General features: G+C 37.9%; 13 protein-coding genes across 18 annotated transcripts; 8 read left to right on the top strand and 5 right to left on the bottom strand.

Annotated features, from left to right (window-relative positions):
- Positions 1–7,580: 7,580 nt before the first annotated feature.
- Positions 7,581–8,528, top strand: LOC107517346 (olfactory receptor 52R1). Its single transcript, XM_016157928.2, has one exon. It carries the CDS (start codon positions 7,581–7,583, stop codon positions 8,526–8,528), a length of 948 nt encoding a protein of 315 aa, XP_016013414.1.
- A 12,866-nt stretch (positions 8,529–21,394) lies between these two features.
- LOC107517345 (olfactory receptor 51F1) lies at positions 21,395–22,354 on the top strand. The gene has a single exon (XM_016157926.2). The coding sequence runs from the start codon at positions 21,395–21,397 to the stop codon at positions 22,352–22,354; it is 960 nt and encodes a 319-aa protein (XP_016013412.2).
- A 9,945-nt stretch (positions 22,355–32,299) lies between these two features.
- Positions 32,300–33,244, top strand: LOC107517312 (olfactory receptor 51F2-like). Its single transcript, XM_016157890.2, has one exon. The coding sequence runs from the start codon at positions 32,300–32,302 to the stop codon at positions 33,242–33,244; it is 945 nt and encodes a 314-aa protein (XP_016013376.2).
- Positions 33,245–40,308: 7,064 nt separating this feature from the next.
- Positions 40,309–41,660, top strand: LOC107517313 (olfactory receptor 51F2-like). Its single transcript, XM_036221574.1, is given in 4 exon segments — positions 40,309–40,370; positions 40,698–40,858; positions 40,861–41,171; positions 41,226–41,660. Coding segments are annotated over 4 exon segments (969 nt in total).
- An 806-nt stretch (positions 41,661–42,466) lies between these two features.
- LOC107517314 (olfactory receptor 51F2-like) lies at positions 42,467–45,312 on the bottom strand. 2 transcript variants are annotated; one of them, XM_036221161.1, is made up of 2 exons: positions 44,392–45,312; positions 42,467–42,484 (listed from the first exon to the last, which is right to left on the bottom strand). In XM_036221161.1, the coding sequence occupies exons 1-2, from the start codon at positions 45,310–45,312 to the stop codon at positions 42,467–42,469; spliced, it is 939 nt and encodes a 312-aa protein (XP_036077054.1). The 2 variants fall into 2 exon arrangements, with proteins under 2 accessions (XP_036077054.1, XP_016013377.2); XM_016157891.2 differs by lacking the exon at positions 42,467–42,484 and having other exon boundaries at positions 44,365–45,312.
- Positions 45,313–50,719: 5,407 nt separating this feature from the next.
- LOC107517316 (olfactory receptor 51F2-like) lies at positions 50,720–51,664 on the bottom strand. The gene has a single exon (XM_016157894.2). It carries the CDS (start codon positions 51,662–51,664, stop codon positions 50,720–50,722), a length of 945 nt encoding a protein of 314 aa, XP_016013380.1.
- A 7,906-nt stretch (positions 51,665–59,570) lies between these two features.
- On the top strand, positions 59,571–74,379 carry LOC107517333 (olfactory receptor 51E2). The gene is made up of 2 exons (XM_016157911.2): positions 59,571–59,761; positions 73,263–74,379. Exon 2 carries the CDS (start codon positions 73,313–73,315, stop codon positions 74,273–74,275), a length of 963 nt encoding a protein of 320 aa, XP_016013397.1. The 5' UTR covers positions 59,571–59,761; positions 73,263–73,312; the 3' UTR covers positions 74,276–74,379.
- On the top strand, positions 65,474–66,418 carry LOC107517317 (olfactory receptor 51F2-like). Its single transcript, XM_016157895.2, has one exon. It carries the CDS (start codon positions 65,474–65,476, stop codon positions 66,416–66,418), a length of 945 nt encoding a protein of 314 aa, XP_016013381.2.
- Positions 74,380–87,712: 13,333 nt separating the features above from the next.
- Positions 87,713–88,675, top strand: LOC107517318 (olfactory receptor 51I2-like). The gene has a single exon (XM_016157896.2). It carries the CDS (start codon positions 87,713–87,715, stop codon positions 88,673–88,675), a length of 963 nt encoding a protein of 320 aa, XP_016013382.1.
- Positions 88,676–97,593: 8,918 nt separating this feature from the next.
- Positions 97,594–98,847, bottom strand: LOC107517336 (olfactory receptor 51E1). The gene has a single exon (XM_036221402.1). It carries the CDS (start codon positions 98,740–98,742, stop codon positions 97,732–97,734), a length of 1,011 nt encoding a protein of 336 aa, XP_036077295.1. The 5' UTR covers positions 98,743–98,847; the 3' UTR covers positions 97,594–97,731.
- A 12,865-nt stretch (positions 98,848–111,712) lies between these two features.
- On the bottom strand, positions 111,713–115,204 carry LOC107517343 (olfactory receptor 51D1). The gene is made up of 3 exons (XM_016157924.2): positions 115,098–115,204; positions 114,671–114,802; positions 111,713–113,043 (listed from the first exon to the last, which is right to left on the bottom strand). Exon 3 carries the CDS (start codon positions 112,997–112,999, stop codon positions 112,055–112,057), a length of 945 nt encoding a protein of 314 aa, XP_016013410.2. The 5' UTR covers positions 113,000–113,043; positions 114,671–114,802; positions 115,098–115,204; the 3' UTR covers positions 111,713–112,054.
- A 5,222-nt stretch (positions 115,205–120,426) lies between these two features.
- Positions 120,427–130,057, top strand: TRIM68 (tripartite motif containing 68). 5 transcript variants are annotated; one of them, XM_036221274.1, is made up of 9 exons: positions 120,450–120,647; positions 121,603–121,678; positions 122,600–122,686; positions 122,816–123,288; positions 124,960–125,055; positions 126,142–126,399; positions 126,714–126,736; positions 127,299–127,399; positions 127,600–130,057. In XM_036221274.1, exons 4-9 carry the CDS (start codon positions 122,863–122,865, stop codon positions 128,148–128,150), a joined length of 1,455 nt encoding a protein of 484 aa, XP_036077167.1. In that variant the 5' UTR covers positions 120,450–120,647; positions 121,603–121,678; positions 122,600–122,686; positions 122,816–122,862; the 3' UTR covers positions 128,151–130,057. The 5 variants fall into 5 exon arrangements, with proteins under 5 accessions (XP_016013483.2, XP_016013481.2, XP_036077167.1 ...); XM_016157995.2 differs by lacking the exon at positions 121,603–121,678 and having other exon boundaries at positions 120,441–120,529; XM_016157993.2 differs by lacking the exon at positions 121,603–121,678.
- Positions 130,058–132,019: 1,962 nt separating this feature from the next.
- On the bottom strand, positions 132,020–133,060 carry LOC107517374 (olfactory receptor 52I1-like). The gene has a single exon (XM_016157998.2). It carries the CDS (start codon positions 133,058–133,060, stop codon positions 132,020–132,022), a length of 1,041 nt encoding a protein of 346 aa, XP_016013484.2.
- Positions 133,061–144,179: the final 11,119 nt, after the last annotated feature.

Genomic DNA, 144,179 nt, shown 5'->3' with positions numbered 1-144,179 from the left:
GGAAAGGGTGGAAAATTATATTTCAAGTAAATAGCATTGAGAGAAAAAGCGGGAGTTGCGGTACTAATATATGATGAAATAGACTTCAAAATTAAAAAAATAAAGAAAGATACAGAGGGACACTTCATAATGAAGGGAATCATGCATCAAGAAGACATAACACTTCTTCTTAATATCTATGTTCCCAGTCAGGGAACCCCGAAATACGTAAATCAATTACTAACAGAACTAAAGGGAGAGATCAAAACACTATCATAGTAGGGGACCCAAATACCCTACTGTCGGATATGAACAGATCATCCAGACAGAAAATCAATAAGGAAATAACATTTTTTAATGAAGCATTAGACCAGTTGGACATAATTGACATTTACAGAGCCTTCCATCCTAAAACAGCTGCTTATACATTCTTCTCTAGTGCACACTGAGCATTCTCAAGAATTGACCATGTACTGGGACACAGAGATAGCCTCAACAAATATAAGAGGGTTGAAATCATACCAACCATATTCCCTGATCATAATGCTTTGAAACTAGAGATCAACTGCAAAAAGAAATCAGGAAGAACCACAAATACATGGCGGTTAAACAAAATGCTACTGAAGAATAACTGGATCAGGACAGAGACAAAAAGAGAAATCAAGAGTTACATAGAAAAGAATGATAATGATAGTACAACATATTGAAACTTTTGGGACAATGCGATCATAAGAGGAAAGTTCATATCATTACAAGCTTATCTCCAAATAAACAACCTAATACTTCATCTTAAAAAACTAGAAAAGGAAGAAAAAATGAGGCCTAAAGTCAGAAAAAATACTCAAAATTAGAGCAGAAATAAATAAAATTGAATTAAAAAAAAACAATAGAAAAAATAAATACAACAAAAAGCTAGTTCTTTGAGAAGGTTAAATAAAATTGGCAAACCCATGGATAGACACACTAAAGAAAAACGAGAAAAGACATAAACAAAATCGGGAATGAAAGAAAGGATATTACAACTGACATTACAGAAATACAAAAGATCATGCAAGAATACTATGAAAAAGTATATAATATCAAATTTAATAACCTAGAAGAAATGGACCTGCACTTAGAAAAATACAATCTTCCTAGACTGAATCAAGAATACCTGGAAAATCTAAATAGACCGATCAGCAATGCAGAAATTGAAACAATCATCAAAACCTACCAAAATGTAAAAATCTAAGACCAAATGGCTTCACCAATGAATTCTACCAAACATTCAAAGAAGATTTAATATCTATTCTGCTCAAACTCTTCCAAAAAATAGAAGAAGAGGCAATTTTTCCCAACTCAGTTTTATGTGGCCGATATTACTCTGATACCAAAACCTGGTATGGAAAACACGCAAAAAACTACAGACCAGTATCTCTCATGAATACAGGTGCAAAAATCCTAAATAAGATACTAGCAAACTGAATACAACAACATTTTTAAAAGATTATACACCACAATCAAGTAGGCTTCTTCCCAGGAGCACAGGGGTGGTTCAACATATGCGAATCAGTTAATGTGACACACCATATAAACAAATTAAAAAATAATAATCATATGATCATATCAGTAGCTGCAGAAAAATCCTTCTACAAGATTCAGCATCTATTTATGATCAAAATCAATATAGAAGGAAAGTACCTTAACATAATAAAGGCCATCTATGACAAACCCTCAGCCAACACTATAGTTAATGGTGAAAAACTACAAACCTTCCCTCTAAGATCAGGAACAAGGCAAGGGTGTCCACCAGAAGCTCTCCTAGCTTCTGGTGGTTTGCCAAAAACTTTGGCTTCTAGACGAATCATCTTGATTTCTGTTTTCCTATCCACATGATATTTTCCCTTTTTATAGGTCTTTGTGCATAAATCTTCCCCTTTTAAAAGGACTCCATATTTATGTGGGGCACACCCTACTCCAGTGTAATTTCATCTTAACTAATTACATCTTCAACACCCTATTTTCAAATAAAGTTGTATTCTGAGGTACTGGAGGTTAAAACTTCAACATATGAATTTAGTAAGAATGCAATTCAACACCTAATGCCTCTCTGAATCCTGTGGAGGTACTAGATTTTTTTGGGTTTTTTTTTTGAAATACACAAATGATGAGGGGTCTTTAAAAGGTCAGTCAAGGAAAGATTAAATTTTCTATTATACATCTCTTTCAGCAAGCCATAGCCAACTAAACTTGAAAAGTAGTGTGTTTGGCCTAATAAGTGACTTCCACAAATGTCATGTCTGCTTGGAGCCACCATGGCATTTGGAACTGTGGAAGAGTCAAGGGATGAAGAAACCCAGGTCTTATTCCTAGGTGTCACTTTCTGTTTAGAGAGAAAATGTTCTCTGGGGGAAGAGAAGAAGAAGAAGGAGAAGGAGGAGGAGAAGGAAGAGGAGGAGGAGGAGGAGGAGGAGAAAAGAGAAGAGAAGAGAAGAGAAGAGAAGAGAAGAGAAGAGAAGAGAAGAGAAGAGAAGAGAAGAGAAGAGAAGAGAAGAGAAGAGAAGAGAAGAGAAGAGAAGAGAAAAAAGAAAAGAAAAGAAAAGAAGAAAAAGAATCTGACAATTTCTTCTACTTTCATTATACTAAGTGATTCATGTATGACAATGAAAAGAAATAGATGAAGAAAAACAATTTGTAACCTGAAATAAATGCAAAATTATAACGTCAGCCTAATCTCCAAAATAATAAACCCTTGAATATTTTCTGTAAACCTGGATTCCCTAACAAAAACAGTTGTATCCCCGATTTTTGTTATGCTGAAGTGTGAACATATACCATAACCTTTGTAAATATGATGATCACAATATACCATAAACACATTAATGTAAACCTGATAACCTTGGTAATTTTTTGTGTGATTTGTTCCCCTATAACTATATGTATGGTTTTGTATTTTGTGAGGCATTGCTTCCAAAGTCTGACTGATTTGCATTCTTTGCAAATAAATTTTTGGATTCTGTTTTAAAATGCTTCATTTGCCATTTTATACATCAGGAGATAGTGAGAAAAAATTAATAAGAGATTACCAGCAGAATCCTATAGAGGGGCTGAGAGAGAGGAAGCTCTATGTACGCTTTAACTATTCAGACTGAGGGAGAAGGGCCTTCTAGCCTCACAAATTCTCAAAAATAACTTTAGCAAGACCCAAGGCATCTGGAAGTCCTGCAGATAATCACTCACTCAGAAGTGGGAAGTCTCAGAACCATAGTTAACTTGGAAAACACTAAAGCACCAGTAGATCGAGTACCCTTATCAAACCTACACATCTTACATATACATACTCATTTGTATACACAATAATGTATAATCTCACATTATCAGATTTGTAGATTAGCAAACACCTTCACAAAGCATGTATATTCAGTGGCCATGCACTCACAAAACCACTAGCACACTATCAAACTAAGTATGTATACTTGAATGATCATTCATTCACACACATGTCCAGTCCCTTATATGCACATTTATTTTCTCAGATATACACATCAACATGCATGATATATCAATACATTTTCACATTGCACAAAATATCCCTTTCATTATAAATATATATACTCTAACAAAAATTACCCATATACAGATAAGCTCACACTCATGTAATCTCAACTACACATCTTCTTATACATGCATTAAAATCCTCTGCTTTTGTACTTGTACATATAGAGGAAAGAAGAAAGTTAGGGGTTAATGCTTTCAGCTTTAATCTCCAGTCTCAGAGGAAACCAGTGTAAGTATGAAGCAGTGAGGTTTAGGAGGAGAGAAAGAACTAATGCTTGGGGGAAAGGGAAGGTCAGACTTTAATAGACCTTTAAATAAGCCGTAATGTGAGGTCTTTACTGAAAACTGAATCCCAGGAGCCAATTAGAGCTGCTTATGATCTTTCCCAGAGATAAAAAAGAGTGAGTAATTCCCCATGCTCCAGTCATCTCTGCCCTTCACAGAGAGCAACAGGACTCACAGAGATTTCAAGAAGCTGGAAGGCAAGGTGTGTGCTGTGCAGAATGGCCTGACTCACTGGGGGTTCCAGGTCCAGAGAGCTATGACCGCTGAGCTTCCTTCTGAGAGGGGAAGAAGATTCACTGCTCATACTGTGTCTTCCAGGGAAATGCGAGAAAAATGGAAAGGCCACCTGCATATACAACGTCTCTATGAAGGAGGTTAGGTTTGAACCCCACCCTGCTCCAACGTCGTTGTTCTATGCTTTACTTGTAGGTACCCCCAAAGTGAGAAAATAGAACCTAAATATCCCTGAAGCTATATCTTAGCAAGATCTCAGCCCATTTTATCTTTTATCCCTTCAGGCTTGAGCAACATGATTGAACTGATGGACATAACTATTTCCACATAATGAGTGGAGTAATTGAGGCCCCCACAGGGTCAGTGGGTACTATAGCTGGATTGAACCCATACTCACAGATAAAAGCTGAGCTCCACCAGTGTGAGAACATAGTTCTGGTAACTCTATTTCCTGTACCAAAAGCTATGCCAGGTTCTCACAAGTTCGATTTTATTTGGGGGAACAGAAAAAATTGAATCTGAAGTTCAATGTGTTATTACTAGCTGTAATACTTGAAAAAGATGACTTAATTTCATCTTTCAGTATGCACTATGCTTACAAGAGTTCTAGCCAATGGAGGATGGAGATGGGGGAATATCTAAAATCAGGATAAGGAGGAAGGAATATTAGGCAAGAAGAGAAATCATATCACTATTCCTTTTTCTACTCATTAGGCAATGCATATTTATCTCTCGACCTAGATGCAAGCTGATAACCTGTGCTTTCCCTCAGGAATACTACTGAAAACCTCACGCTGAACAAAAATGATCGAAGATTGGTTAAGTCCCCAGGACTTTTAGCCTTGACTCTGCATATGTTGAGTTCATAAGTCTGAGAGAAAAAAATAAGAAAATTGCTGATAGTGAGGGCTCCAAATTCCATGGGACAGTAGCAAAAGAGAAAAGAGAAAAACCCATTAAGGGCTCCCATCTCCCACTTCAGATTTGGGTCCCAGGTCAGATTACCTCTTCCACTGTCCACCCAGGAAAGAAAATCTGAGAGCAAAAAAAAAAATCTGAGACAGAAGAATGGCATGAGAAAGCTGAGAGGCATCTCTTATGGGGAAGCTCTGGTCTGTGAGGAGGCCATTGGAGGGTCTGGGGTAAAGGTAAAGCAGAGGAGAGAAACCGGTTTTTATAAGAGGTTGCACAGTATGAGTAGCTAAATCTTAGTTGAGCAGAGTCACCACCGCAAGAAAGGTATGTAGAACGGGTGAGTTTTCTATTAAGGTTCATGGGCAGAAACTAATAAAGATGTCATTTTCGAGAAAGCAGCCTATACCCAGAAGACCAATCTGGAGCCAATTCTATAGCCATTCCAGTGAAGCAGCAGAGGTTCTGGGTTCAAATGAAGATTTGTCTATAATTCAGTATATAATTTTGCAAGTACCTTTTATATCTGCTTTTTTCATGATAGGGCAACAAGTTCTACTTTATTCAACCTAGGTGGGTGTTCCAATAAGTCATTATATAGCAGAAGCAGTAGCATATACCACCAAAAGTACTGGGCATGGAGTTGTGCACTTGGCACTAATTTATTATATGACCTTGAGCAAATCATGTAACTACTCTGAGTTCTACTTTTCTCATTGTAAAATAAGAATTTGGAGGCTTTTTAAAAGTTAGAAATGAAAAAATGTAAAAGCTTATAGTGTTATATACACAAAAATAGCAATGTCTTCCATAACTAATGAAAGGGATTATTATGTACTTTTAGAATTTTTATCTTCAGCCAGCATCTTCACTAGTGCCCAGTGAGGAAATGAGGATGGTCTAAGTATGCTTTTCCAGGTGTCCCTGAGCCTCAGCGACTATGTCCTCACAAGTAGAAGGCAGCATGCAGGAGGAGAAAGGAAGGAAGGATGAAGACTGGTTCAGACAGAATATATGACTGTTTTGGAGGACTAAGCCAAGCAGAAGGAGATAAAACAGAGTCCTAGACCAGATAATGTTTGTTTTTCTAAATTTTCAGCATACCCTAGATAGTATTTGTTTTTAGCAAACTTATAGCTATTATCTAGTAGGATGGTAAAGTTTCCAACTTAGAGCAAGCCTCGTAAAGCCTGAGCCCCGTTTCTCTCACAATGTTGTGAATCTATGGAAATTCAGAAAGAGACTAGGTCTATCTGGGATCATGAAGAAATCTTTTTTAAGAGCCATTGGGTGTGGTCGAATGAAACAGTGTTAGTCCTCAGAAGTGATTTGTTAAGAGGGATTTGAAAAACACTCTTTTTGCCTATGTTATGGAGGAAAGAATTAATGCTTTTAGACAAAGACTAGGGTCAACCAAGTTGAAATAATGAAAAGCTGTTGGGTAAGAACCAGCTACGCTTTTGCGTCACTGACTCTGAGGTAGGGAGTGATCAGCAGAGGAATCAGAAGGTAGGGTTAATCCATGTAATGCAATACAGGCATAAAATGACATTCACGAAGTCATTCACTGGACACTAGGGCAACCTCTAGTATGGACATAACAGTTCTGCAGTCATGGTGTCAAAATAAAGCTTAGGGGGCTCTATCATAATGTTTTAAGATATGATTAATTAGTTATTTAAGTTCACTGCCACTGAATAATGGTCTTTGTTATTTGCTTCGGCAAATGTTTTTAAACTCCTGTTCAGAGGTGCTAGGGATTGTATGTTGTGCAGGGCTCACCTCATGAAAATTTATCATACAGGACAGGAGTTAGAAAACTCCTAAAGGCCAAATCCAGCTTTCAGCTTGTTTTTGTAAACAAAGTTTTATTGGAATATAGCCACATTCACACACTGTGAATGCTTTCATTATACAATGGCTCAGCTGACCAGTTGCAAGGGAGACTGTATGGCCCACCAAGCCTAAAATATTTATGATCTAATCTTTTACGGAAAAAAAAAAAAAGTTTGCTGCCTCCTAATCTAGAAAGAGTCATACACTAAAGATAATAAGTTTAATTAACAGGTGCACAATTGGTCAGTGAGTTATTTTTGAGCCCTAATCCTCATGGTAACTGTCATAAGTCAGAACTAACTCAACATCTCTATATACATTCTTATGGACCTTTAAACAAGGTGTTTTCCAACTGGCTTCCTACCCTGAAAAGTTGCCAAAGTGGCTTAAACAGAGAGATGAAAAGAACCTAAGGGAAAAGTTAAACAAATCAGTTGTTAGTTCTAAAGAATAAAAGGTTAAGAACTACTATGACATTATTTGTTGAGACAGTTTTTCCTTAGCAAATCATACTTTCAAAAAAATACTGTTTTTTATTTTAAAAAGTATAGTTATAGCTAGTATGTTCTGACTCCATTTCTAGTGGCATAAATATGAATAAAGAGTAGCATCACTTTACTTGCAAATTTTTACTTATTAAAACAGTTTAAATTACTCTAGTTTATCATTAAACCTACTTGCTTAAGTATTTAATTGCTTCTTCCAAAAGATTATAAATAATAATAAGGATTTATTTGATTGTTATCACCTGCAGAGAATAATCTATTCTTGCCAATGAAGAACACAGTAACCATCCCATGATGTTGACTTCAGGGAACAGCTCTTCTCAGCCTATGTCCTTCATCCTGCTTGGGATCCCAGGACTCGAGAATTCCCAGTTTTGGATTGCTTTTCCATTTTGTGCCATGTATGTCATTGCTATAGTAGGCAATATTACTGTTCTTCACATAATTAGAACTGACCACACCCTGCATGAGCCCATGTACCTCTTTCTGGCCATGCTGGCTATCACTGACCTGGTCCTGTCCTCTTCCACCCAACCTAAAATGCTGGCTATTTTCTGGTTTCATGCTCACAAGATTGAATACCATGCCTGCCTCATCCAGGTGTTCTTCATCCATGCCTTTTCTTCTGTGGAGTCTGGAGTGCTCATGACTATGGCCTTGGACCGTTATGTGGCTATCTGCTTCCCACTCCGCCACTCTAGTGTCCTGACCCCATCTGTAGTGGGGACACTGGGGGCAGTTGTGATGATGAGAGGGCTGCTATGGGTGAGCCCCTTCTGCTTTATGGTCTCCAGGATGCCCTTCTGCCCAAACCACGTCATTCCCCAGTCATACTGTGAGCACATGGCTGTGCTGAAGTTGGTGTGTGCTGATACTAGAATAAATCGTGCATACGGCCTCTTTGTGGCCTTCTCTGTAGTTGGCTTTGATATGATTGTCATTAGTATATCTTATATGATGATCATGAAAACTGTGCTGGGGTTGCCCTCTGGTGAAGCCCGACTCAAGGCTTTTGGCACATGTGCTTCCCATATCTGTGTCATCTTGGCTTTTTATATCCCAGCCCTCTTTACTTTCCTCACCCACCGTTTTGGGCATCATGTGCCCAGAGTGGTACACATCATGTTAGCTAATCTCTACCTACTAGTGCCTCCCATGCTCAACCCCATCATCTATGGAGTTAGAACCAAACAAATCAGGGACAGAGTTATTCAAGGGTGTTGTGGAAAAGACTCCTGAGTCAAGGGGCACAGAATGACAGCCACTCCAATTGTCTCACTGATCTGGGACATAAGTGCAAAAAGTTTGCCAGGCCATCACATATTGTCACTAAGTCATCTCTGTGAACAACTAATCCAAAGGTCAACAACCCCCCAGAAGCAAAAGGAACAATTTTCAAGACAGCTAGGGCAAGAGCTCTTAGAGAGATGTAATTAATAATAAATGCTGAATTGACCTATGTTCTTCATCACAAGAAAACAGTAAAAAATATGTTGACCTATCGAATTAGTGACCACAGACCACTAAGGTGAAAATTATTTTTGCATTTTTTGTATAAGTTGGTATACTTTGTTAAAAAAGAGTTTAGAAATTTCCATCAAAACAGCAGAAAATATATATATATATATTTTCCCTATCTTGGAATCTTTATAGAAATGTAATTTTAGAAAAAAAATATACAAAGGCATGCATAGATTTGTTATTTACAAAAACAAAATCAAGAAAATTTTCAAATATTGACCTATAAGAAACCAGATGAAACAATTTACCATGTATCGTTTAACTACTATATTTTCAGAGTATCCAAGGATGTGAAGACTTATCAAGATATAATATTAAAGGAAAAAAAAATAGCAATTGTCCTTAAAACTGATGCCAATTCTAAAAGGGAATACAAATGCATAGAAAAAGATTCTGGAACTATATCCAAATACTAATAATAGCTACTCAGAGCAGTGATTTTTTTGTGATATTTAATTTTGTTTTTGCATATTTATGTAATTTTAAAAGTTATTTTCAAAGAAGGAAGTTTAATTTTAGGGGGAAAAAAAGTAATTGAAACAACACAAATGTATAGAAGAGGTTAATTTTGTTCCATAGCCTAAGGGAGTAGAGTAGGTAATCTAAGAGGACAGGGGACTCAGAATAGAGTAAGTTCCAGAAAAGCTTGAAAATCTAGACATAAAATTTCCAGAATTACTTTTGAGACTGCTAACAATGTGAATTAGGTATACTGAGTGTGTTCTCTCTTTATAAAACTTGCTTATCTTTTAATGACAATGAGTTTTAGAATAAAGAAGTTTTGAAAAAGAATTGAGAAGTTTCCCTTCTGGAGATAACTATATCGTAAAATTAAAGGTAGTAAAAAAAAAAAAAAAAAGTCACTAGAAATTTCAACATTAATATTCAAATTCCTTTTAAATTAAAATGTTAAGCTATTTTAGAAAACTAAGTTTTCTTTATTTTTTCTTATTTTTTTCAACTTTATTGAGGTATACTTAACATACAAAAAGTTGCACATATTTAATATATACATTTTGATGAGTTTGGATGTTCACATACACCTATAATAGCACCTCAAACAAGGTAATAAACCTACCCATCATAATCATTGCATTTGTACTTTAATCTTCATTTACTGCTCTCTTGTCAAAGCCAAAAGCAAAGAAGGTTCTTAAAAATATGAAGAAGCTTCATAAAAGCATAGCATAATTATTCACTATCCTATCCCCAAACCTAGCTCTCTGCAAAAAACAAACAAATGAACAAACAAAAAACTCACTACTTACATGAACAAATGATTGAATTTTCATGTGTACCTAATACCATCATCCCAACAATTTCACTACTGCCCACAAGATGACATTTTACAGGTCCATTTTTGCCTCATTCCTCCGAAAATGGATACCAGTCTTCTCAGTCCTAAGGGATCCTTCTATTATTCCCATGGAAATTTAAAAGGATGTCGTTTGTCAAATAAGATAAGTTTGTTATGAAAATAACTATTTTTTCTCACTCACTTCTTTTTATTAACAAATATAAAATATTTGGGACATTTTATATTTTTATTCAAGAAATATCTAGCATTCTGTAAGAAAATGAGAATAGAGTGAAGGACAAGAGAAATTGGCAATCAGAACATCTAATAAGAGTAAGACTACCAAAATAAGCACAATGAATACCTACAATTCTAGCATCAATATTTAAAAAAAAAAATTATTACTTAAGCTATGCAGTTCTATCACAATTAGAAGCATGTTTAAGTATTCTGAATCAGTGAAAATAGATGATTGCTTTCATTATAACCTGAAGAACCTGCGGATCCAGGGTATCAGCTTTGTAACTAAATTCAAGCTTGTTTATAGTTGTTTGCAGAAACTATCAAGTGAGCACTTTGAGTGAGAGACTCAATTTCCCATTAGTAAGAGAGGCAGAGTAGTCACAGTGGCTCTTTCCTCCTGAGTAACATACATCTCCAATGTAACATAGTAACAGAGGCCAGACAGAACTTAACGAAAACAGTCCCTGGCAGGTCAGCTTCTCCAGTTTTTTAAATATTACTCAGAGCTGAGCCGTGCTCTCAGGGCTCAATTCTAGAATAATTTCAAAGGGGGAAATGCTTTGTTTTATGGTCTACTCTGCAGAGTCAAGCAGTGTTATTAGTATAATGACATTTCTTATTCAAATTTGATAAGCATTTTCCCCCCATTTATTATATGCCAGTACTGTACTTGGCACTTTGGTTCTAGAGATTAAAAGTTCCTAGCTCACCCTAACAATCCTTCCTCATGCTCTCACAGTACCTGGTACAATCCGTCATCATCACACCACTCCTTAATACCCTAATGATATCATCATGTGTTTAATGTTGATTCTTAGCCTGCTAATCCTGAAGTCACTGACTAATCCTGTTCTATCTTCTAAGCCTATTTCTCCCAGGCCCAGGGGGAAGGACAGAAAGGCCCAAAGAGGTACTTTGCAGGTCAGCGCCTTCACCCCATCTCCTGGAGTCTGTTTTTGGGTCCTGATTCTCAATTGTCTATCTTAGGTATGGGCCATCATGGAAAAGATTTTAAATTCTCTAGCTTCTGAAAGTCTTCCAGATATCAATCATGATATTTCTTATAGGCCTTTGCATCACTGCAGGTGCATATGTACAAGTAACTGCAATTATCCATCTACTATTTGTAGATAAGGAAATACAAGTAAAATAATCTAAGTAACATTCTTGGATGTTTCTGAGCCAGACTGTAGAGCAAAATCAGAAAGTAGGGGGAAAATAAATGAACAAAAACAGATATCCTAGGTAGGAAAAAATCAATTATAGGTCTTAAAGAGACTTATAAATAAAGAGTTGTGGATTGTGTAACTCTGAAAAGAAATTCATGTGGTAATCAATATTAATGATGTCCCTGGAGTCGTGCAAAACTATGCCCTAGAGAGTGATTTAAAATGAAATTTGTACCAATTTCTGTTTCTTGAATATGCCAGCCCCATTTTAAACCTGATTTAAATGAGGATCAAGGTCAGGAGGGAGGAGACAGAGACAGGATACCTCCCCAGCAGGTGCCCCATTTTAATTGGCTTCCAGCTCAGTGGATGTTATAAACCAGATTTATGGCAACAGTTCTCCTACTACCAGAAACAGAGCAGTAATGTGTGCACAATCATTCCAATAGGAAGCTAGAAAAGACATCAGGAAGGGAAGAGCTGTTGAGAGAAGAGTAAATGTTCTCAAAAAGGAATGAAGAAGGCTATCATGTGGGGATATAGACTCTGGACCAAGTGGGGTGGTGTCTTGACTTACCAACAAAACTTATTTTTGAAGCTGTTGTTTTTGAATCCACATGGGGAAGGGAATCATTCATTCATTGATTTTTCAATAGTTACTTTTCTATGTGTCTTCTCTCTTACTAATCCTCAACAGCTATGTCTTTTTTGCCTTACTGAGAATTTTTGAAGACAGCCACCAAATCATTCTGACATTTAGCAGCCTGGAATAGAGTAAGTGATTAAATACTTGTTACATAAACAACTAAGCAAATGATGAATACAGTTATTCTAAAAAGACCTCATGTAGGACTTTAAAAAAGAAGTAAAGGATTTTATGCGTTATCTGAGAGCTCTCATTTTCACCAGACACGCAAGTACATGAATCTAAACTGCATGATTGGTCTAGTGACTCATTTGTAATAGCAATGTTTCAAGAAGCAGCTATTGAAGAAACTAACCCTGATTTACATCCCTTTTGCCAAGGTTCCCAGCAATTAGGTCCAAGATTTTCCCCAGAAGTAGAAAAGGACTGAAAGAAGCATGAGACAGAGCAAGGAGACATGGAAGCTTGTCCCAGTTCAGGCCTTTCCTTGGGGTATGACTGGGGAAGTTAGTATTCTTCTCTGGACCAGCTTTTCTTATCCTCAGCTCTCAGAATAAAACAACAATCATGGCTTAGACCTGCCTACTTCCCAAGAAACAGTAAAAGTTTTATGCCTAAATGAGGATGTTTGGGTATTTATGAATTCCTCCATTGGCAGGGAGACTTGAAGGAAGGAAAAGCATCAGAAAAGATATCATTGAGGAGGTGATGATTAATAAGTATCTTAAATAGAGTAGTTTTAATTCACAAGATAGATAAAAATGGGAAGGAAAGGCAAAGCTGAGGAACCAGCATTTGCAAAGACAATGAACTATGAAAAATCCAGGAACAACAAAGGGCTAGAGAGAGAATGGCACTGCCAAGCAAAATAGTGGCTTGATCTTTCCTAGAAACTTAAGGTTTAGGAGAGAGAGCTTCCATTGTGTGTTTGAACCACAGAACCCTGGGCAAATTCAAAGTGGGGACTTGTCTTATTGAGAGTCTTAGAAAGAAATTGGATTCTGAGGGAAAAAATTAAACCTTTACAGGTAGAACTGACCCCAGACAAAGGAGGCAAAGTTATGGGAACATCCTCAGGATTCTGTAAAGAATTAGAGTGCAAGGAAGAGGAATGGCAAGATTCTGATAGAGTTAGCTCTTCCATTCTGTGTGTGTGTGTGTGTGTGTGTCTCTCTCTCTCCCATTTTCTTGAGTTTTAAATTTATTTCAATTCAATGTGTATAAAAAAGAAAAGCATTCAGATACACCCACAGGCATAATAAAGTAATTTATTTCTTTATACACAATTAACTTTTATTTGAAATAAAAGGACAAGGGTTAATGTAGCATTTACTGTGACTCATTTCCATTTAAAGATTTAATGTTTGAAATGTTGATTCTTCATTCTAGAAATGCGGGCCAGTGATTTATGAACACTGCCATCAGGAGAAACTGAACATAGCCCAATTTTTTTAGATTTAATTCAATAAAAATATTATTAACATATAAAAAGTAGTTTTCTGCTCAGACAATTTTCTAACCACTCAGCTCTCATAATTTCCAGTCTTCTCAAGAATAATATGTGTTTATTACTTGGTTAGTCTCTTCAGAGTGTAGGTTCCTCTTCCACTAATAGTTGTCCTCTGATACCACTTTTGGGGGTTAGGCCCCCACCCATGCCTTCTGTCTTTCCTAGGTGGGAAGATTCTCAATTCTAGATCTGTTTCCTGTTCTATATAAGCTAAGCTGTGAAAATTGTAAGAAACAGCCTCTCTCTTTGACGTGGCCTGCATTGACTACTATGAACCACGTATTTCTTCAAAGCCCTGCTGGTTTTCATTGTGGAGATCCTCTTATTTCCACCTAACCTAAGATGTTGTTCATTGCATTAGTTTCAATCCCATAAGAGCAACTATTATAACTGCCTCTACAATGCCAGGTCTGCTTCATCCATCCTTTCTCTTCTGCCAGGGTCCTGTGCTATCTGAGTACTAGATGCGTACATCTGCTTTCTGACTCACCATGTCATTTTGTTATAATAATTGGCAGCCAAGCTGAGAACAGCTGTGATAACAGAAAGTGTGCTGTGAGTGAGCCTCTTTTTTTCACGTTCTCCTAGTTGCCCCTCTGCCTCAACCAAATCATCCCCTAGACCTACTGTGAGCATGTGGCTATGCTAAAACTGGCATATGCTGACACTAGACTATATCTATGGTCTCTCATGGCCTTCTCTGTGGTTGGATTTGATATATTGTCTTTACAACACCATATGTTATGATATTGCATGTTGTGTAGTAGCTACGCTACAGAGAAGCCTAGCCCAAGGTATTTGGCACATGTGTCTCACATTTGCATCATCCTATTTCTGTATATCTCAGTGCTCTACTTCTTATTCCATTGCTTTAGCTTCCATATAGCCAGAATGATTCCAATCACTATTTTATTTTACAATTGATTGCCTCTTAAATATAGGTGTACATTTTAATTTTTCATACTGTGTGCCCATTTATTTTAATACCCAATTAGGTTCTTTATGTATTCCATATGATAAATTAATTGTTATGCTAAAGATGCAGACTTCTTATATATTTCTCCACACTGAGTGTAGCTATAAGTCTGTCTGGCACATAATAAATACTCAATAAATATTACATTGGATCAACTGAAGATATCCAGTGTGAATTTCTCTTCTTTAAAAGGTACATTTTAATTCAGCAAAAGTTTCTCATAAAATCAATTTGTATGCTGATAATATCTATAATAAACTAACATATGTAGCTCTATTTTGGATCCAAGGACTTTAACATAGTTAAAAATTAGTTATTAGCTTCTTCTGGAAATACCACTTTTAAGATCTTATTTGAAGATAGGTCTTTACAAGGTAATAAAGTTTAAATGAGGTCATTTGTGTGAGCCCTAGTCCGAAATGATTGATTTCCTTTAGAAAAGGGGGAAATTTGGACACAAATACATGGACACAAGGAGAACATGTGAAGATAAAGACATAGATGGGAGTAATGAATTTACAGAGAGGACAAAAAGAACACTTTCTAACTTATTTTGTTGTAAGGCCACAAAACCTTGAAGAAGTATAGTGAAATAAGGCAAATTAAATTAGATCTCTCTAACATAGAGAAAAAGTCTCAAAAAATATTAACAAAGTTACACAACAAGAATATTTATCATTTAATGTCTTTTACCACATTAATAGGATAAAGAGAAAAAAAAACTATGTGATTCTTCAGTGAATAAAAAAAAAACACAACAAATATTCATGTTAACTTAATAAACTGAAACAGAAACTTATTCAAAAATCCTGATTAATATTGAAATGCTGAAAATATTCATTCTGAGTTTGGGCACAGGTACCTACCACCGCCACTTTTACTTACTTTTGTATCAGAGACCATAACAAGTGTAATGAGGCAAGAAAAGTAAAACACTGCAGCATTATAAAGGAAAATAAAATAAATAAACCAAATTATTCACAGATGACATGATTGTGCATTTACATAATCATAAAGAACAAATAGGCATAGCCTTAGATAAAATAATTGACATGAATAAGTAGTTTTAGTAATTATTATCATTAAGCGAGATGACTAAATACAAGAACAATATTAAAATATTAACTGTATTTCTATAAATCAACAATAATTAATTAGAAATTATAGTTCTAACATCATACAGCTTGGAATAAATCAAATGCAATATATGAAAGGTATCAATAGAAAAAATATTAAGCATTGATTGGAGAAATTAAAGAATATCTAAAAAAAAGATAAGTTCTTTGAAAGTGATTAATAGATCTTATTTGACCCCATTCAAAATCTTAGATAGTTCTCCTGAAAAAGTTATTCTAAAATTTATGCGGAAAGATGAAGGATCTAGAATTGCCAAAGCACTGTTATATAAGAATAAAATTGAAGAGCTTATAATACCAGGCATCAAAGCATGATATAAAGGCAGTGAAGAGTCTGACAAACAAAATAGGATATAACAGAAAATCTAGAAACAAACCCACAAAAAGTTAGTTGCTCTATACCAAAAATAATTTTACAATGCAATTGCAAAATTGCAATTTTTACTTCCATAACTGGTGCCAGATCTATTGGATGACCATATGGAAATGAAAGGCATGAATGAGTGATGAGGAGGTAAGGAACACAACTCAAGAGAAAATAGGCAAAAGATTTGGAAAGATCGGGCTTTAGTTAATAACCACTAAAACAAGTAATCTTCTGTTCTGAAAATAAGTTATAGTCAGTATACATCTATTTGTTTTTGTCCCCATTCTCTCTCATTGAGTCATCTGTATTGTATCATCTGTATTCTATAAAATTAAACTAACTTCCCCCCCCCAAAAAAAAAACACTTAGAAAGGCATTTCCTAAGAGGAAATAGTCAAACACCATAAAATATATCAAAAACTGTTCCCCTTGATTAATCATAAAGAAAATAAAAATTGAAACTTCAGTAAGGTACCAGTAAATAGCCACTAGGAAGGGTAAAACAAAACAAACATACAAGCAAACAAAACCAGAAATGTGAATTAACTAGAACTGGCATTTCCTGTTAGTGGGAGTGAAAACGACTGTATTAGCTTTGGAAAACTTCTTAGACCTATCTAATAAAGCTGGACAAAAGCAAGCCCAGTGATTTAGTTCTCAGTCCTCTAACCTCTGGAAATGCACACATGTTTTCTAAATATGAAGGAAAATTATGTTCATAGCAGAATTATTAGCAATAGAAAATAAAACTGGAAAAACAACACAATGGAGACATTAACTGAGGTCAGTTATTAGGTGGAACATCATACAACAATGAAAATGAAAGAACTATACTTACACATAAGTGTGTAGATGAATTTCATGATGTAAAAAGAAAAAAAGCCAAACATAAAAGAATCAATTAAAATAAGCATTATTCCATTAATTTAAAATTCAAAGCAGAAAAATTTTACCTATTTTGTTAGATGTCAGGATAGTGACTGCCTTAGAAGAAAGAGGAAGAAAAACTGAAAAATTGAAAGAGGTGGCTTCTGGATGGGTAGTGGTTAAGTCAGTGTGTTCTAATGTGAAAATCCAAGCTGTACAATTGTGAGTTATACACCGTTATGTATGTTATTCTTCAGTAAAAGGTTTACTTAAAATATTTAAAGACAAGATTTTATATTGACATCTATGTTACTAAGCCATCAGAAATCTCCTGGCCATAAAGCTTTCTATCGCAGCAAAAATTGTAGGATCTTTAGACATATCTGAGATTAAATTTTACCTCTAATATTCATTATCAACATAAAATTTGACAGGCTTTTTAAGTTTTCTGATTCTAATTTCTTAACATATAAAGTGAAGATATCATTTACTTGTAGGCAACTATGGGAATCAAAGAGATAATAAAATTTCATAATTATGGGAATCAATGAGACAATTAAATCTCGTAGGTATTCAGAAAATGAAATTACTATTTCCTACCATCATTTCATGTCTGAGAAAACCGAGATCCGGAGAGGTTAATCAAATTTTTCAAGATTTACAAGTAAATATCAGAAAACTTAGAGAAGTCCCTAGAATTCCATCCTAGCACTTTTACATTTAAAAAGCAATTCTCATTCCTTATTTTAAGTTAGATCGAATGAGACTCAAGTTCAATAGTACAAAGATAATCAATTGGTCTGGCATGAGCACAGTAAATTTTCCAAAGCTTCCCAGTTGATGTTAATGTACAGTCAGGATTGATAATAACTGCACTATAATAAACTTGTTCTATATTGCCAGATTAATGCAATTATTATAAAATTTAGACCATTGAGCATTTTTCATTTGCAATCAAATAATAGTATTCTTATTTCTAATAGTTTAACATGCATCTGTTTTTCTATTTAAATTAGAGATGCTTCTCGACTTACAATGGGGTTACATCCCTATAAACCCACCATATGTTGAAAACATCATTAGTCGAAAGTGCATTTAATACACCTATTAAATATCATAACTTAGCCTAGTCTACCTTAAACATGCTCAGAACACTTACTTAGCCTACAGTTGACCAAAATTATCTCACACAAAGCCTATTTTATAATAAAGTATTAAAAATTTCATGCAAATTATGTGTTTATGGCTTGCTGCCTTCAAGCTGGACAATGACCTTGAGTTTCATATCAAAAGTAATTGCCTTCCTCTTCTTTTAACCAAAAGAAGTTAGTTCATTTTTGTTGTTGAAGTATCAGTCCAGACACTAGATAGAAATTCCACATAGAGTTATAAAACAGTGAATTGAACTTTTTTCTGCCATTGAATACTGTCAAAAAAGAAGCAATAGAAAAACAGCCAAATGTAAATTATAGAAAAATAGTTAAATGGGGAACAATTTACTTATTTAATTGATACCTAGGCAAACACGGACTCTCTACAAATGCAAGGCTTCTCTAAAAAAGGAAAACATAATGTTTAGGTGTGTATCTTGGATTTTCCTACGAATTCTAGAATTTCTAGGTCTATAAAGTAATCTATACCCATTACTCAAACATCTACATAGACAAGGATAGCCAAAATCTCTCAACAGCCTGGGATGTTAAACTTATTACCATAGGAAAATAGCAAGTACCAGAGCAAGAACACATGCACATGAGAACCCATCATTCATTCACAGTGACCTCAGCCACTTGCAAAAGGGGGCCTATTCAATATATCAGGAGCTAACTTATTTCTTGGGGAAAAGCTACTGATTAACTAGAAAAAGGTGGATTTGAGAGTGGATGTATCCCCCCTGGAAGTCAATGTGGTAGTGAAGAAACAGGGACTTTCAGACTGGGCTGAATATTTTTTTTCTCTCTTCATTGTCACCATAACTACTTCAGTGAACCTTGGTTTGCTTTGCTATCTTCCCAACATACAGATAATCCAATGACAAAAACATGTACCTCTCTATTCTCCAGTGACAGACAATGTCTAAACACCTATTTATGTGGATAATTTGGTTGCTTGGCTTTACATTTAAGGTCCCTGTGGACCACTTTTCACTTAAGTTAGTAACTAAACCCCTCTGTGACTATACAGCATTTTCCTGTATTTATAGATAGAGAGAAGGATTTCTATTTTTCTCTGTCTATGGTCCCAGAGAGATTCACATTTTACCAATGGTCCCATAGCTCACTCTCATTTTACTATAAAGTGCATGGTTCCAGAACTGTAACCTGTTCTTTTTCTGCTGGCAAAGAAGTAAACGGAAGCTGGTAAGGTGGTAGAGAAAGGTATTCATTGTGTTAGTGTTGTACTTTGCTATTTACAAATATTTATACGGGCTTACAGAAAAGTCATATAACATTAGCATCCACCCTGTCCTCAAAGATCAAGGTAACACACAGATATCCAACCCCTACTAGTTTATAGTTGGATATTGTAATATGAAATAAACCCTGGGAACTGAAGATTAAAAAGAAACTGTAAAAGACTACCATAAAAGCAATAGTAACATGTGTACTTATTACAGGGTGTTTACTCTCAGGATGTGAACTTCACCAAGTATTTTTAAAAGCTTCATTGAAAAATATTAATATTACAATAACTTATATTGTTATTATTTTACTTTAAATCTTCCTAGAATTGATTTTAATGGCATAAATATACTATCTTTATAATTTTGAGTAAACAAGACTTTAAAACATTTATAACATTTTTGTGTGTATTGGTTTAAATAACCCTCTTATTCCCTGCAATGTCTACTGAAAACCTTGACCTTATCTTCAAACCAGCATTCATCACTGTATATTACCTCCTAATCATTCACAAGGGAAAAAGGTAGGCACTGGGTAAAAAGGAAAAAAAATCCGACATATTCTACGCCATGGATGACTCTTGAAGACATTGCACTAAGAGAAATAAACCATCACAAGAGGACAAATACTATACAAGTTCCACATATATGAGATATTTAGAGTTTTCAAAATCATAGAAAGGGAAAGTAGAATAGTGATGGCCAAGGGCTGAGGGTAAGGAAGAATGAAAGGGGGTTATTGTATAAATTGAGTATAGAGTTTCAATTTTACAAGATGAAAAGATTTATGGAGGTGGATAGAGGCAATCTTTGTACAACCTTACAAATGTTTTTAAAACACTCAACAACACATCTAAAAATAGTTGATGATAAATCTTATGTTTGGTATATTTGGCCACAATAAACATGTCAGCATCCACCAATCTACCCACTTGCCACCTACTCACTATTGTCAATCACACTTTACATTTAATTACCTACTACCTTCTTAAGGAATTGTCTATACCAATGAATCCCCATCATTCTATATTTTAATCTCTTATTATTTACTATATCTTTAACCTCAGTTTATAAATACATTTCCCTAAGCCTTTACAATCTTGCAAAAATCTTTCATCCACCTTATAGTCTTCTTTAGTCATGACCTATTTTCCTCCTTGTCTTCACTGACAAGTTTTTAAAACTAATAGACACTATTCCTCCACTACTTATTTTTCCATTCATTCCACAAGCCACTGTAGCAGGTTCTCACCTTTCAACACTGTACTTCAACTATTTTTTTCTAAGCAACTAATGTGTTCTCAGAGGCATTTAGTTTTAATACTTAGGAGATTTGACCACTCAAGCAATTCAACACAGTTGTTCGTGTATAACACCCAGTTACAATGGGTGGTGATTCTTGTTTCTAATGCTTCCTATAAAGCTGCCTCACTTCACCTTGCTTTAGTGTTTATAAACATTTCCAATAACTTCTACAGAGTTCCATCTTTATGGGTTTTCTCTTGGAAATCTAATCTCTGAAGTTGTTCACCTACCTTGTTGAATTAAATGATAACTTCCAAATGTATATTATCAGCAAATCTGGAGATTTTTCCTGGAGATAGCCCCATGAGCACTACAGATCCATAGATATCTTTAAGTGGACCTCTATTAGTCCTTTTATACACAACATATTGAATATGAATGCATTGGTATTTTTAGGTCTTTAATTATTTAATCTTGTGAGTTAATGAAGCTTTAAATTGTCAATAGAGAAAAGAATTTTCTTTCATATGTATAACATTATATGAAAATATTTACCTTGAATTTAAGAATATATATATATATGTATATATATATTAGAGATGGACTTCATTTTTTCAATGATAGATTTTTTTAGATAACTCTCCTAACCAAAAAAAAACTTATTTAGATATTTTTATGTGACCACTTAATTTATTATTTCTATAGGATGTGAGCATTGTGAGGACAAATGCTACAAACCCAGGACAACATGGAGATCTTAAGTAATTTGTCATTTACATTTCCTATTTTCTCATTGACTGGTATTCCTGGCCTAGACTCTGTCCATAGCTGGATTTCCATTCCCTTCTGCTGTCTTTATGTCATTGCCCTCTCTGGGAACAGCATGATCCTTTTTGCTATTATTACCCAACAGAGTCTCCATGAGCCCATGTACTATTTCCTCTCCATGCTGTCAGCCACGGACTTGGGCTTAACTGTTTCTACAATGACAACAACATTAGCTGTCCTCTGGTTTGATGCACGAGAAATCAGTCTAGATACCTGCATTACCCAGATGTTTTTCCTTCATGGATTTACCTCCATAGAATCTGGGGTACTGGTGGCTATGGCCTTTGACCGCTATGTGGCTATCTGTTACCCTCTAAGGTACACTACCATTCTCACTAATTCCAGAATCATTCAGATGGGCCTCATAATAATAATGCGCGCTGTAGTATTAGTAGTGCCACTACTTTTGCTCCTTAAACTCCTCCATTTCTGTAGAGCAAATGTTCTTTCCCATTCCTACTGTTACCATCCAGATGTGATTAAATTAGCATGTTCGGATACTCAGCCCAACAGCATCTGCGGATTAATTGATCTCAGCCTGACCACAGGAGTAGATACACCATGCATTGTTCTGTCCTATATCTTGATAATTCGCTCTGTGCTCACCATTGCCTCCTCTGAAGAACGGTACAAAGTCTTTAGCACCTGCATCTCCCACATTGGAGCAGTGGCTATTTTCTATATCCCCATGATGAGCTTGTCCTTGGTGCATCGTTATGGTCAATCAGCCCCCAAAGTGGTTCAATCGATGATGGCCAATATTTACCTGATTCTGCCCCCTGTGCTCAACCCCATCATCTATAGTGTAAAAACAAAACAGATTCGCAAGGCTATACTCAAGCATCTCTTTACAAAATAAATAGTAACTTTCACTGTAGAAGAGCAACCCTGGTAGATGACCGCCTATCAGATATTTTCTCATTTTGTTCATTTATTCAACCAATATTTAGTAGGCATTTTCATGTTTTCAGTTGTAAAATATTTGTATATATACCCAAGAATTTATGGTTCAATAAGGGAATCACAAAAAAAGAATAATAAAATAATAAAAATAATAGTCATAGTAATTAATACCTGTTGACTTTTAATACTAACTACTTTTAAAATACATTTCATTTATTCTTCAAAATAGCTCAATGAAATGATTAATTATAGAAATGAAGAAACTGAGGTCAAGGGTATGTAAGTCTTCAAAGTTCAGACATTTAACATGGATCAAGGTTGAGATTTGAATCCAGCCTTTCTGTGTCTTAGACACCATGCTCTTCACACTTTGCCAAAAGCATCTGAGAAAAACATTATGAGATCGAAAATAAGAACTAGATCTTTATGTCCATGTCATGCCTTATAAAAATTGTGTTGTCATTCTTAGAATATACTTTAGCCTATTCTCTTAATTCCAAATTAATAGTACAAAAGGAGGAATAGATATGTAATGGCATGTAAGCCATATGTCTAGGCTATTACATATACATGTTACTTAGTATAATTCTCAAGGGAAAAAAAAATTGTGTTTGGCTTAATATGCAGAGCGGGCTGGAGGTAAATACATTTAATTAACATTATAATAAGTTTCAGTAGCTCAAGGGTGCACCATTAAAAATACACTTATAGGAGAATTTTGAGAATCTGAGTGGCTCATCCTATAGGTCACGGGTAGAAATAAAAGACAGTAATAACAACAAAAAAAATAGCTGTGTGCATGTGAAGCCATACCATTGTTTTCTTTATATTTTTTCATACGATATGTACATCCCGTTTCTTTCATTTATGTATATCTGTTATATTCTCTGTTTTCTCTCTGTCCTCAGTTGATCTATCCAGTACACTGCCATTTTTTCAATTTATGGAAAAAATGAACCAAAATGTTTCCTTCAGAAGGATGGACTTAAGTGAAATCTCTCAACCTTGAAGTAAAATGCCTGCTTATCTTTTTCATTAGCCAAGTTTCTAACTAGACTTGTATTTTTACCATTCCTCTGAAGCAACAGGTTAACTTCAAGTTGAATCATTCCACTTCCCAATCTAAAATATCACATTCTCTCTCTTTTGCTTTTAATTTACATTGTATTCATAGTTTCATTCCTTTTTATGAACCACTCTTTAAATAATCAAATAAAGTGGCTGAGGAAACTGAGTGCTTGTGGGATGCATAGATGATATAAGGCCAGAAGGCCTACTGTAGGGTGATTCCACAAGAGGCCCAGAGGACACTACTTACTAAGGTTGTTAGGAATAAGCTGTAGAAATGATACCAGCATCACTAAGAAGTTGAGAAGTGGCTCTCCTGTGCCAGCAAAGGATGACAGTAGGAGATGTGGTCACCAAGTCAGGAACATTAATATTCATATATATGATGAGGCCTTGACATAATAGAAGCCAGATAGTTGTGGTTAGTCAGCAATAACCAAGGGGCTGCAATTATCTTAAGAACCAACAAGGTCCAAAGGGCAGATAGATGAGAGAGTTTAACATGAAAGTAGTTGTGGAGACGATCAACTGAGAATGACATCCTTGAGGTAAAATAGACAAGCAGCCAATAAGGAAGGGGCTACATAACTTTTATTACAAAAGAAGGCAGTGGATGAGAAGGAGGCTGGAAGAACTGTTATACATTGATGTAAGCCTGACCTTGAGTTAGAGGCGGAAGGAAAAAATCTTGGTAGAAGAAATCATCTTGGATTCTAGTTGTTGCAGTGGTTTGTTACATGTGGATTGTGAGTTTATTTGCCCTTGTGTGAACTAGATTTGAATTATATTACATGTGTGTAAAATGGCTCCACTAATGTTGAACCTTGGAAATGTAACCAGCTTGTTTTGCTGAACTGAAGTTGTTTACCCCAAGAGTGAAATTGTTTTGACCAAGAGTGATAACCAGATATCCGTGCACCTGGCTGATAAGACACTGAAGACGTCACCGTTACACATAAAATCTCCAGGACTTTCTGCCTGAATCGGAGCACTCTCTCTGTCTCACAAGAGTGAAGAGTGTATTTCTCCATCCCTTGATTCACTTCTTGGCCTAAGATCTGCCCATCCAAACGAGAGGCCTCTTTGCCGATTGACGGTTGATCAACTGGCAACTGACCCAGCATTGATACGGCGCCGTTCCTGCTCATCGTGTGTCTGTCTCAGCCGGCATTGCCAGGTGGTCTGCTAGGACTGAAAGCCAACAGGATCTGGTATGAATAAACCCTAGCATGCTTGCAATCTTATTCATTTGTGTGTCTGCATCCTTACTTAGTTGATGTTTCGCTGGGCTCTTCATATTCAAGTATATTAAGCAAAGTGCTGTCGTGGGTTCAAACTGGCTCAAGGGCCTTAAGGAACAGGTGAAGCCACCTGTGCATAAGTCCGAAAAAGATCTTGACTTGGACACTAGTACAATTCAAAACACAGTTAATCAAGGCCTTTGTGTACCCTCAAGTCAAAGTCACCTGTCAGAGTTCTGTGCCCTCTAGGAATAGGCCTGTGTTAGTTAGTTCTCCCACCACACTCAGTGATTGTCTGGAAGCAGCTTGTGAGAAATGTGGCCTCTGTGGAATGTGATGATGAGTTTAAGAGCTCAGCACCTAAGATTGGTATTCTCTATAACCTAAGATATGACGGGCACATTTTAATAACCAGCACATCTCAAATTAAGAGATAAATAGGTATGGCAATACAGGAGGACCCAAACAATCAAAACTTGAGACAGAGAAGCTAGAGCAGTGAGGCTGCTCAGAAGTTTAACAGTCTGCCATTTCTCATTCTTCATGTGCCTCTCTTAAAGTTTCAAATACTCAGGAAATAAAGTATCAGGGTGAAGGATATATGGAAAATTTATTATTCTTTTTGCAGCTTTTTATAACTCAGAAATTATTTCGAAATATAATATTAAAAGTTCTCATGAGAAAGTATCTTATTGGCCTTGTTTGGGTCAGGTATCTAAGTCCCCAGTATTGTCCAATCAGGTTCATGTGTATGAGCCAGGTTGTATTGGGCCCACCTCTGTATTTGGAGCTATTATCAGAAAGAGGAACTTTTCTTTCTTTCTTTCTTTCTTTCTTTCTTTCTTTCTTTCTTTCTTTCTTTCTTTCTTTCTTTCTTTCTCTCTCTCTCTCTCTCTCTCTCTCTCTCTCTCTCTCTCTCTTTCTTTCTTTCTTTCTTTCTTTCATTTTGGCCACAGAAATACCCAACACCACTCTAACACCCACTCTTTTTTCAACAGAGTGTATTAAGAGCATTCGATTAGTGACAAATATCTTTAAGGCAAAGGTCATGAGTTTGGGGATTGACTAAGCAGAAGAATATTTTCAACTTTAAATTTTCCCTTTCAGCAAAACCACTCAAGGCAAAAGTACCAAGGATTACAAAATCATTGATTAGATAAGTAACAGAATAGTTATATAAAATTACACAGAATAAACACATACATTAACATGTCAGGCCAGCACAGACAGAATCAGACATTATGAAGCAAAGATTAAAATGTTATCCAGATCAAAAACTTTCTCTGTTAGGCATAGAAATAACAAAATATCCCTCATGTATAATTTAGGTTCTTCATAAAATTTTTGTATTTATTATATTACTTATTCTGACAATTACTGTTTTATAAATTTAATTTAATACTAATATTTTGCTACTAATAAGGAATAGTGCTATATATCACTAAACTTTAAGAAAACTCATAATTCTTACTCTGAGAAAATTTATAAGAGTTAAACAAAATATGCAGGAATAATTATAAAATGTCTATAGTTATAGTAACTTAAATCTGTTTCTGATTCATTGCTAAACAGAAAAGAAATCCATTATTCAAAACTAATTTTACAGAATTATACATTTATGTGTTCATTATTTATTCATTCAATGAATATTTATCAACACTTACTACCTGTAAAAATAAATAAAACATGGTCCCTAAGGACATGTACTCTCATGAAGTATTTGCGTCTTTCTGCGGAAACAATCCACATGCCCCACCAATACCTCAAAGTCAGCAAGTTCAATTATTTTTTCTTTTACAAACAATCCAATCCTTCCGTTGATGAGTGAAATCATTTCTTATAATGAAGGATGTAAAGCGATTAAAAGATTTTGTTCTTTGAAAACACTTAACCAAGTGTTCCTCTGAACCCTGGCATTATGCCTTTCTGAGATCCTGAATTGCTTTGGATAAATACCCAGAGGTAAAATTGTTGGAACATATTGTAGTTTTGTTTTTAATTTTTGAAAAATCTTCATTTTTTTTTTTTTTAGTGGCCGTAACAATTAAATTCCCACCATCAGTGTACTGGTTCCCTCTTCTCCACATGCTTACCAATATTTATCTTTATTTATATATTTTTTGTATAGTAGACATCTTAACAAGTGTGAAATGATATCTCATTGTGGTTTTGATGTTCATGTCTCTGATTTTGAGTACCTTTTCATGTACCTGTTGGCCTGTAGTTAACAATACTGTGTATATACTTAAAGTTGCTCAGAGGGTAGATATTATGCTATGTTTTTAACCACAAAAGAAATAATTATAACGAAGGGGGTGGGAGGAAACTTTAGGAGGTGATGGATATGTTCATAGGCTTGATGGTGACAATGGTTTCATGGTTGTAGACTTATTTCCAAATTCAAGTTATGTACACTAAATATAGTTTTTTAAATGTCAATCATACCACAATAAAGTATTTCGAAAAATATTTCTATGCAAGTTCTACTGAATAAATTTGCTAAATTAATCAGCAATCTTTATTCCTTCTGTAAAACTAATGCTAATAGCCAGTTGCACACTCATAGCTCATTCTCCAATTATCAAGCACTCAATGCCCCCAATAAATGAACTGTAGGCTATTTTTTCTCAATAATTATGAGTATTACAATGGAAATTATATACAGTATATTAAAGATATGTTTTATAAAATGAATATAATATAGAATTCCAATTTGTGAAACTATATTAGAAGTCCCTAATTCTACATTAAACAAATATAATCACACATATAAGTTTTAGGCTGAAAGAAAATGCTCAATGTAGGTTAAAATTATTTTTATGGACCACTTTCTTACACCATATACAAGACTCAAAATGGATTAAAGACTTAAATGTAAGACCCGACACCATAAAACTTCTAGAAGAAAACATAGGCAATAATCTCTCTGATATCGCTACTGGTAATTTATTTTTGGACATACCTCCTCAGGTAAGGGAAACAAAACAAAAAATAAACAAATGGGACTATGTCAAAATAAAAAGTTTTTGCACAGCAAAAAACAACCGATTGAATGGGAGAAGATATTTGCTTTTGGTACACCTGATAAGAGGTTAATATCTAAAGAACATAAAGAACTCACACAACTAAACAACAACAAAAAACAAACAGTTCAATTAAAAAATGACCAGAAAACCTGAACAGATATTTCTCCAAAGAGGAAATACAGATGGCCCATAGACATATGAAAAGATGCTCAAAGTCACTAATCATCAGAGAAATGCAAATCAAAACCACAGGATATCACCTCACACCTGTCAGAATGGCTACCATCAATAAATCAAAGAAAAACAAAATTTTGTTAGGAAGTGGAGAAAAGGGAACCCTCATACCTTGTTGGTGGCATTACAAATTGGTACAGCTGCTATGGAAAACAGTCTAGAGGGTTCTCAAAAAATTAAAAATGGATATACCTTTTGATCTAGCAATTGCACTTCTGAGTATTTTTCCAAAATAAAAACAAACCAATAATTCGTAAAGATCTATGCACTCCTATGTTCATGGCAGCACAATCTATAATAGCCAAGAAATGGAAATGACCTAAATGTTCATCAATAAACAATTGGATAAAGAAGTTATGGTTCATATATCAATGTAATATTAATCATCCATTTAAAAAAATAAAATCCTACCATTCACAATAACATGGAGCTCCTTGATTTTGTAATTCTATTTTACTGCTTGCTTTTGAATTGTAGGAATCCATTTGCTCAAATTAACAAACATTTAATGCATACGTATTGTGTACCTGGCACTATGCTATCACCTGGAGATACTTTCAAAGCATCTGTCATTTTACTTAGCTGTACATAAAAATCTATGTAATCAATTATTTATAAGAAACACCTAGCAGAAATAAAAATTAAAAAGAAATTCTGGGTCCTCATCTTAAATGCTGTATCCATGTTAAAAGTAATGATTCAATTTTATTTTTTTAATTAAACTATGTCAACACTGTGTTACTATGCTACTGTTTATTTTTCTTTGATACTTTTCCATTTGTCTGAGCATCAACATTAACTGGTGCCACCAAATCACCCCAGGGCAGAGAGGAGAAGCAGGGCAGAATGGCACAGAAATCCCCCAAGGGTATATTTATCTCAATTAGGTAAATGACTACACTGTCAACACCCCTTATAAAAATTGTGTGACCTTCATTTACCCCACTCTAAAATAGGGTAAGAGAAATCTCTCCTCCCTGTCTAAAGGCCAAGTCAAGCAGCAGTTTGCAAATTGGAAATGGCATTGTCTTTAGAATAAAATGTGTCTGATGACTTTAAGCTCTATCATGAGTAATTTAGCTTAGATAAGAACAAGGAAGAATTTTTTGGAAGTGAAGTTAATGACAATAATTCACCCATCTTCTGGCATACCTTCTTCAACATTTCTATCTGTGTCCTAATTCTTCACATCTTGGAAGGTAAGATTCTCCCACTTAACCCTGATCTCCAAACCCTCCAAACTACTGATTATACTTAACACTGTTTTGTTCACATCCATGGGCCTGATTCGTAGGCCTGATTCCTATTAATAAATCCCAAATTTTGTTTTCATCTGTTTAGTTAATCACAGCAAACACTTTGCTAATTGGTATTTCCTGACACATGTAATAATCAAACCCCAAAACATAATCACTGGCACATCTTCACTACTGTTTAACCTACATTTCTAATTGGTTTACATGTTTACCAAACCACATTTATCCCGCTCAGTGTCTTAAGTCTACAGCAACCTGATATATTTCTTTTTAATTTTTTCTGAATACCAGAAGCAGTGTGGCACAGTAAAAGACCATACTTTCAGAGTCATACAGGCCTGGATTCACACACTGGCTCCAATATATCTATCAATGGAAATCTTCAGTAGGTTCTTCGCTCTGAACCTAGATGATCTCACCTGAAAACTGGGAATGTTAGTCAGAGCCTACTAATAGACCTATTAAATTAAAGTAACATGTAGAAATATCTAGCAAAGTCCCTGGCTCGATACTAATTTTTCTTCTTTATAAAAATATTAAAATATCCTCTCAACTATCTTACAGCCTTTCACCTAGTTCATATTTCAGTCTCCGGGCCCCAGACATCGAGACTTTAGTGCCTCAGGTCAGCACATTCATAACATACAGCCACGGCTTTGCCTCCATGTAGGTGGTTTACTTTGTGACATTCCACGGAAACTGTTCCTAAATTCAGAAAAATATGATTAAAAACTTTATCAAATAATTCTGAGAATGAATACATCAATTAAATTTAATGTAATTAATTGAATCCATGGCATTTTCAGAGAGATAGCATTTTGTCTTTCTGGAGATATTGTGTTGGTATCCATTGTTTTTGACAAATCATCACATAATGTTAACTGATTTTCCTCTGCAGCAGGATATGATTCCAGACCTCTCTTTATATAAAAGATGACTAGTAATCTAGAAAATCGGACTTCGTATTCTTCTTCCTAAAAGAATGGAGGTGTTTTACCCTTTTCTTGATCACTCATACTTCTAAAAAACTATATAACAATAAAGTTCCTTTTCCTTTTTTCCTGAGACCTCAGGCACATGTTTCAACTCATGTCTAATTACATACTCATGCATTTTATTGATAGAAATCGAGTTAACTAGAGTGAGGTTGACTGGGAGGTGGAGATCACAAAACAGATATCAGTCCCAGTCATTCTGGTCTTGCCTGATACCAAGTGTATGCTAATCCACTAGGTCTTGAATCCTCCCCTTTTGTCCATTCTGGAAAACACAGTGATTCTGAGAAACAAACTCTGGGCAGGCTGGTGAAGTTGTACTTATGTTTTTTTCAGAGTAGAAATATTACTTTTTAGAGATGCTTGAGAATGTCCTTGGATTAGATAAAGAATGCATTGGAAAATGTCAAAGTAACTATATGTGGAAAACATAAGTAGCATTTATCTCTCAGTAACCATAGGATATACCAATCTGCCGTACACTTTTTCAGTACAATAAGGAAAAAGGCCAATTCATAAATTTAAGGAATTTAGCACAATGTCTCATATATAATATATTAATCTGTCTATAACATCTATTGCCTTGAAAATAAAAGGTTATTTTGAGGGTTAAATGCATCAAATAATTACTTAGTACTTAATTATTTAAATAATTAACCAATTATTGAAAGATTTATATATGCACATGTTATGCAAACTAGCAGCAGTGGCTGTTCTTACCCTTACTAATAATTTCCGAGATATTAAATTTTTAATTCAAAGAAAAGTCTTAAGTATGTGAACAAATAATGAGAAAGGAACCTTTTTACCCAATCACTCTCCATCATATGAGTGCAGTTTTCCTGTAGACCAACAATCCTTACTTATTTGTTTTAATTTGTATTCCTTTGGCTGATGATGAAATTAAATATTCTTTCTGTATGACTAGCAGTTCTTCTTTGGAGAATTCCATTTTAATGTTTTTTACATAGATATATATACACACACATACGTGTGTGGGTGTATATATATATATATATTTTTACTATTTTACTATATATATATTTTACTATTCTACAGTAAGCACATTATCCAATTGAATATTATATACACTTCAAATATATCCCCAAGTATGTAATTATGCTTTTAATTCTGTGGAATTAATGGATTTTTTTAACCATTAAACAATTCTTTGCATTTTTATCAAATCGATTATATCAATCTTTGCCTATACATTTTATATCTTTGGTGTTATCATTAGAAAATTCTTTCTGACTCAAAGATTGTATAAATATTTACCTGCACTTAATGTAAAATGTATGTGGTTTATTTATAATTAAATATTTACCCATCAGGAAATAATTTAAATATATTTTATCCAACTCCTTTTATTATTCAATAACTCATTCTATTACTACTAGTTTATGAGGCTTTACATTTAACCAAATGTTTGCCTAGTACTCTTCCTGTACTTTTAATTCTGTACCAAGAGTTCATTGTTTCTAAAAGGTACTAAATTATTGTAATTATATCTAGAGTGGATTCTTAGGTATATGTATTTCCTGAAAAGAGATGTTACTATGCTAAGTTAAAGTAAATTTTCACCTAGAATCTGAGTTTAAGAGTTTTAAGATTCCAAGGAAAAATTAATCAATTATTGTCTTAGGCACAATCATGGTTAAATAGAATATTTCAGGAAAGGTGAATAAAATCTAAATCAATTAGCTGAAACATATTAAATATCTACTATGAGCAAAGAATTCTACTAAGCAAAGTTTAGCCAAAAATAACCCCTTATTCTCTTGGGACCATATTAATAAGTACAAGTTTATAATTCATTTTAAGGTTAAAATATAATCAAAAATATTGATGAGAGTACAAGATAGTAAGTGATAAACACCAAATATATTTAGCTGAGTAAATTGAGCTTAATATATATTATATTGAAATATCTTAGTGATGAATCTCACAAATATAATATTGAGCTATCTTCTAAAGTTTTGTGAACTAAACGTATATTAAACTTCACCTAAAAGTAATTTTAAAATTCTAAATTTAGGAAGTCACAATCTTACAAGAGAATTCTGCTCCTTCAGACCATAATGCCATTCGACCGCAACTCTACTTTCCCTACTTTCTTTTTGACGGGGGTCCCTGGACTTGAATGGGCACATGCCTGGATCTCCATCCCCTTCTGCTGCCTCTATTTAACTGCCCTTTCTGGAAATACCTTGATCTTGTTTGTAGTCTTCACTGAACCAAGCCTCCATGAGCCCATGTACTATTTCCTCTCCATGTTGTCCACCACCGACATTGGCTTATGCATCTCTACACTTGTGACAGTACTGGGAATATTCTGGGTCAATGCCCGGGAAATCAACTTCAATGCTTGCTTATTGCAGATGTTCTTCATTCACCTCTTCACTTTCATGGAATCTTCAGTGCTCCTGGCTATGGCCTTTGATCGTTTTGTGGCCATTTCTAACCCCTTGAGATATGCTGCCATTTTAACTCATGCAAGGATTGTACAGATTGGTTTAGCTGTCATTACCAGGGGGACTGTCATTCTGACACCACTAGTCCTACTTCTTAAGCGTCTATCATTCTGCCACAGTCATGTGCTCCATCACTCCTATTGCTTCCACCCTGATGTGATGAAGCTCTCATGTTCAGATACAAAGATAAATAGTGCATTTGGACTAACTGCAATTATTTCTACTGCTGGGGTGGACTCTGTCTTTATCCTGCTTTCCTATGTCTTAATTATTCGTTCAGTTCTCAACATTGCATCCCCAGAGGAGAGGAGAAAGGCCTTCAGCACCTGTATTTCTCATATTACTGCTGTGGCCATATTCTACATCCCTTTGATCAGCCTGTCTTTTGTTCACAGATTTGGAAAACGTGCTCCACCCTATGTGCCCACACTCATTGCTAATGTCTACTTGCTCATTCCCCCAGTGATGAATCCCATTATCTATAGTGTGAAAACAAAGCAGATTCAAAAAGCTATGCTCAAACGTGTATGTTCCAAGGGAATTCATATTTAACAATTACTGCTCCCATAAAGGCCTATTTCAAAGTCAGTAAAATTTTATCACAAATTAGAGTTATAAACCCATGCATTTTTAAAGTTGGATGGAACTGGATGTAATCCAATTCAAACATCTCCACAATGTAGTCAATCCTACCTAAGGCAATCATCTTTTTTACACCAAAATACTAATTCAGATTTTCACTACCTTTCAGTTATCCTATTCCTATAGATGACTAATTAACCTCTCATATCTATGCTGTTTCTGCCCCAAACCACCCATCATTCACTTTGGTTTTTCTTTGTTTTGTTTTGTTTTTACTCAATTTATTAGAATGACACTGGTTAATAAAATTATATGATTTGAGAGTACAGTTTAATAATACATTATATATATATATTGCATTATGTGTTCACCATCCGAAGTTAAATTTCTTTCTATCACCATATATTTGACCTCCTTTATTATATCTACTTCCTCCCACCCCCTTTTCCCTATGGTAACCACTAAACTATTTGTGTCTATGAGTTTTTGTTTTCTGTCTTGTTCATTTGTTGCTTTCAATTTCATATCTCACATATAAGTAAAATTATATGGTTCTCTACTCTTTCTGACTTATTTGACTTAGGATAATAATCTCAAGATCCATTCATGTTGTCACAAATGACAATATTTCATCTTATGGCTGAGAAATATTCCATTGTGTGTGTGTGTGTGTGTGTGTGTGTGTGTGTGTGTGTGTTTATTACTTCTTCTTTATCCAATCATATATCGAAGGTCACTTTGGTTGTTTCTATGTCTTGGCCACCGTGAATAATGCTACTATGAATATGGAGTTGCATATATCTTTATGGATACACGTTTCAAAATTTGAGGGTAAATACCCAGAAGAGGGATTGCTGGGTCATATGATAATTCTTTTCTTAATTTTTGAGGAAACTCCATACTATTTTCCATAGTGGCTGTACCAATTTACATTCCCATCAGCAGTATATGAAGGTTCATTTTCCTTCATTACTTCTCTAATATTTGTTACTGCTTGTCCTGTTGATAATAGCCTTTCCAATGAGTGTGAGGTGATAGCTCATGGTTTTGATTTGCTTTTCCCTAATTACTAGTGAAGTTGAGCATTTTTTCAGATGTCTGTTGGCCATTAGTGTGTCTTCCTGAGAGAAATATCTACTCATGTCTTCTGCTTATTTTTTAATTGGATCATTTGGGATTTTTTTTTTGTTTTGAGTTGTATGAGTTCTTCATGTATTTTGGATATTAGCCCCTTATTGGAGGTGTCATTAACAAATATGTCTCCCATTCAGTTGGTTGCTTCTTTGTCTTGTCGAAGATTTCTTTTGCTGTGCAGAAATTTCTGAGGTTGATATAGTCCCTTTCATCTATTTTTGCTTTTACTTCCCTTGCCTTTGATGTTAAATTCGTAAAATCCTCTCTAAATCCAAGGTTCATGAGTTTAATACCTATGTTTTCTCCAATGCAATTTATTGTTTCAGGTGTTATATTTAGATCTTTGATTAATTTTTGGGTAAGGCCAGAGGTATCACACTGACTGACTTAAAATTATACTACAAAGTGACGAAAAAAGCATGGTATTGGCAGAAAAAATAGACACACAGACCAATGGAACAGAATTGAGAGCCCAGAAATAAACCCAAATATATATGGGCAAATAAATTTTGACAAAAGAACCAAAAATATACAGTGGAGAAAAGAAAACATCTTCAATAAACAGTGTTTGGAAAGCCACATGCAAACAAATAAAACTAGACCATCTTCGCTTTGAATTAATTTTACAAATATCCAGCTCAAATGAAATTTAAAAACAAATTAATAAACATCTCTTTCATGTTTCTTTTTTATACACCACCTCAATGAAACAACTTTTGTCTATAATAAAGTCCTTCACAATTTGGGTTCAACTATCCTTTAAAGTTTACTCTATCTCTTTTTCTTTTGAGTCCTCTACAGTCTAGGAAAACCAGTCTGCTAACTTCTCTGTTATGTATATGAACTTTTCTAATGGTGGGCTTTACTGTTGATTCCAGTTCAACCTTGAAATCCACTCCTCCACCTTGAAAGTCTACTTTTATGTCAAGGCTCATCCTTAAATATCTTCTTCATTAAATTTGTCATTATTGCTCCAATGATATCTGATCTCTCCTTCCCATAATTTGCTTCTCATAGAGTTTTCTCTGTAGCCCTTTTGTTTTTATGTATTTTTTATCATATGTTTTACATACATATTATTATTACTTCCACAAAGCAGTAAATTCCCTATAAAAAGAAAAATTTTCATTTTTTTGAAGCCACTACAATACTTAGAAGAATACCTTTCATAGAGCAGATATTCAATAATAGTTGTTGAATTGAACTAAACAAAACAGGCTATCAAATAGTCCACCTGAATTATTTCAGTGATAAGTCATTGAATTCAATGTTTGGCATATATATATATATATAACATAAGAAATTTCTCTTCTTCCTGATTCACTTTTCTTCCCATGTTATATCTAGCAATTGATCATAGCTCTGATTTTCCAAACCATGTAAGTAAAGGGCAATTTTGGAACCTAAGTTCTCAGTCTCAGGAACTCATTTTAGTTTGCATAAGGCCAAATTTGACATGAACGATTCAAGTTATTTTGTGTGAATAAAAGGTTTCTCAAAACTAACTGCTATGGTGTATATTTTTTTTAAATTCCCAGATGCCCAAGACAAAACTAATGAGCCATCTTCAAATGCTCACTCACCCTTTGCTCTTGCATCCAATGAATCTGTATTTCTTTTCTATTCTAACACCAAAACATCTCTTCATCTCTGCTTTTGGTTTTAATCTAGGACACCAAAATCTTTAAACTAAATCATAGTTTTCTTACAGGTTTATAGGTCTCTAACCTTTTCCCTTCCCTTCTTCTGTTTTCCATAAAATAATCAGAAAACCAACTTTTTAAATTAAATTTTAGTTATATGAGAAATAATAAATATGTGCTCATTAATAAAAGATTTTATAGAAAAAGCCAAAGTCTTACTTGATACATTCCCTCAAGTTTAGTCTTTCTACATTCTCCATAGCAAACCACTGGATAAGTTTGATTTTTTTATCCTACCTTTTTAATGCATTTTTTTCCACAGGTAGAGAGAAAATAAAATGTAAAGAAAAATGTAGCAATTGTATTTCAGATAGTAAGAAAACGTCTTGGGATACTTTGCCTGTTGTTTCAAAAACTACATAAACCAAGAGAAGCTCTTTATTCAGAATTCCTGTATCTTTCACTTTTCCCATATTTCCTATTCAACACCTTTCTAGCTAGGTAGTAGCCCCCATGTGTTTCCAAACTCCATTTTCTAGTTCTTGCTAGGCATCTATAGTATCTATTTGGTAAGCTTCTTCAGGATTGCTACTTCGTATAGACATAGAAATGCTGTGAAATGCTTTCTCTCAAAACTTCCCCAGTCTCAACAAACATCAGCCATAGTCACTAAATGTTCTACCACAGTTTAGCTCATTGTCCAGTCAATTCCCTAGATTTTGGTAGTATGATTTATCCCAGCCTACTTCACACACTCATTTTTTTACAGAGAATAAGACAATGGTGCACTTTACCATATGAGACATTGCTGAGTCAGAGTATTGTGGCCATAAGGGTAGAACTAACAAAACCAAGGACAAATTATACTCTCATTCATCTTCCAACACAACATATATTTACCATTTACTGTAAACCAGGCATTAGGACAGATATTGAGACCTTAAACATGAAAAACATTAGCTTCTTGCTTTAAGTTAGCTTATTGAGGAATATAATTTGCAAAGACATGGTGTCATTGAAAGTTTATTATAGACATACCCTCTTTCAAGAAAACTTAATGAAAGACACAAACATTGGATAATTCAAATTACAAAGAACTTTAAAAAGTAACTCTATTTTACTATAACCATGGTATAAAATCACAAACCACCTGACATGGAAGTATATAGGAGGAAGCAAAACTAAAATAATAGAAGTCACTTAAAAATGAGAATTTAAAATATAGTATATTGTTTGAATTAATAATCAAGTCAATAGTAATATAATATTCACTACATAAAATTTTAATTTACATTCAGTCTTTCTCTCTGCAGAATTACTATCTAAAATCCCATAGTATATTTGATGATTTCAATTGTCTCCTTCCCAAAACAGTTATGAAAACTATATTCATACACTTTTTATATGTGCTCAATATTCATATTTTTCTGGTATATATTTCAATATTAACCATAGCAACCAAAAAGAAAACAACTTCATCAATTGCAGTACGTAAAACCATATGAGAAACCAAGTAGATTTAGGCCTGCAGAGTGACTCTGAAGCACAAAGGCAACAGAATCAAATACAAATAGCCAGAAAGATCCCTTAGGAATGGGTTTTTCTTGGGAACAACCCTCTTGAGAACGAATTCCTCATAGATACTGTCCACTCTGGGAGCTGAATGGGACATCAGAGCCCTCTCTTTCCCATACTTTTCACTTGATGTAAGTACAAGGACATCAGAGAGACAAGATATGCATTAATGTTAGAAAGTTTATGTGAGCCCATTTTTCAGCCAAAGATTTTGCCTCGCCAGAGGAAGTATTTCTAAGGAAAATTATAAGATAATAACCATGTAAACACAAGGTGCTGTGGAATTGCCTTTGGTTTAAGAATTTACGGTGAAGATCCTAGTAATTTATTACTGCTTTGGCACAGCTTATAAATAAAGAATAGAGATTATTTTCAATGTACTGGATATTTTTTTTTTCCTGAAAGATGTATAAACAGTAAAATTCTGAAAAAAAGTTCTAGGGTATGTGGTTAATTTGAAATATGTCGGGTATTCCCTAGATAAGATAAAATATCTAAAATTTATTATGCATGGTGCTAGACATGGAGAGTCCAACTAGAGACCCAAAAACTAAATTTTACCCATCAATATAGAATTCTGCCATAAAAAGAAAAACAATATACTTTCTTTAAGTGAAAACATAAAATATGAGATACATGGGGTTATATGTTGAGCTCTAAAGAAATAAGTAATTTATCTGAAACTAATAGTGATTTATTAGTAGTAGGACATGAGGTTTTAGTTCTTTTTTCTTGCAGTGGGGATAATGTTGATCCATTCAGATTAACATACTGCAACCCTCTTAAAAATATGAAACATTCAAGTAAGCTGATAACAAAAAGATGCATTTGAAGTCAATTAACATGGGTTAAATATGTCAGCAGTGGTTACAAAACTGAGCAGAGTTAATCAAAGTAACCAATAAAATCCATGATTGCAGCAGGTCTCATTATACATTATGCACTATTAGTTTAACGAGTAATCTTAATATTTTAACATGCAAGGTAATGATGGCTTACCATTTCCCTTGAATATTGACAAGAACAAAAATGAATTTGTATACACACAAACATGAAGATTTAAATTGACTTTCCTAATTTATTAAACACTCCATGGGTATACATGTGAAGACCACCGTGCTGTGCTTAAATTACATTATATTTCTCATTATGTAAAACTGTTACATGTAAACAGAAAACTATTTAAAGATATTTAATGTTGCTTATTAATTTTGAATGATGATGGGAAACTGAGTGAGAAATTGATTTTCTTTTACTTAATGTATTTTTCAATCAAATAATAGCAAAGTCACTGGGACACAAATCAGTTTATAATCAGCAAAGTAACTACTTCGTAATCATTTTAACATCATTTGAAATTTTCTGCATAAGGGCACTTTCCATAATTTTTCTTATATTTAGGATATTAAGTAATTTCCACAAGTCTGTTTCTGTAACTACTTTTTAAATTGCAATTGTGTAGAATAAGAAAACAATAGTAGAGATCATATGATTCAATCATTTTTTAAACAAACATTAAATGCCAAGACCAAAGACACAAGGATCTTTTGTGCTAAACCCAAACTGAGCTGTAAGGTATGTTGGGATCTCAGTAGCCTATGAGAGCAGGAATAAAAGTTGAGACAAGACAGCAATAGTTGCTAGGGATTAAACAAAAAGTAGTCAACAATACAACAGTCACAAGAGGTTTTACAAACTAATATTTTGAGCCAGAATGTTTTAATCACTAAGGAGGTAAACTTGTGTAGATATAACACAGCTGCAGGAGTATATTCTCCAAATCAAGTAGTTGGAGGCATCATGGTTCCAAATGTCCATGAATGACAAATGGGATTCTAGCCAATGCCTGAAACTATGAAGAAAGCATTCAGTTTTTGAGACTCAAAGAGAAGAAAATTTAGAATATTCAGAGCACTATCACATTGACCTAGTGAAGAGCTTAGTAAGACTTTCCAGTAAATAAGGGACTAGATCACAAGATTTAGGTCAATGTGAAAAAGGAGAAAGGAAGAAGAAAACTTGGTTAGGACTTCACCTACATAACAAGTCTCATGTCAGACATAGCCTAATGGTAGAATGGAAAGCTTAACTGTGTTATTTATCTTGATGAAGAAATTCTCTGTAAATGTTTTGTTCTGAAGCTATACATAAATAATGATAGCAATAATTGCAAAAACATGAGGCTGGAGAGGAAAGTATCTAATACCAGGCTCCGTATACCCAGGTCACTCTTAGCCCGGAAATTTTAGTACAGTTGCCTCCTAAAGGACTAATTGTTGAAGGTGATGTTACAGAGAATTTTCTTTAACAGTTATGGATCAACACAACTACAGGAACAACAGATAAGAAAATTAAAAATCAAGATCATAAATGTAACTCTAGATTTGAAACAGCCCTAGCCAAACAGGGGTAAGATCCTTTGACCAAGAAATAATGAAGAGAATATTGGATCTAGAACTTGTATAAAATTATTTTCTTAAATAAAATTATTTTCTGAAAAGGCTATATAACTTTAAAATGTATCATAAATTTCCATGATAATGTACTAGTAGTAACACGAATATTCAAACTTGCACGTTTTTTATTAAATAATATATCTTACTTTTAAAAACTAATATTACTTTGAGGTCTTCATTAAAGTCTTGGTATTTTCAGATTATCTTGATCCAATTCTCCCTCTATATGGGGAGTACAACAGCAGAAGGAAAGAAAATGCTTAGGGTCAAAGTGGAAGATGACAAAAAGTACCCCCTGAGATTTAAAAAAAAAAAAAAAAAAAAGGTTCTCTGTTGTGAATCAGGAAACAAAAATCATGGAGGGGAAACTCAATATAAGAAAAAGAAAAGAAAGAAAAACCAGAGCGCAAAAAGAAGATAAGGTTTTAAGGATAATCCTCAATTTGATTTATCTAACTACGGTTAATAAAAATCATAATAAAATTGCTAAATGGTGTTTTCATTTCTCATTCTAGGACATTTTATTTCAACTGAATTGTTATTCCACAATAATTATGTTAACTTTTCCTAATATCACTTCCCCATCTCTGATATTGTTCCTGATGGGAATGCCAGACTAGAAGCTGCCTATGCCAGGATCTCCATCCCCTTCTGCTCTCTCTCTATAACTTCCCTCTCTTGGAATGATAGAATCTTATTTGTCATCATCACTGAGTCAAGTCTCCATGAACCTATGTACTATTTCCTCTCTATGCTCTCACCCACTGACCTGGGGCTTGTGTATTAACACTAGGCACTACACTGGGCATATTCTGGTTCAATACAAGACAGATCAGTTTCCATGCCTGCGTTGCCCAGACATTTTTCATTCAACTCTTTACTGTCATGGAGTCCTCAATGCTCCTGGCAATGGCTTTTGACCACTTCATTGCCATATGTAAACCACTGAGATATACTACTATCCTGACTGATTCCAGAATTGTTAAAATGTGGTTTGCCATTCTTGTCAAGGGGGTAGTGATCCTACTGCCTCTGGTTCTGTTTCTTAAATGACTGTCCTTTTGCCAATACCATGTGGTTGTTGTCCTAATGAATAAGAGATTTTTCATTTTTCATTTTTTACCATCATTCTTCATTTTTCACCATCATTCGTACTGTTTCCATCCTGATATTATCCAGCTCTCATGTTCTGACAATAAGAACAAAAGTGTTTTGGGACTTACTGCCTTCATAGCTACTGCAGGAGTGGACTCCATCTTTATTCTCCTCTCCTACATCCTGATTATTAAGACCATTCTGAGCATTGCTTCCCCAGAAAAGCAGCATAAGGCCCTTAGCACTTGTATCTCCCACATAGGTGCTGTTGCCATCTTCTATATCCCTTTCATTAAACTGTGCTTTGTCCATAGGTTTGGGGAAAAGGCACCTCTTTATGTACATACTCTTATGGCCAATGTGTATTTACTTATTCCACCAGTGATGAATCCCATTACTTATAGTGTAAAAACCAAGCAGTTCTCTTTCCTAAGGGGTCTGAGGTCTGACTCTAACACCTATGCAATAAAATCTACTCCTTAGTTATCCCTTCTAAGACCTAGTATTTAATAAATATGATCTCTTCTATTAGTGACCTGGAAAAAAAAATAGGTGCGATGTGGTGGGTAAGGGATGTCGTTTGGCTGAAATTTATTATTTTTATTTTCAATCTACATTTTTTATTTTCAATTTCCACTAATCCACTTTTCAGCAATGCACAATGAAAGATCCTAATAATATGGAAATGTTAGTAAAGTTTTGAAAGCATGAAAGACAGTGGCTAAAATGAACACCAAACTTCCAAAACCACCCTTAAAATAATTCATGTCTTTCTGTCCTGTTTTGTTTTCTTAAAGTATATAGAATAGTTTTGTTTAATCTTAGATTGAATTATATCTTGTTATCTAAAATTCTTACATATAATTTAATTAGCATTGATTCGTTCTTTTATTTACTGAGTATCTACTATTACTAGATATCGCACAATATGATAGAGTGGTAGAGACAAACAAGATATTGTCATAACTAGTGAAATATGTAGATAAGTAAGTAACCAATCAAAATCCGAAGTACTGTGTGATGTGTTACAACATATGTATATAAGCAGAAGGAGTAATAAGAATATGTAAGAAGAATGTTTAATCCAACCTGAGAAGATCAGGAAACCATCGCAATGTGTGATTTTAACTATAAAGAATTGGAGAGATCAACTTTCAGAATGACAGCATGAGATCTGTGAACATGATGCCCAGGGAAACAAACATAAACAATGAAAATTATATATAAATGTAGGTATAAACATTTAAATGCTCTAGAAATTAGCCTGAGGGCATGTAGCAAATGAAAAATTATTTATTCAAGAAAACCTTTCAATCACTGTAAGAACAGAGGGAGTTTGTGGCACTTAGATGCCACCCACTTTTGCCTCCACAGTTCAGCATACTGATAGCTCTCCTCCAGGTGGTATAGCCAAGCCCTGGGCACAAGACTTCCTTCTCCACTTCCACACCCCATCCCCATCCCCACCCACTCTCCACGTAAGGCGATGGTATCTCTCAGGAAGGTCAGACCGCAGTATTTCTCATTCCTCGTGCTCCAGCTCCAACTGTGGATGCTAGCCTAAATTCCAAGTAAGTGCAGTCAAAAAGTCAGAGGCTCTCTTCATCCACCCAAGCTCAATCGTATGGCAGAAGCCCTAATCGTAGTCAAAGAATACTGGGGCCCCACAGCCTTTCTCCAGCTCTGTCATGAGATAGAGCAGCAAATTGAAAAGCTAAAAAGACTGCATGCTGTCTTGTCTAGCACCATGCACATCAAACAAGGGTTTAACCTCAAGAGAAATGGACCACAATGAAATTAAATTATAAATCAATAACAAAAATTTGGAAATTCACAAATATTTTAAAATTAAACAATAGATTAATTAATAATCAATGGGCTGAAAGAAAAATCACAAAAGGAATTAGAAAATACCTTGAGACGAATGAAAACCAAGATACAAGACATCGAAATCCTGAGGTGAAGCTACGGAGTGCTTAGAGGAAACTTTATAGCAGTAAATGCCTATACTGAAAAAGGAAATATCTAAAATTGACTACCTAAACTTCCACTTTAAGATACTTGGTGGGGAGGATGGAAAAAAGAAAATAATAATGATTAGGTTAGTGGAAATTAATGAAATAGAGAATTGAAGAACATTAGCTAAGATCAACAAAACCAAGTTATTTTTTCGATAACACTAAATTAATAATTTTAAAACATCCAAAGAAGAAAACCACGTATCTAGATAGATTTACTAGATCTAGGTCTAAATGGATAGATTCACCAGGTCTAGATAGATAAATTAACCAAATCTAAATCAAATAATAATATCAATTCTCTACAAAAGAATTGATAAGAGAGAACACATCTTACCTCATTCTATGAAGCCACTTTGCCTTAATGTCAAAACCAGAACACAGCATCACAGAAAGAATATTAAAAACCAATATATCTTATGAATACAGATGTAAATATCCTCAATAAAATACTATTAGAACAAAACCAGCAACATAAAAAGGATTACATATAATGACTAAGTAGGATTCATCCTAAAAATTAAGATTGATTTAACATTGAGAGAAAAAATATTTTTTGATGTACAGAATATATGTACTTTATTATATATATGATATTTATAATTATGAAAACAATAAAGAATAAAAACTATATGATCATTTCAATGTACGAATAGGTGCAGAAAAAGATTTTGACACAATTCAATATTTATGATAAAAATGCTCAAAAATTAGGAAGAAAAAATGAATTTCCTCAACTGATAATAGACTTTTAAAAGTCCATAGGTAATATTATACTTAAGGATGAGAGACTGAATGATCACCCCTAATATGATAAACAAAACAAGGATGTTCACTTTCACCAATTATTCAATATTGTATTGGAGGTTCTAGCCAGGTCAATTGGAAAAGACAATGAAATAAAACCTATGCAGATTTACTTCTGTCTCTCTAACCCCAATTTGTGCCTCATTTTAGGCCACAAAGAAACTTGTCTATCTGAAGAAAATGGTGATAGAAAATTTCCAACCTAATTTTTTTTCTCATAACCCATAGTCTTCTAACTTAAAGCTAACATGGTCTTTTGGGATGCTCTCATCCCAATCATGAGACTCAATACTTAAACTCAAAAAGTGGTATTTTATTAAATTATAAAATGATCTGTACTAGAAAAATATTGAAAAACCCATCTAGTCCTTTGTTGCACTAGGAAGAACTTTCAGCACAGCCGTGCGTATCTGTTTGGTCTTCACACTGTAGATTATGGGGTTCATCACAGGGGGGAGTAGCAGGTAGGCATTGGCAATCAGAGTATGTACATAGGGTGGGGCCCGTTTCCCAAATCTGTGAACAAAGGACAGACTGATCAATGGGATATAGAATACAGCAACAGCCCCAACATGGGAGATACATGTGCTAAAAGCTTTCTTCCTCTCTTCTGGGGACGCAATGCTGAAGACAGTCTTAATAATCAAAAGATAAGAAAGAATGATAAAAATTGAGTCCACTCCAGCAGTGGTAATCAAAGCTGTCAAGCCAACTGCACTATTAATCCTGGTGTCTGTGCATGAAAGCTTCATCACATCAGGGTGGAAACAGTAGGAGTGATGGAGCACGTGACTATGGCAGAATGAGAGACGCTTAAGAAGCACCTGTATAGGTATTTGTATTACAGTCCCTCTGGTGATGGCTGCAGCTCCAATTTGTGCTATTTTAAGATCAGTTAAGATAGAGGCATATCTAAGAGGATTAGAAATGGCCACAAAACGATCAAAGGCCATGGCCAACAGCACTGAAGACTCCATGACAGTGAAAAGTTGAATGAAAAACATCTGTGATGAGCAGGCATTAAAGCTGATCTCCCTGGCATTGAACCAGAATATACCCAACATGGTGACCAGAGTGGATACAGACAAGCCGAGGTCAGTGGTGGACAGCATGGAGAGGAAATAATACATGGGTTCGTGGAGGCTGCGCTGAGTGACAACGACAAAGAGAATCAGGCTGTTTCCTGAAAGAGCAGTTATATAGAGAAAGCAGAAGGGAATGGAGATCCAGGCGTGGAAGGCTTCCAGTCCAGGAACACCAGTCAGCAGGAAAATGATAGAAGAGGATGTGGTATTCTGGAAAGTCGACATGTTAAACTCAAACCGCAGAATCTTAAGCTGAGTGTCCTGCAATGAAAAATGCCTTATTTATTTTGTATTTAACATGAAGTTAATTATTTTACCTGGTAAACAATTTTAAAAATTCAATATCTATATTATTTAAAGACTTCATGTAGAATAGTGTAAAAAAGAAAACCAGACCACATCTAATAAAAGAGGAAAAAATAAAAAATGAACACTTGCATGGGAATACAATATTTTTACTCAAATTAATGGAACAAATGACCCATCTACTTAAGTTCACATGGATGTTAAGTAACATGGCTGAGATTTGAGTTCACCACTGCCTAACTTCACATGTAGACAGTCCATATATATTTGCTGTAATGTTTCCAAAAAGTCATTTGAATTCTCAGACAAATAGAAAACAGTATATGTAGTGGATCTTATCCAGTAAAAAAATTATATTAGCTTCTGGAGGCACAAAAAGAAAACCTCACTTCAATCATGAGCAACTAAGAAATTACAAATAGAACTGTTTGAGTACATAGGGTCTACAATGTGAATATTATTCATCGTTTGATGTTCAGAATTTTTGCTTTGCATGACAAGTCAATTTTCTAGGATTGAATATTCCAAATTTTGTTGTGTCCAAGCATGGGCTATTGCATTTAGAAACTAAGTTATCTCATGACAAGCTACTAAACTGAGTTGGCTGAAGTTTCCTAATATATATAGTCATCCAGTGTGGAATTATCTTATCAACATCAAAGGTAAGGAATATGAAATTTTTCTAAACACTGAAAAGAGAATAAATACATAGATGTTTTTCAGCTCTAGGAAATAGCCTCAAAAATTTTCTCTTTTTAAAAAATTTCTATTCTGTTTTCTTTGCACCAGAACAACAGTATATATATATTCTAACTTCCTTCTTATTATTCCTGCCACTCTCTTGCAAGCATCTCCTTCTCTTGACAAACAAGTTATTGAAGATTGGTTTATCCCCATTACCCTCTTTAATGGTTCGCACCTATAGTTGAAATCTGGCTTCTCTTTGAACTGAAAAATACTCTGTTGCATTACTTGTTTATTGTTGCATAAAAACTAGCACAGATTCATGTCTTAAAACAAAACACATTCATTATCTCACATTTCAGTAAATCCTATGTCTGAGCAAAGCATAAATAGGATCCCTTCTCAATATCTCACAAGGTTAAAATTAATGTTTCTGCTAAGACTGTGTCCTCATCTGGAGCTCGGGGTCCTCATCCAAACTCATTCAGGCCATTGGCAGAATTGAGTTCCTTGTGGTGTGGAATATCATTGTCTGGGCCTCGGGGTTGTTCTTAGCTCCTAGAGACTATCCTCAGTCTCAGACATGTAGATCTGCCACAACAAGATATCTTGCATCTTCTAATCTAGCAGCAGAATCTCTCTGCTGTTTCTTGTTTCTTGTAAAGGCTCACATGATTAGGTCAGGCCTACCCAGAATAATCACTTTTTGATTAACTCAAAGTCAAGTAACAGAGACCTTATTAACATCTGCGAACTTCCTTTGCCATACAATGTTACATTATAACAGGAGAGTTATTCAATCACATTCATAGGTCTGTTCATACTCAAGGGGTGGGTTTTATACTGGACGAGTACATAGAGGGCAGGAATCTTGATGGCCCTTTCTGTGTACACAGCTGTCTAGGACATCCAACCTCCAAACTTAAATAGGTTCAACTTCTGAAATGGCCTTTGATTGACCACCCTTACTTTTCAGTTCCATCATCTCCATCTTACATAAAACTCTCATTAGTTTTTGCAGGAACTATGGCAATATGCTCATAAGTAATTTTTCTGCCCTGAGTTTAAGTGTTTCCATGCTTTCTCCATGTTGATGCCAGTGTGATCTCAAAAATATATCTTCACATTGCTCCTCCTACAGAGGTCTTCATCGTCTTCTTCACAAAGCTGCAACTCTTTGTCTCATTATTATAGCCCTCAAGGATCTTCTCAATCTGACCAAAACCTACTCTTTGCTGCTCTCTGCCTTCTTCCCAACCCTAAGAATCTTTTCATATTGTCAGTCTTGGCTTTTCCTATGTCACAAAACTACTAAATGTAGCAGGTCCTTTCACACTGATGTGCTTTCTTTAATCACATACTTCCCACTCTTCTTTGAATGAGACTAAATTTTTCAGACTCATTATTTTGTTCCATTGATCCATTTATAAATTCTACATTAAATAATTTACTTCTGGAAGCATTGTGTGACATCACCTTCTCCATGTCAAGTCAGAAGGAATTGCTTCTTCCTCTGTGGGCACATCTGTTTTTATTGTGTGATTATAAATTATTTTTAAAAAATGATTCTCCAACAAAAATAAGCCACTGGCAGGTGAATAATTGCTTATTCATTATTATATTCCAAATGCTTGCATGTGAGACAATAATATACACTTGTTATAAATTAAATTTAAGAGTTGCAAACCAAGTTTCTGAAAATATATCATGACTTAAACACATTCTTGTTTTGCCTGTTTAAATTACACCATATTTCATGAAATTACACATATGATTATTGGAATTATCTTACTGAGTTCTCCCTCATTCTCACAGAGTAATACCTATATGTGTTTGTGCCTCTCTCTTTGTGTATGCATGTTATATTTGTTATACCTATGCTTGGGTCCTTTGATGGAAGACTATTGTTTAAAATATTTATGTGCCTTCTCCCTTATTTATTGATTGTAATTCTCTCCTTCTTATAAGACAATACTCCAAACCCACTGTAAGAGCATGCTGCCAGATCAATGGGGGGCTACCATGATATCTCTCCTCTGATTACAGAGAGTCAGCAACATGGTTATAGGGTCAGACGAAACTAGGTTCAAATGCTGGATCTCTCACTAAGTACTTGAGGTTCTTCAAAGAACAGCTTTACATCAGACTGTACTTCTCTGAAAGTAATAGTTCTTTTGTAAAAATCTAATATGCTGACTATTACAATGTAATAATGGTAAGTGAAAATGAGAAAGAGGATGACAGTGGTGGTAGGAGGTGGCAGTACACCAGCTGAACTTAGGCAGTAGTTTTGAAAGATAACTCAACCAAAACTTACATCTAACCAATTGCATGGGCACCAACAACCGGCTCCAAGTAGCAAAATATATGGCCCATGGATCAACCGAACCCCATCAGTTAGAAGAAAATGTCCCCAGAAATAGATTGTATGAGGAAGCTTTCTACAATTTTCCTTAGACACCCATAAGAGTTTTTGGCAAGATTTTAATAAAATCTTCTTAAAGAAAACCTATATATGTAGCCTGATTTTTTCCTCAATGAAGTAGTTTTACTTACGATGAATGGAGATGTGGTCTTCCCTGCCTTATTTGCCAGGAAAGGGCCTGAGGAGCTAAGGAGGTTTTCTGTTCAGAAGTAAAGGACATATATAAAGAGCCACAACTCAGGCTCCTGGAGTCTCTAATTAGGAAACTATAAGTGTACTTTTTTATGTCCCCAGAGTATGAAGTTTCCCGAGGTTTCATTCTCCATCACAATTTCCTTCCCTTCTGCCTCATTACATTTATTTGCAGGCACTGACATTATATCTTAATAAAATTATAATTCCTTGATCTTACCTCTTGATAAAATTTTGTTAAAAGCAAATTTGTGAGCATTAAATTTCAAACAAGAATGCCTGCTCTATGCATGATTTCACATCTGATCCCCACACCACTTCCTTACCCAGCTGATAAATGTATTTTCCTCCAAGATCATTTGGATAATTTTGTTCTTTTTTAGAAATCTCTTTGCTTCTGCCAAAGAAGAAGAAGAAAGGAGGAGGAGGAGGAAGAGGAGGAGGAGGAGGAGGAGGAGGAGGAGGAGGAGGAGGAGGAGGAGGAGGAGGAGAAGAAGCAGGAGCAGCAGCAGCAGCAGCAGAAGCAGCAGAAGCAGCAGAAGAAGCAGAAGCAGCAGCAGCAACTTTATTTATTTTTTCACAAAACATTTTAAGTATCTGTCACGCCAGAGTTTTGCACTGGAGATACAGAGAATAGAACAAAGTCACTTCCTTTCGAATGCTCAAATCCCAGTAAAGAAATAGACATAAGACTTGGTAATTACAACAAGACACATTTATGATGAGAACACAGAAGAGCATGCATTCATCCTGCAGAAAGGTCAGCACCAGATCTGTCAGGAGACAAGGGAGTACAAAACAGAGAAAGAACAGGGGTAACTAATAACTTATTCAGTAAGCCTGGAACCCTGAGTTCAAGCTGGGGAGCAAGTAGGAAGTGATGAAGCTAAATAGGGAGGCAACATTCATGTCATAGAAGTACTGGCAGCCTAAAACATTTTAACCTAAATAACACAATAAAATTTGCTCAGTGTGGGATTCTTCTTTCCTCAAAAAGCATATTTCTACAGCTCCTTGTGGAGCAACTAAGGAAGTTAGTCACCTTATTGATGCTCTATAATATATTGGTGTTCCATGCTTGGTGTCACTATCAACCTGAATAGCAAGAATATGAAATTTTCCCTCTAAGCCACAATATATTCGTTATGCAGAAATATCGACTTAGGAAATATTCATAAACACATCTTAGCAGCCACCTCATCACCTACTCTTCCAAATTCTACATCAGATTAACCAGACTTATTTTCAACATCGATTCAGATAGTCTTGACCAAGCATTGTTTCAAAAGTTCTATTTTTTTAAAAAAAGCAAAATTTGTAAATATATATCGAGCTCTGACAGTTTACTATTATTATTATTATTGTTATTATTATTATTCATAATCCAAGTGCCTGACTTAAGCTTTGATTGACAAGCCACTCACTTCATAGAGGTGTTCACTTCAAAAATGGCTATCTAAGGAGGGTATCAAAAGGACATTGCCAGCCACAAAGCTAGATAAAGAACCAGATTTCCTATTCCCCCAAAAAAGACCTGAAGGACTCCTTTTGAATTAAGAAATTATTTTTCTATTCACATTTTTTATCTTTTATTGTATTTGTTTATGTTTCTCAGCCATTTGAGGAAAAATAATAATCAATACCAATTAACTATAAGAATTACTGAAACTTAGACTTTCCTACTGGTTTAAATGATATCAGACAGCCCTTGAATAGCTACATGCTCCAGAGGTGATAAGACTGTCTAGACCCCAAAGCATGAATTTGTTTTTCCATGCTCGTAGACATATTTTAACTATAGCTCTATTCCGTGTTCAGTGAGGTATCTGTGGAAGCACCAGAATTACACAAGACACTGTCCCTGCTCTCACAGAATTTACTACATAAGTAGTAAGTTACTAGATCATCAAAATAGAGTGAAAGCATGTATTAACATGCTTTTTGAAGATACAGTTGTAACTCACACAGGTCAATGATTAAATATGAGTCAGAGACTCTATAAAGATATGATATTCTCAAAATCTCCTAAACTAGCTTAGAAAGGAATACTTTGATCACAGCCTTGCGAATTTGCTTGGTCTTCACACTGTAGATTATGGGATTCATTACAGGAGGGATGAGCAGATAAACATTGGCAATGAGAGTGTGCACAAGGGGAGAGGCATGCTTCCCAAATCTATGCACCAGTGACAAGCTGATCATGGGGATATAGAAGATGGCAACAGCACTTATGTGTGAGACACAAGTACCAAAGGCCTTTTTCCGCTCCTCTGGGGAGGCAATGCTGAGCACAGAGTGGATGATTAGAACATAAGACAGGAGGATCAAGACAGAGTCCAAGCCAGCAGTAGAGATGACAATGGCTAAGCCAAATGCACTATTGATCTTGGTGTCTGTGCATGAAAGCTTCATTACATCAGGATGGAAACAATATGAATGGTGTAGAACATGACTACGGCAGAAAGAGAGACGTTTAAGGAGCAGGAGCAAAGGTACTAGAGCTGTTGTTCCCCTAATAACAATTGCAAAGCCCACTTTGATGATCCTTGAATTGGTTAAGATTGTAGCATATCTCAGTGCATTACATATGGCAATGAAGCGGTCAAAGGCCATCGCCAAAAGTACTGAGGACTCCATGAATGTGAAACTATGGATAAAGAACATTTGGCCAATGCAGGCATCAAAGCTGATTTCTCGAGCATTGAACCAGAAGATACCCAGCATGGTAACCAATGTAGAAAGACAAAGCCCCAGGTCCATGAAGGATAGCATGGAGAGAAAATAATACATGGGTTCATGGAGGCTTGACTCAGTGATAATGACAAATAAGATCATGCCATTCCCAGAGATGGCAATAGCATAGAGACAACAGAATGGGATGGAGATCCAGGCATGGTAAGTTTCAAAGCCAGGAATGCCAGTGAGAAAGAAGACTTCAGGATGGAAAGTGCTCCGATTGAAGGATGGCATGATGAGTGACAGAAGTAGATTATTTCCCTAGGGGAGAAAAAAAAGCACATCTTGTAAAATTAGGGATGAAAATGTTTTTTCTCTCTTCTACACATCATATAATTTAGGATTACTAGTGAACCTTGTCCTGTTCTTCAATAACAGTGAATACCCAGTTATTCTTATATTTGGAGTTGATCTAGGGTGAACTAGAGAAAGAGACAGAGCACTAAATTGTATGAGGACACCTGGGTTTCAGCAGGACTCCCACATGTTAGATCTAGGCTTCAGTATATTTCCATATTGATATATAAAAGAGGAGCTTAGAATAGATGATGTTAACAATTTTTCAGTTCTAATTTTGTGTTTATGGACAGTAGGATATTTCTGGGTAACCACACGACAACACAAAAGACAAGTTATCTTGCTTTTCTTCGCTTCTGAGTTTCACAAGCAAAAATCCTTAAGAGATTTATTGAAATTTATAAGTCCTTGTGTACCAAATTTATAAAAACTTGTGTACTACAAAGTGCCAGTGTGTACAATGGACATAATTAGAATTTGACCTGGCACTCCAAGAAAGTATGTATATGACTCTGGGAAAGAAAATATCTAAGTGTAAGTTAACATGGTAAGTTTCATTTCAACCCCTGAACGAACAGACAGTGGCCTCAACTTAAGTGAGAATAATTTGTTACAGCAGGTGTGACCAAGAAGGTATTTCTCTGGCTATTTTGGAGAAAAAAGAGAAAAATGTTCAATATAGGAAGTCCCTTGAGGACTCACTAAAAATGTTAACGGCTGGAAAACTTGAATCGATGCAATGCAAAACAAAATAAAATCCAGGAGTATGGAATGAGCACTTGGAAATCAGTTGGAAGACAAGCCTCACTTTTTCACCTGGACATACATGCAGGAACCTGTGACACCCATCCTGATAAAAAGTTTTACGAATTGTCAAACTGATATCTAGATTAAAGTCACAGGAATGATAATAATATCTTGTAAAAATAAAATCTAAGAGAAAAGAGGTCTGAGGAAATAGCCCTGAGGAATAGCAGTATTTAGGAAAAGGCAGAAGAAGCATCTACCATTGAGACTGCAGAGGCCATAGCCACTGAGGTAAAAATAGCCGCCTGGAAAACGCAAGGACCTCATTGTTTTTTCTCAGAGTTGTAATATAAGAGCCAGGAAAAATGCCTGGTATAATGGCATCTAAGAGAATCAGTAGAATAAATGAATGAATTACATCTAGTCATAGTTATAGACCTTAGACATTTAATATCAGACGTATATTTTGATTTCTGATATACGACTCTCTCAAATTAGATGTTCATGTAACCATTTGACATATATTAAAATAGGAGACGATAAACTAATAGTTTTCTTATTAATTTGGTATTTAGCACTGATACTAAAACTTGGCTTAAATTTAGACTATATATCAAAAACAAATTTTTCTGTATGAAGTGGTAAGAACCTTTAAAGTATATCTTCTTTACTTTAAAGCTAGAGAAGGAGGCTCTCAAGTTAATGCTCTTTTTATTATAATGAATAAATTAAGATACCCCAGTGGGTTATCAAAGTGTCCAAGGTAGCTTTTGCTTTAATAACAATGGTGATAATGTATTAAACACCTCTTATGTACCAAACAATTAAGTTCATTATATCTCTTTCTCTGAATCCTTCTTTCAACTGCTCTGCACGCTTCTCTTGTTATGTTTTTTAACTCATATAATAAAAGAGAACATAAAACAACTTCTAACTGCAGAGGATTCTGTTAGTAAAGTGATAGGCAGGAATAACTTTCTTTTCTTTTTTTTTAAATTCTATGATTCTTAAACTACTCTTGGGTGTTCTTGCACTAAAACTAATGAGGAAATATTAAATAACTATTCTTGGAAAGATATATTTAAATGTCTTTACCTCCCACCGAGAAGTATTCCAAGACAGGGCTATAACTCAAACATCCTTGTAATCAGACTACCAAAAACATATAAATAAACTGCCCCAACTGCCAAAATTCACATCCATTACTATCACAATAACATGCATTGGGTATTATTAGCTCCTTTTTACAGAAAAGAAAACTGAGGCTAAGATTAGAAAACCAAGGCTCAGAAGAATCATGTCATTTTCTCACATTTATCCAAAATGACAATGGCAGATCCAAGAATTGAACTCTGTTCTCTCTGACTTTCAACCATATGCTCTGCCACTCCATATTCAAAAAGAACTTCAACTTTTTTTAAATGTGGAATTAACACATACTCATGATTTCATGATTATAGTCTATATTTTAAAAATTATTTTGAACAATACATCAATTATTTTTAAATTGACATATAAATATATAATATGTGAATCTGTTAAATATACACCATTTAATTAACCAATTTCTTCAGAACTGTTGGTTTTATAAACTCTCTGAAGATTATACAGTCCCTGGTATATTCAGAAAAGACCTCAATGCACTAAAATACTGACCTTATGTGAAAAAGAAATCTTGAGTTGGGAAAGGAAGTTCATGTGATTCTGTCTTCTGCTCTTTGAAAAGTTATCTCAGGCAGCAGCAGAGTCTTTTAAAAGAGAGACAGGAGATGCCCAGCTAGCTCAGTCAGTAGAGCATGAGACTCTTAAAGGAAAGAAAGAGTAGGATTAATATTATCTGAATATGACAAACTTATAGGCAGAAAGGTCCGTCTGTGCTAAGGCTGAGGAAACAGTCCCTAATTGGTCTTGCCCCCTTAAACCATCTCTGAAGAGATTCTCTTTTGCCAGGAGAACTCATAAGGAGTTATCAGAAATGTGAGAACTATCAGATCGAAAAAAAGAGAGCTTTTATAAGGAGCTCATAATCTGCCTGGCTAGAAATATTTACCCAGCAGAAACACAAATTCCTAGGAGAGAACTCTATACAGCTCTGTTCTTCTAACCGTTTGTGCCCCAAATGACAAACTATGAAGGGCAACTTTTTTTCGGTCTAGCTTCACTCTTCTTTCTCCAAAGGAGAGTCCCAGAGATTAACTACAATTCCAGTTCTCATTCAAGATCAATTTGACCCCTGAACAGTTGTAAATCAAACCTTTGCATTGGGCAAAAGTAAGGGAGAAGTGTTCATGAATGTCCCATGAGTTTGCTCACCAGTCATTTGCCGTTATAACAGCAATCATAAGACACAGAACCCAGGCAGGAAAGGCATTACTGAGTAATTATATTCACTGAAGATAGTGCAACAGTCTCTGGTTCAGAGTCAAAGAACTTTCCTGGGCATTCTGAATATCTTGGTAGTTGTTACCAACTTGTGCACAGACACAAAAAAATGATAACTTAAAAGGAAGTGACTCAGCAAACAAGCACATAAAAACATGCTCCACACCATGTGTTATCAGGTAAATGCAAATTAAAACAACAATGAGATACCATTACACACTTTTTAGAATGGCCCAAATCCAGAATAGACAACACCAAATGCTGTCAAGGATGTGGAGCAATGGGAACTCTCATTCATTGCTGATAGGAATGCAAAATGATATAGCCATTTGTAAGACAGTTTGGTAGTTTCTTACAAAATTAAACATACTCTTACCAATTGCACTCCTTACTATATACCGAAAAGAGCTGAAAACTAATGTCTACACAAAAATTAGACATGGATGTTTATGGCAGGTTTATTCAAAATTGCCAAAACTTAAAGGCAACAAAGATGTCCTTCAGTAGGTGAATGGATAAATAACTATGATATAACCAAACAGTGAAATATTTTCAGTTCCAAAAAAAAAAGTGAACAGCTATGAAAAGACATAAAATCTAAATATGTATTACTAAGTGAATGAAGTCAGTCAGAAAAGGCAAAATACCATATGATTCCAACTACATGATATTCAGGAAAAGGGAAACTATGGAGACAGTAAAAAAAAAAATCAGTGGTTTCAGGAGCTGCGGGGCATAGAAATTAATAGAGGGAGTACTATGATGTTTAAGGCAATGAAAACACTCTGGTATTATAATGGTAGATACATATTGTTATACATTTGCCCGCATATCCATATAATGCATAAGACCAAGAGTGAACCTAAAAGTAAACTATGGACTTTGAGTAATGATGATGCATCAATGTAAGTTCATCAATTGTAACAAATGAACCCCTCCGGTGCAGAATGTTGACAATGGGCGAGGCTATTGCATGTGTCAGGGTAGGGGGTATGTGGTGAATCTGTATACTTTCCACTCTATTTTCTGTGAATCTATAACATCTCTAAAAAATAAAGTCTATTAAAAAAAATGGAAGCGACTAAAGAAGACTACGAAATGTTGTGAGTCTCTTTTGTGTCCCTTGAAAGTTTACCAAGGCACACCAGGCTCCTCTGATAACTTGCCTAAAACTAAAACCCATGTATTTATTTCTGTGATGGAGACTAACCATGTTGGACAGATAGTTGCTGATAAAACTGTGGAAACTCATAAATGGCTTTTAGCCTTTGTCCATTAATAAAGCTTTCAACAATTAGTGGTGAACTGAGAGGGTTGGTAAGTGTTAAGAATAATAACTAATTAAACATACTTTTTGGCATAAAAATCCTGTACCCAGAAAACATTATCTTACGAAGTTCTGCTACATGGAAAAAGTGGATGAGGTTACCATTTCCATTAGTGTTGCTACTGAGCAGAGACCTTAATCGTGCTGTTTAATTTTTTTTTCTTCCATTACAAGATTCTAGATCCCTGGGAAAGTCTGGAAAGACACATTCCATCCTGGGAAATTCATCAAGAATCTAATGAAATATACTATCATTTCTAAGTATCTTCTGGACTAATAGAAATATAATATTCCCCCAGAAAGCACTTCAGCAGATGAAGGAGACATTTTCACAGCCTGTGATAAGTTTTCCATGAACTGTGTGAGACTCTGGAGGGAAAATGCACAATTCAAATGGAAGCTTCTAAGATGCAGAAGCAAAAGGCAATGTCCAGGCTGTTACAGGGATATGAATGTGAAAATCTTGCAGGCCATACGAAGGGCTGCAATCTGAAGAGTGCTGGTCTATGAAGAGTGCTGCAGGAGATGGTACAGTTAGCAAAATCTGAGGCTCTTTTCCAGAGCAAGCCCAGGGGATTCAATTCCCATCAAAATCCCATCAGCATGTTTTAAAGAAATAGAACGAAAAATCATCAAATTTGTATGGAAGTACAAAAGACTACAAATCTGCAGATCCATCCTGAGAAAAAAGAACAAGCCTGGAAGTATCACTCTGCCTGACTTGAAATTATACTACAAAACAACAATAATCAAAATGGCATTGCATTGGCAGAAAAACAGATGCACAGACCAGTGGAACAGAATTAAGAATCCAGAAGTAAACCCCTGATTATATGGGCAAATAATTTTTGACAAAGGAGTCAAAAACATACAATGTAGAAAGAAAAGCCTCAAATGGCACTGGGAAAACTGGAAAGCCACCTGCAAAAAAAAGAAACTGGATGGTTGTCTATCATCACACACCCAAATTAACCCAAAGTGGATTAAGGACCTGAATATAAGACCTGAAACAATAAATTGCATAGAAGAAAACACAGAAACTAAATTGAAGGACCTCAGACTTAAAGAGGATTTCATAAATTTGAACTCAGAGGCAAGAGAAGTAAAAGCAAAAATAAATAAATGGGACTACATCAAACTAAAAAGCTCTGCTCAGCAAAAGAAATCATCAACAAGATAAAGCAACAACCGTCTAAATAGGAAAATATATTTGCAAGCAATGCCTTTGATAAGGGCCTAATATCCAAAATATAGAAAGAACTCATACAACTCAATAACAAACAGAAAAACAAAATTTCCAATTAAAAATGAGCAGAGGGCCTGAAAAAACACTTCTCCCTAGAGGACATACAAATGGCCAACGAATATATGAAAAGATGCTCAACATTGCTAGCTTAGAGACATGCAAATCGAAATCACAATTAGATACCATCCATACCTGTTAGAATAGCTGTAATTAACAGGATAACTAATAAGAAATGCTGGAGAGGATGTGGAGAAAAAGGAACCCTCATACACTGCTGGTGGGACTACAAATGATACGCCACTATGGAAAACAGTATGGAGGTTCCTCAAAAAAACTAAGAATTGATCTACCACATGTTCCAGCAATCCCTGTACTGGGTATTTACCCCAAAGACTTAAAAACCCATATCCTAAAATATATTTGCACACCGTTGTTCATAGCAGCATTATTCACAGTTGCCAGGACATGGAAGCAACCAAAGTGTCCTATGATAGATAATTGGCTAAAGAAAGTGTGTACATATACCAATGGAACATTACTTAGCCATAAGAAGAGATGAAATACTGCCGTTTGCGACAACATGGATGGACCTCAAGATAACCATGCTAAATGAATTAAGCCAAACAGAAAAAAATTGAAAATCACATGATATCACTTATATATGGGATATAAACCTAAAAGCAACAAATGAACATGTGGACATCTTCAGGGGTCATTATTTTACCTACCACAAACATTTGACATAATATCTTGGACATAAAATGTATAATAAAATATTATTGTTTTGTTGTTGTTATTGTTTTTGTTACATGATAAATAATAAAATATTTCAGGCCCAGACAGTTTTCATGGTGAAAGAGATTGGGTGGTGGGGCAAGATAAGAATGGAAGCAGGGAGAATAGGTAGAAAACTGCTGAAATTATCCTGGTGGGGGATAATTGTGAGTTGGATAAGGGAGGCATTTTTGGAGGTGGTGAAGAGTGATTAAATTCTGGTATTGTTTTCAAAGATACTGACAGGATTTGGAGGTTTGTATATAGCATGTAAGTGACAGAAATCAAGACCCTTATGATTAAGAATGGTCCAGAAATGTGGGAATATCTGAGGACCTAAAGGGGCCATAAGTAGAGAAGGTGAACAGTCTACAGCAATCTGTGAGTACTATTTACTAAAGACTAAAGAGAACAATAGTCACCCTACATCAGATGACATTACTGGCCACATCCCTCATCCACCTACCTAAATTGTGTGGTACAATATAAAATCCTCAACATTTGAACACAAGTGAGGAAAATCCCAAATTTTGTGGTTAATTTTCCTCCACTTAGTGGGCTGAGATTTCAAAATAAAAAAATAGGTTGAATTATGAAAAAGTAAATAAAACCTTATTTCTGTACACCTAAGTTGTGGGCTGAGATTTTTACCTGCTATATTCATCAAGCATTTGGTTCATGCCTTTATGATCACTTTATCATTAGTTACTAGCATTGGTAATTATTGGTTAACCTGTCTGTTTTCTACATTAAACTGAAAGATCCTAGACAGTAAGAACTATGTTGTATTCTTTTTTAAAAATAATCTTCAGCACTTAGCATGATATTTGGAAAATAGGACAGTCTTATGCAATATTTACCAGATATATATATATGGATAAATTAATTACATTTTTCCAAGTTGTAGAGAGAGAATGCTGAGAAGCACAGATAAGGTAATGAAACATGACTGCTGTGAATAACAATAGATGCTAAGAAGTTATGGGGTAGAGTGTAATTTATACTTATAAAGGGAAAACCCTTTTAGCAACATATGAAATTTTATTTTAAAAAAATCCTCTTCAGAGCGGTTGCTAATGGACATTGGGTTTCTTATCGAGGAGATGAAAATCTTCTAAAATTAGACTGTGATGATAGCTGTCATATAACTGTGAATTTACTAAAATTTATTGAACTGTACACTTTAAAAGGGTGATTTTATGGTATGTGAATTATATCTCAAAATTTTTTTTACAAAAAGCCCTCCCTAAAAGGGCACGAGGGAGAAAAAAAAAATTACTTTAGCCCATAAAGTACATAGCCGCAATAAGTAATTGCATAATGGAACAGATATAAAAAGACTATATGAGGCAAATGAAGTCTTCTGGGAACCTCCAGACGCTGCAGACACAGTCAGTGAGTTACAGCACCACCAGGAATTGGCCTCTCAGCTCTATGACTGTCTCTGGCAAGGCTGAAATAAATCTCCTGGTCAGCTCAGATCTCCCATGGAATCTAAAGCCTCCTCAGCCTTTTGAGTCAGCCTGAGAGGGACAGACAAAACCACTGTATGGGCTTTGTAAGTAAAATAGTTTTGTTCAATGAAAACACTCTACTCAGAATGAGCTAAGCTTTCTTACTCACAGGGAAGAATTTCCTTACATTGTACAAAATTCGATTAGTGAGGTAGTAGACTTCGGTGGATGGTGATTCGAATTTGTAGAATTATTTATTCCCAAGATAGCTGTAGAAAATAGGCACATTGTTCTGCCTGGTGTGGGCTGGATAGCTGAGTTTCATTAGTCAAATGACTTAATCAGTGTGCTAATATGTTTATCATAGTGGTTGGTTGCCTGAGAAAACAAAAGAGGTTGCCAGGGGCTGAAAATCCATTTCTAAGCTCAATTATTCTTACTTAAAATGAAAAAAAAAAAAAACAAATTTTGATCACTTTTTGTGTCACAGGCACTGTTATTAGGCACAATGCATATTCTATCACATAGATGAAGCAAGTAGATCAAAGAAAACTTATATTGCTTGTAGATGATACGATAGTTTTTGAGAGCATGAGCGTTGGAATCAAAAAGAAGTAGGTTCAGAATCCCAACTCTGGCATTCACTAATTGTGTGTAACCCTGAATATGTTTCATAAACTCTCTGACACTTGGTTTCTTTATCAGAAAAAAAAAAAAAAAAGAATTTAAACTGAATTTAATAATACTTGCCACATGGTGTTTACTAAGAATTAAAAGAGAATGTTTATAAAGTGCTTAGCCTAGTAATGTTCATGAAACAATTTCCAATAAATGGTAGCCATTGTTACAAATAAAATTTTTCATTATTATTGTACAGATTTCAAAACCAATTAGTATTTGAACAAGGATCTCAACCCAGATCAGTCACACACTATAGCCATGTCACTGACAATGGCTTGGACAATAGCAATAATGCCATAGGGTCTAATTCGGCAGTTAAAGACATAACCACAAGCTACAGCTCATAACAGTGAAATAAAAGAAGAGCATCATTGTGATCTCAGTGGACAGAAGAGACTATAGTTTATTTCTCACAAGAGAAAATTAAGGTTGCGCATGGATTAGAGAGGATGGATTAAAAAGATCCGAGGGTGATAGCAATGTAAAAGAGTAGCTTAGGGGAATTATAGTGCCTCCTCCTAATAATATCAATTAGTCTTTCTTTATTCTTATATGAACAATGACATTTTTTCGATGCAAGAAAACACAATACAGCTTCAAGTACTTAGCCTTCACATGTAGGCCCCAGTTTTTGACATTTCAGAAGCAGAATTAATAAAAAAGTTAAAGAATATTTATATATAGAGGGAGAAGAATGTGTGCCTATGTTTGTGTGCATGAGGGAGGCAATTCTAGTTAGATGATATGCTAGAGTTTGACATAATTTACTAATAAATAAAGCATAGGAGAGAGAGCCAGGTTTGGACTAGGGGAAGGAACGTACTCTGTTTGGTTCATATTGAGGTTGAGGTAACTAAGGGATTATGAGTGAAGATATCCGTTAGGGGGAGATAAAAATTTTATTCACTTTTTATTCACTAGTACTAAGTTTTAATTTGTTCTTCAAACTACTGCCATTTATTTTTCTAAATTGTCCAGTTGATCTCCTCACTCTAGTTTCATGATTTGTTACTGCCTTCATGTTTAAGCCCAGAAATCTTGCCACAACCTTATAAATCCTGTCAACTTTTAAAACATAAAATTAAGGAGAGGCCATCATCAGATTTCAGATTTGAAAGTCATCTAGATAAAAATGCTATTTAAAGCAATGGGAATAATTAAGATATTCCGAGAATACATGGCAAGCAAGAAAAGAGATTTCTTGCAAGAAAACCAAACTCCTAAAGAAGACCACAGTTAATAGTCAGAGAACAAAAATATTGTGTGGTAAATGGGGGGAAACCTACAGAATAACTACTATTGAAGGTAATGAAGAACTAAGTTTCAAAGGGGGAGATGGTCAACATTGAAAAAAAATGAGATGAGAGAGAGAGATGCAAATCTGAAAATAAATTTTGGGACTTGGTATTTAGAAAAGTCATTGATGACATCAGTTGAAGAATTTCCTGTGAGTCATTGGAGAAAGATTCCAAATTGTTACTGAAAGTGAAGGAAAAAAACAAAAGTAGTTTGTCCAAAGAACACTTTTTTGTCACAAAATACATGGCAGAAAATGGAGGGCAGAACAGGGTTAATGTGTTACCACTCTCACTAGCTAAGCATAACAAGCATAACAACCAGTTATGAGAAATGGTCAATGTATCTTGGTTGACTTGATGTGTGTTGAAAATACCTACATAAATGTGGGAAGCTTTCATTAATGAATTGGGGTAAAATTTGAATGTTGTAGAATGCACAAAGAGAGCTGATGGTATAAAATAAGATACTAAAGAAGGCAAAGAATTTTGTTGGAGTTGTATTAGAAGAGATGGAGAATGATTTGTTTGCTTATTCATAAAATACTTGAATATGCCAGACTCTTGATGTTCTGCAACTAAAATCTAAGGTTTTTCGTCCTTTCCACAGAATGCGAGATTTTCATGTCCTGACCCCTGTTGATTTCTTCAGCTTCACATTTAAAGCTCTAACATATCAATTTTCTTGTAGTTGCTAAAAAAAAAAAACAAAACTGTATTTTGTTATTATTTTATTCAGTATCAGCTTGTGTCTTTATGTCACAAGGATGATTTTCATCCTTGTGAACTCACATGCATTCATCAAAACTTTACATTATTATATTTCATCTACTCTGTTAAGATTTTCTGAAATTAATGTTTCTTGGTACACACACAGACACATTCTTGTATATGCACACTCAGAATCTGTCACTCCACACTATTTCTGTCTTACCATTTAGAATTATCTTATCTTTGTGCACTCTACAACTAGCAGTATTTCTTTGTTTCCGACTCCTTTGATATGTGCCTAAAACTGTGCCTGGCATGTAGTAGGTGTTCCAAATTGGTAATTTTTTATTTTCATAAGACTCACGGGTCTCTTATCAAAGATAAGTTTTCGGCCTTATAAGAACAAAGTTGTGGCAAACTCTCTGGTTTTCTGAGGCACAAAACCACTGTTATTTTACTTGCTTTATATCTTTAGTGCTGACATAATACACAGTGAGCTCCCAGTTTAATACTGAAACAAACTAAGTATTTTTGATGGATGATCAAGAGCTTAGGAGGAGTTACTGGCTATGAAAGTGAATAAAGTCTCCCCTGTGTCTGAGCACTGTGGATGAGAAGATGGGGCAGGAAGGTGGCTGCAGAGCAATGGGAAGAAAGGAATTTGAGGGAGTTCTCTTCTGTCGGGCTCAGCACAGATCAGTTCAACCTATATTTTATGTATTTCTTCTGATCTCTCATCTGGAAAAAGAAGGGAAAAAAATGACAAGAATGTAAATGAGCAATGAATAAATTGTTTGGATTAATTAATAATGTAAGGGAAGCCATGAATAAGTTAGGACGAAAGAGAATTTGTTCAGATAGCAATTTATTCTTTTAAAAACTGATATTTTATTTAAAAATTTCCTAGAATGCAATGAGAAAAATTTCAATTACAACCCGATCATTGCATATCCTCATGATAATCATCATGAAAATCATCATGACAGTCACCAGAATTAATCAACATATATGAGGCCCTCTGCACTCTCATAATTATTTTAATTATTCATCATTATATATTAGGTATTAAAGTTATTTATAAAAAGCACTATTTGTTTTCCCTCACTTGATTACAAGCTAAGAGGGATTTTGTTTATGTTGTGCCTAGCTTCTGACATAGCACCATGCGCAAAGTAGGTGCTCAGTAAATATCTCTGAGTGTGTAAGGCAAGATCAAAGGAAGAGGTATTATAAGTTCATTCTGGTGTGATGCTTTTCATATATGCCATTTTAAAAGCCTAGGAATATTTCATCTAAACTTACACAAAATGTTAAAGTCTTTGAAGCACTAATTGTCCTGAATAGCTTCACCAAATATCCCCACAACTTTTGTACACAGAATTGAAATGTTCTCTTTTTGATAATTACCTCTCAGTAACCCCAGGAAGTTAACTTCAAAAACTGAGTCCCAAGTTCTGTGAATTAATAGCAAATAAATGGGTCAAAGATTTGTGGAGATTGAGAGGCAAACCTACTATTTTAAATTATAAATATCATTCATTTAATAAATACATTTTTAGTGTATCCTTCTGATCAATATGTATTTTTGAAAACTATAGTTTCTAAAAATATTTTTCAGAAACCAATCTATTTATGAAAAGTGCTAATAGGACATGTTAACCTTTTAAACTTTCATAATTAATTGTGAAATGCATGCCAGTTGGGTAAGACTTCATTTCTGTATAATGCCTGCTGTATTCATGACACTCGATAAAGTGTTATTGGAAGTAATGTCAAAAAATTTTCCCTTTATTAATAAATGTTCCCTTTTCATTAACTCTTATTTCCATTACAATATTTGATAATAAACCTCTGACAGTAATTTCATTGGTTCCCTGAGGATACTCTCACTAAACTTTAGGCTCTAAAGTTATAGTTTATATATTTTGGTTAACTCCTGTAACTTAACACTTTTTTTTTCTCTAATTTTACATTTAAACATTTCCCCATTTTAAACTAATATTTCTTAAGAGCATCCTTGAGGTGGTGCTTTATCTGGATGAACTTGTGTGGCCTAGGAACACTTAGTTCCCCTGAGGAACAGTGACCTTACCACTGGCTACTTCTCACTGTTGGAGGACCCTCCAGCCACAACTCTAGTCTGTTTTTTCCCAGACCCCTCTGCCAACACATACGTAGCCACCTGCTTAGTTCGAAATTCTCTACTCAGTGAAAAAAGAAAAGTGCTGTTTGCCATAAAGTTATATCTTTCCTTCCAAAGCAAAACATTAATATTGTATTAGGTATCTTTTGAAAAGTATGTCTTAACAAAGTGAAGAAAATCTGTTCTGGAGAACAAGTCTTTAGGCAGATTGAAGAAGGAAATATATTAGAACATGGAAGCACATTATGTCAAGTAGGGGCAGAGGCCTCTGTCCCGATGGTAGTAGGTCTGTGTTCTAACTCTCCATCTCTCTCAAACGCGACACCAGATGCTGCCCTCTAAGTGTCACTGTAAAGGTTAGATACTGTAGACATCTTCTCATGACTGACTGGGACCTAAACCATTTATTATTTCATATGTTACTTTTATTATAAGTATCTTTCTCAATATGTTCCAACTTCCCTAAGAGTCTTTGCTTTTCTATACTATGGCCAATGTAATACTGTTGTTCCATAGCCCCAATCTAGTTTTCTCTGAGGCCAACTATACAAAAAAAAAAAAAAAAAACCCTAACCTGTTACCTCTTTATTACAATTAAAACATTCCAGAAAGAATGAAATATGATTTGCTAATCTTGGGTAGTGTCTTTACTTAGTCTAGTCACCTCTGACTAGAGGAGTGAAAGGAAAGGTCGCATGGTATAAACATAGTGACCAACAAAGGTCCCGAGAGAACAAAAATTGTGGACTGAGACAAATAAAATAAAAAATAAAAATAAAAATAAAGTTTAAACGGTACTTGCTACAGCAATTGAAATCTTACTTTTATTAATTTAAATGAGCCATTCGTATTAATGTACTATACAGATATTCATCTTTGGTTGGTTTGGGGTTCAATAAAATTATTCATAACTGGATTAATTTTTAAAATATAGTTTTTTCATTGTTACAGAGTTTCACCTTCGAATTCCGTACTTTTAGTCCAGCATGTCCAATTCCCAGAATACCACATCCTCTTCCATCGTTTTCCTGCTAACTGGTGTTCCTGGACTGGAAGCCTTCCACACTTGGATCTCCATTCCCTTCTGCTTTCTCTATATAACCGCCCTCTCAGGAAACAGCGTGATTCTCTTTGCCATTGTCACTCAGCGCAGCCTCCACGAACCCATGTATTATTTTCTCTCCATGCTGTCCACCACTGACCTTGGCTTGTCTATATCCACCCTGGTTACCATGTTGGGTATATTCTGGTTCAACACCAGGGAGATCAGCTTTAATGCCTGCTTGTCACAAATGTTTTTTATTAAACTTTTCACTGTCATGGAATCCTCAGTATTGTTGGCCATGGCCTTTGATCGTTTTGTAGCCATTTCTAATCCTCTCAGGTATGCCACCATTTTAACTGACTCCAGAATAGCTCAAATTGCAGTGGCAATTGTCATCAGGGGAACACTAATGCTGACACCAATGGTAGCCCTTCTTAAAAGACTGTCTTTCTGCCGTAGCCACGTGCTCCATCACTCCTACTGTTTCCACCCTGATGTGATGAAGCTCTCATGCACAGACACCAGGATCAATAATGCAGTTGGGATGACAGCTATGATCTCCACTGTTGGTGTGGACTCAATCCTCATTCTCTTTTCTTATGTTTTGATCATTATGACTGTCCTCAGCATTGCATCCCCAGAAGAGAGGACAAAAGCTTTTAGTACATGTATCTCACACGTTGGGGCTGTTGCTATTTTCTATATTCCATTGATTAGTTTATCCTTTGTTCACAGATTTTGGAAACGGGCCCCACCCTATGCACATACTATGATTGCTAATACTTACCTGCTGATCCCCCCTGTGATGAACCCCATCATCTATAGTGTGAAGACCAAACAGATACGTAGGGCTGTGATAAAAATTCTCCATTCCAAAGACACATAGAATCATAAAATTCTAGAGACAGTCTACACCAGGTTATGTTATTAAAAAAAGGAACTGATGTTCACTGAAGCTAAGTGAACAAAAATTTTAAATTAAGGCTGGATTACATTTGGATATCTACATTTCATAGATATTTAGATTATCTACAAATTTGACTTCTTTATTTTACAAATGAGAAGACAGAGATATGAGAAGGGCAGGGATGAACAGCCTAAAGTCCTAAGTCTAGAATTTCTCCCCGCCATTATTGTTCACTCTAAACTGCTGTTCACCCTGCGAACAGTCTTCCTCTTCTTACTTCATCCACTTCACATCAGTTAGAGGTACATATAACGTAAAAAGTCACTTCTTTATGAGAATTAGGCAGTATTTCCTAACTGTAATATTAATTTTAATTAAAATTTTTATTTCTTTTGACTAGTCATGGTTGTAGTTATTTTTTACATATATTAACATATTTTATATCTAAACAACATTATAAGGTGGTTATTTTTAATATCAATGACAAATTGAAGCACAAAATGTTAAGTAGGTTGCTTAAACAGCTAGTGAGTGACAGAACCATATCTCACATCTAAGCATACTGACTCCAGAGTCCTTTATACTCTTAACTTTAATGTTATATTGCTGCCTATAATGTGAACTATATATATATATATATATATATATAATTATATATTTATATAACTGGTATATATGTGTATGTGTGTGTATGTGTGTATATATACACATATATGTATATATATCAGTATGTATAATTTGTAATGGGAGACATAAAGCAGCAAAAATAAAATAAAAATCATAACTCTGTTGTTTAGAAATTTTCAACCAAATTATGGAAGATCCCAAAACAAAATCTTCAAACCTCAGAAATGTATTTCTACCAGATGCTTTTTCTCCACTAAGCATATTCCAGAATATCTCTCCACCCTTCGTCAACTTTCTCTCCCAGCAGAAACTGAAAAGTGACTACAGGTTGCAAATGAATTATAATTTGTGTAATTAGAAATGTTTTAGTTTGTGGCACATATTTTATGTAATGGCCTAATCCAGCAAGTTAATTATTTTTTTCAACCTGGGTATATCCATTAATTCTCAAATTTTTAAAGTATATATTTCAATGACACATTAGTATCATTCAGTAAAGGTGAGCCTTATAACTGGTATCAGATCCAGAAAGGAAGTATAAGCAGTCATTCATATCTACAGGGAAGTTATTAAGTGACTACATTACTAGCTATGCAATAATAAGAATGATGTCAAAATCCTCAGCATGTTTTACAACAATATTTTCAGTCTTAATTATTATTAGTCTTCATCTCCCTGATCTTTGTATGCTGTAATGTTCCGGGACTTTGTTCTCATATCTGTTTTTTCTTTGTTATAGTTCCATTTTCGGTCATCTCCTCTAGCTTCATGGCTTCATACCACCTATATACTAATAAATCAAAATTAATATTTGTATTCGATTCCTGTCTAACTGCCTATGTATCCATATCTCCACTTGAATGTCTCATAATCATGTTAGACTGATCATGTCAGAAACCACATTCTAATATTCACATCAAGGAAAAACATGCTCGACTACAGTTTCCCATAACTCAGAATCTACCTTTCAAGTTGCTGAGAAAGAACAACTGGTTGGAGTTAGTCATTACACCTCTCACTCCCAGATAGTCTAAATAGTCCAGATATTGACATCTGGAATACAACTACTTTCTACCAACTCTACTGCAACCACTATGATCGAAGCCATCATCATCTTGGATCTGAAATATAATACCCTCCTGGTGGATCTTTCTTCATCCATTTTTCCTTTACAGTCTATTATTCCCCTAGTAGTTAGAGTGATTATTTCAATACACATGACAGATCATGTCACTTCCTCTGTTCAACATGTTCCGGGGGCCTATTTTACTCGGAGATAATCCACAGTCATTACATCTCATACTTGGCTCTTCTCCATCATCTCAACTTTATTTCCTACTTCCTTCTCCTTTATTCACTCTACTACCCCAACATCAGCCTCAAGTATTTCCTTAAACTCATCAAGTACATCAGCCGTCACACTTTTTGTTCTCCATACCTGAAATGTTCTTCCCCTAGATACCCATATGATTCACAGCCTCACTTCATGCAGGTCCCTTCTTAAGTGTCACCTTATGACCAGGCCCTTGACATAAAAACCTCTCCCTCAATTCCTGTCTGCAGTCACTGTCTTCCCTACGCACGTCGTTTTTAGTTTCTAACACTTTCACCCGCCAACATATTACATATCTGTTTATTTCTTTTCTTGTTTTCCCATTACAAGGTAAGGTCTTTGAGAATAAGGACATTGCTTTATTTTTGCTGTCTTCCAGATCTTAAAACTAGGCCTGCCACATAGTAAAAATAATAAAATCTCTGATGACCTGGCTCGATTTACCTCTCAAACTTTATTACTTCCCTTTTATACAGTGCTCCAGGCACAACAAACAACTTGCATTCCTTTAATCCTGATTACTCTATCTCACTTTCAAGCCTTTGACAAGCTGTTCCTCTCTCCTGACTTAGAAGTAATTTTCCTTCAGAGATTTTTTTCTGACTTCTCAAGTCAGTCTGGTGTCCTCTCCAGGCACTCCTGCATCTCCCTGTACTTCTTCCTCATGCATGACACCCCTCTTCAAATTTACCGTAACCATTTCCCCACAACAGACTTCATGCCCACCTCTCAAGGCCAGGCACTGCGTCTTATTCACTGCTGGAACTAAGTAAAAAAGTTCAGGTGATGTGGACTTACGGACTATGTTTATTTGTTTGTGTATTTATTTCAACATATATCACAAGACGATGTGTCAAGAAAGGAAGGAGAGAAAGAGAAAGTGCAACATGAACTAGAGAAGCATGGGGGTAATCAGAGTTTTAAAAATGGAGAGAAGAAAGGATTTCAAGAATCAGATGACCAAGACGTTTACACTACTTCTACCAATGTTTCTACCCCACCTTATTCCACATACACTACCATGTGAACAGGCCCACTGCCCAACAATCCTTGAAACTTATAAGCTTTCATATCTAGGGAGTGGGTACTTCGGATACCTCAGGGATGAGTGGTTTGCAGAGCAAATGTAATGTTCTGACTAAGGTAGACAAGCTCATAATGAATTGGAGTCTCCTAAAAGCCCAAGCAGTAGTAGAGACATGATCACTGCTATAGCTACTTGAATTCAGAGTCCAAGCGAAAGCCCTTAAATGTCCTGTAAGTCCTATAAGGCCCTATGTGATTCACCTCCCCAATACCTGTCTCCCTACCACTCTCCTCTTTATTGCTCTGCTCACACACATTGTCCTCCTTGTTGTTCTAAACTATCAGATATACTCCCTTCTCAGAAACTTCATTTGTAGTTTCTGTATCTTCTTCCTGAAATGGCCTTCCTTAAATATCTTCATAGATTCACTTCTCACTCTTTCAAGCTTCTCCTTGAATATGTGAGGCCTTCCCTGGAAACTATTTAAAATTTCAACTGCCTCCTTAATATTTATCTATTCCCATCTTCCCTTTATTTTGTCTCAAGAATACTTAACATCCTATTTGGTTTTTCATTTTAACTTCATTTATTGCCTGTCCTCTTCGATAAAATGTATACTTTATGAGGGTGGGAATTTTTGTTTTTGTTTTTATCTATCTTTCTTATTTTGTAAGCCCTTGATAAATATTTGTTGAATGTGAATAGTCAGAATACCTAGTTCTCCAACCAGTATTATTACTGATTTACTATATGACCTAAGGCGAAGAGCCTTTATCTCATCTATTCTTACTGTAACATAGGTGTGATTAAGAGTGGCTTCCTACTTTTTTTTACCCATCTTGGTTTTGAAAGAGGATGTTAACTCCTAGAGCCCAAGGACATAACGATATAGGTACGTTAGCTGGAGTGCTTTGGTAAAGTGGCTAATGAGGAAAAGTATTGACTGTGGCTGACTATGGGAGTTTAAGTTCCTTGGAAGAGTAAGATAAATTGTCAAGAGAGTCCTATATGTGTACATGTGGGAGTGACAGCAGAGCCAGTGAGCCCTTTGTGATTGCCTATCCCCCCAGGCAGTAACAGTTGGAAACCTGTGGGAGTGACACACAAGAGGACATGGTGTTATTGTCCCCTGTCTGCCAAGCCTCTGGGACTCCAGTCTATGTTCCCACAACCTGTTTCTATGGGCATCCTGGGCAGCATTATAAATAAACCTGTGCCTGAAAGGGCAAGCCAACCCCAGCTCCTCCCATTCAGTAGGACTGCGCTATTTTCAAGTGAGTGCACCTTCACCTGGGGTCAGGTAGCCCAAACTCCTGCCATCCTAAGGGACCTTGAAGACCCCACAAACTGCCTTATGCTGGGCAAGGGGAAGCCCTTGAGTGCCACCCACATCTGCAGGAGCTAAGAAGAAATGTCCCAGAGCATTATCCAACAGTCCAGAAAGGCAAGTGAGTATAAATACAACAGGCACATTCTGACCCAAAGGGAAGTGGAGACTGGGCCTAGCCAGGGGTTACTTTAGGCAGAGGGTCAGGCAATGCAGAAAGAAGACATGAGGTCTTTTGGGGTAGGTAAGTGGGAGACAAGATGATGACCCAAAATCTTAGACTGCCACCAGCAAAGCAGAAAAGATTCCCCTCAGAGAGAGAGGTCAGGACAGTATCTGACTCTGTGACCAACAGCAACCCTTATATCTGTCAGTACTTCATGCAGTAGCATGGGCAGGGGCCTTGAGAAAGGGGAAATATGTTACTGTGCTTCCCTTGCTCCCCTCCATGTCTGACCTCTTCTTCAGCCGGGCTCTATTTCTCTTGGACACAAAGGTCCAGTGATCTGGCCTCCCTCCAGGTAGTTTCCTTAGCATTACCTCATACTTTTCAGCCTGATTTGTTCAGATTTCTGAATCTCCCTCACCAAGCTATTTATGGTACATACATAGATGTTGGATGGCTACAATACATAAGCTATCTTTCATCTCATTGTAGGATGCAATTATCTGCCTCTGAAAATGGCTTTTTATTCTCTGACAGCAGCCAGGGTCCAAAGTTTTGAACTGTATTTGTCAAGGAGGTAGCTGTTCTGTCTTTGCATAAGTTCTAAGGATGGAGAAGAGCAAATAGTGGTCAGAGATGTGGATTTTGTAATCGTTAAACCCTGGATCTGTTCTTCTTCACTTATCCATGATAGGGATAATTCAAGTCCAATCTTTTAGTTCTCACCTGATTATACTATATGTTAAGACTGCTGGTCTCCAAACTCTTTCCACTGAGGTTAAATGAAAGAGCATCTCCCACTTGCAGTAAGAACCCAGATTAGGAGACAGGAAGAATCCTGGGGAGGTGAACGGGTTAATCTGAACACCACTGATGAAGACTCCTGTAGAGTTTATTCCCAAGATTCAGCAGATCTTCTTGAAGCCAATGCCTTTGTTCTTCAGGGATAATTAGTTCCAAAGACAAAGGCACTAGGAGCCTAGCAGGGAAAGTGTTTGATGAGGTCAAAGCCCAAGTTTAGGGGTTCAGGGAGTGGTAGGAGCAGAGCAACACTGGATTTCCAAAGTGAAATGTCTCCACTAATATGGATGACTTGTTGGCAGTTTCCAGGAAATCCAAGCTCTAGGAGTATCATGAGTACTAGGAGTACCCAAGTTCTCCTTTGGGGTGATGAGAGTGCCTTGAAGCTGTATGTAGGTATGTAAGAACCTATCAATCAAGAGCAGGAAGAGCCCTTACAGGGACCATGTCAGGCAGCTAGGATCTGCTGGAGACCACACACTCTGCCAGCATCTTTATCTCCAGAGAAGTCCTTAGATGGGCTACTTCCCTGCATTTGATGATCCCAGATGAGTTTCCTATTTTTCCTTAATAAATTGACTTTTAATTTTTTTTCTTAGTTTTATTCTTTTAATATATTTTTAATTGCTGTTGTGTTTCTTCCAAGCCCCTGCCCCAACCACAGACACACACTGACCTTAGACCTTGGCACACCTGTTCACTTGTAATCCTGAATATTTGAGTGCACACACACACACACACACACACACACACACACACACACCTTTATCCCCAGTGGCTTGGTATTCCCTTTATTCCCTTTTCTATCTGTTTGACTTCTACTCTTTTACAATAGATTGAACAGAAGAGTCATATTTTTCATGCTTTCCCCCTTCCCATGCATTAAATGTATACCTTATGCTAACATTTATCCTGAAACTTTAATAATTTGGTTACTTGTCTGTCTTCCATCCTAAGCAGGGCATCTGAAGAGCAAAAGATGATCCTTTAACCTCTGTATTAGCACCCTCTAGTGAATAACCTTGCACATTGTTGGTCACATAAGTAAATACTTTGCAATAAATGAATAATTAAAGGAAAGAAGAGGAGAGCAGAGGAGAGGAGAGGAGAGGAAAGGAGAGGAGAGGAGAGGAAAGGAGAGGAGAGGAGAGGAGAGGAGAGGAGAGGAGAGGAGAGGAGAAAAGAAGAGGACACAGTCTTAACTGGGAGGCGTCCCCAATAGCATATCTCTTAACACCTATCTGAGAAAAAGACCACCTGGTATCCATACAATGAAGGTATGGGCCAGAAGAAGTATGAGAGAACTTGGGAAAAATACATTTTGGGATAAGCATTGTTCTTCCCAGATTCCCTTTTAAAAGTGTGAATGGACCCTGAGAGTAGTAATTGATAAATAAATTTGAGCTGTCACTTTATCCTTTAGAAGAGGGCTTCAGAGGTTATGCGAGAGCCTAAATGGCTTAGAAGAAGGAGTAGGGTAGGGGAAGAAAAGCTAAGGTTTTCCAGGACTGACCTCTCTGACTGTGCTCCATGTCCTAGCAGGCTGCCAGTGTGACCTCACCTTCTCCAGTGCCCCTTTCTTGGTGCCAGCTATGAGTTCCTGCAACTTCACACATGCCACCTTTGTGCTTATTGGTATTCCAGGACTTGAAGAAGCCCATTTCTGGATCGGCTTCCCCCTGCTTTCAATATATGCCATGGCAGTGTTTGGAAACTGCATTGTGGTCTTTATCATAAGGACAGAACACACCCTACACACTCCCATGTACCTCTTTCTCTGTATGCTGGCAGCCATCGACCTGGCTTTGTCCACATCCACCATGCCCAAGATCCTTGCCCTCTTCTGGTTCGATTCCCGGGAGATTACCTTTGATGCCTGCATTACCCAGATGTTCTTTATTCATGCTCTCTCAGCCATCGAGTCCACCATCCTGCTAGCCATGGCCTTTGACCGTTATATAGCCATCTGCCACCCATTGCGCCATGCTGCTGTGCTCAACAATACAGTAACGGCCCAGATTGGTATGGTAGCGGTGGTCCGTGGGTCCCTCTTCTTTATCCCACTGCCTCTGCTCATCAAGCGGCTGTCCTTCTGCCACTCCAAAGTGCTCTCACACTCCTACTGTGTACACCAGGATGTGATGAAGTTAGCCCACACAGATACATTACCCAATGTCGTCTATGGTCTTACTGCCATTCTGCTGATCATGGGCGTGGATGTCATGTTCATCTCTTTGTCCTATATTCTGATTATACGAACAGTTCTACAACTGCCTTCCAAGTCAGAGCGGGCCAAAGCCTTCGGAAACTGTGTATCACACATCAGTGTGGTATTGGCCTTCTATGTGCCTCTCATTGGTCTCTCAGTGGTGCACCGTTTTGGAAACAGCCTCAATCCCATTGTGCACGTTCTCATGGGTGATGTCTACCTACTGCTGCCTCCAGTGATCAATCCCATCATCTACGGTGCCAAAACCAAACAGATCAGGACTCGGGTGCTAGCTATGTTCAAAGTCAACTGTGACAAGGACCTTCAGGCTGTGGGAGGCAAGTGACCCTTAACACTCCACTTTCCCTTATCCTTAATGACTTGATATAATGATTCTCTAATGATAGCTTAATTGTAATTGCCTGTAAACATATTAGCGCTTTTCTCTGGTTTGAGCTCCAAATTTTGCCTCTGCTCAAAGTGAAATTCGGGGAGATATCATCATTCCCTTCCATAGGTCAAAATGTTATTGTTATCCTTGCTATATAAAAAGTCTAAATTAGAAAATCCGCTACTACTCCAATAAGTAGTATAGGAACATAAAGAAGAATAACAAAAAATAAAATTGGATTTGAAACAAGGGAAAAATTATTCTCTCTGACTAGTAATCCAAAAAATCTGTATCAAAACAATAATTAGGCAGCATTTTTGCCTATCGAATTAGCAGTTTTTATTAATTAAAATTAACAATGGAGAAGGAGATTGTGTTGAAACATATATTCTTGAACATAATAACTGTTATATTGGCAATATGCAGCAAGAATTTTTTTAAAGGTATATGCTTCAATGTTGAAGTCTCACTTTTGAAAATGTATCCTAACAAAATATTCCTAAATGAAACATGCTTATAATGTTAAGAAAAACAATAAAGAAAAATGATTGAAACTAACTTTAAAAACAATCTATGCCTTAAAGAAAATATGATCAAATTACTAGTGACTTGTTTTGTTCCTACTTTAGAAATTTCTTCATTATGGTGGTCTTGTTTACTTAACATGTACAACTTTTAAAATGGGGAAAGTGAAACTGATAATTTATATAAACCAGGGCTTGTCACAGACCTCACTGCTGATTCATTATGCATTACCAGGGAATTTATCTAAGCCCTAAATAATAATGCCAATAAAATATATCTTGAATGCTTTCAATGTTTTTGGCTCTAAGATAAGTGCTTTAAAGGTTTTATCCAATCTTCACTACAACTTTATAAGGTAGGTATCATTTTTGTCCCTCATTACAAGTGAGAGAAATGATGCTTAGGTTAACAAGGTAACTAAGTCACATAGTTTGTGGGCACTGTGCCAAGATTTGAAATTAAATTTGATAACCAAATACAATTATTTAATTTCTATGTTATATTGCTTCCTGTTTAACGTCTGCCATTTATTTCCTCAGCCTGTGCAAATCCTGTTTTCTCTCTGCTGTTTGCCTTATAAAATGAATGACCACATTTGTGTTGAGAGAGAATCCTGCCCTTGTTGTAGGCAACAAATCCAGATTATTCTTCATTTTTTACAGTCACCTTTCATGTTCTCTAGCCTTCTTCTTTACAGATAAAGGGAGAATATTTTTGTCTGTTTATTTCTTACACCTTCTCGATTATGTCTCCCTTTTTTAGTTTATTCTGAATTTTAACTTAGGTGTAATATATAATAAAATTTTATTTTAATTTTGCTCAATGTTATGCCTATTGCATTTATATTTCAGAATCCTATAAACTCAGACTTGGAGATGTGAGAGGTTCCCTGATCTTCTTTCCCACCAGGTGTTATTTGTATAACTGTGAAGGTACTGAATGCATCTTTTCTCAAGGTCTTATGAGAAGCTAAAATCTGACAATAGTCACTGAGCCTATGTTTTCCCTCAGGAGTTTCATTGAACACATCTTGAGTGGGAAAATTGGGTGAATAAACCATGGGGGAGACTCCAACCTGTGGGCTCTCTTTTAAGAAGAGAAAACCTCAGACATCTGACCTCTTTCCTAGAGAAAGACCCTCCAATCATATATATCTGCAAGCATCAAATCATGATTCCCTACTCAGAGCAGTAAAGTCGCCGCCAAAGTCATGCAGTTAACTAATGCAGAGGGACCAGAGCTGAGGGAAAGAGACAGGACAGAGGAAAAGGGTGACTTCTCTAAAGAAACAAAAGGATGGATGTCCATGCTCTATAAAACTGGAGATTCAGATACTGGGCTTCAATACAGATGATGCGGTCAGGGGCCTCATTTTATGAGGCTGTACACCCTTATATCTCTTCCTACAACTCCATCCTTGTCTATCTTCCAGTGCATTACCCTACCGCAATCACACCCTCCTAGCTACTTCTATGTGCCTAAGAGCATGGTCAGAGTGATAATTTTAAAAAGTGTGCATCTCTTGCTCCCAAATCCCTCATCATATTCCACCAGAGCCCAATTTATTAACAGTGTATTGCTGTCTCCTCTACCTTTCATTCTACCCTAAGATTTTTATGTTAAAAAAGTCATCTGAAGACTTTTGTACCAATATGGATAGCAGCACTATTCACAATAGCCAAAAAGGTGGGAATAACCCAAGTGTTCCTCTGCAGATGAATTCATAAACAAAATGTGGCATATACATACAATGTAATATTTTTTCATCCATGAAAAGGAACGAAATTCTGATACAGTCTACAACATGGATGAACCCTGACAACATTTATGTTAAGTGAAATAAGCTCGATGCAAAAAGACAAATATTGTAATTTAGATACTTATGCAAGTATCTAAATTACACAAATTCAGAGACAAAAGTAGAACAGACGTTACCAGGGGATGGGAGAAGGGAGGATGAGGAGTTATCGTTTATTGGGAACAGAATTTCATTTTGGAATCATGAAAAGATTCCAGAAATGGGTAGTGACGATGGTTACATGCACTCAAAACTTTGTTAAAATGGTAAAATTTATGTTATATATGTTTTACCACAATAATCACCAAAGAATGTAAAATATCTCATTATTAATTTTGTATCAAAACATATTGAAATGATTATATTTTGGATATGTTGTGTTGAAGAAAATGTATTGTTAAGGTTTTTAAAAAGTAACCCAAAGAGGATGATATTTAATTCCCTGTATTAAGGGGAGGACAGAGCCTTGCGATGGGATTTGGGAGCTCTAAGCTACGGTTCCTTTTCTGCCACTAGTTTGGTGATCTTATCTAATTCTCATAATCTCTTTGAACTAACTCTATAAAACATAGTGATTAAACTACATACTCTCTAAATTTCATTCTTATTCTAAATATTATGTGCTCTGAGCATTAAGAAGCCATAAACAGAGAAAACTACTGGAAAGATGGCAGACAAGATAAGGTAGAGTTTGCCTCTTCCCAGGTCCACATTGAAATTACAATCAAATTATAAAATAATCAATGTGGAGAATCACCTGCAGTCCAGCTGATTGTAACACATACATCTGATAATATAAAGAAGGAGCCACATCGAAGCCAGTAGGAGGGGCAAAGTCACAAATTGGGCTGGACCTGCACCCCCCCATTTAGTGGAGGATCACCAGGAGGGAGAGCAAGACTACAGAAGCTTCCCTGAAGGAGAGAGGAGTCTTGGTCTCATTTGGGGGCTCTCCAGCCCAGGGTCTCAGCCCAGGGAAGAGGAGATTCCAATAACTCCAACCGTAAAAACCAGAAAGGATTCCCGGCATCCAAATGAGAAGGAAGGAGACTAAAACCTTAGATGCCCCTTTCAAGGGAGTATGCACAGGCTTTCTTACCTGTGGACACTCACCCAGGCACTGGCAGCAGGTCAGACAGAGGCTTGCACAGAATTCATACTGAGAAAGTCTGCATTACCTCGTGCCAGAACAAGGGCCGGAAGGTCACCCACCATTGTGCCTTAGTCTGGCCCCCCTACTAGGCATACTATAAACCACACCAGCTTGACCATACAGACCCCTCCCACAGAGCAATTAGGAAGCAATAGCCTGAGGAGATCAGCCCACCCCACCCAACCTGCAGATTGCCTGGGACTTTTGTTGCTAGATGGCTGCCATGCCCTGCACTTCAGGGCCAAACATTCACAGCTGGCAGCCAGTGCTGTGAGTGCACATTTTGAGATGGTTTCAGGCAGGTAACTGCTGCCAACACAAACTTGGGCAGATCTCAGTGATCTGTGGGCCAGTTCCAGTTAGCAGCTGGTCTTGCTGTGATTTGGGACTTCTACGGGAACGCACCAAAGGTTACCGAAGTTGCAGCAAGACTGAGGTTGTATTGATCTGACTGCCATTGTCTCCCTGAAACCCAGCCCCACCTTACCCACAAATTGTCCCAGGTGGCCCATTGACAGTGAACCAACATGGCCCTGCTTCTCCCCACCCCAGATCTTCCAATCAACATAGGCAAAAAACTTTAGCTAACTCTGGGCAGACACTGCAAGGAAATCAATTGCAAGTAGACCCCTGCTGACTATAAGAGTTGCAATATTGCATCTGGGGAGTGCAGGGGTCTAGGGCACTACCCCAGATGGCAATTGGTCTCACTGTAATCTGTGACTACAGCAGGAACACCTGGGCACAGAAGTTGCAGCAAAACTGAATCTGTATTGGTCTGATGGAACTTGTCTCCCTGAGATCCTGTTTCACCCAAGCCACAAAGTGCCTGCAACCCAGAGACAGCCTCCCCTGCCCTGCTTTCTCTGGGGTTGTGCATTTGCTCAAGCAACAGACCATGGCTAGTGCAGTGAGCGCATTTTGGGGAAAACAGTTGTGGGCAGACTACTGTTGCCTGTACGAGCTACAATATCTCTTGAGGGTATTGCTTGGGTCTGTAGTACTGCCCCAGACAGCAGCTTGTCTCCATGTGATCTGTGACTACTGTGGAAATATGCAGAAAACTGAGGCTATTTGCCTGACAGTCCTTGACTCCCTAAGCTCCTACCCCATCCAAAACGCAAAGTGCCTACACACATTGATAGGCAGCTGTCCCTACCCTGGGATAGTGCATTCAAGTCCAAAGTGGGCAGCAGCTGACACTGCTATGATTGGAAACATGCAGGGAGCCACAGAGACAGCACTGCAGGGGCAGGGGGAAATTTACTCAATAGACCCAGAAGATTCCCAGGGTCTCTGCACCATCCAACATGTATATTGCCCAGAGACTCTTCAAGTTTCAAAAGCTTATGGGCAGTGCCAGGCCTGGAGGAGCACGGGTCCCTGTGCCAAATGGCCTTAGGTCAGGGACGGGGAATAACTCATTGACTATAGCATTGTCTTGGTAGTGATACTTATATCAGATAAAATAGACTTTAAAACAAAAGCTATACTAAGAGACAAAGAAAGGCATTATTTAATGATAAAGAGATCTAAAAATCAAGAGGACATAATCCTAGTAAATATACGCACACCCAACATAGGACCTACATACATAAAGCAATTATTGACTGACATAAAAGGAGAAATTAATAGTAATGCACTCATAATAGGAGACTTTAACACCCCATTGACATCAATGGACAGATCTTCTAGGCAAAGAATCAACAAAGAAACAATGAGCCTAAAAGACACACTAGACCAGATGAATTTAATAGATATTTTCAGAGCATTTTACTCCAAAGCAGCAAAATATACATTCTCCTCAAGTGCACATGAAATACTTTCCAGGATAGACCATGTGTTAGGACACAAATCAAGTCTCAACAAATTTAAGAAGACTGAAATCATATCAACCATCTTCTCCGATCACAATAGTATGAAACTAGAAATCAACTACAAGAAAAAAAAAAAAAACAGGAAAATACACAAACACATGGAGTCTAAATAACATGCTACTGAACAACGAATCAGTTATTAATGAGATGATCAAGGAAGAAATCAAAAGATATCTAGAAACAAATGAAAATGAAAACACAACAACTCAAAATCTAGGGGACACAGTGAAAGTAGTTCAAAGAGGGAAATTCATAGCAATAAGACCTACCTCAAAACAAAACAAAACAAAACAAAACAAAACAAGGAAAAGCTCAAATAAGCAATCTAACTTTACACTTAAAAGAACTAGGAAAAACAACAGCTAACAAAACACAAAGTGAATAGAAGGAAAGAAGTAATAAAGATTAGAGCAGAAATAAATGAAATAGAGTCTAGAAAAACAATACAAAGGATTAATGAAATCAAAAACTAGTTCTTTGAAAGGATAAACAAATTTGACAGACCCTTTGCCAGACTTATCAAGAAAAAAATAGAGAAGACTCAAATAAATAAAATCAGAAATAAAAGAGGAGAAATAACTATGGACTCCACAGAAATACAAAAGATCATAAGAAAATACTATAAGCAATTATATGCCAACAAAATGGACAATCTGGAAGAAATGAACATGTTCCTAGAAACATACAATCTCCCAAGACTGAGTCAAGAAGAAACAGAAAGTCTGAACTGACCAATTACCACCAATGGAATAGAATCAGTAATCAAAACCTCTCAAAAAACAAAAGTCCTGGACCAGATGGCTTAATAGGCAAATTTTACCAAACATTCAAAGAAGAATTATCACCTATTCTTCTCAAACTATTAGAAAAAATTCAAGAAGAGGGAAGGCTCCCTAACTCCTTTTATGAGGCTACCATTACCTTGATTCCAAAACCAGACAGACATTACAAAAAAAAAAAAAAGGAAACTATAGGCCAATATATCTTATGAACATTGATGCAAAAATCCTCAACAAAATATTAGCAAACTGAACTCGGCAATACATTAAAAATATCATATACTATGATCAAGTTGGATTTATTCCTAGGATACAAGGTTGGTACAATATCCACAAATCAATTAATGTGATATACCACATCAATAAATACAAAGATAAAAATCATATGATCATATCAATAGATTCAGGAAAAACGTTCTACAAAACCCAGCATCCATTTATGATAAAAACTCTCAGCAAAGTGAGAATAGAGGAAACATACTTAAACATAATGAAGGTCATATATGACAAACCTACAGCTAACATCATACTCAGTGGGGAAAGGCTAAAAGCGTTTTCCTTAAGATTAGGAACAAGACAAGGATACCCACTCTCACCACTACTCTTTAACATTGTATTGGAAATATTAGCCACAGCAAATAGACAAGAAAGAGAGAAAAAAAAAATATCCAAATTGGAAAGAAGGAAGGAAGGAAGGAAGGAAGGAAGGAAGGAAGGAAGGAAGGAAGGAAGGAAGGAAGGAAGGAAGATAAAGAAAGAGAGAGAGAAAGAGAGAGAGAAAGAAAGAAAGAAGAAGAAAGAAAGAAAGAAGAAAGAAAGAAAGAAAGAAAGAAAGAAAGAAAGAAAGAAAGAAAGAAAGAAAGAAAGAAAGAAAGAAACCCAGCCAGCCATAACATTAGCAGAGGGCCTGCTAGGCTGAAACCCTCCAGGGACTCTTTGAGAACTGCTTTTTGACCCACAGAAGAAAGCCAGCTCCCTTCCCTGAGGCCACACTTGCTGTTTGCCCAAACATGTTATCAACTTATCTCACACCTCCTGAATCTGCCATTTGTTTTTTGTGATCTTTCCAAAAACCAAACCTGGGCTCAAAGATTGGGGATTTCTCACCCCAAGATGTATTCACAGATCTCTAAAAGGAAGCCCAGTCCAACAGAAAGACCCAATAGCTCTGTGCCTTGTCAATTCAATTTACCCTCTGCAAGACTTGTTTTCCTCATCTGTTTATGAGAGAAGATAATTGTATCTACCCTTCAGTGTTTCTGTGAGAATTATGTACCATCATCCATGCACAATGCTTAGCACAGTATTTAGGACATATTATGAAGTCAATAAATACTCATTATTATTATTTTCACAGAGGAGGTAGGTAATAATCTCTGCCTCACAAGGATATCAAGGGGGGAAACAACGTGGGTTTCTGTGACAAGCTAGCTACACAGATTTAAAAAAAAAAAAAAAAAAAAAAAAAAAAAAAAAGCCACTCATCTAGTCTCATTAGCCTGAGAGCTTGGAGCTTAAGAACATTTTTTTCTCTCCCTTTCTCACACCAGTACCAGGTCTGATGTTGAGAGGTGAACAAAAAGGAAAGGAGTGTGGTGGATGGGGGAGGCAGGATTTAAATGGGATTTAGATGAGATTGAAATGACTGTTCTTACGCACTAAAGGAGGGAGGCCAATGGAAAGGGCATGGTTTCAAAGTTGTCCCAGGAAAATGTGATTGCATTCTAGGTGACAAACTAAAGGGTGGTTATGGCCATTACTCATTCCTTTTTCACATGGGCCTTGGTCCTGGAAGAGTGTTTGCCTCTGATTTCTATTAATCGGGAAGGGCTTCTAGCAAGAAGCCCTCTGGATACTTGGGGAGCTGAGTTAACTCACAGAGGTGGTCCCAGGCAAACCCTGCCATGAGAGGCCTCCGGTCTCAGGCAACTGCTCACTGCAGTGAGCATATTTTTCCCAGTGAAAAAACGTCTCCAGGGACAGAGGATTGTAAAAATACTGCCCTGTTCCCAGCCATGTTTATGTTGGCCTGATCAGTGGAGGGCACCAGTTTAGGTAGCCAATTCCCCTTGAGAGCCGAAGAGCCTGAGGTTGCCCCATAAGTAAGACAACTTCCAGCCCCCAATAATTTAATTTAGTCTCTGAGAAACACATCATTTATTCTTAACTGAATTGACAAGAAATAAGAACAGAACGTAAGTCAGTCTCTATTTGGGAAGAGAGATTTCTTCAGGCTTTTTATTATTGGAAGGAAGATTTACTCTCAGTACATATTTATGACCAGAGATTATCAGCATCACATATTTGAGATTCTTTCCAACAATGATCACCACCAGTTCTCCCGGCTGGTGCCAAAATTTATGCCCAATGTTTATTTCTTTGATGTCATTTAACAAACATTTAAGAATCATTTACAATGTTCCAGGTCCTGTAAGAGGTGAAGAGAATACAAAAATAAACAATAGTGGATATTCTAGTGGGTGTCAGATACCATCCAAAAGACAAGAGATAATAAGTATTCATGAGGATGTGGAGAAAAGGAAACACTTGCTGAGAATGTAATTGGTGCAGCCACTAAGGAGCACAGTATGGAGACTCTTCAAAAATTAAACATAGAACCACCATATGATCCAGCAATCCCAATTTTTTCTAGGTATATGATCCAAGGAGGTGAAATCATTATCTCAAAGAGATATCTGTACTCTCATATTCATTGCAACATTGTTCACAAGAGCCAAGATACGGAAACAACCCAAGCGTCTGTTGATAAATGAATGAAGAAAGAAAATATGACACATGTAATATATGACTATAATATACATTATGTATTATAGTTCCTACCATAAATATATAAATATATAATAGGAACTATTCTGCCTTTACAAAAGAAGGAAATCCTGTCATTTTTAATAAGATGGATGAGCCTAGAAGGCATTATGCTAAGTGAAATATGCCAGAGAAAGACAAATATTTCATGGTTTCACTTATAAGTGGAATGAAGAAGGAAAATAAGTTGAGCTCATGGAAATGGACATTAGAATGGTGCTTGCCAGAGGCTGGGGTGGGGAAATAGAAAAAGATTGGTAAAAAAAAAAAAAAAAAAATACAAACCTCTGTTAGACGATGAGTAAGTTCTGAGGATCTACTGTATAAATGGTGACCTTAGTTAATAATACTACATTGTATAATTGAAATTTGCTGAGATTAAAACTTAAGTATCCTGAGCAAAAATAAGTAAAAGTAAATATGTGAGGTAATAGATGTGTTATTGACTCCATGATGAGAATCCTGTCACATCGTATATGCATATTAAATCATCACATTGTATACTTTAAATGTATTATAATTTTATTTGTTAATTATACCTCAGTACATACATAAATTAGCTCAAAATTGATCATTGACCTACGTTTTAAAAAATATTTTAAATGTAAACATAAATTTATAAAACTTTAGAAAAATATGGAAGAAAATCTTCAAGATTTAGGGCAAAGTTGTCTTAATTTGACACCAAAACATGATTTATTTAAGGAAAAAATCATAAATTAAGCTTCATTAAGATTAAAAGCTGCCACTATGTAAAATATTTAGTTAAAAGGATTAAAAGTCAACCTACAAAGTGGGAAAATATATGTGCAAATTTCATATCCAACAAAGGTCTAGTATCTAGAATATATAAAGGACTCTGAAAATTCAAATAGAAAAAAAGATCTAATTAGAAATAGGCAAAGTAATGAAGAGACATTTCATGAAAAAATATATTCATCTGGCAAAGAAAAAATGTTCAAAATTATTAGACAGTAGGAAATGAAAATTAAAACCACTTGGATATCACTACACATTTATCAGAATGGCTAAAAAAATTGTGTTAAGGTAAAAACACAAATGTTAACAAGGATGTGGGGAATCTGGATCACACATACATTGCTGGTTGAAATGAAAAATGGTAATAGCCAGTCACTCTGGAAAACATTTTGGCAGTTTCTAAAAAATAACATGGGGCTAAATATTTCCATTCCACAGTATTTATCCCAAAGAAATAAAGTTATGTTCACCAAAAGCTTACACATACATGTTTATAGTAGCTTTATTCATAATAGCCAAAGACTGATAATAACACAGATGTTCTTCAACAAGTGACTTGTTAGACAAACTGTGGTATAGCCATACCCTATAACATTATTCAGAAATTTGTAATTGAAATATTAATACATGAAATAAGCTGGATAAATCTTCAGAGAACTATGCTGAGTAAAAATAAATAAATAAAAACAATCTCCAAAGATACACACTTGAGATTTCATTTCTACAACTTTCTTGAACTGACAAAATTATGTAGAGCTATAGAACACGTTAGTGATTGCCACAGATTAAACAAAGAAAGGAAGTAGGAGTGGCAAGAAAAGGACAACATGAGGAGTCCTTGTGATAGAAATATTCTGTATCTTGACTGTAGCAAGGTCAGTATCTTTATTTTTATATTGTATATTGTTTTGCAAGATCTTACCACTGGGAGAATTAGATAAATAGTACATGGAATCAAAATTAAAAGCATACACACACACACACACACACACACACACACACACACACACAATCTTAAAAGGTCTTAGTTTCCGGGCTATGGTATTTAGAATTTTTTTTTCTGTAATGATGAGCAGTCACCAAAAAAGTAGGTAAAATAGTGGAGAGGAGGCTGACATGAAGTAATTATGTGCCTCAGAGTGGTCTCTCTGGCAGGGTGTGGACGTAAGAGTGGAAGTGGACAAGACAGCAGACGCATTGGTAGAAAGCATAGAGACAACACACTTGATGGCCTCTATTTCCTGTGTGAAGTTAGGAGCAATATCACATTAGCCACTAAGAGTTGAGACAACAGGCTGGATAAAGAGCTTGAGAAGAATGGTGACAATTTAAAAACTGAAAGGAAAGAATTGTGAAGTGACGCTAATGTCTCTGCTCAGTTTAATCACCATGATTTTGTTTTGATATAAGCTTTCAGAGTTGTGTGATTTTCCCCTAAACTTCCTTGTCAGCTCAAGGGGAGAAAGGTAAACAGGCTAGAACCAATTCAGGCTATGAGAATCAAAGAGGAAAAAGTCAAATGTGTCTGTAGAAAGCAGCTTCAGGTCAATGACCATGGTCCAAATTGATTTAAGAGCTCAGGCCACAGCTGTTTTGGAGTGGAGCTCCCCAGAAAGTGAGAAAGAATAGAGATGGATTTTGTATGTGATGAGAAACCAAGCAAGAATTTGAACCCAGGTCTAACCAGCTCTATAGTTTATGTTCTCTCTATTGTTCAAGTTCCTTCCTTTTGAACCTGTTTGACTTAGTAGGTCAGTCCTAAGTTAGGAGTGTGGACAGAATCTGTGCCAGTTCCAGCCTGGAGCTACAAGGCCAGAGTCCTGGTGTCTGTCCCAGAATGAGGGCCAAGAGTTTAGAACGGGGTCTGTGCGCCTTTCAGAAGTCTTCTCCTCCGTCTCCTCTAGGAGGACTTCCCTGACTTCCTCAGGCTGGGAATCTTCCCACACATTGCTTCAGATCTCTACCCTCTGTGAAGACTGGGAGCTCCTGCAGGAATTCTGGAGCCACACTAGAAATGTTGTCCTAGAAGGATTTCAAATGCAGATGGATTGTTGAAGTTGACAGTCTCAGACTACAATTTAAGCTTGGTGGAATATTGTACAATCTATGATTCTCTTTTCCTTCCCCCTTGTTTAATCCCTTCGAAAACTTCCCCTGATTCCAAAGTCACCCCAGATTTTCCACTCCTCAGGGACCTTCTGTGGCCCAAACCTAGCCCTCCCTGGAGATAGGCACTGCTGCCAAAGCATGTCTGTGCAGCAGGATAAAAGGCTGCCATGAGACATCTGAGATCCTGCAAGATGTGGAGCAGCAGAGCAGCCTGGGACAACAGCCAGAGTGAGTAACTTGGGGTCCTAATACATCCTCTTTCTCCACTTCCCGGATGGGTGACTGCCAGCATCTTAGCCTCAGATGGAAATATCAGCAGAAAGGGTCTGGAAATAATGCAGAAGAAGGAGAAGCACTCTTGGACAATGAAAGAGAAAGTAGTCTCATCTCCTGCTTGAAGAAGAGGGCCTAAAGGAGGCTGCCTTCCTGAAATTCAGAGAGTTTACAGCTTGGAAATAAACTGGAAACTCAGCTAATACTTATGGAGAGAGATGTCCTGCATAGCTCTCATGAAGGAGAGTGGATGAGAGGACGTGTCAAGTTCTCGTCCCATCTGGCATTCTGATCCCATGTTCAGTTTCTTTTTTTTATTATCAACTCATTTTTATATTCTAATACAAAAAATTTAATTTGATTCATGATTTCCTTAATTTCTTTATTTAGAAAAGTTTTGTACAGAATTTTTTCTCTTTCTTAAATAATTCCTGATCTCCAAGAGTATTTTTATATAACTGTAACTTGTTTTGTCCCTTTTAATTTTTACAAAACACATCTCTACAAATTCTATGTTGGAACTTTGTTAATCGTCTTTGAATGGTGTGAATTCTACCAAAGCCTGAGAGAGAAGAAATGGAAGATGACAGAATTGAGAATCTTCTGATCTAGAGACACTCCTCTCCCAAAAGAAAAAAAAGGTCATTCTTACCTTCAGAGCAAGCCCATTAGCCCATTACATTGGCTAAATATGGCATAACTGTAGACCCAAGGGTTCAGAGTAAAACCTCTTTTAGCTCACAGACCTATTTTTGGTAGGTTTTAAAATCTCCGCTAAAAGATATTTGGGTGGTTGTTTCTCGTATGTTCTTTTATTAACCTACCTTTAAAGGGCTTTTTGTTTGCTTATTTTTTTGTTTTGAGATTTAAGGGCAAATCCTAGAAAAACAATAACAAACCCATGCAATCAGCCCTTCCGGCTCCTACAGTATGTTTGCTATTTATTTACAGGAGGCCACTGTTTCTTGTTTAAAATAAGGTGATTTTGATTAAGCTCTTTAGAACCATCTCACATATTTTCAAAATCATTGTTTTCTTCAATGTGTGAAGAGGTCAGTGTTTCACACTATAGCACGATACTTTTGTAGTCAATAGATTTAAAATATAGTTACTATCTAGTTTGCTTTCGGATAGCGTATATTTTTAAATTTACATTTTATATTTGATATTGTGTGTAAACTCATGTCACCTAATATCAAAACTGGTGTTTTCCCAATAATTTTGTCTTGCCTTCTTATTTTTCTGTCCAGATTGAGGTCACATATTTCTGGAGACCCCATCTGCCTTCCAACAATGCTCCCTTCCCAGTCCTATGTCAACGTCTCCTTCTTCCAGCCACTTGCTTTCCTGATGACTGGTATCCCAGGGCTAGAGGCCGTTCATGGCTGGATCTCCATCCCCTTCTCCTCCATGTACACTGTGGCCCTCGCTGGGAACTGCCTGATCCTCCTGGCTGTGAGGAGGACTCCCAGCTTGCACCAGCCCATGTACTACTTCCTGTCCATGCTGGCCCTCACCGATGTGGGCCTCACCTTGACCATACTGCCCACCACCCTGGCTGTGCTCTGGTTTGACCGTCGTCTCATTGGCTTCAATGCCTGCCTGGTCCAGATGTTCTTTCTCCACTCCTTCTCTATAGTGGAGTCCTCAGTGCTCCTGGCCATGTCATTTGACCGCTTTGTGGCCATCTCCAACCCCCTACGCTATGCAGCTATCCTTACAAACAGTGTCATCATCAGGATTGGAGTGGTCATTGTGGCCCGTGCTACCTTGTGCCTCTTCCCTGTGCCGTTTTTGGTTAAGCGTCTAAACTTCTGCCCTGGAAATAATTTCCTATCCCATTCTTTCTGTTTCCACCCTGATGTGATGAGAAGAGCCTGTGCTGACATCACCATAAACACTCTCTATGGGCTCTATGTGGTTGTTTCCACTGGGGGCGTAGACTCCCTGCTCATCATCCTGTCCTATACTCTCATTCTTCACACTGTCTTGGGGCTGGCCTCTCCCCGGGAGCGCACCCGAGCCCTCAACACCTGTGTCTCCCACATCCTCGCTGTCTTGGTCTTTTACATCCCAGTCATTACCACGTCCATGATCCACCGTTTTGGAAGGCACCTGCCCCACATTGTGCATGCTCTGGTTGCCTACGTGTACCTGGTGGTGCCCCCTATTCTCAACCCCATCATCTATAGTGTCAAATGCAAGCCTATCAGGGAGGCCTTGCTTAGGGTGCTGAGGGGGAAGGGCCAGATCTGATGATGCAGATCCTTGCAAAACTGGGGGCCCTGAAAAGAGGTTGGTAAACCCAAAATACAAATTTTTGATAGATGAATTCTCACCCATATTTCTGTTATGAGTATCCGGGTAGGGAGGTGATGCATAATGGCAAGAAATGTTTTCATTGATTTATTCTCTCATTAGTTCACATGTATTTTCTCAATATTAACTTACTTCAGGCCTTTTGCTAGGTACCAGAAACATAAAAATTATTTACACATGGATTTGTTTTTCAAAAGTTTACATCTGAGTATACACAGAAAACATATAATTAGAAAAAGGTTTAATACAGTGAAATATGTGCATTGTTAAAGACTTGTCCAGAGTTCCTGGATAAGCAGACTTTTTTTGCCAAATAATGCTTTGGTTTCCTCTGTAATTAAGTGGAAGTATTATAGTGTCTAGCTTATACTGTTATGAAGATCAATATTATAAAGTGATACATAATATATAGTAAATACCAATAAAGCTTTTCTATTCTTGTTATTGCATTAATTATTCATTTATCCATCAGATCAAATATGTGATATGTGCTATTTAAGGCTCTAAGACTCAGAAATGAGTAAGATTCTACTTTTTGCCACTGAGAATCTCATAGTCTATTGGAGTAGAGGAAAAAGTAAGTAGACAAGTACAATAACAAGTAATAAGTTACTGATACAGAGTAAATATGAGGATGTACAAGAAAAAAACAGAAATATGGGGTTCAGAAGTTTTCTGGAAGTTCTCTGTGGGCTGGAGTCTTTTAAAAAATAGGGGCATATTATGCGGATTAGAGAATGTGAAGTAATGTGGGGAAAGTGGAAAAAATAGTGTAGGAAGACATTGCAAATGGAGGAATCAGGAGATTTGCCTTCATGGTTAAACAATTGGTTAAGTATGACTAAAGAAGAGACTGAAATAGCAGAGGATGAGACTGGATTGGAAGGCAGGTCTCATGCAAGTGGAACTCTTTTAAATCTACACATAGGCAGTTGTATCTGATTGTGGGCATGAATGATTATGGTGCTTCTTCCATGGGCCATTCTTCACTCTGAAGGGTAAATAGAATCCTAAAGTGAGATCCTAAAAGAGTTTTTGTACCTTTATACAGCACTTACTATCATCTACTTTTTGTTCTAGTGATAGTGAATTTACAACCACTCTCGTATCAAAGAGGTTTTTCTTATTTGTCTTCTAGTAGCACATGGCCATGAAGAGAAAATTGAGCTTGGTGAAGATTTGCCAAAGTAAATTTTCTGAAGATTAAAATGGCATAACCACACCCAGAAGAAAACACAATATTCCAGTCTGTTGACACTTTATCTAGAGTTTTTGGTTAAATTGAAAACAGGCTACAGATAGATGAAAAGAATATTGGACTGGACATCAAAAGACTTAGATTCCAGGACTTACTTTGATATTATTCTCCCTGTATTCTTTTGAAAACCACCTTCTCAAGCCTGAGTATTGGTTTCTGCATTTGAAATATAAGGGAAATATTACTTTATCCATTCTGCCACAAGAGGGATAAGACACATTTATTTAAGCAAATATATTTTCTTAAAGATTAATTTCCTCCTCTGTTTTTATATTTTGTGATGAATTTAAGGAATAGAAGCTCCATGACCACTGGTCAAAGTTTGGGGGGCTACCGTTGTACAGAGGAAATCACAGTGGATGTAGGAGGGAGAAACTGAAAAATTAAATGACAATATGGAAAATATCTTCTTCCTAAAGTCAAAAACTAATAGAACTGTATACAAGACTCAAGTTGAATTCCCCAAGAAGTAAATATTGAGACAAGATTTAATTATTAGCCATTTACTTCAGTGGTTCTCCCAGGAAATACTGATAAGATAGAAAAATGAGACAGAAGTGAAAAAAAAAAAAAACAGGTGAGCAATGGAGAATGTTACTATTATATGTAATTGGGGTTAAAACTCAATGGAATGTTTTGAAACACATTGTAGAGAATGTCTCAGAGTTATCCCACCTGAGTCGTCAGGAAGGTGAGATATTTATCTTCTCGTTTGTCAATGATTGGCAACTGCTCCCTAACACTTCATATCTGCTCCTGCATGACTGAAAGAAAGCCTCCAGGTGGAGAGTCACATGAGTATTGCAGCGGGATGCTTGCAGGATAGAACACAAAGTGCTGAAGGGTTATGGGAGGGTACACATGGTGTATGCCACCCTTTTCACCTTGCATGACTCTGATCCTAAGTTTACTTTAAATTAACTGCATCCATCACTGATCCATCATGTTGGTGGCAACTTCAGTAAAAGAAAAAGAAAAAGAAATATATTTACAACTAAGGGTAAAAGAACAAGCTAGAGCCTTCAAAACTGTGATTGGTCCCAAGATATAATCAATATTCATAATTCCCCTCTTGTATCACCCACTCTAGATCCCCCTCACTCGAGGTCAGACTTCTGCTGGTTCAAGTTACTTGTCCAATAGCAAGCAATCCAAACCTTCTTTCCTGAGATGTCTGAGCCTCTGTTTATACTTTTCATGTCATGCCATGTGTGCATTTGCCCATTTGATCTTATCGCTACTCAAACACTACAAAGTGCTCAGCAAGCCTCCTGAGTTCTAAATATGCCCTTTCCTGCTTCCATTATCTAGCAGCAATCTTAAATTTCTCATGATAAAGTCCAATCTTTTTCTGCAAGATGACTAGCATGAGCACCCCCAAAATGACCGGGGAGCAGCCAGACCTTTAGAATTGGTGGAGTCTTTACTGTGCTATGATATAAGAATTCTCCTGGGGAAATGAAGATAACTAGACACACAATCTGAAGTTTAGAGAACACATAGCACAGATTCCACAGATGGGTCACTGAGGCAGGAGGTTGCAGGTGGAAGGGGTTTGGCTCTGCAAAATTTTTAAAAATCCAGGCTATTGGTGCTTTACCATATATAACACATGGCTTCCCGAGTCATGTTTGATGTCAACATGGAGGGCTGGTTTTCGAGCCAGGCGTAGAAGTGACACATGTTCCTGCCACTCATATTGAAAGTAATGGCTAGAATTTAATCATATCCAATTCAAAGGAGGCTGACAAAGGCTTAGCTGTGTGTCCAGAATGGGGAGGAATCAGGTTTGGTTAACAGTAGTAAATGGCTGCCATAGCACCTACTATGCCCCAGGCACATTGCTAAATGCTGAGGATTCGATGATAAACAGATTTAATGAAACAGTGCCCTCGTGTGCTTACATACAACCCTGCAGCAAGTAGAAATATTAAAAAGCATTTCCAAACACAATGAGTATTACAAAAGGGGAAGTGTGTTGTGGGAATAGATATCAGGAAACCTGAGGATTGAAAAATAAATGAATCTAAATCACATACAAGATCACATATTTCAGAGTTTTTGTTGAGTTTCTTGGTTAAGACTGTTTCCATATCAAGCTATAGACAAAACCTGTCAGCCTTTGGAACTAGCCCCTAAAGAAGCAGAGCTGCCTGATTCCTATGCTTCTAAAGGCAGTTTGTCTTTTTGTTTCAGATCGCACAAGACCCCAAATAAAGCGCAGTTCCGAATGAGTCCCTCACTTCCAGCTACCACTTACCCTCAAATTGCCAATGTTATCTATACCTACCATTCCAATTTTCCCATCTTAACTAGTGGCTTCCAAACCTCACTATTTTTCAGAATCACCTATGAAAACTTTTTAGATTTATGGCTTGCTGAGACCTATGCCAGACTTCCTGAATAAGAATCACCAATAACAGTGGACCTGGAAATCCGCACATCCAAAATGTTTTCCAGGTGGGTTTCACATGCAGTCAGAAGCATTTGTTCATGAATCAGTAGCATTAAAGAAGTATTTTTAATTAAATTTATTGGGTTGACATTGCTTAATAAAATTATATAGGTTTCAAGTGTACAATTTAGTAATAGATCATATGTATATTGCATTGTGTGTTCAACACCTAAAATCATTTTTCCTTTAGTCACTGTATATTTGACACCTTATACTCTTATGTATTAATCCAAACATCTTTTGTGCCATAAAAAATTCTCAGTAAATTTTAAAAGATTCAGATCATGTGAAGTATGTTTTCTGATCACAAGAAAATCAAATTAAAAAGGAGTAGTATAAAAATCTCTGGAAAACTCCTCCAATCTTTGAAACTAAATAATGCATTCCTAAATAAACTGTAAGTCAAAGAAGATGTAAAAAGGAACATTATGAATTATTTTGAACTAAATGAAAAAAAAAAACATCAAGTTTGTGGGATGCAGGTCAAGCAGGATTTAAACGGAAACGTATAGCATTACAGCATCTATATAACCTCAGCTTCCACCTTAAGAACCTTGAAAAAGAAGAGGAAATTAAATCTAATTTAAGCAGAAGAAAGAAAACAATAAATAGAGGAAATCAACAAAACAGAAAAAAAGAAACAACAGAGAAAAATCAACGAAACCAAAATCCTTTTCACTGAGAAAAGCAATAAGATTGATAAGCTTCTAGCTAGACTGAACATGGAGAGAGAAAGGGAGAAGGAGAGAAAAAGAACACAAATTATCAAAACCAAGAATGAGAAGATGACCTCACTACAGATGCTACAAATATTAAAAGGATTATAGGGGAATATTATGAACACTTTTATGCCAGTAAATTTGACAGTTTAGATGGGATAGAAAATGTCTTCAAAGACATAAAACTTTCTAAGTCTGGATCAAGAAAGGGTGATACATCTTTTACTACTTCTTAGAGTCTTTCTTATCACCTAACTTTTCTAAAAACACTTTCTCTGGATAATTTTTACCAAAAGCAATTCCTATCTCTAAATTCCTCACTACCTGCTTTTGGTGTGGCTTCCTTTCCAGTTATATGCCTATATATTAATAAAGAATAGTGACTCTTGAGAATAGCTTAAAAACAAAGGTAGGGAATAGATTTCCTGTGAATTGTGTTGGTGAAAAAAAAGGAAAGGGAAAAAAAAAAGAAGAGGAGAAGGAGGAAATCAGTAAGGGAGGAAGTCAAGGCTCCAGAAATTTCTGGAAAGAAGACCCTGGAAGAAAAACAGCTCTACTTCTTATACAAGCTATCCTAGAACCCATGGTCTAAAGTGAACTTTCTCCCATCCACCCCAACTCTGTTCTACAGCTTCAATGGCAAAAGTAAAAGATATTTTGGGGTCAGAAATCAAGCTCATGTGGTCACTGCTAGAGAATATGCAGTGGCTGAAAGCTCCCTAAGCTTTCTGTCTTATTCTGTCTTATTCTTATCTGTAGCCCCTAACATAGTGTCTTCTCTTATTGTATTTATCCACAAATATCTGTTAAATAAGTGAATAAATAATTAGGTGATGCTGGCTGGTTACACAGTGATACAGTGCCACCTGCCTTAGCACTAACTCTTCTTGTAACCTCACTCAGGAATGTCCATTTCTCTAAGAGATTCCCTTACCTGTTAGTTTCCATGGTGAAGTCTGATACTTACAGTTGCATCCTCTTCAGTGTTCCCATTTCAGATCTCCTCTAGATTCTCCATACCCTCATCCTTCAATATTTTTAGAGTTAAAAGCTCTGAATCTCTGTTGAATTCCTTAGGAGTGGAAGAGGCAGACTGCAGTCTCATTCTGCAACAGCTTCGTTCCCTTTGGATCAAGTCTAACAAATAGCTATGAGATGCCAGAGTAATAGACGAGAAGTTTGAGAGTACCTTTTAAAAAAATAAACAATGAATGGCAACTCTGAAATCCTAAACCAGTGGCATAATATAGTCCTTTTCCAAGTTCAAGTCTGCCTATCTCAAGAATGCCAGACATAGTGGAAGGGGATGAACCTTCACATGTATGTTCATTGGATCCAAGGGACTCTAGTCTCAACTTACTTAAAGAAATAATATAAGATACCTTATTAACTTGAGTATATATGACTCAAAAGTCTCAAACTTTTATGAACTGAAAATGATCCAGTTCTAAAAAAAATATGCCAAGAGGTCTAGGAACATTGAGTAGAGAATCCTACTTTTGACTTAATGAGTCATAAAGAGCTTCATTTTATGAGACATTATTAAAAAGAAAAATGGTGAAAGGCAATTCAGACAAAGGAAATAGAGGTTTTAAAAGTACATAAAGTAATATTTAAAAACAGCAATTATTATAAAGTAGCCAAAAACATGGTATGTGGAAATATTAGAGATATTATACTAGAAAAATATAAGGAAAATAGGTATAAAAGGAAAACAGAGATGCCTACTGACATTCTAAGTAGTTTGGACTGTATATGGGAGGCAATAAAAGACCTTTGATGGATTTTAAGCATGGATGTTAGATAATCAGAGTTGTGTCTGGAAAAACTCTTACAAGCTATGTGGAATTTTGGACTAGTGCAAAGGATGTTCCAAGGCAAGGAGATCCATGTGGAGGCGATGACTGAGAAAGAAGTGAGTATCTGGACTACTGTGCTGGTAGTCAGAATGAAGAACACAAGATGTGTTTATGAAACATTTCTAGATAAAACCTAAAAAAGTTAACAAGTGACATACACATTGAGATTTAATAGTATTCAGACTTCTTAAGGACTCAAAAAATGTCCAAGTGGCTGAGATAATAGGGGTCAAGATAGGAATATTCAAACAAAGGAAATGGAGAAGGTAAAGGATGCCCAAGTAAAAGGTATATGATGTAAGTGTGCTAGTCAGAACCTACCCTAACTTCCAGACAAATCTAAAAGAGGCAGCCTCTTCCTCTCATTCTAGTCCTTAACATCAAGCACTTCCATGTGTCCCAGTGTACGTGTATGTGTGTGTGTGTGTGTGTGTGTGTGTGTACTTATAAAACATTTAAGTAATTTAGGATCAAAGCAACGAAACTTTATCCTAAGCACATTAATAATCATAGACATGGAATTCCTTTTAAAATTTAGGACAATAGCTACATCTCTAGAAAAAAATGTAAAATGTGTCTTTGATTTATCTGTTTATTATTCACCTATCTGTGTCTCCATTAGGATTTCAAATATAAAACAGACACACATTCATCATATGTCCATACACAAACATGTACACACTTATTAAAAAATCTGAAAAAATAAGTACCAAAATGCTAATAATGTTTTTCTTTTAAGGTGACAAGTTTATTGGATATTTTATTATATTTTTATTTCTTCTATATTTTCAAAGTGTTTTTAAGATTTTTGTTTCCAGTGATCATATATTGTTTTCTTAATAAGAAAAAAGATCTGTCTCTCTCAATCCCAATGTCAGGGCACTAATGGGCAATGGGCCAATCCTCTGTTCAGTCAAAAATGACCAAAGCTTGCATCGACTCTAATTTATGTTCCTAATTCTGCTGGCCACCACTCACCTGGGAATATCACATTCCATAATGCTCACAACTTTCATCTTCTGGATTCCAGTCCAAGAAATCAGATATGCTCTCTACATGCCCTCTCTACCAAGTAATCCTATGCTACTATCTATGGCCAGAAAATTCTGACTGGCTCTATGCCATGTTCTCCACAATACTATCTGCTTCTCATATTCACCTACCTCTTTCTGGGTCTGACTAGCACACCTCCTGTTGGCTGTGGTCTCATTTCTGCCTCGTACATTCCTACTGCCCTTCTGTCATGTCCACGCTGCCTTCTTCCCATTCTTCTTTCTTTTGGAAGTACTGTGCCTGGCTTGTACAACTCCTGGGTGGATCTCTGCCACTGTATTTATGTTAAGTACAGCTGGCAGGGATACAGGGTTTGCTGGTCTCTGTTATGGTCATATTCTCCAAGCATTGATGCTGTGATCTTTCCTTGCAGGGCTACTCAGAATCCTAGGGGTATCTGATGTCCACATATATGCTTTACTCATGTTTCCTTTATCCTTGTTTCATGGATAGCCCGATGGGCCACTGGCCTTGTCCAGTCTCATACTTCTTGCTCTCTACTCCTTGGTCTGTAGTAGATCTGCCAATCGTTTTCAACTGTCTCTCCATAAAGTGTCTCTCCAGATATCCAGTGAATGCCCCCACTGCTAATCACACTATTTCCCAAACTAACCACTATTTGGGAATTACCCAAACACACTTTGGCTGCTACTGCACAAGTACAGTGGCAAGTGGTTCAGGAACTATTGGGATTAAAGCCATCACCAGTATTAAGAGAAAATTTCTAAATATAATGTTGGGTAAGTGAAAAAGGAAATTAAATACCATCCCTAGAAAATGCAAGACTCTGGGTATGTCTAACTCACTACACCACTGGTCTCTCTAACATTCCTTCACACAATATGGAATTGGGCATCAAAAGACGTAATTTTTTGTGTGTGACCTCATGTAGTTTACTGGTCCCTATTGAACATCAACTTCTCCATGGATACAATGGGATACGAATCATATTCCTGCCTAAATCAAAAAGTTGATAAGAAAATTAAATAAGGAAAAATGTCCATGGGCTGTGAAATATTTCAGAACAGGGTGTGTCATCTTTCATTAATGGTGGTAACAGTAGTCTTTTTGTGGTTTTACTCCCAATCTTCCTCTTAAGGGCTGGTGACCAGAAGAAAAATTATTTTTTCTCTGCAGAGATCATTCTGAGGAAGGAAATTCAGGTATATCTCTTTTCCTGAGATGCAATGCAATTGAGGATTCTGAGGAGAAAATCATAGTTTTAAGCTAAATTATCTGATTGTACTGTATTATTGTATTTATTTTACTTTTTTCCATGTTTAAGCCTTTGATAAATGTTCTTTAAATTCACCACCTTTATCTCAGAATGCTGTAGACTATCAGTGCAAGCAATTTAGAGATTTGGACTGAACGGTTAAATGGGAAGTAATAACCCTCCAACCACAACCACCTCCAGGCTTTAATAATCATAAAGAGAGAAAAATGAAAAAAATAATATTCAAAAATTGGGATAGGGAGTATATGGTTCTACTGCTCCTGTCCACATGGAGATTCTTGAATCAGTTTTGTCTTTGAAGTATCAGTTGTGTTTTTATTAAAGAAAAACTTTTTCCCTAATACTGTCTTTTAAAATGTTGATATTAAAAGTTGAAGGACTTTGAATGAAAAAGAAGTTTGATCAATGACACCTAGGGATCTGAAGCATGGGTGGTCACGTGAAAAAGACGAAGGATGCGCTGTCGGATCTCCTTTGTTTTCACTCCATAGACAATAGGGTTGAGCACAGGAGGAACAAGCAGATAGATGTTGGCCATGACGATGGGCAGGAGGGAGTCATGCCGCTTGCCAAAGCGATGCACCATAGACAATCCAATAAACGGGACGTAAAATATGAAAACAGCACACACATGGGAGACGCAAGTGCTAAATGCCTTTGTCTGGGCTTCACGTGTTAAGCCCAACACAGTCTTGAGGATAAGCAGATATGACAAGGAGATAAGAAGTGAGTCCAGGCCAATAGCAGAGATGATAACGATGAGACCATAGATAACATTGACGCGGATGTCAGCACAGGCCAGCTTCATGACATCTTGGTGGAGGCAGTAGGAATGGGAAAGGATATTGGAGCGGCAGAAAGGTAGTCGTTTGATGAAAACAGGTAGGGGTGCCATAAGTGCAGCACCCCGTACCACAGCAGCCAAGCCAATCTTGGTAACACGAGGCAATGTTAACACAGTGGCATGGCGTAGAGGGTGGCAGATGGCCACATAGCGGTCAAATGCCATGGCCAGCAGTACTGTGGACTCCATGCCAGATAAGGAGTGGATGGCAAACATCTGTAGTAGACAAGCATCAAACTGGATGGTAGTGGAATTGAACCAGAAGATGGCCATCATTTTGGGCATGGATGAAGTGGAGATGAGGATGTCAAGGGCAGAAAGCATGCAAAGAAATATATACATGGGTTCATGTAGGCTGTGCTCAGTCCGCACGATGTAGATGATTGTCAAGTTACCTAGTACAGCAATGAGGTAAAGGGAACACAGTGGGAAGGCCAACCAGAACTGAGCTTCTTCCAAACCTGGGAGGCCTATTAGAATAAAATACGTGGCACTAGATTCATTGCCATTAGGTCCCATCATAGTGAAGAAGCTGAGCTGCGACCAATGCCAAGCTGGAAGGGGCTGGAATGCAAACATAAGCCATTGTCAGATCCTTCAGAATCACAACAATACCATACTTCTTTCTCTCTTATTTTCTGGCCCAAACTCTAATTTCATTGCCTATCCAAACTCTGATTCTGTTCTAAACTCAGCCTAACCATCCTTCAAAACTCAAGAACCAGATAAAAATTCACCCACCCCTACTTACTAACCCCACCTTTAAAACCATTCCTGAAAACAGGTGAAATATTAAAGCAAAAAATCTAAGCATACTTTAAATCATTTAGTTTACCAGAGATAAGCTTTTGAATGAATACACATCAGACTGAGATGATAAAAAAAATCTCATCACTTCTGTTCTATCCTACCTTTATGCTCCCCTATGCTTAATACCAACTATAATTCTAACTATATCATTAGACTATCTTTAAGACTAATTCCAGGTCCAAATATAATAATATTAATAGCACCATAGCTTAACACCGATACCTAACCTTATCACTAATCTTAATGATCTCTCTAATTCTAGCCTTAACCCTAACTTTAAAATTAACCTAAGACTTAATTCTAGTACACCTATTTTATTATAAACTCTAATCTAATTTTTAAAAATTCCTGACATGCTAACTTTATCTTGAACTCTAATTCTAAATTTCATTTTGCCCAAATGTCCATCAAAAATCTTACATTTGTCTAAAATACCCAGTTTATATTATAGAAGGAGCAATGGCTGCAATGGCTGCAATGAATGCCATTGGTGCCCCAACCAGGTCCCCTTCACCAAGCCAATGCACCTATATCTCACCTAAAGTGAGTATTTAGTGCCAAAAGCTCACAGTTCTACCTTTCTCCAAATAATCACCATGATCAAATGAGAGACACCTTACCTAGGTTATACTATTCCCCCCTAGGGCGTATTTAGAGTTCAATGACTGCCAGACATAAAGGTACAAAAGGCTAGCCTCCTTGCCTCAAGATGAGGAGTTGTGATGCAATGTGTGCTTCAGAGCTTCCTGCGGAACTAAACTGAAGTTGGCCTCCAGCTGAGACCACAGCCTTACTTAGCTTTCTTTCCCTGCACTGCACCTTTCACTTCTATTCTCATGACATTTGTCCCTTAATATATCATTTAAATAAGCATTTCCAGCTCAAGCTCTGTTTCTAGGGGACCCACCAGGCTTAAGAGAGTGGGACTGACACAGAAGACTAAACCTCAGAAATGATGACATTAGACGCACTGGAGTAATGATCAATCCTAGAGTAGAGTTCCAGTATCTCTGAATCTGACTACAAAATTGGTGGATATAAGTGGAGATTGCTAAGGTGAGAAACTAGACTTGAGTTTTCTCAAATTGTATCTCTGTTGAAACGGTTAGAGAGTTAACTATTGTCCTTTTTCCTTTCCTGTCATCAATAAATATTTATATTTTCCTACTATTATTGGATAACTAAATTGTATATGTATATTCAGCTATAATTTGGTAGCTAGCTATCTCCATTATGGAAATAGTGGCACTTACTGCTAGGGTATATTGAAGGCAATTTTATCTTGGGAAATAAAAAAAAAAAAGGTTAGATTTTTAAGATTTGGACCTTGACAATAAGGTCCAAATAAGGCCCTTCTGCTTGGGTAACCAGAGAGTAGTTGAATATGATGAAGAGTTCATAGCTAGCATCATAAGGGGGTTTGCACCATTAGCTGGGTTCAGGTTGTGTCAATAATCTTTGTTCTGAGCTGTCACCCAGAGGTTCCCTAAGACCAGAGGGGAAAAAACTGGGAGCATGAGTTTTAGAACAGAGAGGGAAAGAGTTTACATCAAACTGCTGAAGGAAAAAGGTATAAGAAATTATTTTTAACCTAGAACTTCAGCCAAAGTCATCAATGTCACTTAAATCTTCAGTAGTGACCTCTCTGTCACATACATATGACACTGTGAGCAGTTCTCTCCTTGTTAAACATCTCCCTCTTCCTTCTGCTGCTCCCCATCTCTACCTGATCACTAGTTCTTGGTCTCCTTTCTGGATCTTTCACCTCCTCTGCTTGACCACTGAGTATACTCTTAAATGTAATGCTCTCAGTGTTTTTCTTGTTCTATACCCTCTCTCAGGGCATCTCGTCCCCTTGTTATGTATAAACTATCTATTCCAAAATCTATTTAGCAAGTCCTGGATTATTTTATGTCATCCAGATTCATAATTCTAGCATTTTATTAAAAGAGTCCACCAGATTTTCTCTCAAGCACATCACACTCCCCTTGTTCAAAAAGCAAACTCTTCCAGAAGCAATATTGTATAGCTTTTAAGAGCATGAGCTAGTAAATCAATCCTGGATTGAAATTCCAGTTGAGAACTTTGCTAGCTGCGCAATCTGGGGCAAACCTTCCTAAGCCTCAGTTTCCTCATCTTTAAAATTAAGATAATAGCCATGACCTAATGAAGGCCAGTGAGGATCTAATGAGATGGTGAATGTAAAGCATTTAACACAATTATGAGCACATAGTAAATGTGCAAAAAATCATATCTATTGTTGTTAACTGTTTTCCTCTTGCATTTCTTTTCTCTGTTATAGTGGCCTACAGAGTCACCCAAGATAGGTACTCTGATTCTGACTGCCTCTCGTGTGAACTTCTTTATCTGCACAATCCCAATAATCTTCTAACCAAATAAAGAAAAATGAGGTCACTCTTTGTTATTTTAAAAGATATCTTTGAAAGCTCTAAATTAATTCTAGAATAAAGACTAAACTACAAGGATGTGGCAAAAGGTCTGCCTTTCAGCATTTGGCCCTAGGTTTCTCTATCACCACTCCTCACCATGGTTCCTGTTCTCCAGCCACATTAGAATACATACTATTTTCATAAAGTAGCATTGATTCCCATGTCTCTATGTCTTTTTCTCTTTTTTACCTCTTGTCTTTTTGTCAAGATCCTCCCAGACGTCCCTCCTTGACTTTCCACTGACCAAAATCTTATTCATTTTTCACATCCTGGTTTACTGTCTCTTTCCTATGCCACCTTCCTAAGCCTCTTTCCCCTTGGTGTAATCAAATAATTCCTACTCTGTGCTCCCAAAAATTTTTGTTTATGTGTTTTTTTATGCATCTACCCTCCTGAACTATAATTATTGCATATTTGTTTTCTCCTCAATTATGAATTCCTTAATGATAGGAACTACCATATTTATTAATGTTTAGTTAATATTTCTTGAAAATGAAAATGAGTTTTATCAAAAGGAGAATTCCTCAACAGACATCTAATGAGGATAGCACCATCACAGCGGTAGGAAGGACTGTCAGTTGTTTGAATCTTAGAGACTTTTGAGAATAAAAGATTGTTAGAAGGTCAGTGCAGGGTGGTCTTAAGTTCAGAACAAGAATCTTTAAGGTCAAACAAAAAGGTCTTTCTTAATCCAAGTAGCCAGAAGGCATGAGCAGATACTGGAGAATAGAGCAAGTACAAAACTTTGGTTCTAAATAAATGCAAAAAGGACATGCAGCACAGTTTGTGCCCAAGGGAGAAGGTGCCTTAAGATCCCTCACCTGGAGGTATCAACAAGAAGGCACTGGTACTCCAGAGGGCCAGATAACCACGCCATCCAGAAATTTCACATGAACAAACATAGTAGAGTAGAACAATTCCCAGGATAAAAATATGCTGCCTTAGGAATCGTGGATTGCCATATTCAACCCTATTACCTCTGATGGTAATATGATGTGGCGATCAGAGTTCTGGGGCTAGGAATGCAAGTCTCAGCTCTAAATAAATGCAGAGGACGATAATAACTCATAGTGCTGCTGCAAAATTATGTGAGATAAGGCATGTCAGACAACATTGTAAAAATTGCTTCACAACGTGCAAAGCACTTTCCCCCCACATTTTCATAAACATGGGAAACAAAATCTCTAAAAAGAAATAAATTTTCTAAAAATTTTTCATGTCCCTCCTATTTGTCACCTTAATTGCCACTCCACCTCCAACACGTACTGGTACACATACACATACTGACTAGAAATCAATCTCTCACAATGGCAACAACTAAGCACTGATATAAAGATTCCAGAAATCAGAGGGCAATTCAACTGACCTGGGAAGGGAGTTGCCTCAATGGCATGAAGAGGGCAGTTATTGCTGGAGGTAAAATATTAGGCTGGACCTCAGAAGACTGCAGCAAAAGAGAAATGAAGGAATGGGGAAAAGAGCCAGCCAGAGGACCCAAGTATCTCACCCTTCAGATTGTTCAGCCCTGAAGCATCCCAGTTTCCCATAGGCCACCAAGAAGCAGGCAGAGGGACCAAAGACTTCTAGCCTGAGCAGTGTCTGGTAATTAGAACCACTGGCATGCACTCAGAGACAAAACATTTGGAGTTCTAGAGGAAATTGGAACTAAATCCCTCTAGTTTTAAAATAAAGTATAATCAAGGAAAAATAAACAGTTTTTTCTTTTTCTTTTTCTTTCTTTTTTTTTTTTTTTTTTAGAAAACTTACACTGTTCTCACCTCCAGAGAATAACCATGCGCACGAAATTTTCTCTGAAAAAGTCACACTATCTCAGTAAGTCACAGGAATGTTTCTTGGAGAACTGTGAAGAGTATCTTGGCCCTTTCATGAGGATAAGGGAGCAGGAGCCCCCGGCCACACAAGTGGAAATTCACTTTGAGGCCTTCAGTTTTCCTCATTCCTTCTCCCTGGCCTTCATGACTCTGTCGCCAGCACCAGTTCAGCTCCCATGACCAGCCCTTCCTCACATTCTTCCCCATAACTCTCTAAACTCCTTCCTTCTCAGAGACCTATGAAAAGCAGTCAGGGAGGTAGGACAGTGCTATGAGTGCTATCTCTTCTGATCCAGGAGAATAATGAGGTCATGTCCAACACTGATCTTATTGTTTTTATGATAGGGAGTCTATGTTTCTTCTTGATATTATGTGAGAAAACAGTGGTTTCAAGGAGTCAAATAATGTTCCCAGAGTTAAACAGTTGACTGATAAAGCAGAAATTTAACCTAGCCTAACTCCAATGCCTGTATTCCCTCCCCTTCCCCGTTCTAGACTGCCTTTGATTGTGCTACACCTTCTGAGAGCTAATAAAATCAGCCCAAGTGGTAGAGTAGAAAAAGGCTCAGTAAAATAAGATAGTTGGCCCAGGTAGACCCTTGGAAGGGAACCCAAGAAGGCAGTAAAGAAGACCCTCCTGACTGGGGCACTTTCCAGTTTTCAACCCCAACTCCTCTGGCTACGACATGGGCGGGCCTCACAGTGGAGATTTAAAAAGCTTTATCCTCTACTGAGTACTTATTTTATATGATTAGAGCCTCGCATCAACCTGTCAGGTAGACATTATTAATCCCATTTGACAGATAAGGATATTGAGAGTTAGCTCTCTCCATGCCAGGTCCATGTGCTTTCTAATAATCCAGGCTACTATTCTGCCCTTCTCCCAGGCTCTTTAAGAATGGACCAGTGCTATTTAAGAATTATATCAATGTTATTCTCCAAGAAATCCAAAATTTGAAGATCTATGGGTCCAGAGGGTCTCTCTAGGATGCAAAGTACCTGACCAGCCCTCTCCATTTAGGTTCAGTAGGAAAAAGAAATAAGGAGGGGATGCAAGAAGGGACTCATGGTCACTGACAGTATCTGAGCTAAGCATACGGAATGTTCCATGACTAGAGGAATAGGGTGGGGGCCTTGAGTGCCACTACTAACCTTTATGAGATCATCCGGAAGAGAATACTTTAGAGGAAATCCCAGAAATCCCTGGGAGCCTCTAGCTCCAACTTGCAGCCCCAGAAAGGGAAGGCCAACCTCAGGGGCAATGTTGTGGCGTGTACGGACTATAGGAGCTCATCACTAAATTCGTGGAGAAGAACCCCTTTTCCCAATGCTCCGTGAGAGTAATAGATCAGAATCACATCTACCCCAAAGTTATCCACATCCTCTCTCCCCCATAAGTTCCTGTATTTGATAAGGCAGATAAATGTTGGCAGGGCCTTGGTCATTTTTTTAATGGCCAAGACGAGAATGAAAAGATGATAGTACAATTCTAACTCAATAAAAAGTGAGGCTCCCAGCCCCACCCAACTCACTCAAGTCAGCCTAGCCCCTAAAATCACTCCTATGCAGAGCCTCTCCACTTCCTAAGCAGAACCAGAGCCAATAAGCATCCCACAGACCTGCTAAGCTTGACCTAATTGTCAGTGCCTGCCACAGCTACTCTGGCTGTAGCCTGCATGCAAGGAGAATGTAGTGCTGTGGTGCAAAAGCCAGATCTGGGACTTTGATACACTGATCCTTTCAACAATTACAGGAATGCCTCAGAGATATTACAAGTAAGTTTCCGTATGACCACCATAAAGCCAGTCATAATTCTTTGGCTGGTGGGAAAAAATTCAACATGTAAAAAAAAAAAAAAATGCAACATCTGTGAAGTTTAACGAAGTGAAGCTCAATAAAGCAAGGTATACCTGTATTGTTTGGCTGACTACTGGGGACCATACTCTGTGCTAAGATATTGAGATACAGAGTAAACAAGTCACAGCTCAGCCCTCCAGCTGTGGGGAGAAATTGAGACAAACATGTGGCCACCACAGCTTGTTGCAATAAATGTTAGGATAAGGGTAATCACAAGGGCCTCCAGAGCAAACAGGCAATAGCTCACCAAGTAGTCAGGCTCAGAGGGCTTCCTTGAGAAGGTGACATCTGAGCCAAGACTTATGGAGTCAGTCGCAGTTAACCAGGCAGTGTTGGGGGCATGGGCACAGCAGCATTCAGTTAGACAACAAAAACACATTATTTGCCCTGAACTGGATATAAAACAGTGAGTAAAACAGAAAAGATCACTGTTCTCTTGGAGCTAATGCACTAAGAGGATAATAACAAAAAATTAACAAATAAATAAGCAATAACATTTCGGACAAAGATAAGTGCACTGAAGATAAGACAGGGTGATAGGAGGCAAAGGAAAAAGACAGAGGCAAAGGACAAGGGCAGGGCACCCATATTTGAGATGGGGGTCAGTGTCAGCCTCTCTGAGAGGGTGATATATGAGCTGAGAGCTGTGTGATAAAATATACCAGCCATTCTAAGATCTAGGAAGAGAGTGTTCCAGGCAGAGGAGACAAGAGAAAAGATCTTGAGGCAAGCATGAGTTTGGGGGTTCACGAAACAGAGAGAAAGTCAACGTAGCCAGGGTATCCATGGCACAGAAGAGTTTTTTAAGACAAGGGCTGAGAGGAGGGCAAGAGCCAGATGATGTAGTGGCTTGCAGGGCAAAACGAGGAGCTTTAATTCTGAGTGACTTGGGGAAATTGAAGCAACAGACCTAACCTACTTTGATTTTAAAAGTGCATTCTTACCCATGCAAAGATCTGGAGAGAAAGAACATACCTTGTTTGGACAGCTAAAAGCAATTCAGTATGGCTGGAGTAAAGAATACAAGGCAGGGGAAGTTGCAGTGTAGACACTAATCCACTTTATAAATGGACTAAATACCGAACCCTGATCCTAGGCACAGACTGAGTCTGGCTAAAACCCCAGGAAGATTACTAAGTCCAAATCTCAGCCACAGCCTCACTCCTCCTGTAGAATTTCGAATGAGCTCGGATCCCAATTAAAGTTCACATCCCAAACAGACCTATAATCTGTCCCCTGATCACAAGCCAAGCTTCAACCACACTACCAGCCTGGGACTGGCCCTGTTCAGTTGCTGAACCTCAATCAAACTTTAGCCCAATCCCAACCCCACATGTTTTCTGCCCCTATTCACCTTTATTTAGGCCAACTCCTGCCAGGCTCTCTAGATGGACACCCCCATAAACCAATCAATAGAAAATTGCTTGGAAACTACCCATAACTACTGCCCACCCTTCCCCTCACCACACAAACGAAGAAACTGCTAAGGCTGTCTGTCCTTTGAGTCAGGGGCTTCCTTCATATCCCTCAGCCCCACCCCTGTCTTTCTGGTTCTTCACAGCCTGGTTTCTCATTCTCTCAGCAGGTCTAATGGGAGACCCCTAGCTACACACACGTACCTGGATATATCCCGCGGTCTCCTGAATTCACCTCACGGCACTGCAGAAACTGGTACCCTTTTCTCCAGTACTCTCCCTAGAGAGGTCTGGCAGGCAGCACAGCAGTGCAGCCTTCTGTCTCCGCCCCCTCCTATGGGCCTCCCTGGCCAGGGTGATTTATTTATTCTCTGTTTTATCTCCTCCTCTGCTTCTTCCTGCTGGGGGTGTGGGGCACTGCCCAGAGGGTCTACTAGCAGGTACCCCTCAGTAGGAAACTGTGGAGTCTGGTGTCCTTCTTGGCTTCTGTGTCCTGGGAGGGTATGCCTGGGGGGATGCAGAAGGAGGGACAGTGGGTAGAGGAGTTCCCTAGAGTCCTCTCCCCATTGGCCCTGTGCTACCTCCCAATGTGAAATTTTACAAGAGGAATGAGTGAAGAAAGGCTAAAGGAAACTCATTTGTGTGACTATGGCCTTTGAGGGTAGCTTTTCTCCAAGTTTCTTCCCAGGCTCATTAAATTCAGCCAGAGTAAAAGCAGAATAAGCTTTTACAGAGACCCCATGATTAAATACAAGCCCATCACCTTCCTGAAGCTTTCTTTGTCCTCCACCTTCTTTCCATTGGTGGCACTTGCTTGGGTCCTTGCTGAGCCTGGATCCTAATGAACCAATCTGCCTTTCCCCCAAAGCTCCAGGGCTACATCTGTTTGTCCCAGGCTCTGGGTCCTGTGTCTAGCTAACTCATAACAGGGGTCCCCTGGGACCATGCCTCCCTGGCCTTGAGTTTCTGAACTCCTGGCTGAGGATGTGATTTCCTTAACCCTCCCCTAACCCCAATGTCAGCCATATAAGAGCAATCTGGTTTCTCTCTTAAGGGCAAAAATAGTGAGATAATTTTTTAAAGTTAGAGAATAACCTAAATGTGAAACTAAAGACCTTACATATTTAAATAAGTTTTAAAAACCATGCCTATAAAGCGAAGTAAATTTTGTTGGTTTATCCTTATTTTTAACTGATTAATTTTACAGCTGTAAGTTTTAAATTCATAATACAGGACATGCTGACTTAAGCTGTGCAAAAATAGACAATGTCAAATCAGGCCATTCCAACTCAGACAACATCCAAACTAGTGATTATAAGAGCTCCAGGTACCTGCAAACCTGCAGCCTGACTCTTGCCACCACCTTTAAGGAATCTCTGCTGCCTCCCTCAACTTCCCATAGACTGACTGTGTATGAAGACTTAAAAAAAAAAATACCCAGGAACTTCTACTTCTGGCCAAGATGAAGTAATAGGAAGTAACATCTACCTAAAGGAAATTAAAATGAACAATATACATAAAACAATGATTTGCAAGATACTGGATACCAGGAAATGAAGGAGAGTGAGCCCTAGGACACGAAAACACATGAGGTGATGCCTGTGGTTTCCCCAGCTTATTGCCTTGAGTCTCCTTGCTACAGTAGAGGAACGGAGAACCCAGGCGGAGTCCAGAGGGCACACTAAGTTGAAGATATAGAGCTGAAAGTTCAAGAAGCTAACTAGAATTTAAAGGCAGAGATTTAGAGTTGTGAGATCTACACAGTAAGAGAAACCCAGAAATGTGTAGAGGGTCTTTCTCAAGAATTCAGCTAAGTACTGATCAGCACATGTGAGCAAGCTACCTAAAGCTTGAGAAAGAGCTACCAGAAAAGATGAGTAGGCATGTCCAGTGCTCACACAGAGCCAAGAATAGTGAGTATTCCTCCCAGGCAGACTGGAAAACGTCAAGATTCACAAGGCACTGAGTAACAATACAGAAGGATCTTGCCTCATTAGTGGGAATAACTAACCAAGCTTTATATACAGTATAATGCTGCGTTTAGATCATAATTGATCATTAATAGCTGGAGAAAGTATGTTGTGGACTTTATAAAATAAGTCAAAATAAGGACAATAATTTATAGAGAAAGATACAAGAGATGAGAGTGAGTGGGAGAATAAGAGGAAATTTGTTTATCTAAAGTGAACCAGAACCCACTGAGCCTCTCACTCTCTCTGAGAGGCCCCAGCGAAGAAACCACTGAACACCTTATATGCCAGGCCCCAAAGATACAGAAAACCTATTCCTTGTCCTCAAGAAAGACATACAACTACTATAAGGATATTTCAGTTCTATAACGGAGGCTAAATAGTTATCATACAACTATTTAAGCTCTGTTAACAGATGAGTAAACATCAGTTGGAATATAGAGTTTTAAGTTTTATGATAAAGGGAAGCACAGAGATTGTGGAAATCTAGAGGAAGCCCTGAATCTAGTTTAGCAATTAACCAGGTTTCCCAGTAAGCAACAATTAACCCCAGTCACCACCGATTACCTAAGCAATAGGATTCTAGAGGACTCAGAGAGGTCTGAAGATGTCCTGAGAAAGAAGGCCATGAGTTAGTCTAAAACCAGTGACCCTGTAATCTGGACAAGGAACTAGCTTCTGGCCTTGGCACAGTGTGGTGATGAAAGGTGAAGATGGATGTACTTTGGATACTATCCCCTATAATTGAATAAACAATCTCATTTTATCAGTTTTATTATTTAAAACTAAAGCAAGTTCTCAAATAATGTCATTTTGTTCAACATCATTTTGTTATAACATTGATTAGATTCCATAGAAACTTAACTCTTGCTTTTATCAATTAGCTTATGGTAAAATTGGTTTCATTATAAGCCATTTCTCTCAAAGTCGCAGAACCCATTGATGATATTAAGTGAGAACCAATTATGTTGCCAACATTTATTGATTACTTTCTATTTTCCATGTGTTTTCACACCTATCATCCTATTTACCCTCACAACCCCCACAAGAGGAGCTACCCTATATTTCCATTTTACAGTGCTTACAGTTTCCTAAATTACTAAGGTTTGATAGGCTAAGTAACATGCCCAAATATCAAAGCTAGAGATCCTAATTTATATAACATTTAATTCCAATCCCGATGTCTCTTTTCTTGATATAGATGCCAACCACATTTAAAGGAACTTCTTGACAGGGTTGTGCTTTTGTTCGATTTCATTGGTAAATTTGATTTTCATTTGTAAATCAGACAACAGCACAGGGAAATTAATGTCGACATCTCTGAAGCTTTGCAAAAACAATTTATTAAGGAATAAAAAAGTTGTTTTAATTAATAACAATATACCAAGCCAAACTGGGGATACACTGCACAATTCCAAGAGCTCCATTCACGTAGACCATGAAAGGAACGATGTTTCCTAAAGTTGCACAATAAGACAAACATTAATATGATTATCTCTGGCATGTTTACAACACTTTGCAGTTTACAAAGGACATTCATACATAGTATTTGAGCTTTATTGAGCCATTACACAGAAGAGGAAATGAGATCCAAAGACATTACATAAAGTATGCTACTTTATGATCTTTACAGGATTTTAACCTCATAAGTCTTATTTCAGTACTCTTTTCTCTGCTTTCAATGAACCTACATTGTTTTCTACCTGTCATTCTTATCATGACCATTTTTGACCTAACAGATCTGAGAGCTAGAAGTTAAGTGAGTATACCCAGAGTTAGAGGCTCCCAGAAAGATGGTTTCTTCCAACTTCTCATCTTTTTTCACTGCTCCCCAAAGGGATTAAGAGAAACTCCCTGCAACCAAGGACTTTGGTAGCCCAGGAAGGAAGGGAAGGGAGAGGAGATGATACTGTGACCTGCTATTGAGGCAGGAGGCCAGGGATTTAAGGAGATAAACATCTCAGGAAGGACAGAAAGGGATGGAGCTAAGATGGAAGAGGTGTCAGAAGCTCCTCAAACCCTGCAATCGGGATGAAAAAGGTGCAGTCTGGCCTTTGAGAAGATGTAAAGAGGAAGCACTGTGCCTTTTTATCGCTCCCAGAGTCTGAGCCCAGGCCAAGAAACTGGGCCTCTCAGAGTCACGGCTCTCAGATTTGGAAATTACTTCCACAATCAGGACCTCTTTAATCTCCTACCTTCATCCCTAACACACAGAGACATCATTTATCAATCAGCACTCAGGAACACAGACACTGTACTCACTCTTGTGCCATATAATATGCATCCACTACACAAAGGAAATGTGCCCTAAAACTTATGCACCAAAATACAATCTTCACAAACAATGAATGCATACACACACACACACACACATATTCTTCAGACATTACATTCTACCTACATATGACTAAAGACACATATGTCACACAAAAGAATTTCATATCATAAATGCTATGCACAACAGACATACACTCAAAGATAAACACCACATATGTAGAAAGGCATTGCCATCCCAATAGTACACATTCTGCACTCATGCATATTACATATTCTATAGTGTTGCAAATATGTAATATTTTACATTCTACATTCTACATATTGCATTCTACATTTTACATATTGCAAATATGAAGAAAAGATAGAGGCAACATTTTTATCAGAAATACATCAAGATATTGTCCAATATTCTCACATAGATGCATAACACATACTAACAGAGATCACATAAACACAATAAATGCAAAATCAGAGATGTTATTCTTGAAATATATATATCAAGACACAGCTACCACAATCACCAAGACACAACTGACACATTTTCTATGTACTCATATGCACACACTAAAAATCACATATACACACATAAACATATCTATATCCTCGCAGCCACAACCAGAATACACAGCACCCTTATGGAAAAGCAGTCTCCTAATATTGAATGTCAACTGTAATTGAAAAAAAGAAAAGAAAAATAAAGCAGTCTCCAGTAGGAACACATAGATAAACATTGCAAGTTTCCACATAAATACACCCACATGCATACAGAAATGTAAAAATGTCGTGTGAGCTGTCTCTTCTCCTGTTACAACTTCCTCCCCTCTCTTCATTTACTATTACCTCCCCGCCCAATAAAATGACTGTGTAACCATTTTGGGGTCCAAGAAATAAGGTCCACAGCCAACGTAGCTTCACTGACATGGACACTTGAGAGCAAGAATAATGAAAATCATACATCAAGACAGAAATGAATCATGAGCTGTGGTATTTACAGTCTTATCATATCAAAACTATATGTGTTTTCTAGTTGGAAGAGAGAAATAAGGCAAGGTCACCATAGCAGAGAGAGTAAGGTGATCGTTCTCCAGGATGGCCTGTCCAGACTGGGTCATAAATTCTTCTGTATTGACACATTCATGGAAACAGAAATCCAAGATTTATTTAGATAACTAAATAGTCCAATATGTTGGATGCTCCAATCGCAAAAACACTTGACAGCATCCTCGTCCTCCCATATTTGGTAGGAATAGGAATTGAGGACACTAAAGAGGCCATCCTGCTCACCTGCCACCCTGTGAGAACATACGGAGGACCCGTGAACGAATCTCCTTGGTCTTGGCTCCATAGACAACAGGGTTGACCACAGGTGGTAGTAGTAGATAGATATTAGCCATAATCACATGGAGCAGGGAGGTAGGGCCACCCAGCCTGTGCACCACTGAGAGCCCAATGAGGGGCACATAGAAGACCAGCACAGCACAGAGATGGGAAATACAGGTGTTGAAGGCCTTGAGTGCTGCCCCTCGAGAGGACAACCCCAACACAGCCCTCAGGATGAGGATGTAGGAGAAGCTAATAAAGAGGGAATCCATACCCATGACTGAGAGAATGATGAAGAGTCCATACACTACATTGACCGTGGTGTCAGTACAGGACAGCTTCATAATATCTTGGTGTAAACAGAAGGAGTGTGTGACAGTACGTGTTTGGCAATAAGACAACCGCTTCAGGATGAAGGGTAGTGGGAAGAAGAATACAAATCCCCTAGTTAGGGCAGCTAGTCCGATCTTGGTGATAGTAGGCCCTGTAAGCACAGAAGCATGCCGCAGTGGGTGGCAGATGGCCACAAAGCGGTCAAAAGCCATGGCCAACAGGACAGCTGACTCCATGGCTGACAGAGCATGGATAAGAAACATCTGGGCCAAACAAACATTGAACTCAATCTCCTGGATGCCTGTCAGGAAGAGGCTGGCCATCTTGGGCATGGTGACAGAGGAGAGGACTAGGTCAATGGTGGAAAGCATGGCTAGGAGGAGATACATGGGCTCATGTAGGCGCCTTTCCACACGGATGATGAGGACCATGGCCAGGTTGCCCAGGGTAGCCAAGGCATACATAAAACACAGTGGGAACGCCAGCCAGAAGTGTACATTAAGCCCCAAGCCAGGGATGCCCACCAGCAGGAAGTATGCTGGGTGGACCAGAGTTCCATTTGGAGTGTCCATGACAGGAACCAAGAGCTGACGCTTTTGAATCTTACATCCAGGGCCTATAAAAGGGAAAAAAAGAAACATCATTCAACAATGACTCAGAGGAGAGAAAGGACTAGAAGGAAAGGGCACTGGAGTAGAGACAGTAGCAAAGACAAAGACTAAATAATTCTAGTAACCCTGAACTCCAGCCTTTCTCTGCTCTAATTCTCCTTATACACACCTCCCTGGAGGTCCCGTTAATCTCAGTGTGTGACAACCACTCAGAAAACATATGCGATAGATCTTAATTTCCAGGGTTGATGTTGCTGACCAGGGACACTGCTCTTGGCCTGTTCCCCCATGGAGTAGACTGGCTTGCACAGAACCTTCCACACTGACCTCATCTGTTCTAGTGCATGTGGGGTTAGGGCTGGTTTGGATCCAGAGTTTGAAGCTTGGTCTGTGGTTGCCTTTAAGACCTTATCTAATTTAGGACAGGAAGCAGGGGTTCAGTCTGGGAATGGATTTCAAGAAATAAGTTTGTGTTTAGACCTGAGTAGCATTTCTCACACTTCCCTGATAGAGTCATGTGAATCAGTTATTAAAAATTCTATCCCCCAAGTTCTACTCCAGAACCAGATAATCAGAATTTCTAGTGAGGGCTCAAAAAATCTATTTAAAAAAAAAAAAAAAAAAAAAAAAAGACCAGAACAGTAAGTCTCTCCTCTCTAGGTGATTTTTTTAATCAGAGGAAATTGGGAAAAGCTATTCTGAGTTCTGGGAAGTGGGGATATGAAGGTGAAGACTATCATTCCCAGTGCCCCACCCCATCCCACCCTCCCCACCCCCCAAAATAGAACATAATCTTTCATTAGGATTTCTCAAGGCCCACATGGCAGTCAGTCCCAGATTGTTCTTGGCTGGGATGTGACATGGAAATCAGCAGCATGAGAGATGTGGAAAGAAAATAAGTTCGTGTTGCTGGCAGAGCTATCTGGTGTCCACAGTCACACTCTCCTCACTCCACTATTCTCCCCGCTGATCACATCACACCCCAGGTTCAACTGCTTTCCTCTGCACAAATCATTCTGTTCTAAGCCTATGTCCTGAGATTCAGATCCATATAACCTGCTGCCTCTTCATACTTCTACTTGGACAGCCTGTGGGCCTCTTACTTGTCTTGCCCAAAAGAGGACCCCTTCCAAATGGTACCATTCAGTCACCCAAGTCATCCAGTCCCATCTAGTCCCATCTTGATTTCTGCTCTTTCACCTCCACGTGTGATTTTTGTTCCAATTAATCTATTATGGCCTTTCCTCTTATTTAACACACTCTTCGCCCGCCCCCTGCCTCCCCGTCCCTCCAAACCTCATTATATCACCCATTCTGCTCTGATTATGAAAAGAGCCTCCTAACTCATTTCCCTGACTCCAAACCCAGTGTGTGTCAATCCATCTTCCACATCACTACCATCTACACAGCAAACTGGACATGTTACATGTTAGCCTCCTGGTTAGCAAGTTACAGGTGACTCCCAAAGCCTTCTGTGAAAGAGTTGGAACTGCCCACCCCGTCTGCATTCAAGGCCCTTCACAGTATGCCTCCAACTTAAATTTAAAGCCCAGCTTCTCAGTTTCCTTCGTCATTACCAATCAACACCACTGCACACACGTATATTTCCCTGGATAAATTAATTCCCCTTGCCTTGTTTCTTCCATGAAGAGTGGAAGGCTGGAACTAAGGAGTCCAAAGTTCGGAAAAGTTCTCACAGTGGTTTGACGAAATTCCTCTCTGGGTAGGTCACTGCGCAGGGTCTGGGCTCTCGGCCTCTGTAACCTGGGGGTGGGGATAAGGGGCAGGCCGACCTCGCTAGGCAACCAAGCTGTCTGAGCATAGGCCCGGCTTTCCCCTGCAATGCTCCCTCCCTGCCTCGTCTCCCCTCGCCCCTGCTCCCTGGTCTGAGCCCCTCGCACTCGCTGAGAATATCTCCGCCCAATGTCACTGCCCAAATATAGCCTCTCTGGGGCTCTAGGGAATGCGAGGGATAATGAAGAGTGAATTACTCCGGGCTTCCTGGGAGTGATGCTCCCTCTTCTCAGGCGCCCAAGGAAAGCTGAGCCTTGACTCCTACCCAAAGGGGCCGCGTTCTGTTATTCTAAAGCCAGCTCAGGAGACCAGAGGGAGGGCGAGTGCCGTGGTGTGGAGAAAAGAGGAATGACCTGCGCCGGAAGAGAGGAGCTACTGGAATGGAGGAGTGGGCATGCACCAGAAAGCACACAGACCCGGATACTCCTCACGCTCAGAAGGCATTATCCAAGCGAATCCAGAGCCGTGCTCAGGCAACCTATCGCTTCTTGATGCTGCCTCTTTGTGGTAGTTTCGAGGAGTTGCAGTTTCATCGCTGCTTGGGTCATAGAGATCAGTGATTCTTCAAGGACCAACGACCTAACTGACCTTGAATTAACTTCTTCCACAGCACTATGCTGCCCCTTAGCTCTCTCTCCCTTTCAAGCCAATCCTTTCTTTCTTGAGCCACTAGTCATAGCTCTTCTGCACCCACCCACCCCCCACATGAAATAGTGTAAAGTGGTTGTTTAAATGTGGGGCTCTCTAAGGAAACAGATTTGTATCCAAATCCGAGTTCAACAACTTACTGATGGTATGACCACCCTGAGCCTCAGTTCAATATTAAAAATAAAAGAAGACATTAGCAACTCTCCAGTGAATGTCTGTGTTTATTATTATTACTTAACGCAACCGGAAAAATCCAACGAAGTAGTAGGAAATCCAGTTGAGATAGTGCTACATTAGCCAGTGGAAGAAAATACTTTGGGGAGGAAGAGGGAACAGCAGTACAGAAGGCTGCTGAGAGATTAAGTAGTAAGTATATAGACTGAAAATAGGTCACTGGTTACTTTGGGAAGAACTGCTGAGGTGGGCTGGCGGGAATAGAATCTTGAATGCAGCAGAGTGAGGGATGTGTTAAGAAGGAAAAAAGAAAGAGGATATAGACAATTCTTTTAATAAGTTTGCATGTGAAGAGAATGAGTGAAGTGGGCGATGCATGAAGAATTGATAGCTCTAAAGGGTATTTTTTAAATGTGTATTTTGGAGCTAGAAGAGATAAAACCCAAGTCAATGTTAATAGGATGGAGATAATTGAGAGGCTCTCTGTCCTTTACTTCTCACATTACTGGTGGAGTTCTTCAAGGCTATGACCCTAAAAGATCCTCTGTACTTCCCCCCATTATATAGTAACTATGAGTAGATGGGAGAAATGCCTTCTGCTCCACAGTTTCTATCAGCCAAACAGGCCAGACCAATATCCTGAATTCCAGACATAGCAATGTCTATAGGATATCACCATTTAGGTGTCCCTAAGGCACGTCAAACTCAGCACTTCGAACTAAGCTCATTATCTCAGATCCCCAGTCTATGCCCCCAGTCTATGTTTTCTGTTCCCTGTCACAGAAATGACTCTGTTGCCCAAGCTGTAGCATCTTTCCACTGACTTTAGAGTGAAAGGTTGAAGTTCAAACTCCTCAACCCAGCTCATAAGGCCTCCATGAGCCATCTCAGTGTGCCTCTCCATTCCCATCTCCAGCTAGTCTACCTCCCTTTTTGCATACTAAGTTTCTGACATACCAAAATTGTCCTAGGGCTTCAATGTGCCATGCTTTCTCTCACCTTTCAGCTTTCACACATTTTCCCATGGTAAAAAAGCTGTTCCGATTAATTCTCAGCCTTGTTGGTAAAATATTCTTGCTTAGGAAAATCTTTTCCAACTCTTAACTTTGACTGAACCACTTTTCCCTCTTCCTTTTGTTTCACCTAAAGCATTTAAAAATATAAAATTAATTATTTTTCATACTTTTATGCAAGGTGGACACTGATGGGTATTTTTACAAGGAAAGATTTACAAAATACTTTTTCATTCACTCTTAATGAAGAAATTATTGATCCTCTTGTTGATGTTCACTCATAACTCACAATTCTGTTACTTCAGTTGAGGTAGGTTTAATGGGAAGTTCCCTTAAATTTTCAGTAGCAACATCAAGCACCAAGCTGGCACAATTTTTAAATGGATACTTTTCACAGAAACTTTTCAAGCATTCTTTCACTTGTTACAGTAATAAGAATACTAGGTAAGGGAGACCATCATATGACTTTTAAAATAATAATATATCCCTATATTTTGTTTCAATGTTTTTCACAAGAAAGAAGAAAAAAATCAATCAACATAAAGAGAGTGTTAAAAAGTCCAACCAATAATGAAAAACTTTGGCCAGGAATATATTCAAATTCTTGGCTTAGGAGACCCTGAATGATATGAACTTACTGATTATTTTTCCCCAGCTCCATCTCATTATACCCCACTATCCTTCAACATGGTCCTGCACTGGCATTCTTTCAATTCCTTAGATAAAAGTTCTCTTTCCTTACACCTACTTTCAAGCATTTGCTCAAACTCTGGCTTTGTCTGGAATGTTCAACCTCTTTGTTTCCCTTCTGACATACTAACCATTCTTAGATTCTATTATAAGTGCTGCTTCCACAAGAAAATCTTTCCTATAAGAAAATGTTCACTAGTTTCCAAGGGTATCCAAATTCCATTTGCAAATGAGCAATGCCATTGTTTTTGTTGTTGTTGTTAGGAGATACTAATACCCTCCATGAAAAGAGAGCATAGTTTTACCTGAAGATAGAAATGATTTCTTGTGTGAATAACTTGTAATAAGGCAAGAAATAGAAACATGGCTTGAGAGTTAGACAAAAGAAATTATATAATAATTATTTTTAGATTAGTGATTGTATATGTAGAAAAATGCAGATGAATCCACTCAGAAAGAATTAAATAAGTATATAAAGATTGCTGGATAAAATATCAATGTACAAAAATTTCACCATATTTCCCCAAAAAATAGACATAATTTTTTAAAAAACAATATTTCAATAGTGTGTAAAAATCACACATCTAAGATTAAATCTAACATATGATTTCATTTACATGTGGAGTCTACAAAAAATAAAAAATAAAGTAGAAACAGACCCATAGATATAGAGAACAAGCTCTTGGTTGCCAAAGAAGAGGGAGGAGAGGGGGAAAAAGAAAGCATTTATGTATACACATAGGAATGTGTTTAGCAGAAAATATGTGAAATAAAAATTTTTAAGTGACAGGATGCAAACTACAAAAACAAAAACAAAAATAAAACGGAAGAAGGGAGCATATGGAAACCATAATATTAACTGGAATTTAGTAGAAAACAAACCTTGAAGAGAATGAGTCCATTGTCTCTGCATGTTCAGCTCTCTGTTAAGTTCACTGTTTTAGAAGTTGGTATGAATGACTTACAGGCATGACACTTCCTCTAGAGATTTTTTTTTTGTAGTAGTAGTTAAATAGATTAAATAAATAAAGTTGAGGTCTAGAGTTGTGTGAAACTTAGTGAGGCTGTAGCTCATGCTTCTTGAGAGAGAGAGAGAGAGAGAGAGAGAGAGAGAGAGAGAGAGAGAGAGAGACAGAGACAGAGAGAGAGACAGAGACAGAGAGAGAGACAGAGACAGAGAGACAGAGACAGAGAAACAAATGGGAGTCTCTCAACAAGAAGAATTGTTTGACATGCAATATGATCAGTCCTTAATATCCTTCTACAAAGTCAGGCTCCAGAATTTTGTGTGAATTCCCTATCCCTTCCTTAGCTCTACTTCCTCAATACTTGCACCTCCTTCCCTGCTCCCCAATCAGTTCTCAGTCTGGCTTCTCCTTTGGAGGCATTCCTCTCCCAGAGCACAGATAGACACCATGTGACAGTTAGCTATTCACTTAGTTGTCTTGGTTTGTCCTGGATTCAGGCAGAGTGTGGCGGTCTGCAGTTACAGCCATGAAGTGTAGCAAAGACAGAGCATTACCTGGACATACCTGTCTACTTCTCACAGAAAACAAGGAAACTTGAGGCAGGCTGGGAAAGAGAGGCTTCTCTGCCTGGGGGTGGGGGTGGGGTGGTGGAATAACCTGTTTTCCAAAGTTCTCTGTCCAGACATCCTCGCATGAACACAAGCTTCCATCCCCAGCAAACCTAAAAAAGGTGCCCTTTTGCCAGGGCCCTGGAGAGTCCATCATGGTTATAGATAATTGCAAGTTACAAATGAAAAAGACATCCCCATTAACTGTTTTAACGTCACAGAAGCTCCAGAGAAAAATGACCAACTTAATCTTGAGCTCTATAAGAGCAGAGACTCAGAGTGTGACTTGTAGTTGTAATTCCAGCACCTAGTACAAAGTGTTGCAAAAAAATTGATGCTCAATAAATATTTAAAGTGGCTTGTTTCAATTCATCTAGTCCCTATTCTGTTAGGACAGTCATTTCTCTAGATGGAGGTGAGACAGGAGTCCAACTCAGACCTCAGTTACCTCTTTTCTTCTTTTTTTGCTCATGGTTCCATTTGTTTCAGGAATTTTCTGGGTTTCACCCTTCAGAATTTCAACCATGGCCTGGGCCCTATCATTAGCATGAGGATCCAAACAGTTAAATCTTTCGGAACTGAGCTTCTATTGGAAGATTTCCTGATTATTTTCCATGTTGACAGGGCGTGCCTTTATTTGCTTACCCAGCAAACGCCTAAGTATCAGAAAAGGACAAGATGCAGGGAGTCCAAAGAAAGACCCAAATGTGTGTACATGTCTGTATCTGTGTGTTTGGGTGAGGGACGGGTACCAATTGTTTAATTTTTAATTTTTATTTTTTAATGACAATTTGTGACTCGAGATTCCATTTCTACTCCACCAGCTCCCAATATCTGCTTCTAACTTTAAGTTAGGTTGTGGCAATAGTGATGAGGCGCCTGCTGGAGTACTGAAGGATATGTTTCCCAAGACAACTCAGGAGGTTGGTTCTTTTTTGTTTTTGTTTTTTGTTTCATGAGAACCCAGTATCTGCAGCCTGGAACCAGAAGAGGTCGCTCACCTTGCTGGAAACTGCAGAGCCCGTTGCACATGTGGGCCCATCCCTGCACTAAATTGAGTTACAGAACCAGGTATAGCTGATCTCAGGCCGATGAGTTTAACATGAAAAACTTGCAAATGAACAGCATCGGGTCCAGTGCCGTCACCCGGAAGGAACAAGCTTCGCTCTGAAGAGCCACTAGTTAGCCACAGCGGAAGTGTGAGACGGAAGTGGTCTCTTAGACCGAGAGCCAGCTGGGCCACTGCAAACATAGGGCCTAACCAGCCTCACCCGGGTACTTCCACCCTTTGACCTGTCCAAAGACTGATTCATGGGCCCCTTTACAGTTGAAGTGGCTCTGAGATGAGGAGACTACCAGAAAGACTGAGGTAGCGAGAAAAAACCCTGGCACGCAGAGAAGTGGGCAGAGCCCTCATCCCCTCTTCCGATTGGCTGGAGTTGTCCGGATCCCTGTCTGTGATTGGCTACTCCCCAAAAAGATGCCGGCGCCTGTCCTGGACCTCCGCTCATTGGATCGGGTTCTGTGGGCGGGGCATGGGAGCACAGCGAGAGAGAGAAGCGGGTCGCTGCTGAGGCCTTCAACTTCCCGAGGGTGGTGAGTGCCGCGCTGGCAGGGTCATCCGCCTCTGATGCTGTGGACGCTCGGCAATGGGAACCAGGCGGTCCCACTTTAGGTTTTCGCTGCGGAGCGCTGGTCCGGACTAAGGAGGGAGGTGGGTAGACAGCCGTGCCTCTTCAGTAGTCAAAGGTCCTGCAGAGTCACCTCACTCTGTCCCCACCCGCCCGCTAACCTATGCCCTGCCCCGAGCCCTGTGGCCATCCCTTTCTACTCCCGAACCTCGGAGATTCCCGGCCTGCCCTCGTCCCTCTCCTCACTCTGGTTCCGCTTCTCTAGTCTTTTTCAAGCTCTGCTTCCTCAGCTCAAATGTCTTTCCCACACTGGCTACCCACCCTACCAAAGTCAATTTTGAAGCAATTAAACATTTAATAATTAAGGTTTTGTCAAAGTAATTTAGGTATAATAAAAAAATAAAACAAGTAGATGTTATATCTAAGAGTAGTAGCCACCCACCTTTTAACCAAACCCTTTTTGCAGAGACCACTGCTTTTTTTTAATGTTTAGATCTTTTTATGACCCTACTAAATGTAAATAATATGCTTGCACCATATTTCTTGACTTATCATTTGGATATTTATTTATCTCACTTCTCTACTGCCACCAATTTTTTATTTCTATTTTCATTCTTTAATTGATCTTTGTAGCTTTAAATCATAAATATCAACCTGCATCGTGTCAGCTTTAAGTGGTAACTCTTTAGCGCCCCTCTGTGTTGGATGAGGATATTGACACTTCTTCCATTTCTACCCGCTATCAGCCGGACTTCAACCTTCAACAGTTACATTTAATACTCATATATTCAAAAAATATTGGAGGCACTGTTCTTGGCACTGGGGATATAGCAGTGAACAAAACTGATAATGTCACTATCCTCATGAAACTTCTAGTGTAGGAATTAAGACAATAAACACATGAATGGCAAATGATTAAGAGCAGAATCATGGGAAAATCATTTCAAGCTGAGAGAAGAGCAGGAATAAAGTGGGGTAGAATGAATACACATGGGGTCTGCAGGAAAGTGTGGAAGTTTCTCTCTTGTATGGGCACAGGTGCTGTTTCAAAGGTGAAGAGCAAGTGCTTCCTATTGGACTGGGTGCTGGAACACCAGGATAGACTCTTCAGTGGGTTAGTGATTTTCATAAAACTAGGTTATAGGATACTAGATCCCAGAGTTTGGTAGTGGTAGTAGGAGGGGGGAATCAGGAGGCAGGGAGGCCAGTGAGAAGGCAGGAGCAGCTGCCGGCCTGTAACAGAGAGTCCTGCAAGGTATCTGTACTGCTCCCATTCATTCAGGAAGACTTCTTGGGCTGCCTAAAACCACAGTAATTTCTCTTTCCAATTGTATTTTTATTATTTGAAGCTAGAGAGGTTAGTAATTTTCCCAAGATAGAATGGTGGAATCCAGGACCAAGTATCTGTAAAATAAAAATAGTAGAATAATGGTTTCTACTTAGAGCTGTGGAAAAAAACTGAGCTAATCCATGTAAAATGTGTAAATGCCATACCTACATATGGCTCTGGCAGAAATCTCAGGTTTCTTGCCGAAGTACTGATTCATCACATGGGTTCAATTAACATCAGATGACCTCTGATTTTATCTTCCCAGAGTTGTCATTTCATCTCTGCTTCTAACATATCACTGAAGGCTGAGGCAAATGTCTGGGCATCTTAGTAAATGTTGCTGCTGGAGAAGTGGGCAAGGGTTTACAGGGTGTGGGGAAAGGATTGCTGGTTCTCTTGTACTTTACACTTTAGTGTGCATATAGGCACACCAATTGAGCATATAGGCAATGGATTTCTAGCATGTTACCTTTTTTGTCCCTTAAATTATATAAATACAGAGGGTGAGACTGAGGGTATTTCTGGCCTTATTTTAGATACTGAGATGCCCCCATTTTATATGAACTTACCCACATTCAAGAGAAACAGTGCTGATTTGGAGAGCATGGTTGAGGTGGAGTGGGGATGGTCAAGTGAATGAACCCAGAGGAAGGTCACAGATGACCAAATGAATGAAAACAGAACTTTTAATATCTGCTTACTCAGGCACCCCTAAATGTCCCTCTGTGGTTGGTGTGAGCAACGCAACCCAGTCAGAACTTCACTTGGAAAGGCCAGTGCTTATTAAACAAGGTCAGTAAAGGATCTTGAGGAAGGATCCAAAGGGGGAACTTGGGTTTTTGACACACTTATTATCCCTTTTGCTGATCTTTCTTCTCCCCTCTTACCTTTTCCTCTTATTTTCCTTTTCTTTTTTCTCAGCCTTCATTTTGCCTGGTTCTGTTCTGAGGAGGGTGTGAGAAGGAGCCATGGATCCTGCAGTGCTGGTGGAAGCTATTGTGGAAGAGATGGCCTGTCCCATCTGCATGACCTTCCTGAGGGAACCCGTGAGCATCGATTGTGGTCACAGCTTCTGCCAAAGCTGTATCTCTGGACTCTGGGAGGTTCCAGGGGAATTCCAGAACTGGGGTTACACATGTCCCCTCTGCAGGGCTCCAGTTCAGCCAAGGAATCTGCGGCCTAATTGGCAGCTGGCTAATGTGGTAGAAAAAGTCCGTCTGCTAGGGCTGCACCCAGGAACGGGGCTGAAGGGTGATGTATGTGAGTTCCACGGAGAACAGCTAAAGATGTTCTGCAAAGAAGATGGCCTGGTCACATGTGAAGCCTGCCGCCAGTCCCCTGAACACGAGGCCCACAGTGTCGTGCCCATGGAGGATGTTGCCTGGGAGTATAAGGTGAGAGATGGAGGCTAGCCACCCCATTCTCTCCCCTGCCCCTCACTTGGCTATCTCTAAATCAAGGACTTGACCAGGGACCCAGATCTAAAATGAGGACTAATTTCTTTGGTCCTGACACCCACAGAGCCTGGGACCTGATGCAGTGAGCCACACCTCTCCTTGCATGTATGGCCTCCTTGTACTTCCTTCCTTCTCACTTCCACACTCTGTCCTCGATCTTAACTTGGCTTCCTGCCTAACTGGAAGATGCTTTCCTTACTGAGAATTTGGGGGTCTTAGTGCCTAGGATGAATTTGAGTATGAGGTAGTCAAGGCTGTACCTATCAGAACCTGCAAACTCCTAACGGTGCCACAAATAGTCATTTGACATTAGATAAGTTACTCTCCTCGTTTTTTAGACAAAACTGAGGCTTAGAAATTTGAGATCATGAAAACTGGTTTTAGAACTGGAAGGGACCATGGCTGAGTCATTTAGGATCCAGTGAGATTAATCTAACATTTTAAAGTCCCTTCTGACTTTAAGTTCATTAAAAGTTAAAGGAAGATCAAAGGGTATGACTCAGTCCTTCTTTCTCTCTGTCTAGTGTTCTTTCTCCTCTACCAAGCCTTTTTTTTTTTTTTTTTGGTGAGGAAGAGCCATCTCTGACACACCTGCTACTCCTGTTTTATAACTACCTCATCTACTTGAAGTTTCTTATATTTTCCTCAGTTGTCTATGCTGATATATCTTTACCAGAATCATTATCCCAATGATTCTGTTGTCTAATGATCCAGTACTGGTTTTAATGCTCTTTCTTGAAGCTGAGATTAGAAGGTAAGAGTGTAAGACAAATCTCCAGAAGTAGCTGATTTACTATGAGAAGAATTTCTTTAAAATGTAAAGTATTTACTTACTCTTTTTATTTTGAGAGTATTAGAATAGGGAGGTGGTGTTACATAGGCTAGGAGTTAAACAGCTGGGTTAAATCCCAGCCCAACCATATATCAGGTGAGTGACTTTGAGTGGGTCACTCTCTAAGCCTTAGTTATCTAGTTTAAATGGGGATAATACCAGTCTCACGGGATTGTGAATATTTAATGCATGTTTGGTGCTTAAGCCATTATTGGCACTTCATAAATCTTTAACAAAATGGTTAATATTATTATTAGAACACTTTATGCTTTTCAGTAGTAATTGCTTGCATTAGTATTCTAGGATAGTGCTTCTTACCTTTAGTGGGCATTTGAACCACCCAAATATCTTGCTGAAATTCGATTCTAATTCTTGGGGTAGGGCTCAAGACTGTGCATTTCTAACAAGCTCCCAGGTGGTTCTGATGCTGCCGACCCACTTGGACCACACTTTGAATAAGATTTAAGGAGGCTGTGGGATAACAAGTCAAAAAAGGATAAAAAGAGGCATTGATAGAAAGTTCAAGGTAGTTTTCTGGCAGGCTTAGAAAGGGCCCTTCTCTTCTACTTTACAGAAACTTAGAGACCGTGAGAGGTGAAATAATTTTGAAATCAGGAGCCACCTTAAATATCATCTGTGCCATCCCTTTTCTTCCACCATTCATTCTAGCCCCATAGCCTGAGGGACACTTATTTTCCCATCACCTACCAGTGCTACAAAGCCTCATTATCAACTAGCTGCCCAAGATGGCTTCATGAGGTTTTTATCTCTTTCAGTGGAAACTGCATAAGGCTCTGGAACATCTAAGGAAAGAGCAAGAAGAGGCCTGGAAGCTGGAAGTTGGTGAGAGGAAACGAGCTGCCAACTGGAAGGCAGGTTGCCACCTGGGGAAGGAGTTTGGTTGGTCCTGGATCTGGCCCATGATAGTTTCCTCATTTCTGTGAAGTAGAATATGGGTTTTTGAAGTCAGAGAGCCTGGGGGCCTCACACCACTTCTCTCTGGCAGGCGTGCAGCCTTAGGCGGGCCATGTAACCTATCATTCCAGTTTCTTGATTGTGATGTAAGGATAATCCCTGGGCTTATTGGGCTTATGTCCTCACATACAAGAAAGGAAAACTATGCACCTCACATAGATGTTAGCTCACGGTAGTATGACTTTTATAATGCTTAGTAAAACATAGTTTGGGTTTTGCTTTTCCCAATTAGAACATATTTACTGAAAGTTATTAAAACACTGAGAAATCACCTCTGAAATAAATTCAAGGTCCATGACTACCAAACTATCAGGACTTTTAATCAGCAGAGGGTAACATTGAACTATTCAAAAACAGCATATTAAAATGATATACCAGTAAGAAGCAAAAGCCTCTAACAGTGTAGTTGTTACACTGCCTTAGAAGCTTAAGTGTAATGCTCTGGTCATTATTCTGAAAATAGAATATTATTCTAAAAATAGGGAATGATCGACAGCGGGAGTTCCCAACCCCCGAGCCATAGTCCTTACCAGTCAGTGGCCTCTTAGGAACCGGGCTACACAGCAAGAAGTTAGTGGCCGGCAAGAGAGCAAAGCTTCATCTGTATTTGCAGCCACTCCCCAGTGCTAGCATCACTGCCTTAGCTCCACCCCAGATCATCAGGCATTAGATTTTCATAGTAGCACCGGCCCCTGTTGCCAAAAAGGTTGGGGACCACATATATACTCTATATGGTACTAAGATAACATCCTGGGCCCTACTGGGGTCAATAAGAATAGTAAGTTGGACCCAGAAGCATGTACCAAAGCTGTGGGAACAGAAAGGTAGGAAAACCTGTATCCTTTTCTTGGCCTGTACAGTACCTGGCACACAGTTGGTACCAAAACATTCCAGAGCGTGAGCATGCACATGCCAGTGTCCTCAGTCCTGGGTGGCCCTTACACAAACAATATCAATGCTGATTTCCTGTCTTGGCTCTGCAGATACAGGTGGAAACCCGAAAGCAGAGTATCATATGGGAGTTTGAGAAGTATCAACGATTACTACAGAAAAAGCCACCAGGTCAGCAGCTGGAGGTAGAGGCAGCTGCAGCTCTTGCCAGCCTAGAGCAGGAGGAAAGGGAGACCAGACAGAAACTGGAGATGAATCATGATGCGCTCGGCCAGCAGAACCGGGTCCTATGGAGGCTGATTGCAGAACTGGAAGAGAGATCTCAGAGGCCCATCCGCTGGATGCTGCAGGTGAATAGCAGGTTTTCTTGGGAACTCTGAGTGCCAGTTGAAAGTGGGCCAGGACAGGCAGCTCTGGCATCATACTAGTCCCTCCCTTCTGACCAGAGAGTCAAGATAGAGCCGGGAGTTGGCCATTCCAGGCAGAACTCATCCTGCCCTGCAACACTCCTGTAGGCTGTCCCCCTCCACCTTTACACATCTTCTCTTCAGCCCTGCTCTCTGCCTCCCTTGTACTTAAAGAATCCCCTTCCCAGAGTTCAGTGTTTGTCTGGTTCCCCTGAGAAATAGCATATATTCATGTGCTACATCTTTTCTCCTTCTAGGGTATTCAGGAAGCCTTGAAAAGGTATGTGCCATCCTTGGACCCCTCAGCAGCCCTATGAGAGATAGTGGGTCTTGCCAGAAGTGGGGAATGAACAGAGACCCAGTATCATCAAAAAGCGGGTGCTGCTACATAATCTTCCTCTTTCATCGTATTGGCCAAAGAAGCTTTGTTCACCTTTTTTTCTTATTTGTATTTGGTCAGATTCATTTTAAGTATTACCAATAAGAATATCAGTAAAATATGTGATTTCAAGGAGCTCTCCCAAGGAAGGGAAAAGAGCAGGTGTCTCTTAGTGCTCTAAGCCCTGAGTATACATAGCCCTTCTCTGTGGCACACCTCTTCCTCCCACCATGTCAGGTGCACATCTAACCCTTTCCATGGTATGGAAATGCAAATGTTTTCTCTGTGCCAAACATTCGCTGTTGTCAAATAACCATCATATCTCTGCTTTGCCTGGTGATGTGGGGAGGAGCATCTCCCTGCCTATGTCCCTGGCCAAGCCCCTCTTCCCTGTACTAAGGGAAGGCTGTTGGGGCAGAGCCAGGACTGCTGGCCCTAAGGCTTACCCCTCCTCTTGATCCAGGAGCAAGTCTTGGATCCTGCAGCGGCCGGAACCAGTCTCTCTAGAGCTGAAGACAAATTGCCGTGTGCTGGGCCTGAGAGAGATCCTGAAGACATACGCAGGTACAGAGTGCTGGATTAGATTGCGATGGGCAGTGGGAGGGACCCCTCCCAGAGAATTACGTGGTTCAGTGTCCTCTGGGTGCCCCAGCTAGCCCCACTCCCACCCATCACTGAGAAATCTGTGGCTGTATTTATCAGAGACCTCGCCCATGCCCCTTGTTTTCTGTACCAGTGTTGCCAACCGGGATCTTTTTCCCTAGCTGATGTGCGCCTGGATCCAGATACTGCTTATTCCCGCCTCATCGTGTCCGAGGACAGAAAATGCGTGCACTATGGAGACACCAAACAGAAACTGCCCGACAATCCTGAGAGATTCTACCGCTATAACATCGTCCTGGGCAGTCAGTGCATCTCCTCAGGCCGGCACTACTGGGAGGTGGAGGTGGGAGACAGGTCTGAATGGGGCCTGGGAGTGTGTAAAGAAAACGTGGACCGGAAGGAGGTGGTCTATTTATCCCCGCACTATGGATTCTGGGTGATAAGGCTAAGGAAGGGAAATGAGTACCGGGCAGGCACCGATGAATACCCCCTGTTGTCCTTGCCCGTCCCTCCCCGCCGGGTGGGCGTCTTCCTGGATTATGAAGCCCATGATATCTCCTTCTACAACGTGACTGACAACGGCTCCCACATTTTCACTTTCCCCCACTATCCCTTTCCTGGGCGCCTCCTGCCCTATTTCAGTCCTTGCTACAGCATTGGTGCCAACAACACTGCTCCCCTGGCCATCTGCTCTCTAGACGGGGAGGACTAGGAGAGCTACCATCTCTGCCAGAGGCCCTGGAATTTCTCCTGGGCCACAGGGGTCTTGGAGGGCCCTGCCCCTGGCAAGTGTGCCCTTAAATGGAGCTGAACCTAGGATCCAGGGATTTTTCTGCCTGGCTCAGTGGTCTGCTGCTCCTGAGCCAGAGTCTTGCACTAAACCACTCCTGTGAAGGAGTTGAGGCTTAGTCAAATGAGCATTGTCCCCTGTGAGAGAAGCCTGACAGGGCTGATGGCAAGGATCAGAATGGCTCTACGGATTAGGACTTATTTTTTCTGTCTCTCAGGCCCCACTTTCACTCCCTGTTGGTGCCATAATTAAGTCAGTGGGGATGATGAAGTAGATCCAACCTTGAGGAAACCCGTTAGATGGGGCTTACCGGCAAGCTGGAATATACTGCCCATATCCAGAGCTGGCTTCTGTGCTGAGACCAGCCTGTGGAGGCCTCACCCGAGATCAGCTGTGACTGAGCCTCCTGTGTTGGACCCCAGCTCTCTGACCTCTAAACCAGAGAAATGCATTAGTTTACCCAGACCACCCCAGTGGTTGTCTCCTCTCTGAGCATGAGCGGGGCACATCACTCTGTCTCAAACTCCAAGGAGACCAGTGTCTTGGTCATGCCTTTCTCTCTGAGTGGCAGGGTCAGGAAATATATGAGCCTTATTCTTATTTTCACTTTCTGGATGAAGAAACTGAAATGGCCTTAATGCAGCAAGCTATTTCTCCCAAAGTTGTCAAAAGAAGATTGTAAAGTGTTTCAAATGAAATGAGATTGACAGACTCATTTTTCAGATCACATGTCTGCTTATCATTACATTTGGGTCTGAAACATCCTACATGTTAGAAAAGATTTTGTGTCCTGAATGGGAAATGGGTAGAGTAGCTGAGTGTCCTACCTCATGGGAGTGTTGTGAGGATCTCAGATCCATCCCCTACTTTTGTTCCCATCTCAGGACAGAAGAAGGGAAGCCATGGATTTTGTGTAAATTTCCTGTCTTGCCTTCTCAAGCAGCATTTTTACAGTAGGGCCTTTGTGTCTCAGGCCCTCTCCTGATAGTTAAGAACCCTTTAGACAGAAAGTGGCCATGTCAGGGGCAAACTCTGGGCCAAAGTAATATATTGTGCATCTATTATACATGTCTGTCTGTCTTTGAACCAGGATGGGGACTGTGACCACAGGGTAGAGAATAGATATAAAGAAAACACACGCGCGCGCGCGCGCGCGCGCACGCGCACACACACACACACACACACACACACACACACACACACGAAGGAAGGCTCACTCACTCACAAGCTAGTTGGACTAATGTTAGGATCTTTTCATGTCACCAAGGGAATCTTCACAGTTGTGGTAACTACATAACACTTCCTCCCTTTGTCTCTTCCAGAGGTATGACAGAAGGCAAATGGGGCAAGGAGGTGTGGGGGGAGAAAGTATAGGACTAACCATAAAACGTGATTTTGAAGCCATATACTACAATGGGGAGGAATAAGAATCTGACAATGCTTACAGTAATTTTTGTGTGTGGCAAAAATAATTCACTGTAGGTCTTTAGAGTGTGATATGGGAATGATTGTGGCTAGAAACAAACTGCAAGTCAAGTATATGAGAATTAATGACTTTGCCTTTTGTGAGGGCTATAAGCTGTATATCACATATTGTCACTGTGACTGTATGACACAATCTCTGGTGTAGTTTTCAGGTGAAAGTAGTGACCGTTGGGGTAGCATTGTGTAGTAAAGTAGATGCGAGGTCATGTATAGGCAGAAGCAAAGCAATTCCTATAATAAAGAATAGCAAAAAATTGTCTTCCTATTTTAATTGTATTGGCTGTTTATATATGAAGGGAGTAAAACAGGCCAAAATGGAGAAATAAACTCATTCTGCCCACCAAGCTTCCAAATGGCTCCTTGAGCATTAGCAATAGAAGGGGACTGAACAAGTAAGTCACCTATGTGGTCTTGGCAAAGGGTTGAGCTGACCTACATTGGAGTAACTATATGTGTCACAGTGAGGAAGGACTCAAAGTGGCCCAGAAAGGTGAGAGGCATGTAGGAAAGGAGCCATGTGGTGGGTAGAGTGCCTGGGGAATGGTTAATAACTTGAGACACAGATATTTAGGACATACTTCCATTTATACATCCATAAACACGTAGCAGGAAAGGTTAGGGTTTAAATCTTTACTATGATTTTCTTAGGAAAAATCTTGGAAGGTTCCAGGAAGTGAGGATTATTAGGTGATAAGTTCATTCAAACCTAGAATGAATTAAAGAGTGGAATGACTTCATTTGTAATGTACTATTACAGGGTTTGGGGTGTTTTTTGCATTTATAAGCTAATTTGGGTGCTACGATTACTTGTTAGAAGAATTATAAGGTTAAATGACACCACACTGTTTCATATTTGCCAATTTTTAAGACCAAGGAGACTTAAGTTCTTAAGTATATGAAATCTCTTTGGGGTAGTTGCTTACACTTCTCTTCCAAGAACCCCATGAAGACCTTGACTTTGTCTTGTTCACCATTGTACCCCCAGTCTAGCACAGTGTGGGTGGGTTGATAAATACTTAAGTGAGGGAACTTTCATTCTTATGCCCAGAATCATAGGAGCATACAATATGTTGATGTTAGATTATGAGTTTTCCTTATTCTACTTAATTTTCAATACTCTCTATGAATTAACATTTTGCTCCTACTGGTACGAAGGAGATATTAAGACTCAGATATAACATCTTGTTATCAACTATATTAGTAAATTATTGAAATTTTAAAATTTACCAGTCAAACATATGTATCACTTACATATTAAATCAATTTTTAACATGTACTGATCATTCAGTTAAAAACTTTCTAAGAGGGGAAAATAAAAAATAATCATCTGGTGACCGGGAGAAGAGTAGTAACGTTTCAGCTTCACTATTGATATTGTTCTCTATTAACCTTTTCATCCCAAAGCACTCTTCCTTAGAGGTATCCAAAAGAAAGACTTGTTATGTGATTCCTCCTCTTTGTATCTTAGAGTTAATTTACACAAGCAGAACTAGGAAGGAAAGCAAAAGATGTCCAAAACGAACTCACATTGCCTTAGTTTCTGTTGCTCAAAAAGAAAAAGCTGGTGATTAGTACACTGACTCCAATTAGCTTAACAATAAGGGATATGTTAAAAGGATATAGAGATATCATAAAGAACTTGATAGGTATAGACTCGTGTGTCCAAAATGAATTGGAACCAGGTAGACTCAGCTTCTTCATCCCTTCTTGCCAATGTGCTTCTCTTACTTCTATTCCAAGTTCATGTGTTTGAAAATGGCCACCATTTGTGATCCCAAGTTTATCTCCTCAGATAAATTGAAGTCCATTTTGACTGGAGAAAGACTCTAGTCCACATATTAGTACCTCACCCAAGCTGAGTGGACTCAGCAGTGGTGCAGAAGGCAGGGTCATATATTAACAGTTGCTTCCATGTAATCACATGAAGAGATGAGCAATTCTGAGAATATCAGCCTGGTTGGGGAGAGCAGGGTGACGACCAAACAGTTGATATCTTCTTCAGAGGGACCAGTAGTGTATTAAATTCGAAATATGAGTCAGAAGCTAAGGAAAGAAAAACCCTAAGTCTATTCTCTGTCCAGCTTCTCTCAGATTCAGATACTAGTTAATTGAAACCATTAAAAATGTTGTCAGAAAATAATTGCTTTATTCACATTCTTACTAGAAATCAAAATGTAACGTAAAAATACCTTTTATAGCTTTATCTTAGAACTCCTATGGCACCAGGTGAACCAAACCAGCCCCACAGATCTCTGAGGCATCTTTGAAGTTGGCTGGAGTGCTCAAAGTCTGAACAGACTTCATATTTATGAATGGTTGCAGTGGTCAAAGGGGCAGTGCATCAGCAAGCTCTGTATTTGTTCCCGTATTTTTTTGGTCCTCAGTCCATAGATGATGGGATTTAAGGTGGGTGGGATGACCAGGTACAAGTCAGCTAAAAGCACTTGGGTGTGCAAAGGCACTATGTCTTTCCCTAACCAGGCCACATAGACGGATGCCATCCCAGGTAGGTAATACAAAGCCATTACCCCGACATGGGAGCCACAGGTGCTTAGTGCTTTCAACTGAGCATTCTTTGAAGAGAGACCAAATACTTCCTGAAGAATCAGGTTATAAGAAACAGCAATAAAGACCACATCGAAGCCCACAGTAATGGAAGAAATAAGCAGACTATACAGATTACTGGGCATTGGGTCAGCACATGCCAACTTGGCCACAGCTATGTGCTCACAGTAGGAATGGAGAACCACATTGGAGCCACAGAAAGGTAGATGACTCACCAACCAACTTAGTGGAGTCATGAATATCACAGCTCTGATAATGATGGTCACAGTCATTCCCAGCATCACTCGAGGCGTGAGAATTCTCTTGTAGTGTAGGGGCTTACAGATAGCTACATAGCGGTCAAAAGCCATGGCCAGCAGCAGCCCCGTCTCCACAGCTGTGGTTGCATGGACAAAATACATCTGAGTAAAACAAGCATTAAAGCTGATAGAGCCGTCACCTGAGGTGAAGATGCTCACCACCTTGGGCACTACGGAGGAGGCCATTACAACGTCCACGATAGCCAGAACACACAGGAAATAGTACATGGGCTCTTGTAGAGCGGAATCCATCCAGATTACAGCCACTATGAGGGTGTTTCCTAACAGGGCTATGGTATACATGGTACTCAGGGTGATAGCCAGCCAAAGATGTGAAGATGGCAAACCTGGGATGCCCACAAGGTAGAACGTGGCAGGGGTTTCCATCGTGTGGTTGTAGGGTGGCCCCAGCATCACAGATGAGACTGCTTTCCTATTAATGCATAAAGGGAGGTAAGAAAAAGATGCAATCCTATAAGACATCCCCAGCTGTAGTATTAAAGAGAGCCTGGTGGTATTCTCAGCTAGGTGGACCACAGGATCAGAAAACCAATATCAGACAAAGTTATGCTGCTCCACACTCCAGCCTCCTCAGTATTCTTTGCCTTGCTAATTTCTAATCATTGTTCAAAGATCAGCACATGGTTTACCTCTTTTGTGAAGTCTTCTGTGCTCTGCTCCTCCCCTATCCCATGCCAAAGCTAAATAATGCATCTTCCGATCTTTCATGGGCTCTTTCATGCTGACCTCTGAGGGCCCTCAACTGACAATTCCAATGCTCCATGACTTTACTGTATTCAAGCATGTGTGTCTTGCTCATGGCCTTATTCCTTATACCATGTGTTGTGACTCATAGGTGTGGCAGACAAGTCCATTAAAAGAAGATATGTGTGTTTATTAGAGCAAACAGTTGAATGAATAAATGAATGAGAAATCAGGGGAAAGAGTTCACCTTTGTATGTTCAGTTCCTAAAATTAATAATTGTTGAATGAAATAATGAACTTCCTGCATGTCATATTTTCATTATAGGGCTAAACAGAAAAAGGAATAAAGCATCCTTCTGGTTGAAGAGATTAATTAATAGGGCTACAAAACTAAGGACATTTATGAACAACATTATAACATTCCATAGGAGATAAATTATCTGGAAATATTTGTAATCTCTACCTTTTCTTTATCTCAGCCTGGATTTCCTCTTGAGCTAAGTTCAACTGATAGATTAAGTAGCTACAAATAACACTTTGGGGCTTCTTTATAGTTGAACAACTATTCGATAGGTTTTTATGATTCTTCAATATGAATAATTCTGTCTCCATGATAAATTACCAAGACATTCCAAACAACAATGAAGCTTTATTCTTTAGAAAGCCAATTTTTGAGATATAATGGCAAACTGGCCTTTGTTGAAACAAACCATGACCACTACCACCTCCATAAACAAAATCCCTAAATGTAAGAAATGCCTTATAATGGCACAGACTGAATAAAGTAGTAATTTCTGCTTCACAATCAGATTAAAAGAACCTTGCTGTGTATAGTCACGGGGTGAGCATCCTCAGTGATAGATCATTTGAAGTCAAGGGAATGCTTTTTAAAGTAGAATGGGAATGAAGAGTTATCAAATAAATCATTTTAGCCTCGAGGTACCTGTATGTTTTCTGGATGCCACAAAATCAGATTTGAGTATCACTGTTTAAAGAACTGAAGAACAGTCTGAGTGGGCAGAATACCTCCTTGCCCCCCACTTGTCTCCGATTCAGGATCTTCCTCTCCTGGTTTGTTGCCCTGTATATATCTACATTTTTTTCTGAGGCTAGTCTCAGCTTGTGCACTGCCCATCCCTCCTCTCTCCACCCTGGCAACTTCTAGCTATTCATATGTTTCCTTCCCTTGAGGGTTTTATTTTCCTCAGTTCTCTTTTTATTTATCACTCCTGGACATTTATATATTTTGTTAGTCTTTTCACATGACAGAACATTTGGTTTGGTAAGTCATCTTTTTTAAATTTTTATTTCACTCCAGTCTATTACTACTGAAAATTCACTTGCTAAGGTCAACAATAATTTCTATTAACAACCTGTGGCCAATCCAGTGATTTAATTTTTTATCTTCCCTGACCTATTCAAAACATTTATCATTAATAACTACTCCTTCAGTTTTGGGCTAACTTTTTGATTGAAGTATAACATATATACTATGAGATGCACAATTCTCACATGTACAGCTTGATAGTGATAAAGTGAGCATAAGAATACACCCACATGGCTGCTACCTGGATCAAGATACAGACACAGCTGCTTCCTGGCTGTTGAGCTTTTCTTCAGAAAGTTCTGATCGAGATCTGTTCTAAGACATTTCCAGCCCAGAACCCGCCTCTGTCCACGACCCTTGAGAGACATTAACATGAAGACTTGAGGCCAATCATTAAAGAAAACCTTAGACAAGTCACTTAACTCCAAAAAATAAATTATAGGATATGTGAGAATTTTTCATCCTTATTTAAAGTATAGGAAATAGCCAATCCAAATCGAAATGTTTAAAGATAAAGGCAGCAATGCATAACTCATTTGATGGGGCCTTTGTGTTTATGGCAACTCTATGCCTCACCACCACAATCATATACACATGTTCCCCAATCAGTCCTATTGCTTGGTTTATTCCCTTAAAGCTCCTTCACTCTCTGAAAACTGTCTCACCATCATTCTAAGGTTGGACTTACCCCTTCCTCCCTCAGCTTTGAACCACAAGAATCATGTGTTACCTCCTCCCTCTCATTTCCAGAAGTTGATCTTGCTATCAAAAGTACCCACCAGACCTGGCCAGCCCTTTATAGTAAGATGGAGGGCTTATCTCCACCTTTCTAAGGTGACCCAGTCCTTCAGACTCCATCAGCCCAACACCCAGTCCCCAGGTCAGTTACCCACATCCCTGGAGTTTTCTCTGTTAAGACTTCCCCTGATATGACTACATTTTTTCATCCAAAAGAAGGGAGATTTATACAGGACCTTCAGGAGCAACAGGAAAAGCAGCATAAGATCAAAGATGAACAACATAGAGTCATGGCAAAGGGTATTGTCACTTTAAAAAAAAAACCTCCCTCTTTCCCCTTTAGGCTCTCTATCATCCTGCTTTTTCCCTGGACGCCTTGGCTTCCTCTGACCTCTATCCAACAGCCAAACATTGTTAACTTCTCCAGAGACCGCCTTTTCTCTGTGCTACATCCCCTGGGGCTTTCTAGGTTGCATAAGGAGGCAGATGTTTAGTGGATGAAGAGCCTTTGTTTCTTCCAGTCCTGAGAGGATACCTAAGAGAGCAATATAGAGTGCATCCTGAAAAGAAAACAAAGGGCCCAAGATTACTTAGATTTGTAAAAGCCTGCTGTGTCTAGCACCCTGCCAAATGCTTCTCAAGGTGATCTCATTTGACTTTCACGAAGTAGAAAGTAGCTGCCATTATTACACCTACATTTTATAGATGAAACTGAGGTATAGAGAATATCACAAAGATAGTATACCAGAGAGTCGGGCTTCAAATACTAGCAATCATAATTCATTTAACTTTGTAACAGAACTCCTCCCTCTGACAATATACTTCATTTCTCAAGGTCGACTTCACTGTTCGGTTCCTCAGTTCTGCCTCAGGGCTCATGGGGAACTTCACTGGTTAAATATTTCTGATGACTGTGTTCAGAAGTCCCTTTTGAACAGAGAAGGAAAATAGAGTGCAAGGGAACCAAGGAAGAACAGCTTTTCAAACTGAAAAAGCAGAGACCTCAGCACAAAAATACAAAAACACAAAATACTCTCCAAATGCAATAAACTAGATAAGGAGGAGTGCAGTGTAGCTGAGAGACAATGAAAATAAATGAGGCTAGAACGGTGCATGGGCCATATTTTAAAGATCGTTACTTCTGCCTAAGCATCATCATGGTGCAGGAATAGAGCTAAGAAAAAGAGGACAACAGGTGCAAGATGACAAAGGATATAGATATGCATAGAAATATGAAAAAGCAAGAGATTTTGCCCCAATTCCACATATCCTCAGTAGCAACAGTTATTAGTGGTGTGAATGGTGAGGGCCCTCATTCTTGCAGGTAGGTATACCTCAAGCTTTCCTCAAGCTAACCTAGCACATTCCTAATAATGAAGGGTACTGGCTGACGTTCAATACTAGGCTTTGCATCTATTAGAAGCCCAATCTTCAAGCCTGCAAGAAGCTAGTCCCCCAAACTGCCAAGCTAAATCCTATGAGTCTCTGTTGCCCATAGGATAATTCAGAGAACAGGTCACAATGTAAACCTAAACAACAATGTGAATAATGATAGGAAATGTAGGCAACCAAATGCGAGAGGCAAAGGGGGTGGTGCTACTTAAAAGGCCCCAGCATGAGATGAGGCAGCAAAACTGTGACTGTGACAATGGGGACACAGGGACCACTTTCCCTGAGATTCAACCATCTCCTCCTGAGGCATTAGTGGCTGTAGTAGATGCTCAGAAATAGAAGGTGCCCTTTAGCCTCACCATACACAGTCCCCTGGTGGAAGAGCCCAAGAGGAAGAAGTATTCCCCGAGAAGACGAAGACCCAAGATAACAGAACAAGACATAGAGAAGTTATTCGACATGGAAGCAAGATTTCAGCACTTTTGATTTCTCCCACCTTTAGAACATCATAGCCTACATAACAAGGAAGCTTACACCTATGATTCACTATGCCAAAGCTTTTATGGGACATGCCTCCTAGGCATAATGGCAAGTGTCAGGCTTATGTGTGTAGCTGTGTTTGTGTGCTCATACAGGCATACGTGCAAATAAGTGTTGATACACATTCCCATTTCAATCAATCACACAGCCCTTTTTGCTTGAGCTACTTTTTACTAGTACCCTATAATATCTTACATGAGAAGAATTTCATTTGGTGACGTGAGGAACCAGCCCCAAAATCACCTAATGAAAACAGTTTATGAGATTTTAGTTGCTTCTTCACGAAAGTGTCTCTTTATTACAGAAAACACAGCAGAATTTTCTAAACAACAGAATAACTCTCCTTACAGTTGAATCAGTTTAATAAGTATCTTGAGGTCAGGATTTAGATAGAGACACATCAATGATTTACGATCTTTGACTTTCTGTCATGAGAATCTATTACTTCCAACTCCCTACATGCATCTTAACCTTTGCTAGAAAGCTAACCAATAAGCACAAACAATATTTAAGTGAGCATTTAATTTTATTTACCAAACTTATCTGCTTTTCATATTTTAGTTCTAATAGCATTGTCTCTATTCCATGTTCGAATGAAAAGCAACAATCGAAATTGAGAAAACGAACGTATTTTTGTTATGATGTCTGTTTTCTACATCTGACTTTTGTTTACTTTGGTCTTAATTATATTTTTAAATTATAGCTTTTATTATATTTGATTTCTTAATCAAGAAGAAGGATGACTTAAGTTCAGGGTAATAATCCATCTGCTGATGGACATTTGGGTTGTTTCCACATCTTGACAATTATGAATAGTGCTGCAATGAATATAAGGGTGCAGATATCACTTCAAAATTCTGATTTCAATTTAGAATAAAACTTAAAAGGAACAACAATGGGAGAGTTCATTCTTTAATTAGGAAAATTTAGATGATTGATGGTTTATTTCCTTCATCTATCCCTAAGTCACCTCAGAAAACTAATCAGTTATGAAGGTTTCCCAGTAGTAGACTGTGTAGCATTTCACAAATACCCCTTTAGAACTGAAGCACTTATTCATTCCACAGCTGAATGTCAGGCTCTGAGGGATCACAGCTTCATTCTTCTCCAGGAATTACCTTCAGCCAAAGGATGCTGCATCACCCTAAGTGATGCACCTTCATAATGTAATGATTGCATTCAGCAACTGGTTGAATCCGAGCATAAAAACTTGTCCCCTTGCCCAATTCAGAACAAGTGTATAGGATCAGAATTCCTCATAGGTTCAATCAGCTGAGAATTCTGATGAAACTGCATTGTAATTCACCTTCTTCTTCTGTTCTTCCTTCACAGTTGCTTGGAGTTTATGTTCCTGAGCATATTCCATGCTAAACTTTCTGCAAGAAAAGGTCTCAGAGTCTGTTTCTGGGACTTAGATGATTGATAGCAGGAATAACCCTAGAAAGCAGACTCGACTGAATTACAAGCCGATAGCCTGGAAATGAGAATTTAGATATCTATTTTCTAATGTTTGGGGCATAATTTCAGTAGGAGAGTCTTCTTTATCATACTGGGACATATACGTCCCTTTTATTCTTTTGCTATATTACAAGGTACCTTTAAGGGTAAGAAAAGTTAACTAATATTGGTTGTGTGTTTTCATCAGCTCAGGTCGGTTCTAGATCAGATAGTTTCATTTAGGGTTTAAGCAAACTGTGGTAGGGTAGGCAGCTTCTAAAATGGCCCTAGTGATGCTACTTCCTGGTGTGCATTTCCTGTGTAATTACATCCCTTTGAGAGTAGGAAGGACCTAATGACTTATTTCTAACTAATAGAATGTGACAAAAGCCTTGAGATGTCACTTTTGAGATGAGGTCACCAAAGGACTGATTTCATCTTTCTCACCTTCTCTCATTCTCTTCCCCTCATATCCCTCACTGTTGGGAGAATAAAGCCAAAATTCTCATGTTCTGAAAAGCCCGATGGGGACGCCCATGTGGCAAGAAACTGATGTCTCTCTGAACAGCTAAGGAGGACCTGAGGCTGCCTGCCACCAGCCAGCCAAGTGTTCTTGGAGGTGGATCATCCCTCAGATGAGCCTTGAGATGACTGTAGCCTTGGACAACACTTTGACTGCAGCCTCGTGAAGGACCGTGAGTTAGACGCATCCATCTCAGCCATGCCCATATTTTTGACCACATAAACTGTGACAATATAAATATTTGTTTTCAGCCATTAAATCTAAATATTTTTTAGCTCTGTTGAAGTATAATTGACATACAAAAGTTTATACGTATTTAATGTATACATTTTGGTGAGTTTGGACATAGGCAAACACCTGTGATACCATCACCACACTCAAGATACTAATCAGATCCATCACCTCCAAAAACTTTCTTGCATTCTTTTGTGTGGGGGGTGAGAGGTTGTGTATGCATGCTAAGAACACAGCATGAGAATTATGCTCTTAATACTTCATTCATTCATTCATTTATTCATTATTCATTCATTCATTCATTTTATGGTGACATTGGTTAACAAAATCCAATAAGTTTCAGGTGTACAATTTAATAGCAAGGCATATATATTGCATTGTGCGTTCCCCTCCCATAGTTAGATTTCTTTCTGTCACCACATATTTGACCCCTTTTGCCTGATCTACCTCCTTCTTTCCTTCTCCCCTCTAATCTCTGGTAACTACTAGTCTATTGCTCATGTCCATGAATCTCTGTTTGTTCTATTTGTTTGTTGCTTTTAGGATTATATTACGCATATAAGCTATATCATGTGATTTTCAACATTTTCTATCTGGTTTATTTCACTTAGCTAGATTGTCTCGAGGTTCATCCATGTTGTCACAAATGGCAGTATTTCATCTCTTCTTATGGCTGAGTGATATTACATTGTATATATGTACCACACCTTCTTTAGCCAATCATAGGACACTTTGGTGGCTGCTATGAACATCAGTGTGCAAATATCTTTTCGAATATGAGTTTTCAAGTCTTTCAGATAAATACTCAGTAGAGGAATTGCTGGATCATCTGGCAGATCAATTTAGTTTTTTGAGGAACCTCCATACTGTTTTCCATAGTGGCTGTACCAATTTGCAGTGCCACCAGCAGTGTACGAGGGTTCCTTTTTCTCCGCATCCTTTCCAACATTTGTCATTACTTGTCCTGTTGATTACAGCTATTCTAACAGGTGTGAGATGGTATCTCATTGTAGTTTTGATTTGCATTTCCTTAATAGCTAGCAATGTTGAGCATCTTTTCAAATATTTGTTGGCCATTTGTATGTCATCTAGGGAAAAGTGTCTATTCAGGTCCCCTGCCCATTTTTTAATTGAATTGTTTGCTCGTTTGTTGATATTGAGTCATATGAGTTCTTTGTATAATTTGGATATTAAGGCCTTATCAGAGGCGTTGCTTGCAAATATATTTTTCCATTCAGATTGAATCTTTACATTGTCGACGGTAGTTTGAGGTTGTCCCATTCATTTATTTTTGCTTTTATTTCCCTGGCCTTTGAGGTCAAATTCATAAAATCTATAAGTTCAGGGTCCTTGAGTTTCAATTCTATGTTTTCTTCTTTGCATTTTATTGTTTCAGGTCTTATATTCAGGTCCTTAATCCATTTTGAGTTAATTTTGAGGTGTAGTGATAGACAACAATCTAGTTTCATTCTTTTGCAGGTGGCTTTCCAGTTTTCCCAGCACCATTTATTGAAGAGGCTTTCCCTTCTCCACTGTATGTTTTTGTCTTTTTTGTCAAACATAATTTGACCATATAAATATGGGTTTACTTCTGGACCCTCAATTCTGTTCCTCTTTTCCGTGTTTCTGTTTTGCTACCAATACCATGTCAATCTGATTATTGTCGCTTTGTAGTATAATTTGAAGTTGGGAAGAGTGATGCCTCCAGCCTCATTCTTTTTACTCAGAGTGGCTTTGGCAATTCGAGGTCTTTGTGCTTCCATACAAATCTGATGATTTTTTTTTCGATTTCTTCTAAAAAATAGCCAATGGGATTTCGATGGGGATTGCATTAAATCTGTATAATGCTTTAGGTAATATGGTCATTTTAACTATGTTGATTTTTCCAGTCCAAGAACATGGAATATCTCTCCATTTCTTTGTATCTTCTTCGATTTCTTTAATAGGATCTTGTAGTTTTCATTATATAGATCCTTCACATGTTTCGTTAAATTTAATCCTAAGTATTTCATTCTTTTTGTTGCAATTGCAAAAGGAATTATTTTTTCCACTTTTTTTTGGATACTTCATTATTAGAGTATAGGAATGCTATGGATTTTTGAATGTTGATTTTGTATCCAGAGACTTTATTTGCTTATTGTTTCTAATAGCGTTCCTGTGGAGTCTTTAGGGTTTTCCATATAGAGAATCATGTCATCTGCAAATAATGATGGTTTGACTTCTTCATTTGCTATTTGGATGCCTTTTACATCTTTCTTCTGTCTGATTACACTTACTAGGACCTCCAATGTTATATAGAATAACAGTGGTGATAGTGGACAGCCTTGCCTTGTTCCTGATCTTATAGGGAAAGTTTTGAGTTTTTCACTGTTAAGTATAATGTTGGCTGAGGATTTGTCATAGATAGCCTTTATTATATTACAGTACTTTCCTTCTATACCAATTTTATTAAGTGTTTTGATCATAAATGGATGCTGTATCTTGTCGAAGGATGTTTATGCAACTATTGACATTATCATATAATTCTTATTTTTTAATTTATGTGGTGTATCACATTAATCAATTTGCATATGTTGAACCATCCCTATGGCTCTTGGATGAAGCCAACTTGATCCTAGTGTATAATCTTTTTAATATGTTGTTATATACTCAGCTCATTAGTATCTTATTTAGGAGTTTCACATCTGTGTTCATGAGAGATATCAGTCTGTGGTTTTCTTTTTTGTGTGTTATCCTTACCAGGTTTTGGTATCAGGGTAATATTGGCCTCATAAATGAATTGGGAAGTATTGCCTCCTGTTCAATTTTTTGGAAGAGTTTGAGGAAAATAGGTATTAAATCTTCTTTGAATGTTTGGTAGAATTCAATGATGTCTGGAAAGGTCTTTATTTCTCCTTCATATCTAAAGGAGAGCTTAGCTGGATACATTATTCTAGGCTGGTAGTTCATTTCACTTAATACTTTAAATATTGATTCCACTCCATTCTGGCTTGTAAGGTTTGTGCTGAGAAGTCCAACAATAATAAGTTTTCCTTTATAAATTACCATTTTCTTCTCCTCGATTGCCTTGAGAATTCTTTGTTGTTGAATTTTGATAATTTTAATACCATGTGTCTTGGTGAAGGCCTTTTGTGTTGAGATGGTTGGGTGTTCTGTCGACTTCTTGAATTCCAAGGTACAGATCATTTCTTAGATTCAGGAAATTCTCACCAACTATTTATCTGAAAATGTTTTCTATTCCATGCTACTTTTCCTCACCTTCAATAATGCCCATGATTCTTATGTTTCCTCTCCTGATGATATCAGCTAGTTCTTGTATTTCTCATTCATTATTTTTCATTCTTTGGTTTCTCTCTTCTACCTTCTGATTTATTTCCAGATTTATTTCTGTCTTCAATATCACTGATCCTTTCCTCCATTTAATCAATTCTGTTTCCCAAGCTTTATATTTAATTTTTCAACTATTGCAGTATTTTTTTTTAACTCCAGAATATCTATTCTGTTCTTTTTGAGGGTTTCAATCTCCTTGCTCTGTTCATCTAGGTATTTTTTCATACCCTGAAATTGTTGATGTGACTCATTCCAGAACTCAGAGTTTTTGAAAAGTACCATCCTGGATTCTCTGTTACTTAAGTAGCACTTTCTATGTCTGTAAGCTTATTTTCTAGACAAATTTTTTTTTTTTGAGATGCCTTGTCACCTTGGTTGTTCATAGTATTTAATGGACTATTTCTCTGCCCGAAGGTGTATTCTGATGTTTTTCCAAGAAAGATTTATTAGATAAAGGTCTCTATTTAGCCTGTTGCAAAGAAAGCTTTTTTCTTTTGGTTTCCAGTAGTTAGAATCTAAGCCTCTTGGATCTCTGCTTAACATAAAGCCTTAACAATGCCTTTTTATTTTCTTGTAGATATTTAATCATGCTCGCTACTCTCAGTCTCAGTCCCTGTCAGTGTTAGCGACAGTTTTGGTAACATTTGCTCAGATTCCCCTGGGCTCCACGGTAATCGATCTCAGAGTGTATGGGGTGAGGAGCCTTTGGATTGGGAGTTGGAGCCTGTGGCTCAGCCTTGGTTTTGCAAACGCAGGTGGTTAAAATCAACTGTTGTTTCTCTGCTGTCCCCACTTCTCTGCTTTCTGCCCTGATAACTGGATCCTGCCGCTGGTGACATGGCGCTCACATCACTCCCAGGCCGCGCTGTTTAGGGAACTTGCCACACCTCCCTCCCTCCCCCTCCTCCTACAGAGAGCTCCTGATACTATGAGAAGCAGCTTCTTTATTACTCCCTGCCCAACACCTGGGGTTCTGACCTGTGGTAGTTCTTATGCACATATTCTACACTCAGACATTCTAGTGTGCAGTTTGGGTGTTTTTTGTTGAGTTTTAGATGTTCTGCTTATTGTTGTTTCAAGGGGAGAGATCTTGGGACATCTCTCACTCCATCGTGTTTCTCCAAACTTCATATTTTATATTTTTAATTATATGATTTTATGAAGTTTTTGATAAGTGTTATAGCCAGGTACTACCATCTCAATCAAGATACAGAACATTTTCATCACCAAAGAAAATTTCTTTATGCTGCTTTATGATGAACCCCCTACCACCAAAGGCAACCACTGTTCTGATTTTTACATCCATGAATAATTTTTGGCAGTTCTTGAAATTTGTATAAATGAAATCACATATTATATAATTTTTGTATCTATCC

The sequence above is a fragment of the Rousettus aegyptiacus genome, unplaced genomic scaffold (genome assembly GCF_014176215.1).
Source record: "Rousettus aegyptiacus isolate mRouAeg1 unplaced genomic scaffold, mRouAeg1.p scaffold_m13_p_5, whole genome shotgun sequence".
Lineage (NCBI taxonomy): Eukaryota > Metazoa > Chordata > Mammalia > Chiroptera > Pteropodidae > Rousettus > Rousettus aegyptiacus.
This window is presented reverse-complemented; position numbering and strand designations above follow the sequence as displayed.

Excerpts from the sequence above, each read along its gene's own strand:
- LOC107517374 (XM_016157998.2), bottom strand. The coding sequence starts at position 133,060 with ATGTCTTATAGGATTGCATCTTTTTCTTACCTCCCTTTATGCATTAAT.
- TRIM68 (XM_016157997.2), top strand. The coding sequence starts at position 122,863 with ATGGATCCTGCAGTGCTGGTGGAAGCTATTGTGGAAGAGATGGCCTGT. Across the intron at positions 123,289-124,959 it reads ATGTTGCCTGGGAGTATAAG|TGGAAACTGCATAAGGCTCT; the intron begins GTGAGAGATGGA and ends TATCTCTTTCAG. Across the intron at positions 126,400-126,713 it reads CCATCCGCTGGATGCTGCAG|GGTATTCAGGAAGCCTTGAA; the intron begins GTGAATAGCAGG and ends TTCTCCTTCTAG.
- LOC107517316 (XM_016157894.2), bottom strand. The coding sequence starts at position 51,664 with ATGCCATCCTTCAATCGGAGCACTTTCCATCCTGAAGTCTTCTTTCTC.
- LOC107517343 (XM_016157924.2), bottom strand. The coding sequence starts at position 112,999 with ATGGACACTCCAAATGGAACTCTGGTCCACCCAGCATACTTCCTGCTG.
- LOC107517318 (XM_016157896.2), top strand. The coding sequence starts at position 87,713 with ATGCTCCCTTCCCAGTCCTATGTCAACGTCTCCTTCTTCCAGCCACTT.
- LOC107517312 (XM_016157890.2), top strand. The coding sequence starts at position 32,300 with ATGCCATTCGACCGCAACTCTACTTTCCCTACTTTCTTTTTGACGGGG.
- LOC107517317 (XM_016157895.2), top strand. The coding sequence starts at position 65,474 with ATGTCCAATTCCCAGAATACCACATCCTCTTCCATCGTTTTCCTGCTA.
- LOC107517345 (XM_016157926.2), top strand. The coding sequence starts at position 21,395 with ATGCTACAAACCCAGGACAACATGGAGATCTTAAGTAATTTGTCATTT.
- LOC107517333 (XM_016157911.2), top strand. The coding sequence starts at position 73,313 with ATGAGTTCCTGCAACTTCACACATGCCACCTTTGTGCTTATTGGTATT.
- LOC107517314 (XM_016157891.2), bottom strand. The coding sequence starts at position 45,312 with ATGTCGACTTTCCAGAATACCACATCCTCTTCTATCATTTTCCTGCTG.
- LOC107517346 (XM_016157928.2), top strand. The coding sequence starts at position 7,581 with ATGATGTTGACTTCAGGGAACAGCTCTTCTCAGCCTATGTCCTTCATC.
- LOC107517336 (XM_036221402.1), bottom strand. The coding sequence starts at position 98,742 with ATGTTTGCATTCCAGCCCCTTCCAGCTTGGCATTGGTCGCAGCTCAGC.